Below are 144,179 nucleotides of genomic sequence, written 5' to 3' on the forward strand. Positions count from 1 at the left end.
AAATCTAAAATCAACCCAAAGATAGCCGTTTTCCGGCCACTTCCGGCAAGATCCAGCCAAAATATGGAGAAAATTTTATTTGATCAATTTTCTTAAACTTTGTAGTTAAACACTTTTCTTGAAAATGTATTTTTGATCCTCTTGTTTGCAAAATCAAATCATAACTTCTGAAAAGCAAAATTACAAAGTTGAAATCTGAAATTTGCCCGGAGATGATCATTTTCCAGCCTCTTCCGGTGAGAACCGGACGAAGTGCATAACTAATCAAATTTTTCCTGATGTGTCCCCTACAACTTTTATGTGTATCACTTTCGCTAGTTTTTCCATTTGGATAGTGTAATTTTAAACACAAAGTTTTAGCTTCCATATAGAATGCAAATGTGTGCTTTTGATCCTTGATTCATGCTTAGCCTAGTCGGCGATGAAGGTGCTAGCCGAAGCCCATCCGTAGGGGACTTGCTCAGTCACATTAGCACTCATCTCTTTTATTTAGAAGACTAGCCCAGTCTTTTAGACATCCTTAGACATTAGGTCTTTCCTCATTGCAAGGGCAATGAATGAGTCATCTAGAGCCCCCTTTAAGAGACAAGCTGTGTCTCATGTAGAAAAAAGTTATACCCTTTTGGAGACAGGTTTTGTCTCATTAACAAGTCACACCCTTTAAAGATAGGCTTTGTCTCATTAGTGAGTCACCCATAGGAGACTATTCAAGTCTCAAGTAGAACACTCCTCTCAGATAAAGACCGACTTGGTCTGTTAGTTGTCATGACCCTACTTATCATTGTAAGGGCAATGATAAGGATACTTGGAGCCCACCTTTGTGTCTAGGAGACTTGCCCCGTCTCACTAGCACCCTTCTTTCTCCTCATCGTCTAGGAGATTTGCTTTAGTCTAGTTAACACCCCCTCTTAGTGTTATCACTTTATGAGTCAGTCCACTAGCATATGAGTCTGTCCTTAGCCAGAGAGTCTGTCCATTAGATATGAGTCTGTCTTCTAGTGTTAGGAGTCAGGCCTTCAGTTTCTGGAGTTTATCCTATCATCATAGGGGTTAGGATTGTATCAAACTTCTCATCAAGTCATGTGATTTTATCCAATCATTGCAAGGCATAGGATTTTGTCCAACTCTTGCAGAGTCGTGATTCTGTCTACCCCCTCGCAAAATATAGGATACTGTCCAACCTTTGCGAGATATCAGGATTTTATCCTACCCTTATGATGATAGGATTCTGTCCTCTTGAGTCGAAATTCAAAATAAAAACATCTGAAAACCCAAAAATCTCAAAAATCTTTAGTCATTAGGAGTAGTTAGGAAAGTCAGTTCCGAACTACGTTGGCTTGATCCTCTTCCACGAGGTACGTAGTGCAGCTTGGGATCTTTACCCCAGGTCCAACCAAAGTTTGTAAATAAATCATTTAAACTCTTTTAAAAATATAAAAATCTTTCAAAATATTATTTTTCTAAAAGATCTTCCTCTAGAGTTAGGAGTTTGTCCTAGATAGAGAGTGTAGACACCCCATTTTGACCGGACCCAAGTTCGTGTTGCTGGTGCGAAACCTCGCCAAACCAGTGAGTTAGGGTCTCAAATTACACCATAAGCTAGGTTAGGGTCCCCCATAGGTCCCTGTAAAATTTCGTCGAAATCCGAGTTGGTTTGCCCTGCGAACGGACCGAGTCAATGTCGTAGTATAAATGCAGAAGGGGGGCAAATTATCCTAGACGAGGGGTGTCTTCTTGAAAAATAGTCGAATATTGTCTTTTGGCTAATAAGACAAAGCGGGCGGGGGGCAGCTAGCAGTTCGTGCGCCTTATCCAAAGGTGGAGTGCCGATATCAACAAAAAAAATTTAATATAAGAAAAAAAACTGAAAAATGGAAGAGGGACTGTTCATTTTCTTTGGAAAAATCCGAGAGAGAGAGATCGCAGTGAGAGAGAGATTTGGGTTTTTCATCTTCTCCGGCAAGAATCCGGTTGGATTCCGGCCAATTCCTCCTCCGGCACCTCCTTCAGCCTTCCTCTACCGGCCAATTCCGGCTCCAAGCGTCTTCTCCGATCGGATTTTCCGATCGGATCTCCATCAACTCTGCAACTTTCCATTTCCGCCGGCCATCGCTACAAATCCGGTACCGATCCTCCTTCTCCGGCAGCATCTCCTTCACCACCTCCGATCATCATCTTCTCCATTTTTCCTTCCCCATTAATCCGAAACCCTTTTATCCAACCCACCGGATCTCCGACCACCCCCCACCTTCACAACCTCCATCATCACCGCCATCGTCTTGTCAACCCTAACCCATTTTTACCCTACCTTCCCCATTGCAACCCCCAATTTCTATTTTTCGTGTGAAAATTCTGAGAAAAATCAGAGAGAAGAAAGGGAATCTGGGCTGGGATTGCAGAGAGAGATTGCAGAGAGAGCGAGGGTGTTCTTCTCCTCCGGCAATGGTGTCAGATCTCCGATCATGTTGAGAGATCTCAGATCTCAGATCTGAGATCTGAGAAGGGGAGAGATCCTCGTCTAAAAACCTCGGTGAAAGCAGAGAGAGAGAGAGAGAGAGAGAGAGAGAGAGAGAAAGAGAGAGAGAGAGATTTTACTCTTTTTCTTCCCTCCGATTGTCTTCTCCGGCCGGATCTAATCGGATTCCGGTCGATTTCCGATGATCTAAAATTTCAGACCAGAGAGGGGGTTTTCATTTTCGTCACAAATCAGAGGGTGAGTGGGAGAGAGAAACCGAGCGAAACCCTAGCTAATCTCTTTATCTTCTCCGGTCATTATTTCTTTTCCGGCCGGCGAATTGGAGCTTCGGCAAATCTCCGACAGGCTTCCTCCTTGCTATAAATCTTCATTGCCTAATGCATTTCACCTTCTTCAACTTTGAAACCCTTGGATCTGTGATTTTTTTGTTTTCTTACAAACCCTAAGCCGGTCATCATCTCCGGCCACGCATAGCCGGATCCGATCGTCGCTTACAACAATGAGAAAGTATTTTGCATCTTTGAACCCTCTTTTCATCAGTTACACAGGTAATACTCCTATCCATTCCTAATTCTAGAGCTGTGATCAATTGTTGATTCCTGTTTTAATGCTCTTCTTTGAATGGTGTTGATTGAATGATCGGATTTCATTATAATTTGCCTAAGCCTTGAATTTCAAGCTATTATCATAATTAGTAGTTTTGACTGAAGCTTTGATTTAAATTTGGACATCTTGAGATTAAAAGCTGATTGAATCTTGATTTGTTTTAGTTGGAGTGCATTCAGTTTGCAAATGTAGATAGGGCTTCTTAATTCTTGCAAGTTGCTTCCTATTTTGATACTTGGTTAGCAGAAATGAAATCGGTAGGGCATTGAGTTACGAATTGATTTGTTGTTCCCTCTAAATTGATTACATAATATTCAAATGTTTGTAGATTGATTTTCACACCTTGTTGTCACCTGGATAATCCGTGAGCAGTAGTCTTAAGATGGCCAATTGATTTGATGATGCTTCTCTTGTTCTGCAAATTTGGTTGCATGAAATCTTATATCATATAAAAATGCTTCATTTTCATAATGGAATTGGGTGTGTAGATGTCTGGTACATTTATAACCAATGTAGCTATACCAAGGCCGTGCAATTAGCAATGTAGAGGCTATGGTTAGGCAATATAGTGGGAATGTGATTAGGAAAATGATGTTTAACAAGAGGCTCTTTGGTGAGAGGGGTATAGATAGTTCTTATTCACTCTCATGAACTTAACAGTTAATTGTGAAAAATTTGAAATGATAATTTCAATATGGTAACTCTTTGATTTTATTATTGTCTTCCTCTTCAGTACTCTCATGTTTCGAAGCTTGAAATTATAAGTTCAGGAATCTATTCTCGTGGGTTAGGGCGATGAAGGCGCTAGCCCAAGCCCATCATCTTTAGGGGACTTGCTCAGTCCAGGTAGCTCTCCCCTCCTTTGTATAGTAGATTTGTCTTGTCTTTTAGAGACCTTTAGAAGTTAGGTCCCCTCATTGCGAGGGCAATGAAGGCGCTAGCCCAAGCCCATCTTTTTAGGGGACTTGCTAAGTCCCGTTAGCTTCTTCCATTTCTCTTTTAGGAAGACTTTCCCAGTCTTTTAGATGCTCTTAGATTTTCGTTCCCTTTATCATTGCAAGGGCTATGATGGCGATAGTCGGAGCCTCCCCTTTAGAGAGATAATTTGTGTCTCTATAGAGCTAGCTTTATCTGTCCACTTTTCAACTATGTTTTGCACTAAAATTTGTACAAATTAGAAATATCATTCAATATATTTAACATGTTGAATATTTAATGCTTGTCTTTTATACTAATCTTTGAGTTAGGTTTTGAAGATGATAATAAATGGACTGCTCAGGTGAGATTCTCTTGAGATTCATAAACTTGTCTTTTATTTAAATAAATTGTTTTAGGAAAGAAGGAGATCGGATGACTACTCTGTTCGATATTATCGACATGAGTACTGTCTGATCTCAAGGCGGGATTAGAAATATTATCATGTGTATTTGTGATATCAGATGATTACTTTAGCATCATCTGATTTCACCCCCATATTGGGGCAGGGTTTGTGGTTGGCTTTGAAGTGTTTGATATTGTTTTTACTTCATTAGGCTATCCAGCGGCTGGTCTGGGCTAATTAATATTGTTTATCATTCTATGATTGCTATTATTACGTTGTGTACTCTTTAGTTATAAGTCTTTCTTTTGCTTAGTACTTGATTTGTTTATATAAGAATTGAATGGAAATTGGAGATTGCCTAATAGCTCTTTTATGCTCTCTTGGTAGACTAACGCAGTCTTCTAGACTTCTTTAGATACTAGAACCTGTACTAGGAGACATACTCTGTCTCGTTAGGCAATCCTCCTTTGGAGACAAGCCTCATTTTTAGCTTAACCTCAGAGAGGTTGTTTTCATTTTGATAAATAGTGTACCCATAGGAGGCATGCCTTGCCTCATTTAGAGAGCCTTTGAATCATTCGTTTGTGTGATGATATTATCGGGGGAGTCTTTGACTCATTTGATCTTTATTGATGTTATTAGGGAGTCATCTGTCTTGGCTTTGTAAGTAATTAGCCTTTAGAAGGCCTGCTTGGCCTCATTTGTAGAATCCTCTCTGAGGTTGCACCTCAATTTGTACCTCTGTTAATTAGAGACCAATTTGGTCAGTTAGTTGTCTTAGCCTTGCTTATCCCTTGCCAGGGCAATGATAAGGTTACTTGGAGTCCATCTTTGTGTGTGTTTGGGAGACCCGCCCGGTCTCATTCTCTCGCTAGTTCTCCTCTTTGTGCTTCGTTTGGTTTTGGAAGAACACCCTACTCGGCTTGGCTTCATACCCCTACCCTTATGGGTATTGGGTTGCACATTTGTTGCACCCTAGGGCTAGGTAGCTGTCCGGCCCGGCTGGGTGTTTTACCTTTGCCAAATATGCACAAATTCTTATTCCTTTTTACTTGTGAGCTTCTCCTTATTTGATAGTTCATTCGCATAGGAGTCAGCCTTTGATTAGAGAGTCTTTGACTCATTCATCCTTTAGATGGTGTTATTAGAGAGTTTTTGACTCATTTGCCTTTTAGGTGGTGTTATAGGAGAGTCTTTGACTCATTTGTCTTTAATGTAGTGTTATTAGAGAGTCTTTGACTCATTTATCCTTTAATTAGCATTAGTGGAGTCTTTGACTCGTGTTTCTTTCTCTTTTAGAGAGTCTTTGTTTCGTTTATCCTTCAGTTGGTGTTGGTGGAGTCTTTGACTCGTGTTCCTTTTCTTTTAGAGAGTCTTTGACTCATTTATCCTATGTCGGTGTTTGTGGAGTCTTTGACTCGTGTTTCCATCTCTTAGAGAGTCTTTGACTCGTATATCCTTTAGTTGTTGTCAGTGGAGTCTTTGACTCGTGTTTTCATCTCTTAGAGAGTCTTTGACTCGTATATCCTTTAGTTGTTGTCAGTGGAGTCTTTGACTCGCGTTTTCGCCTCTCTTAGAGAGTCTTTGAATCATGTTTCCATTTCTTTCAGAGAATCTTTGACTCGTTTATTCCTTTGGTGATGTTATTAAAGAGTCTTTGACTCATTTATCTCTTTCGCAGTTTTCTTAGAGAGTCTTTGACTCATTTGTTCTTTCAGTTGGATTTATTAGAGAGTCTTTGACTCGCCTTTCCTTTTGCAGTATCATTAAAGAGTCTTTGACTCAGTTATCTCATTTCAGTGTTATCAGTTGCTCTTATTAGAGTCTTTGACTCATTTATCCTCCAGTTGCCCTTATTAGAGAGTCTTTGACTCATTTATCCTTCAGTTGCTCTTATTAGAGAGTCTTTGACTCGGTTGCTTCCTTTGCAGTGTTATTAGAGAGTCTTTGACTCATTTGCTCTTGTAATGGTATTATTAGAGCCTAGTTTCCCATATTAACCCTAGGGTTTGACCCTAGGGTGTTGCTTTGTATATTCCCTTAGGTCTTTGACCAAAAGGGTGGAAAACTCTTTAAATTTCAAAAACATTGGAAAAAGTTTTAAAATCCAAAAACATTGAATATTTTAAAAATTCAAAAACATTAAAAATTTAAGACATCAAAAACATTTGAAAAACCGTAAAAAGCCTAAAGTGTCGAGTGTTTTAGAAGCAGTAATTAGGAGAGTTCGATTTTCGAACTACGTTGGCTTGATCCTCTTCCGAGGTACGTAGTGCTGCTTGGGATTTATATCCCAAGTCCAGCCAAACTTTTGTAAATAATATTTTTTTTAAATCTTTTGAATAAGCAACCTTTAAAACCTTGTTTTCAAAAGATCTTCCTCTAGAGTTAGGAGTTTCTCCTAGATAGAGAGTTTTAGAGTTAGGTTTTTCTTTTGATAGGTTGTTTGATTGATTGTTTGTTGTGTGCTTGTTTTAGAGTTAGGGGTCTGTCCTAGAGTTATAGGAGCGCCTCCGTCCGGTCAGTCGGCGATCCACATCGCCGAGTGATGACTAGAATAGGATGCGTTAGTCAACTCTTTGTTTTCCTTAGGAAATACAGCCTAGTTACACATAGGTTGTAGGAACCACCTGCATTAGCTTAGGGCTAATCTGCATTTAGTTAGGGCATATAGGGTGTCCTAAAATCCACAATTCACTGGAATTTAAATAATTGTACAAGAAACTTTAATAACTAGTCTGGTCTTTTAGATCGAGTCTAGGATAGAGGTCTAGGTGTCTTAGGCATCCTAGCTTATAATAGGCGCGAAGAACTACGTTGCCTTGATTCTCGTGGAGGCGGGGATACGTAGGCTTCTTTGGATGAATACCAGACCATCCGAGGGCTCGGGCTAATATTTTAGAGTCTTAGGATTTGTTGTGCTGTTATTGTAGGATTTGATGTGTTTTCTTACTTTATTGTACTGATCCTATACCTTTAGCTATAGCTTGCATGTGTTTGCACATCAGAACATAGACACCCATTAGGCTTGTCACTTATAACCTAGCTATGCTTAGGTGACATATCTTTCATTTTATTTTATGTGTGCTTATTATTTTATCCTCAGGAAATGCATGCTTAGGTAGACGAATCCTGAGGATTGTTCCCATTTCACATGATTTTTACCCAAACTTCTTTGGAGTTAATAATAAATGGCATAAGAGACCAAGTGCTTGCACTCGGACGAATCGGGGGTGCTCTCAGACCTTCCCCATTCGTAACCAGGCACGAACCCATATATATTTCTGGTTATCTATTGCACAGAGGATTTGATTTTAGGGTTCCATGGCATATCCATGGATGGCGACTCTGAGTTTATTTCAGATATGTCTCGGTTTCGAGCCTTGGCTCCTGATCGAGACATATCTCTTTCTTTTATATCGCCACTCGTGCTATGCTATGAGGGTGGCATCCGTTTCGAGAGTTCCTTGGCAGATCTCTCCTTCACACGTGGATGATCCAGAGGTAGTGTAGGGACCCGTTCCCTCACCGTCGCCTATATCTTCGGATCAGGGTCCACAGAGAGTTTTAGGGTTAGGAGTTTTGTCCCTGATATTTTCTTTGATATGTTAAGTGTTTGGTTTGTGTTTGTTTTAGAGTTAGGAGTCTGTCCTAGCTAGGAGTAAGTTACGTCTCTGTCGAGTCAGTTGGCGATACTTTTCGCCAACTAATGACTAGACTAGGATGCGTTAGTGAACCCATTATTTTTTTAGGGACACAGCCTAGTTATACATAGGATGTAGGGCCCATCTGCATTAGACTAGGTTAACTTGCATCTAGTTAGGGCATATAAGGAGTCCTGAAAATCCATAATTTATTTGAATTTAAATAGTCGCAGAAGAAGCTATTAACAACAGGTCAAGTCTTCTAGGTCGAGTCTAGGATAGCAGTCCTAAATGAGTTAGGCATCATAGTTTAGAATAGGGCGAAGAACTACGTTGCCTTGATTCCTGTAAGAGTCGGGGATACATAGGCTTCTTTGGATGAACATCAGATCATCCGGATGAACATCAGATCATCCAAAGACTCGGGTTTAGGCCTTTAAGGTTTGTGTTTGTATATTGATTACAATTTCTTGCATAGGATTATAATAGTGTGTAATCATTTCTTTACTTACTCGCATGTTCAGATGTAACATTCACCCGCTTGTCTTGATTACATGCTTAGTTGTTGCATTTACCTGCTTATTTACCTTGATCATATGCTTAGCTGTAGCTCATTTATCTTTCTAACTTATTGTATTTGTTTTATCCTGTGCAGACCTTATACCTTTAGTTGTAGCGTGCATGTGTTTGAACACCAGAACTTAGACATCATTTAGGCATGATACTCATAACCTAACTACTCTTAGGTGACACTTCTTTCATGTATTTTGTGTATGCTTATTATTCATCTCCGAGACACACATGATTAGGTAGACGTCTTCTCGGAGATATACATTCCCATTTCACATGTTTTTTGGCCAAAACTCTTCAAAATTAATAAATAAATGGCATAAGAGACCAGGTGCTTGCACTTTGGTGAATGAGGTGCTCTTCGGACCTTCAAAACTCGTAACCAGGCACGAACTTTTGTATCTCTGGTTATCCATTGCAATAGAGCATAGTATGGGATCCAGGATTGACTTCCATGGATGATGACTCTTTCTTGTTTAAGGTACGTCTCGAATCCGGGCTAGTTCCCGAATCGAGAGGTATCTTACTTTACATCGCCACTCATGCTGTGAGGGGCAACCTTTTTAGAGTTCCTTGGTAGAGCTCTCCTTCACACGTGGATGATCTAGAGACTTTCTGGGTGCTCGTCCCCCGCCTCTCTCGGATCGGGGTCCACAGGCTAGCGACTCCACTAGGGATCTTTTGAGATATTGCCTAACTCTGTTAAAATGTCATTTTAATTAATTTTTGAAGAAATTCTGGCCAAAAATTAAGTTAAATGGGAACTTAATCATTTAGAAATCTAGGGACACCAACTAGATGCTTAAAACAAGGAATTCACACACTGCACAACATGCATTACTTCCTTCATTGTTTTCATTATTGACTCCATGGGATAGATACAGTGCGTGCCAGATGGGATGTCATTACCCTGATGGGACCGTTGTATCTATTTTCAAGCTATGCGCCAGTGCTGCAGCCGTAAATACTCGGTGTACCTGTGTTTACAGCAGGCGATGAGCAATGAAGCATACTATGTATAACACTCGGTGTACTTGTGTTATACATCTAAAGTATGAATCATATGCATAGTGCCCTATAGATTGAGTCCGGAGCTCTACTTTCATTTTACATATATTATGTACATAAATATATTTGCCGACTTAGTGAAACTCAAATAGGAGGTACATGTGTTATATATATATATATATATATATATATATTGCATTCATATAGGGACGAACATGTGTTGCTTACACATGTGGAGCCTAGAGTTAGGAGCCTTGTCTCATTTATAAACTAGGGCAGTTCACCTTATGTGGCTACAACACAGTCCTAGTACACTCATCAGTTTGTTATAAGTCAAGACCTCCTTGACTTCGCTAGATTAGAGTAGGGCTGGTGTCCCTGGTTAAGATATATATGTGTATATATATCTATATACTATATAGTAAAAGAGAAAAGAAGAGAATTTTTTGAATTTTTTGAATTTTTTGAAAATTCTATGAGAATTACGCATCACTTTTTTGACTTTTTTTAACAAATGCACCCATTAAACTCCCATATTTTCAATCCTACCCCTCCTTTATGCTTTTTAACAAAGGGACCCATTAAAGCTACATAATTTCAATCTTTCCCCCCTCCTTTATGGTTTTTTAACAAATGCACCCATTCAACTCACATATTTTCAATCCTACCCCTTTATGCTTTTTAACAAAGGCACTCATTAAAGCCACATAATTTCAATCTTACCCCCCTCCTTTATGGTTTTTTAATAAAAAATCTATAGGGTGATCTTAACCATCCGATTTAAGAGGAATTATGGAAACCTCTATAGATTGGAGGGCTAGGATCAGCCTATGGAAATGATTTTTGGGGCACAACCTATTTATGTTGTGTTCCATCACATGGACGGTTTGGATCAACCTATGATGTGGTCCGTACAGTTTTTTGTCGGCCCGTGCATCTCACGGGGTTTTTTACTAATATATATATATATATATATATATATATATATATATATTGATTATTAGATTATGGCTTACTCCTTAGTAATGTTTCCTATCTAATCCAATCAGTTATATTCCTTTATCATTTGAGATTTAGATCTGGCCGGTGACTTCTACTTGTCATCGTTATGGCCATGGTCTATTTTTTTATCTTTTGATCATAGATCTGATTCATACATTGTATCATTTATCCATATTCTGCATATTTAGATTATGGCTTATTTCTTAGTTAGGTTTTCCTTCCTAATCTAATTAATTCTTTCTATATATCCATTCTGTGGATTATTATTAGATTATTGGTTCTTTATCCATAATCTATCCCTTGATTTATTGTACATAGAATTGATCCGATATTTTCTATCAAAGATTTACCTTTCTTATATCGTGATCATTAACGGATTGGTTGTATCTTGCCCATCTATCCCGCGAGTGTATAATCATTGCTGAGATCAAAATATATTTAGATTAGGGGTGTTTGTTGCTCTCACTCTTGTACCTATAAGAGAACAGTCATATTCAAATAAGACTTAAAGGAGTGATTGAGGACTCCTTGAAACCCTATTGGTGTAGGTTATGTTATCATTGCCTATTTTTCTTTGACCTTCATAGACATTCATTTTCTGCCATTTCAACTCAAAATACTAATAGATATGCTCATGATCGCTCTTATCTCGATTTGTTCAGAATTTTATAACATGACTATGGATCTAGTGTGTGTGCTTCCAAATTCAAAAGTCTGAGTTTAGCAAATGACTATCCAGACTAACCATTTCTAAACACATTTGATCCAGGCAATTTATTGCTTCCCTTACATTGCCAACATAGTCTTTTATTGCCTCACTTAACCCAGGCCTTGTGGGGTTACCTTTTCTGAGATTCCTACTCCGAGATCGAACTCTGTAGTCATCATTATCATGGAGGAAGGCATGCTACCTGTGAACCTTCAGTGCCAATTCATTACCTTTGAAGAAGTGTCATGTGCTTTTTAAAATTTGTCTTTCCTTGAGTATACCCCAACCCTCTACTTAGAGTTGTAAGGTTTAGTTGTGTCGATGTCAACTCTAGCATGATGTTTATGTCAGTCTTTCTCATTGAGTCAATGTCCGGTCCTTTGTCAAAATTCAATGTAGAGCTCATTGAGGCACGCAAAAAAATCATCATCCATGTACTTGAAATTTATATTGAAATAAACTCTTGGTTTCAATGTCATCAGTATTCTTGTGATTCACTCTTAGATCAAATGTTTAAAATAACTAAAGACACCATTCTCGGATGATACTGCGGACGAAATTCCCCTCAAGATCTAAAAGATGGTCAAGCGAGAGGAAGAGCGTCGTGCATAGCCACTCAAAGAAGAAATCGAAGCTATCGATAGTGGTATCGAAATTCGAAACTTGGGAAAGAAGGATTGGCAAAACTTTATCTCCCGAGGAGCGCGAGGAATTGACAAACCTGCTTAGAGGGGTTCAGAGTATTCTTGCTTGATCCTACAAGGATAAACCGGGTGAATGCCCTGTCGTTGAGTAAAGCAAGACTCCATCAGCTTTAGACATCGAGAGAGTGAAAATTTCAAGAAAGATAAGCATCAGATATCCGCTGATGAGAGATTGAAAGAGGACTTTCAGATGCAAAGTCATATTCATGGAACTTGATTCCCAAAAAGAACACATGGGTTGTACATTTTAGTGGGATTTGCAATCATAGTGGTCAGAGAATAGAGACAGCTCCTATGTAAAAAAAAAAGCACCTGGGCTATGAGATTTCAAGACCAAGCATTCAAGGAATACGGATAATTTCTTTGACCCAAAAGAAAGAAAATATCTAGAGAAAGGAAAGCATGAGAGAAAAACAAAGAGGAGAAGGGATGAGTCCCTGCAACAACTCCTTAAGAAAATCAAAGATCCCGAAGGTGGAGTCAATAAGGTAGATTGAATATGGAAATTGTCTTCAACATTTGGACACTAATGAGAATGAAGAATCTTGAGCATAAATTCAAGATATTTGAGATAAGAATAAATTCAAGCTCCCGAGATGAAAGTTGAGCATTATGGTTGAAGTCTTACCCAAGAATACCACCAGACTCCTCGACAAAAACATTCAAAGTGTTGAACCTTAAGCATTCAAGAGCTTGCACGTTAAAACACCACCAGGAGGCCATCCTTGGACGCCTGAGCTTTTACAGCCAAAATCCTAATGCTAGAAAATTCATTTGTAAACCCTTTGGGCCAAAAAGTCAAATCAAACATTTCCTTTCAAGCATGTTATAAACCAGGGGTATTTTTTATGCACCCGAACTACGTCGGACCTTGTCCCCAGCTCTTCAGGGGTAAGTAGGCAACCTGATCAACTCAGGTTTAGTCAACCTTTGGGATAAAAGCTAAATCATCCCCCTTTCAAAATTTTGAAGCTAAAAAGCTAAACCATTCTTTGATAAACCCCAAACAAACTACGCGGACCTGGTCCTCCATTTTTGAGGCATGTAGGCAATCTGGCAAGACCAGATTCGGTCGAAATTGTTTGAACCAAAGAAATATTCAACCCTTTTGAACCCAAGCCTTCCTATCCTTCTAGTAAAACGAGCAAAGGTTCAAGGCAAATGAAAACAAAAACTGAAAGAAAAGAAAAAAATGAGAGTCTGAAGACCTGCTAGGTTGAAAACCCGAAAGGGCGACCTAGATAAAGTCATGTACTTGCTAAGTCAATAACCAAAGGGGTTGGCTTGCGGTCTGCCGGATTGAGAACCTGAAAATGCAATCCAGTCAGGAGCAAAGACTTCATATGAAGAACGAGTTGCAGAGATATAAAAAGAGTTCCTCACTCATGGAGAATTCCAAGTTTTAAGTAGTGTGAGCAATCCAGACAGAAATCGAGACAAGTGGTTTGCTGGACCAGAAAACTGGAAAACAAGAGTCATGAGTACTTGCAAGGAGCGATTGATGAGATGGAAAAGCAATTTCTTAGCAAGGCAAGATCCTACAGACAGAAAGTTGATGGGATATAGAAGGAGTTCCTTAGTCATGAAGAATTCCAAAGCTTGAGTAATACAAGTGATCCAGGCAAATGTCAAGAGAAGCGGTCTTCAAGACTGAAACCCTGGAAGACATCAATTGTGACTTCTTGCAAAGAGAGAAATCAATGAGATGGAGAAGTAGTCTTCACACATGACAGGATCCCGGAATCCAAGTAGTGTCGGCAAGACCTACTTTGATGCCTTTCTAAACTAGGGGCATCGAAACTGATCAATCTGAATGGAATAATAACCATGACAGAAATCCTGATGGAGAAAATTAGAGCCTCTTGACATGGTCTTCAAGATTACTTTGAGAGTGGCTAGCTTTGCCATAAAAAATAATGACACATCAGATCTAAGGGTGAATCGAAAGTGAGTCAAGTCCTTTGAACTTAGTCAAGTTTATTGAAAAATTTGAACCCTCTTTGATCGAGTTTTTGAAAGTCCGTTCCTCATTTCGATCCATTTCTCTTTCGAAGTCCAAAGTTGTCTGGTACTGGAGTAAATGGGTATATACCTTCCAAAATGAAAAGAAAACCCAGAGTAGATCCTGGTTTAGGAATTAAAGACGGTAAGAGACATTTTGTCCAGACTTGCCAAAAACATCAGAGCCTCGAGCAGTGAGCGTAAAAGAGGAAATTCTCAGACTCAGCCATTATGGAGATTGCCTTATTCATATACCAAAGAAAGAACCAATGCAAACACAAAATCTTTCTACTTATCCTGGTTCTGCTTTGTTAAGACTTTTGTCATGGAAGTACATCACACTAGGGGCATCTTTTATGACCTATCAGGTCATAAAAGATACCAATCACACAATGATAACTGGGATAGCTATTCTCAGCAGATAGAGACAAGAAATGCTTGAGTACATTACTTTGACCCAAGTTCCTCAAATGAAATCATTCTTCAAGAAAGTCAATGTCTAGAAAATCAAGTCCCCCAATGGAGTCTAGAATTAGCTCCCACGGTCTTTAAAACTTAAGCAGAATATTGTTCGCCTTTTAAAAAGAGTTAATACATGAAAGACCCATCAAGTTACATGAATTCTGTTCTCAGCACATATCATGCACTCCCAATTATTCTCGGCAAGAGATAGCTATTCAATTGAGAGTCCGTCTCACCATTTCATTGAGAGTATGTCTCACCATTCCATTGAGAGTCTGTCTCACCATTTCATTGAGAGTCTGTCTCAACATCCCACTGAGAGTCTGCCTCAACATCCCACTGAGAGTCAATCTCACCATTCCATTGAGAGTTTGTCTCACCATTCCATTGAGAGTTTGTCTCATCATTCCAGTGAGAGTCTGACTCATCATTCCTGCCAAAGTCTCCCTGAGAGCACCAAACCAAAGTCTCCTTAAGAGCATCCAAACCAAAGTCTCCCTGAGAGCACCTGCCTCTGAGCAAAAATTAAATTCTCCATGAGAGCATTCGCCCCGAGCGTAAAACCAAAATTCTCCCTAAGAGCATTCGCCCCGAGCGTAAAACCAAAATTCTCCCTGAGAGCATTCACCTTGAGCGTAAAACCAAATTTTCCCTGAGAGCATTCGCCCCGAGCGTAGAACAAATTTCTCCCTGAGAGCATTCGTCCCGAGCGTAGAACCAAATTTCTCCCTGAGAGCAACCGCCCCGAGCGTAAAACCAAATTATCCTTGAGAGCATTCGCCCCGAGCGTATAACAAAATTCTCCTTAATAACATTCGCCCCGAACGTAGAACCAAATTCTTCCTGACAGCATTCTCCCCGAGCAAACCAAATTCTCCTTGATAACATTCGCCTCGAGCGTAGAGCCAAATTCTCCCTGAGAGCATCTGTCCCGAGCAAAAGAACCAAATTCTCCTTGAGAGCATCCGCCCCAAGCGAAGAACCAAATTCTCCTTGAGAGCACCTGCCCTGAGCAAACAACCAGAGTATCCCTTCAATTCAAGACCCCTGAGGCACCTATTCCATTTGAAGACCCCTGAGGCACCCATTCTATTTGAAGACCCCTGAGGCACCCATTCCATTTGAAGCCCCTAAGGCAACTATTCCATTTCAAGACCCCTGAGGCACCTATTCCATTTAAAGACCCCTGAGGCATCCATTCCATATCAAGACCCCTGAGGTATCTGATCCTTTCAAAAGTTCAATTTATGCAAGATTATTTTCCTTTATTCTTTCTTCCTTAACCAATCTTGGGTCAGTCAAAATGTGTTGTCTGTTCAGCTTTAGCATTCGCGCGACAAGTACGCTCGGCTAAAGAGGGGCATCTGTAGACACCCCATTTTGACCGTGCCTTAAACCTCTTTGTATAAATAGAAAATCCTTCAAAATAAGGAATTAGGGCCCCAAATTTTACCCTAGGATAGGTTAGGATCCCAACTAGGTCCCTGCAAAGTTTCGTCAAAATCCGAGAAAAAATACTTAATAAGACGACCCGAATTATAATTGTAGTGCGAAAGGGGAGTGAAATATCCTATAAGGCAGCCAGTTTTTACATTACAGCATAAATGGGGCTGCATTATCCCTGTAATGTCGCCCATGAGAAATTTTATTTGAAATTACCCCTCATTTAGTTAAAATATAACATATACATGAATAGGGGGTTGTCCAAGGTAACTTAAGGGGCGAAAATTTTTTTTTAGTTAATTTCTCATTAAACTTTTTTTCAAATGGCCACTCTTTTGCAATCAAAACCAAAGCAAAATTTTTGAAAATGGGTTGTCCTATAAACTAATGGGGGACAAAAATAAGGGAAAACTCTATAAATAGAGCATTTGGGCTCTCATTTAAGAAAAATTAGGGCTTTTAATCTAATTTTAGAGAGAGGGAGAGAGAGCTTTCTAGAGAGATAGAAGATTCTAGAGAGAGAGAGAGCGAGAATTCTAGAGAAAGAATGAGATCTAGAGAGAGAAAGAATGAGATCTAGAAGGAGATGTAAAGAGAGAAAGAAATGAAATCTAGAGAGAGAAAGAAGGAGATCTAGAGAGAGAAATAAGCTTTCAAGGAGAGATCCAAGAGAATAGCATAAGGTTAGTAGATTTTGATTTTAAGTTTTCTTTAAAAATCTAGCCTAAAATGGGAAATCTAAGTGGAAAATGCTTTAAAATGGTTAGATCTAGCAACCTAGGATTAAAATCTACCAAAATATGTTTAAAATATGTCTCATTTGAAGATCTAATGCAATTCACATCAAATTTTGAGTTCTACTTGAATTTCGATGTAAAAATAACAAAACTAAGTGCTGTGCAGTCTCGTTTTGCCATTTTCATCAATTTTTGGTTGAAATTCATAATAATTTTTCACGAGAAGGTATAATACTTGTTGAAATCTTCGATTTGGCTTATAAAGGCTCAAAATTGGCCAAGAAACGAAGAAGTTATGGTCGTTTTAATATTTTAGCTCAAAATTCGGTGCAAAATAGTGAATCTATGTGTGTTCTTGTGAAAATTCCTTAAAGATCTTCAAAACTGAAAATAACATGATTAGATCAGCATGTATTATCATATATTTGTGTCAAATTCTCAAAGATCTTGTGTTTGAATGAAGTTTTGATGTGAAATGTCATAAAATTGTGTGGAATTACATGCTGTCCAGATTTTATTTTCAAATTTTCACTAAAATACGGTTAGATCTATCAATAGTGATACACACGGAAGTTGTAGATTTTTTCAAGATCTTCGATTTGACATCTTCCGTACTCGTAAAGATGAAAAAGGAAAAAGTTATGCTCCTTTTAAGATATCGGCCAAAAACAATACATTTCCAGATTTGGACTTGATCGGAAATGGCCATTTTCCGGCAACTTCTGGCAAGATCCAGCCGAAATTGTCAACAGAGATAAGTTTATTGGATATATTTACTAAACCTTTATAGTTGAACACTTTTCTTGAAAATGTATTTTTGACCTCTGTTTTGTAAAACCAAATCAGAACTTTTGAAAAGCAAAACTGTATAAATGAAATATGAAATCAGCCCAAAGATGGCCGTTTTTTCCGGCCACGTCCGGCAAGATCCAGCCAAAATTGTCAACGGAGAAAAGTTTATTTGATCAATTTTCTAAACCTTTGTAGTTGAACACTTGTCTTGAAAATGTAATTTTGATCCTCGGTTATGCAAAATCAAATCAGAACTTCTGAAAAGCAAAACTGCAGAATTGAAATTTGAAATTTGCTCGGAGATGGTCATTTTCCGGCCCCTTCCGGCGAGAACCGGATGAAGTGCATAACTAATCAATTTTTCCTAATGTGTCCCCAACCACTTTTATGTGTATCACTTTCGCTGGTTTTTCCATTTGGATAGTGTAATTTTAAACACAAAGTTTTAGCTTCCATATAGAATGCAAATGTGTGCTTTTGATCCTTGATTCATGCTTTGCCTAGTCGGCGATGAAGGAGCTAGCTGAAGCCCATCCGTAGGGGACTTGCTCAGTCTCATTAGCACTCCTCTCTTTTATTTAGAAGACTAGCCCAGTCTTTTAGACATCCTTAGACATTAGGTCTTTCCTCATTGCAAGGGCAATGAATGAGTCATCTAGAGCCCGATTTAGGAGACAAGCTATGTCTCATGTAGAAAAATGTTATACCATTTTGGAGACAGGCTTTGTCTCATTAACAAGTCACACCCTTTAGAGACAGGCTTTGTCTCATTAGTGAGTCACCCATAGGAGACTATTCAAGTCTAGAGTAGAACACTCCTCTCAGATAAAGACCGACTTGGTCTGTTAGTTGCCACGACCCTACTTATCATTGTAAGGGAAATGATAAGGATACTTGGAGCCTACCTCTGTGTCTAGGAGACCTTCTCCGTCTCACTAGCACCCTTCTGTCTCCTCTTCGTCTAGGAGATTTACTTTAGTCTAGTTAGCACCCCCTCTTAGTGTTATCAGTTTAGGAGTCAGTCCACTAGCATAGGAGTCTGTCCTTAGCCAGAGAGTCCGTCCATTAGATATGAGTCTGTCCTCTAGTATTAGGAGTCAGGCCTTCAGTTTCAAGAGTCTATCCTATCATCATAGGGTTTAGGATTGTGTCCAACCTCTCATCAAGTCATGTGATTTTATCCAATCCTTGCAAGGCATAGGATTCTGTCCAACCCTTACAGAGTTGTGATTCTGTCTACCCCCCTCGTAAAGTATAGGATTCTGTCCAGCCTTTGCGAGATATCAGGATTCTGTCCTACGCTTATGATGATAGGATTCTGTCCTCTTGAGTCGAAATTATAAAAAAAAACATCTGAAAACCCAAAAATCTCAAAAATCTTGAGTCATTAGGAGTAATTAGGAAAGTCAGTTCCGAACTACGTTGGCTTCATCCTCTTCCACGAGGTACGTAGTGCAGCTTGGGATCTTTACCCCAAGTCCAGCCAAACTTTTTAAATAAATCATTTAAACTCTTTAAAAAACATAAAAATCTTCTAAAACATTATTTTTCGAAAAGATCTTCTTCTAGAGTTAGGAGTTTGTCCTAGATATAGAGTTTTAGGATTAGGAGTTTTGTCCTTGATATGTTCTTTGATATGTTATGTGTTTGTTTTAGAGTTAGGAGTGTGTCCTAGCTAGGAGTAGGTTACTCCTCTATCCGGTCAGTTGGAGATACTTTTCGCCAACTAATGACTAGACTAGGATGCGTTAGTGAATCCATTATTTTTCCTAGGGACACAGCCTAGTTATACATAGGATGTAGGGTCCACCTGTATTAGACTAGGTTAACTTGCATCTAGTTAGGGCATATAAGGAGTTCTGAAAATCTACAATTTACTTGAATTTAAATAATCGTAGAAGAAGCTATTAACAACAGGTCAAGTCTTCTAGGTCGAGTCTAGGATAATAGTCCTAGATGGGTTAGGGATCATAGTTTAGAATAGGGCGAAGAACTACGTTGCCTTGATTCCTGTAAGAGGCGGGGATACGTAGGCTTCTTTGGATGAACATCAGATCATCCGAAGACTAGGGTCTAGGCCTTAGAGTCTTAGGGTTTGTTGTTAGTACTTTAAGGTTGATGTTTGTATATTGATTACAATTTCTTGCATAGGATTATGATAGTATGTGATTATTTCTTTACTTACTCACATGTTCAGCTGTAGCATTCACCCGCTTATTTGTCTTGATTACATGCTTAGTTGTAGCATTTACCTGCTTATTTACCTTGATCATATGCTTAGATGTAGCTCATTTATCTTTCTGACTTATCGTTTTTGTTTTATCTTGTGCAGACCTTATACCTTTAGCTTTAGCATGCATGTATTTGCACACCAGAACTTAGACATCATTTAGGCATGACACTCATAACCTAGCTACTCTTAGGTGAAACTTCTTTCATTTATTTTGTGTATGCTTATTATTCATCTCTGAGACACGCATGATTAGGTAGATGTCTTCTCGGAGATATACGTTCCCATTTCACATGATTTTTGCCCAAAACTCTTCAAAATGTCTTCTCGGATATATACGTTCACATTTCACATGATTTTCGCCCAAAACTCTTCAAAATCAATAAATAAATGGCATAAGAGATGAGCTGCTTGCACTTGGTCGAATGAGGTGCTCTTCGGACCTTCCAAATTCATAACCAGGCACGAACCTTTTGTATCTCTGGTTATCCATTGCAACAGAACATAGTATGGGATCCAGGGCCGACTTCCTTGGATGGCAACTCTTTCTTATTTAAGGTACGTCTCGAATCCGGGCTAGTCCCCGAATCGAGAGGTATCTCACTTTACAACGCCACTCATGCTGTGAGGGGCAACCTTTTTTAGAGTTCCTTGGTAGAGCTCTCCTTCACACGTGGATGATCAAGAGACTTTCTGGGGGCTCGTCCCCGCCTCTCTCGGATCGGGGTCCACAATTATCCATAGATTCGGCCTACCGCATAATAGTGCCACCGATCAGGGAATATTATTCATCGATGAACTAGTGGTCTCCTTTTCTAAGGAATATGGGTTTGAAATAGTAAATTCAACACCGTATTATGCCCAAGCTAATGGGCAGGCAGAATCTACAAACAAGTCCTCGAAGAAGATTTTAGAAAAAATGATTGATGCTAGTCCAAGGACATGGCACGAAACATTATCATAAGTCTTATGAGCTACAGGTTTTTTAAGATATGAAGCCCAAGAACTACCTCGTTTGCTCTGACTTATGGACATGATGCAGTTCCCAATGGGCACCAAATTGGGAAGGACCGTTTGTCATTCATAAGGTTTTAAAAGGAGGTGCATACCACCTCAGAGACTTGGATGGTAGGATCCACGATCAGTCAATCAATGCAAAATTCATAAAACCATATTACCCTACTATGTGGGAAACTATGGAAATAACAAAGGGGTGATTACTATAGTATAGCTATCTAGGCTAAATGAAAAATCGAACAGTGAATGGCTTTAGAGCCGATTACAAGACCAGGCCGAATAGCCGAATACAGGAAACCCTGATGAGGGTTTACAGATATTCTGCATTGCCTCTGGACCTTAGCCTAAGAGAGTTGGCTCACCGATTGGCATGGCCCCAATGTCCATTTCTTGGAAAGAAGTCTGGAGGCCAACAGAGGGGTTCCTAGCCTTTGCCCGACATCACAGAAGTACCTGGATTTTTTTAGCGCCATCACTTCCAAAGTTAGTCGCTGACCTTGCTATGTTGGTCACCAAACCTTCACCGAAGGAAAGGGAGCCGACTGTTGTAACCCCGTATCCACAACGTCCTTGATGACAAAGCCCACCCCACTAGCCAAGAGATCTTCGACAGCTTACAACAAGATGAGAGGATGTTCACTTTGACCAAGATCTCGCGACACTAGTACGGTGAAAACCGATAGGAACCTGAAACAACTTTCCATCATTCCAGTCGTCGCTTGCTTTTTGGTTTCTTCGCAGACCTTAACCCTTAGCCACTTGATTAAGTTGGTCCCCGAGGTTTCTCCCATCCTTTCAAATTCCATCGAAGGGAGAGAGGAGTGAAGACCACTTTCAATGCACCAGAGCGAGTCAACACTCATGCCACCATCGAAAGGTGAACTCCCAAAGGGCAATTCAAGAGGGGGGTGAATTGGGTAATTAAAATTTTCAATTAAAATTAATTAGGATTTTGAATACATTACAAGCTTAAATCTAACCCTTGTTCAATTAAGCATAGACATAAATAAATGTTAGATGTTACTAAAAACCCAAAGGAGGCAAGAAGGAGAGAAAGGAGACCACACAAAGATTTAGAGTGGTTCAATCACAAACGGACCTACTCTAATACCCAAGTACTTGGTATTTTCTTGGAATTTTCCTTCACTAAAAAAGTTATTCCACACGCCGAATCTCCAAGCCTTACAATGAACACCGCCTCTAAGGGAACAAACCCTATTCGCAACCGCCTTCAAGAAAATCAACCATCTTCGCACACCGCCTGCAAGGAAATCACTTCTCTTCGTGAACCGGATTCACTTTTGTTGTTGGGCCGATTCGTAGACCCCGATTACAATGAAAAAGGAAGAAGATGAATCCCACTCAATGCAACTTGATAGGCTAATACAAATAAAGAATAGCTCACAATCTCTCCAAAAGATTACAAGTATTAAGCCCTATGGAGATCCTCTTGTTGAATGTAAATACACAACTCAAAGCATTCAAGAGGAGTTTTGGAACAACCTTGGATTTCAAAGTTTCAGCTCTCAAATATGTGAAATAATCTTGCAAAAAGGTTGTTTAGATAGTCAAGAATGAGGTATAAATAGCCCAAGTAGTGATGTGACCGTTTTGGGGGCAAAACCGTAATAAACTGGGTAAGAATTAATTTGGCGTTCGAGCTCCAACGGATACTTTTTTTCGCAAGAGCGGTCGACGAGAGGTCGCAGTCGCCCACCCTTTGGGCGTTGGCTATTTTTTATTTTGAATTTTGAAACCTCGCGGTCGACCAAGGTTCCGCGGTTTCCCACCTTGGCGCTTCTGGACTTTTTATTTAAAACCCAGAATCTTATCCGCGGTCGCCCGACCGTATGGAGGTCGACCGCCCCAGCCATGTTGGATGGCTTCCGAGATTTTCAGAAGCTCATCCGCGAGTCGACCTGGGTGGCGCGATCGACCGGCCTTCCAATACTGGGTAGGTGCTGGATCTCCAGCACTTTCCCGCGGTCAATCGTGGTTCCACGGTCGACCGGCCCTGTCTTAAAAAATGAGTTTTAAATTTATATTTCTTGGGACTTTGGGCCATGGTCTTTGGGCTTTTATCCAAGATTTTCAAACACATTTTGAAGTGTGTGTGTAGGTAGTTTTCAAAGATGTCAAGTTTGTTTTGAAAACCCTTTTAAAAGTGCAAAAACATTTGACAAGAGGACTCCAATACAATCTATAAAATATAGAACCTTGAGTCTTCTTGTTATCTTAGATCCTTAGCACTTTCACGTACATCTTCAACTTGTGAGTGAACTCTTCAACTTTCTTTGGGTCTTGTGAATTCCTCCATTCTTTGAACATCTTCAATGGTACATGAGGTGGTCACCAATGCTAGTTCATCTCCAAGCTTCTTTTAGCACTTTGCAGGCCTGCTTCATCTTTGACTTGAGCTCTTGACTTGAACATCTTCCAAGGATGATGTCTCTAATGCATATACAAGCTCTTTTGGTTCATTGTGCATGTTGATCCGCAAGCCATGTGTTAAGTTGTATTGTAGTAGATGTGCTAACTTTGGATTGACATATGAATTTCCTATCTAAGGTACAATACTACAAAGCAACACATTAGTCCATAAAAACTAATGAATTCTGGGTCTACAATCAGATATAAGGATAGTTTATAAACTCTTATGATCTAAGGTGTTTCCAATGTCTCTGGCTGTTCGGACAAAACCCCAATAATAACATAGCATTACGTTACAAAATATGAAGCATTTCTCAGTGCAGTCAATTCAACCAACTCAACTTTTGATAGTAACTTTTTCTACCACACTTGAATAACATGAAAATTTACTATTAATATAACATGCTTTTAAAATGATATAAAAGTATAAATTTCCACATACCCCTTTTCTTCCTCTTTTCTTCTTTTCTCTTCTCCCTTTTTTTCCAAACGAACTGGTTGTAGCTTCTTCCTTTTTTTTCTTGCTAAATGAAATTATTAGCCTTTAATTCTCTTGCTTGGATTACAATGCAAATCAGTTTCTTTAAATTTGGAATCCTAAGAGATATAGGACTCTTAATAGCCAATAGAAAGAAAGCTATTGTAACTACACACCCACCTAGAGAAAGTTAGGAGAAAATCTCTGTAACTTCCCACCTAGCAAGAGTAGTAAGCCACGTCTAACATCTATAACAATTTTGCCTTGGACGTGCCTCTCTCTCTCTCTCTCTCTCTCTCTCTCTGATATGAGATTTAATGTGTGGGGATTCTAAGCAACACACGAGCATCGGGATATATCTCCAAGTAGATTACAACCTATACAATCCTACCTACTTGGATAACCGTCCAACAAGTGAGTTTTATTAACCTCACTCTTCTCCATGCAGCCTACCTAAAATAACTTACTAATCTTTATCACTTCACCTCTAAAAAAAATCCTGTAAGCGTAACTATTTGTCATCTCTTGTTACGAGGGACACATGTAAGGTAGTAATGCAGTGTTTCAATGAGTATCCAAGATACACCGAACAACCACAACTCATCCTAACCATTAGTTGACCGAGTCCATATACATGAGAAAAGGCTTCATAAAACTGATTGCAACACAACCATGAGCTCATTTTAGATGCCCCAATAATTATAAAATATCAATATGAGACCCAGATGAGTGGATATGATACCTTCCCAATTGACAATAATAATGATAATAATAATATAACTAGTACTCCTAGCCTATGACATGCAAGGGTGTAAAACAGTTGGCTCCATCTTATTGAGACATGGGTTGTAAAATGATTGGCCTACCCTAAAGCATAGGTTTGGGTAGATACGGTGGGTCCCACCATACGTGTACAATGGAGGGGCCCATCAAAAATCAACTTTGGCCATAAGATAAAATCCCATTAAAACACTAATATTATTACTAATAATAAATATTATTACGTAGATCAAACAAAAGTCAGACTCTTCTAGAATCGACAATAGTCGTTGATCTTGGTTGACCAAAATAAATTTCTACACCACTAAAATTAGGACTCCCAACTTAGCCTCTTTCCCAGTGAGGGAATGGACGTGGACCGTCAATCTAATCGGCACAACGCTCACATGATCTTAGGACGACCTACATTTTAATAGTAGTTGTCACTTGGATCGAAGATCCTGATTATCATATTGGTGATCCGAGGATTCCGGTAGTTCGAACAAAGTTCTAACATTTTCTAATTGTTGATCCGAGGGCTTAGAACTGTCCTATTACGAATTTGTAACTTTTGGCCCTTAATTTGAGCAATCTAATATATCTGATTACCCTGGCAAACCATCCAACCCTCGATCGGCTAAGATGCACTTATATATACACATTCTCCTAGAGTTGTCTTCTAGTGGGCCCCATTCTGAATTTAATTTCTAACACAAAATTTCTCTTACTCCATTGATTTTGGGTTGGGCATTACAGTTGGTCACCAAACCTTCGCCGAAGGAAAGAGAGCCGATTGTTGCAACCCCGTATCCACAATGTCTTTGATGACAAAGCCCACCCCACTAGCCAAGAGATCTTTGACAGCTTACAACGACATGAGAGGATGTTCGCTCCGACCAAAATCTCGGGACACTAGTACGGTGAAAACCGATAGGAACCTGAAACAACTTGCCATCATTCCAGTCGTCGCTGGCTTTTTGGTTTCTTCGCAGACCTTAACCCTTAGCCACTAGATTGAGTTGGTCCCCGAGGTTTCTCCCATCGTTTCAAATTCCACCGAAGGGAGAGAGAGGAGTGAAGACCACTTTCAATGCACCAGAGCAAGTCAACACTCATGCCGCCATCGAAAGGTGAACTCCCAAAGGGCAACTCAAGAGGGGTTGAATTGGGTAATTAAAATTTTCAATCAAATTTAATTAGGATTTTGAAAATATTACAAGCTTAAATCTAACCCTTGTTCAATTAAGCATAGACATAAATAAAGGTTAGATGTTACCGAAAACCCAAAGGAGGCAAGAAGGAGAGAAAGGAGACCACACAAAGATTTAGAGTGGTTCGGTCACAAACGGACCTACTCCAATACCCAAGTACTTGGACTTTCCTTGGGATTTTCCTTCACTAAAAATGATATTCCACACGCCGAATCTCTAAGCCTTACAATGAACACCGCCTCTAAGGGAACAAACCCTATTCGCAACCGCCTCCAAGAAGATCAATCATCTTCACACACCGCCTCCAAGGGAATCACTTCTCTTCGTGAACCGGATTCACTTTTGTTGTAAGGCTGAATCGTAGACCCCGATTACAATGAAAAAGGAAGAAGATGAAGCTCACTCAATGCATTTTGATAGGCTAATACAAACAAAGAATAGCTCACAATCTCTCCAAAAGATTACAAGTATTAAGCTCTACGGAGATCCTCTTGTTGAATGTAAATACACAACTCAAAGCATTGAAGAGGATTTTTGGAACAACCTTGGATTTCAAGGTTTCAGCTCTCAAATATGTGAAATAATCTTGCAAAAAGGTTGTTCAGATGGTCAAGAATGGGGTATAAATAGCCTAAGTAGTGACGTGACCGTTTTGGGGGCAAAACCGTAATAAACTGGGTAAAAATTAATTTGGCGTTCGAGCCCCAACGGATACTTTTTCTCGCAATAGAGGTCGACGAGGGGTCGTGGTCGCCTGCGCTATTTTTTATTTTGAATTTTGAAACCTCGCGGTCGACCGAGGTTCCACGGTTTCCCACCTTGACCCTTCTGGACTTTTTATTCAAAACCCAGAATCTTATTCGCGGTCGCCCGACCCTATGGCGGTCGACCGCCCCAGCAATGTTGGATGGCTTTCGAGATTTTCAGAAGCTCATATGCGGTCGACCGCGATTCGACCGGCCCTCCAATACTGGGTAGGTGATGGATTTCCAGCACTTTCCTGCAGTCAACCGGGGTTCTGCGGTCGACCGGCCCTATCTTAAAAAATGAGTTTTAAAATTGTTTTTCTTGGGGCTTTGGGCCATGGTCTTTGGGCTTTTGTCCAAGATTTTCAAACACATTTTGATGTGTGTGTAGGTAGTTTTCAAAGATGTCAAGTTTGTTTTGAAAACCATTTGAAAACCCTTTTAAAAGTGCAAAAATATTTGACAAGAGGACTCCAATACAATCTATAAAATATAGAACCTTGAGTCTTCTTGTTGTCTTAGCTCCTTAGTACTTTCATGTACATCTTCAACTTGTGAGTGAACTCTTCAACTTTCTTTGAGTCTTGTGACTTCTTCAATTCTTTGAACATCTTCAATGGTACATGAGGTGGTCACCAATGCTAGTTCATCTCCAAGCTTCTTTTAGCACTTTGCAGGCCTGCTTGTGGGATCTTTGACTTGAGCTCTTGACTTGAACATCTTCCAAATGTCTCTAATGCATATAAAAGCTCTTTTGGTTCATTTTGCATGTTGATCCGCAAGCCATGTGTTAAGTTGTATTGTGGTAGATGTGCTAACTTTGGATTGACATGTGAATTTACTGTCTAAGAATAAAAGAAAGAGGCATTATATTTTACCAATGTTAATTGATTAAGGGACATTAATTCGTCCAAGAATCGATGTGTGGATATATGCAAGGCAAATGAAATCATAGGATGGAAGACAAACACTTCAAGAGGACCATGATTATCGCCGTTTCCCAAGTGCAATTTCTGAGTTCGGGGGGACGGTTACAACCTCGAGGTGACATGTTTCCCGCTCAGCCACAAAAAGTCATTATACGAACTGGTAGGATTTCAAAACCAATTACATTGGTCTAGGACATCATAATGTCATGACCGCATAACCGACATTTGGCTTAATCTACATTCTATCGGTCTCCATTCATCAACTGAAGGAATGTGGGGGCAATGTTTACACCCGTTTTTGGGTATAATCGTCACAAAAGACTGAATTGTTAAGTGGTGATTCATTTGAACTGGGTTGGTGAAGTTACATGCCATGCTGGGATTTGACAAGCATGCATATACTGGAGCCTAAAAAATTGGACAGTTATTAGAAGATTCCTTTTGACCATGCGGACCAATTGTTCACGTGGGACCGAGTTACCAAGACACCATCTGGATGGACTGATTCAAATATGTGGCACTATAGTTGCCAATCGTGGGAAGGTGGACAATAACCACTTGGAAGAATGAAGGACATGAGAATAAGGGAGCCTAGTATGGGCAGTTACGAAAAAGTTCCCTCCAAGAAGAACATCGGGTAATGAGGAGCGGTTACCTGAATAAAGCTATTTAAAGAGATGTTTGTCTCCAAGGAAGAGGTCCTAGAACCAAATCGAAACATGTTTTTTGCATTTTATCTTATCTTTTTTTTTCAGCAGTGTACCTTTTACGTTTTCATCTGGATTAAGGAAGCAATGAATTCATCTTGCCAAGTGAGTCTTCTCTTTAATTTGACTATCCCTCGCACTAGTGTTTCATTTATGTCATTTTGTCAGAATCGAACGGTATATCGACCCTCGGAGTCGTTTGCGTTCTGTTTTCATCGATTAATCACGATTCATTCACGTTCTGCATGTGTTGACATGTCATTCACATTCTGTGTGTTGAAACCCCCACATGTGGCATTGCGTCTGTACTAAGAAAAGTACTTCTTATCTATATAAAGGCAGAGGAGCCCAGTGAAGAAGTGTCGTTCCCCTCTTCTTCTCAATCGCCTGAAATCCAATCCCAGGGGATGGAAACAGTTTGGCGAACCCCTTAAATTAAGTATGATTTTTTTGCCTTGAGAGAAGCTCGCACGCTTGTGCATCCACCACTCATGCACACATTCCACTTCCCTCCACACACATGGTTGCACTGGCAGTCTGCGGAGCCCTTTTGGGACCGAACAATTTCCCAGGGATGTTTGCATCTTTTTTCTTGTACCAAAAACCTAAGCAGTTAATAAGTTTGAATTCAAACCTGAAATGTAATTTTAGAATCTTTTTTAATTTTAGTGGTCAAATCTTCTATTTTAAAAGCTGTAACAATTTCCTAAATGGTGCATAGCAGCTAGGTCTGCTTTCCTATCGTAAATAGACTTTGACTTTCGTCTAGCTTACAGATACACATGAGCGTAAAAGGGCGGGAGAAAACCCTTGTCCTTTAAGAGAAGATGAAGAAGAAAATGAGTTTGTTCACTTACATGAGATTTTATATGGTGGCCGCATATAAAGGTTCGAGAGAGAAAAACCCCCGTCCCTTGATTTTGATCCAACAAAAGCCTCCTTTTTTGACTTTTTGTTGGATCCCAAATCAAGGGTGACAGGCTTTCTCTCTCTGCCCTTGTTTCAACACAGTCGGCCACCATATATTTCTCCACCATATATTTCTTCACTTACATATACATCTGAGGGTAAAATGATTTTTTATTTATTTGTAAGGCCTGCTGGCGAGAAGAAGAAGACTAGCGGTAGATCGACTAGAGGTAGACCTGAGAATATTAATAGTTTCCACGAATATTAATGATTCTAGAGTCAATAAAATGGCTTGTCGAATCAAGATCTTCTTTTCCTCCCTCATGATTTTTTTATTTGTAAGACGCCATCATATTGTTAGAAGTGAAAACGGTACCACCATGTGTCATTTCAGAATGAAAAGGTATGTTCTACGCCATTTACCCAAAGCATGGTTTCAAATTTCGGTTTCGGAATGTGTTTAGTTCCTCACCGAAACCGAAATTTCAGCCGTAATCAGACGAAACCTATAAACCAATTTTTATCTCGTCCTAAAATTTTGGATGTGATATTTTATCTCGACCTAAAATTTGGCCAAAATTATAGAAATTTCGGTAATTTAAGCATGAAAGGGAGAGTATTAAATAATGTTAAAAATTCAGATTTTTTGGGATTTTCCTTAAATTTTGGACCCAATTTTCGGGAAACAAACGAAATTTCAATCAAAATTTCAGTCAAAATTTTTCGGGTTTACCCAATTTCAGTTTCGTTATCCACCGAAACCAGAAATTTCAGTCTGATTTCGGTAGAAATTTAAAACAATAACCCACAGTTCCGAAAAAAGCGACTTAGGGATATTTAAGTCTTTTGTCTTGCACTAAAAACCGGATTACTTAATAAGTTTTAAACGGAACCTGGTAGGTAATATCAGAAACTTTTAAGGCTTCTAGTTTAAATGCCGTATTACAGTTTCCTAATGGTGCTGTCCGGTTTCCGATTGTATATAGATTTTGACTTTGATCATCGAAAACACGATCCGAAAGACAATGGCCATGAAATGAAAGACAGAAAAAAGCAAAGGAACAGAGAGAAAGAAGAGAGAAAGCGATCTGTGCTTTTTAAATTTTCTGTATGGAAAAGGCTTTCTGTTTCTCATTTGTCCTCCTCGTCTTATTCTTTTCATCATTTCCTTTTCCCGCACTCGCAAGAGGATCAGAACGGAGCTCTTCCAATCTCCCAGGTATATCTGCTTGATCTCTTTGTGTTTTTACTTGTTGGGTTCATTTTCTCTTAAAATTCGTGTTTTATTTCATTTTGATCTCTATATATGTCACTAATTACGCTTATGTAGTTTTACAATTACACTCGATTTGTAATTTCTACTGAAAATATAAAGTCAAGAAGAATTTGATTGGTGGATGAATTTTTTTGGTCTCTTTGGAACTCAACTGTAAGAACATACAATTTAGAGGGAAATGATATGATTATGGTTAATTTAGAGGGATTTCATCGTGACTTGAATGCCCCTTTGAATAAAAATTGAATATGGTTGGTTCAACTTATCCTTTTTAGTGTGTAAATAAGTAGGATATTTTAAAAATATTTTTTTCCTTTCCAAACTTTTCCAGAAAATTCCTGTAATTCAGAAAACTTTTTCTTAAATGGGTAATTTCTGCGACTTCAGAAGTTTCTAAATATAAGATGCATTTGATATTTGGTAGGTTCTGAGGATTATAATAATGGGTTTCTCGTTCGTCATCTGTTTGAGGAGAACTCGCGTCAGTTAGGGTATGTATAAGATTCATTTTTTTTTGTTAGTATTCCTTACATTGTCAAATTTTTAGGAGTTACAAACATCTTGCTTGGTCTATTGTATTACAGAAGGGAGGTAACTCATGGATATATGACTAATTCTGAGCTCGAGAAAGCCGTGAAAGAAATTGGTCAAAGATGTAGTAACATTTGCAGGATATACAGGTGATTTTTAAAGAAAAAAGTAGGGCCTCTTATGTATTTTCCACCTATGAGATGGGGTGGTTTCTTTAGAGTCTGTTAAACTTTAAGGCCCTGTTCATTTTTGATTCTGACAACCGATTGTCAGCCCAAAACCTGTTATTGGGCTCAAAATTACATTTAATTTTGAGCCTAATAATAGGTTTTGGGCTGACTATCACTCTCCAACCCAGAGGCGCGACAGGCGCTGCGTGCCTGCAAGGTAGAACCTCGCAAGCCCGCAAGGCATTCTTACTAAATATTCACACAATTCGAGGAATGCATCCACAATACACTAGAGCAGTAATCATAGAAACTAAAGTTTTCATAAATAAACAACTATCAGGGTTATAGTTTCAATCTCAACTTAAAGTCCAAACCACCATAACTCATCCATATTGTCTAAAACCAGTAATTACTCGTGTCTTACATAAATACAATTCCCAAAATAACTAAAAGCTTTCGAGTGTTAGACTAGTTGGGCACTCACCTGGGTCCCATCAAAAGTCAAAGTTCAGGATCTGAAAAATAGAAAACAACACGAGTAAGCTTGAAAGCCAGTAAGCATTATAGCAAATCTTTAGTTGGATCTAAGCATGCTAAGGAAAAATGCTAAAGCATACGATTAAACAATGCATGGTCAGAAGTCTTTCAATTGTATCAAAACCGGTAAAACCAAAGCAGATACTTGCAAACATATAAGAAAAACCAGAATCTTATGTGTGTAGACGGGAGGATCACATCACGGAATCAACTTCTATTGCACCCGCAGCACGGATCGAAACCAATTTCTTAGAATACAAGTTGACAAGGTCAACGTACCACTTCCCATTGGCGGGAAGGGCAAGTATTTATACCACCTTGGAAAACTGGGGTGCCAACATACCACTTCCCTTTGGCGTCATGAGATACCACATAAAATCCTAACACCATGGCTGCTTCCTATCCATGATCACAAAATATATGCCCCACATGGCACAATAATAGTTATCTCAAATATATGCTGAATCATAAAGTATAAATAGCCCATAAAGTGCACACAGAACTCATTTCAGGCATCTGAAATACTTTTGAAATATCATAAATATCACAGCAAGATTTCAAAGACAATGCTTCAAAATAATAGAAATCAATGCAACAGGACGAAATCCTTAATCAAGAGTGCAAGACATGCTAGACAACAACAAAAAATCTTCGACAAGGCATGCTAGACTCGGTTATGAAGAGAAGAAAAACTCGGCAAAATCGTCCAAATTTCCTGAAATCACAACTACTTTTCTCAAAACAGGTATCACAATTATATATTGCCACGGGTGGTTTTAGGGTATAAAACACTAAGGATGTGCTATATTACTTACCTCGAATGCAATTTGCAGTCCCTCAAAATTCGAAACCTTATCACCTATCATCCAAAATACCCAAAGATCACATACTTGGCTTAACAGCTGCATGCATAAAGGTATGGATACAAGAAGCATGCCCAAGGGTCAAAATCATAAGAAGTCCGGCCAAGAAACAAAGCCTTCGGACGGCCGACCGAAGGCCCCGGACGACTCCCCTGGTTCATCGACTATCTCAATCCACGGTTGAACGTGCACACGTGATGCTTGACCGTCCGGATTGACGGTCGTACATCCTAGTCGGTTTTAGACTTTTTCCAGTGCACGATTTTCTTTTGATTTTCACCGAGTCCAAATCTCAATAACTCCCTAACCGCCCAATGGAAATGACCAAGGCCGAACTCGTTGGAACCTTGTGACGAGAGAATTCTGACGGGTCTAGCTTGGTCGTAGAAAACTCGCCGGGCAGCGAAGACATTAGGAAATTTCTATCACTTTTCAAAGAAAACCAATCTTACCCTGCATCTTAGTTGTAAATTTTGTTTCGATGACTATTTCGTTTTGGCTGCTGAAACGAAATTTCGGTGGGATTTCGTTCATTTCGGTGAATTTCGTTCGAAAATTTTCGTTCACGCAAAAAAAAAAAAGAAGAGAAAAATCCAAAAAAATCAGAAATTGATAGGACAAGATAAAAAACTAATAAATAGTCCAAACCCGGATGATCATACTCAATGTCTTCTTCTTCGTCGTGGTCGCCGCCGCCATCACCACCTGGACCACTAGTAGGGATATCTTCTTCAAGAGGCATGTCGTCGTCGTCCCTGGCCCCAACCATAATAGGAGGTGCTTCAAGATTTTCCCAACCAATGTCTTCCGGTGTGAAACTAACATCTTCTTCTTCCGCAACCCAATCCATCATGACATCTAGATGATCTATACTCAAAGGGTCACTAGTGGTAGAAGATTTCCTCAACAAGTCCCTGAAAAGAAAAATATTAAGTTTAATGTCAAAGTTTAAACTTAAAGCTTAAAGTGATGAGGTGAGAGTTGAAAACATTATATTAAGTTGTATACCTTTGCCGAAACTTGAGGTTGTAGTGGACAAACACCAAGTCATTCAATCTCTGGTACTCCAACCTGTTTCTCTTTACAGAGTGGATGTGTTCAAAGGTACTCTAGTTCCTTTCACATCCAGTCGCACTACAGGTCTGACTGAGGATTCTGATGGCAAAGCTCTGTAATTCCTCCACGTTACCTCCGAATTGATTCCACCATGCGACTGTAAAGTAACAAATAGTAAAGCATTTATTTGCTGAGAAACTGAAAGTTAAAATGAAGTAAACTTAATTAAACAAACAAATCAAATATACCTGGTCCCACCTTCGATCGGTTGCGGATTGCAAGCTTCATTCCAAACATACCAGTAGCCTCTCGATAACTCTCGATTTGATTGCTGATGAGATCTTGTGTAGTTTCATCAGGTACCAGTCGAGTGATGCATGCCAGCAAGCCTTTGGTGACTTCACTGTGCTAAGAGAATGTAGGAGTGAAAAAGAGAGCAGGGTTAAGAATGTATCCTGCTGTATGGAGGGGACTGTGGAGTTGTCTATCCCATCTTTGGTCGATAATCCTCCAGATGGGCATATCATCTAATTTTTTCTTCAACCTCTCCTTGATGTTCTCTTTGGCCCTATCCATAGCCTCATATAGGTAACCCATTGCCGGTTTGTCTTGCCGATCTACCAAACGTAGCACTCTCACTAAAGGCTCGCTAACGTTTAGAATGTACTTGCACTGGTCCCAAAAAGATTTGTCCAACACAGTACTAACTATCTCTTCACTCAGTGGGTGTTAGACAAACCTACTAGTACCATACTCGTCAGATACGAACATTTGTTGAAGTGCTTTCTGATTCAACACCAGACTTTGTATGCTTATGAAATTTGTAGCAAATCTGGTCCAAGCAGGACGACACAACTCCCTCCCACCTGTGAACTTCTTCCTCATCAAATTCAAGAGGCCTCCGTGATTGTAGATGAACTTTGTAATCATTTGAGCCCTCTCAATTGTGCTTGTTATGTGAGGAAATACACTCGGTTTGCTCAGATGCTCCAAGATGAGATCTAAGCGATGGGCTGCACACGGAGTCCAGAAGAATGTACCATATTTGGCTTCTAATATTTTCCCAGCAGCTTTATAACTTGGCTCACTGTCAGTTACAAATTGCACCACATATTCCGTATTAACTTCTGTGACAATCTTATCAAAGATATTCAATAATTCATCGGCATTCTTCACTATGCCAGATTCATCAACGAATTTTAGGAATATGACTCCTTTAGGGAAGTACACCAAAAAGTTGATTAGGGAACATTATTTGGTGTTTGTCCATCCATCCTACAACCAGTGTATCTCCACGACATCTTTATCTCCTCCAAGTAGTTGTTTACTTCATCCACTGTATTTTTCAAAATGGAACCCCTTAAAGCATGATAAGCAGGTGCCTTATAACCCGAATCGACGGCATTCACAACATCAAACATAGGTTGCCAGAAATAAGGGTGTCAATTTTGGCTCGGGCTCGGAAGCTCGCTCGAGCTCGGCTCGAATCCTTAACGAGCCGAGCCCGAGTTAGGCCAGGCTCGGCTCGGCTCGTTAAGGCTCGTTAAGAATTTAATATATTTAAATATATATATTATATATTAATATATACACTAAAAGGGTTGTCTAGGGAGTGAAAGGGGGAGGCAAAATATGTCACTTCTTTTTTGGAACCCCATTTGTTACTTGGACCACCCCCTAGTGTAAAAAGAGTAGTAAAAAAACACTAGATAGGGCTGTCCAGGGAAGATGAGGGGTGTAAAATTAATATAATTCGAGCTCGATAAGGCTCGCGAGCCTGGCCGAGCCTGACCGAGCCGAGCCGAGCCGAGCCTGGCCAAGCTCGGCTCGGCTCGGCTCGTTTACACCCCTAGCCAGAAAGGTGAATTGGCAACATTGAAAGGGAGATTGGCATCATAGCAAAGCATGCCAACCGCCATGTCTGCCCTATCCACTGTTTCTTTGGTAGCCAAAGCACTTTTAATGCTTGGCTGGGCTCTCGGGGTTGTTCGTGGTGCATAGAAATTTCTGATCCCTCCTGTGATTCCCTTCTTCTTCCTTTTTGTACCACTCGGGTCTTCAAGAACTTCCTTACCCTTTCGCCGAGGGAATGGTCTACTGCCAATGTCTTCTTCATCATCCTGCTCTTCTTCCTCTTCTTCGTCTGGTGTGCCATAAAAACCTCCAACCTCTGCTCTGGATATGCCTTTCTTTTCTCTTTGAATCTAAGAGTTGCTTCATTCGGTATTTTACATCTTCAGACACTATTTTGCATGCTGCTAGGGGTGTAAACGGATCGAATTCGGAGCGGATATGGCTATATCTGAATTCGATTACAGTATACACTATCTGAATTCGGATTCGGATTCGGATTCGACGGATATTTAATATCTATTACCGAATTCGTATCTGCCGGATATTGTTCGAATTCAAATATTATCCGTATCCGTTTATTCGGTAAATTCGAACATTTTATTGCGGCACTTTATCTTTTTTCTCCTTCTTACTCGAATGAATTTTTCAAACCCTAAAACTAGACCTCTACATTCTCTTCACAAAATTAACTCTCAAACCCTAAAATATATGAGATCCTCTTCTTCCTTTTAAAACAAAGGCAGAGAGAGAGAGGGAGGCGGTGGGGATGGATGATAGTGTTGATAGTGGTTTTTGGGTTTTTCCTTTTCTTTTTATATATGATGGAATGGGTTTGGGTCATTTTTGTTTTTGTTTTTTTTTCTAAAAAGAAAATTCACTTTTCTTTTAGAAACAAAAGATAGTGTGTCATTACTAAAAATAAATATTAATGATATTATTAATAATAAATAAAAAGGATTTACTTCTCGGATTCGGATGTTAAACGGATCGGATATACCATTTACCAGATTCGCATCCGCTAAGAGCCGGATATCTCATAAACGGATTCGGATAATATCCGCTTGAAACGGATTCGGATAATATTCGCTTTAAACGGATTCGGATGCGGACGGTAATCGAATTTCCGAATATCCATTTACACCACTGCATGCTGCTACCTCACCAGGAACAACTGCTAAATGTTCTTTCAAGCGAGTTATACCTCCACCCGATATGACTTTGCCAAAAATATGCAAGTTACTTTGTTTTTTTGACCCGGCACCAATGTGTCGTAAGCCCATGCCGGGTAATCCGATCTAGCGGGTGCTGAAACAATAGAGGATGCTCCTCTAGAAGGTCCCGACCCACTCATTTTGAAATGAAGTAGAAGGGGACAAATAAAGTAGAAGAAAGGAGATGGGAACAAATAAAATGAAGTAGAAGGGGACAAATCAAGTAAGAAATGAAATTGAAATGAAAGAAAGGAAATGGAAACAAATAAAGCTTTAACTTTCCTGGACTTGAAGCCTTTAGAGGAGAATCGAAGCCCTTGAACTTGAGTTGAAGAGAGCAGTAGCCTTCACTTGAAGTTTGAAGCCTTTGGAAATTTGTAGTGTGGTCTTGAGTCTTTACTCTAGTTGTAAGTTGAAGGTAAGCCTTCCCTTTGCTCCAAAATGGACTTGGATTAAAGATTATAGAAGTTGAAGAAGAGTGTAGAAGACTTAGTAGAACAGTGCAAGTGAAAGTAGTAAAGAGAAGGAATGAATCACTTATGTGAAGGTGGAGGAGAAGTTGGTGGGGCAAGGGCTATTTATAGAGTGTTTTTATGGCTTGTGTAAGTATTAAATGACTAAAATACCCTTCCCAACAGTTATAAACAGTCACATTTTGGGGCTAAAACGGTAAAAATAGAAAAATAGCCGTTACAGGGGCATTTCCGTAAAGTTTGGAGTTCAAAAGTCAAAACTAGCCGTTACTGACGATTTCGGTTGAAATCAAAATTCCGAATTTCAGAAAATTTCGTCCGGAATGACCTTACTGAAATTTCCACCGAAACAAAACTTCCGGGATTTCGTTCCGTTTTCGGAACGAAACCGAAACGTTTCGTCCATTTCGGACGAAACGAAATTTACATCTAAGCCCTACATACATGTCAAGGCATCCATGAAAACAACAAATTTTTTAATCAAATTCTTACATCTGATTAGCTTTTCTAGCGTCCAACGAGCTCTTCAGCAGCCTTTCTTCTTCGTTTGGGGTTTCTTCTGGAGAAAAGGCTGAGATATGAGTATTTATAAGCTTAGTTTATTCTAAATGAAAAAAATGCCCTTCACCGTTATTAAATTTACATGAAGGGTATTTGGGGTATTTCACTGACAATCAGTTGTCATAATCCTATACGAACAAGGGCTAAATTTTCTGTGGGAATACTGTAGAGGGACAATGCTGCAGAGTGGACCACTGAAATGCTTATACACTATTTGTTACTTCCAAGTGATAATGTGGTAGATACATTTGCATATTTGGAAACACCTAAAAATGTTGTCCTTTTAAATTATGCACAAGAAAACCCCTTCTATGTTGACAGGCTTGCAAATAGGGCTTATTTTTCTTTGTTTTTGGCTTGAATTAGTGTCTGTGCTGACTTATGCTTTGTTTCTCTCTTTGAGGGATTATTGAAATCAATAATTAGTATTGGCAAGAGCGTGAAAGAAGTTCCACTGGTAATTGCTATCACCTACCTGAATCTATTGTCTATGCTCCAATTAGTTTTTAAAATGTCATGAAACGTAAACATTTTATACTTATTTTTTAATGAAGGGATTTTTCATTTGTTTATTGTAGTGGGTGATAGAAATTTCTGACAAGCCGGGGCACGAAGAAGCTGAGCCCGCATTCAAGGTAAAGGATCTTCTGATAGCTCTATTACCATTATTTTATTGTTGGGCTATGTTATAATGACTGCTTTCTCAAAATGATAATGCCTAGGTGGATGTGATCTCAAAAAGTTTGTCTCAATAATGCTTCCTAGCATGACTGTTCACTATCGCTATGCATCTACGATATGATATGTTTGCATCCATCTCCTTTAAACTTTTGGCTCAGCTCTCCGCCTTTGACAGTTTTTCAAGCATAAATTTGCCACAAAACACTAGAGAATATAACCATCAGCACAAAATATTTGTCATAAGCGAGTGAGAAAATGGAATGAAAATTCCGATGGAGAAACAATATATATGGACCTCAAAACACTCCCAAATTAATTTTAATCTAGTCCATCATGAAGATTATTCTTGTGTTATACAAAAACTCATTTGAAATCTTAAAGAGAATTCAACTCAAACTATGAATTACTAAGCCTAAAACCCAATATAGGAATTGCTTGGATAGGGCCCGCTTGAAACATACTAAAAGGACGTTGTAAATTAATCTAAAATTCACCAGAAACCATAAAAAAAAGAGACCGATCAGAATGGTGGAATTTATGCCTCAACCAAATCCCAAATGGGCTCACTGTTACCTTAGCATGACATCTTTAGTACGATCTATTCTAGACTATTTTATTTGTTTTTTCTCCTAATTTTTCTTCAATATATATATGTTGGTTCTGTGATCTGTCTTGGGCTGCATGAATTCCCCTGGTCTGAGAGAACTTAGCTCGAACTATTTGGCAACCTAGTTATCGATTATGTTTCGTTCCCGGTTCGTTTGGTGTTTCGGCCATTTCGACGTTTTGTTTTGGAAAAGACGCTACAATGGAACAATTTTTTTTAAATAGTTAATTTAAAAAAAAAAAAAACGGAAAATTGTTAGACAAATATAAGAAACTATTATATGAACCAAATTTAAGAAAAAAGAACATATTTTATTGCTTAAACATTATATTTATTATGATACATCAATAAAAGAAAGAAAATTAATAAGGTTTATATAGAGTATATGTGGGTTTATATAGAGTTTTTCATGCTTGGGGAGGAAAAATGATGGAAGATACCCTCCAAACGGCTATAAAATGGTCAAAAAGGCTAAAAATAAGGGAAAAACAAAAAAGAATCGTTAAGGGGTGAAACTGTAATTTTTTTCAAAAAATGAATGGTTTGACCAAAACAAGGCCGAAACGAAACAAAGCAAATGAAACAGAACAACATTGGACGAAACAGGACAAAACAACGGAACAAAATTCTGGCTGAAACGGAACATAAGATGTTTCTATTCCGTCTTTCTGACTGCAACGAAACGTTTCGGCCGAAACGGAACGAAATTCTGGCTGAAACGGAACATAACATGTTTCTGTTCCGTTTTTCTGACCGCAACGAAACGTTTCGGCCGAAACGAAATGAAATTGATTACTTAGGTTGGCAATGACATTAACTCTAGAATCATTCATTCAATTATCTAAGTTCCTTTTCGGTAACCCATGTACTGATCCCATGCATCTTTCCTTCTAATGTCACTAAGAACTTATTTTTGCCTCTTTGTTGCACATCTACAATATCGAGGGATTTTTCCTCCAGCTTCTTTTAAATTTGGTCAAATATAAATTTCACAATTAACACCTACATATTCAACTTCCTGCTCGGAATGTCATATAGACCGGAACCATGAAAATAGGACTGATATTAAGGTTGTTGGGTAGCTTCAGATAATATGCATTTGCTCCCACCTCCGTTAGAATTTTGCATGCCAATCTTCTTTGCCTTTAACTTGTGGTGAGATCTTTGTGGAATTATTCCTTTTTGTAAGGATCACCTACCAACCTTCTTCAAACATTTCCTTTAAGATAGGGATTTGTATGAAGTACACCCTGCTGTTGCAAATCGGTTAATATGCAATGGTATAAAGGAAAGGAAAGGAAAGGAAGCCTGTTATATAGTTATTTATAAATGATAATTTTGTTACTTTTGTCCTTATGGAAATTATCCTGTTAACTTAGCTGAATAAAAGATCATTTGCTGGACATTGGTGCAGTTCCTTGGAAATGTGCATGGAGATGAACCTGTTGGCCGTGAGCTACTCATACTCCTTGCAAATTGGTTATGTGATAACTATATGAAGGATCCTTTGGTATTTTGCCTCTTCTGTTTTTTCAGTACACATGGTTTCCGCCTGCTACTTTGTTCTTGTTTGCTCTGTGATCTCATGTTTGGAGAAACTGTTGTAGATTTTTTTGGGTTTGAATGTCTATATTCAATGGATATATCTAGGGAAGAATGTCCAGATATTTCTCCTATCTGAGTGAGTATTTGGCAGGTGGAGAAGATTGTGTCGTGAATCTGACTTATCAATTCCACTTTAGCTACTCGTCTATTCAAGTAATTGATAAGATATTCAAATGATATATATATATATATATATATATATATATATATATATATAGAGAGAGAGAGAGAGAGAGAGAGAGAGAGGAAAAGGATTGTACGCTCAAGTGTACCAAGCTTATGGTACGCTCGAGTGCCCAATCATATGGGTCCCACATTTTTTGTAGTGATCCAAAGTTTAAATTTATTGCCAATGTTTTTGGTTTCAGCTTCATGGTTTTCGCCTGCTACTTTGCTCTTCTTTGCTCTGTTATCTTATATTTGGAGAATCGGTTGTAGATTTTTTTTATTTTGAATGTCTATAATCAATGGAAATGGTTGTAGATTTTTTGATTTTGAATGTCTATTATCAATGGATATATCTGGGAAAGTATGTCCCTCCAAATATTTTTCCTATCTGATTTGGATGTTTCATATGCTGTATTTGGCATGTGGAGAATATTGTGTCAAGTAACTGACTTATCAATTCCTCTTTAGCTACTTGTCTATTCAAACAATTGATAATGTCAAATGATATATATATATATATATATATATATATATATATATTTTATTACATGCATTATATTTGTTACCAAGGTTTTAGGTTTCAGCATCGCTATGTGTTTCATTCATGACAGAAATGGAAACATGTCTGTTTCGGATGGAAATTTATGTGGAAATCCTATAAAATCATGGAACATATGGAAACATAATTATGGACATTTAAGATGAAACTTCAGGTAAGCGCTTGAATAAGCACAAATACACTAAAAACTATCACATTAGCAAAAAACTACCCATAATGGTTTAACAACATCGAACACCTAATGGCATGCGTTTTTCTGCTTGTGTAATAATTCAGTACAGACCAAATTTCACATGTAATTCATATAAATATTTATACATAATCCAAACATCACATTTTACTTTTAATCTGTTGGATATATGTAATAAGCCTGAGGGCATAGTTGTCATTGTACTTATCTCTCTTTAAATAAATACATTAGTGAGGGGGAGTTTCTTCTCCAAATCGCTTTTTCTCTTCTCCAAAATCTCCAACATGGTATCAGACCCTTAGGGTTTTCTGATCCCTAGGGATTCCTCTTGGCCTCCATCTTCTCCGTCCCACAACCCTAACCCTAACCCTCCATTATCTCCATCATCTAACCCTAACCCTAACCAGCGTCCCCCCCCCCTCCCTTCTCCCTCACGCCCCACCATCCTCTCATCCCATCCAGCACCCTCTCCCCACCTTCTCCTGCACCTCCTCTGCCCCCCGCCCCAACCCCCCCCCCCCCCCCCCCTCGGCGCCCCATCCAGCACCCTTGCCCCATCCCTCCGGCCCCCCCGCCTCACTCCATCTTCTCCATGGCCCCTACTATCCTGTGTCCTTCTCTCGTGAGGCCGCGCCATTCGTTCTTTTCTTGAGTAGTTGGTTCCTTTCATCTCTTATATTCATCTTGCCGTTGCTTGTGGGTTCATCTTCTTCTCATTCTTATGGATCCTCCTGTCATTGTGGATCCCTCTCTCGGCATGACTACTGAAATTCATGCCACCCCACCTCCTTCTGCTCCGTCTTCCTCACCTTCTCCTAGCTATGCACTTGTGGATGGATCTTATCCACAGTTGAATATTGTAAAGTTTGATGGAACCAACTAATTACCATGGAAAGTTGCTGTTGAGACATACCTTCTAGGTCGAGGCAAAGTTAGCTTTCTTCGGGATGATCCCCCATCTCTCAAGGACCCTTCCTATTCTCGATGGGAGATGGAAGATGCCTTGATTCGTAGTCTACTCTGGCAGAGCATGACCCCTGCCATTTCATCCACCATGATTCTCCTTCCTACTGCAAAGGAGATCTGTGATCACACAGCTGTCACCTACTCTGGGGTTGAGAACCTCAGGCGTATCTGTTCCACTTACTCTGAGTGGATGCGTTTGCGACGTGGTGACATGTCCCTCGAGACTCATTATGGACAGTTTATCTCATTATGTCAGCAGCTTGACATTTTCTTACCTCTTAGTTCTGATATCAATGTCCTTCGTCGCCAGAGAAAACAAATTCGGGTTGTGCACTATCTTGAGAGCCTGGGCCCTGAGTTTACTTACCTTCGCCATTAGATTCTTGGCTCTGGCACTATTCCATCATTACGGGAGGCCTGTTCCCGTGCGCAGCAGTGCCTTGATGAGGCACCATCCAGCCTCCCGCCTGATAGTTCCGCTCTCATATCTTCTGATGGTATTGGTGGCTCCAGGCCACCCAAAGGAGGTGGCTCCTTTCCCCGGGCTCGTGGACGTGGTCGTGGAGGTGGTCGCGTTGGTGGTGGCCGTGGTCGTCCTTACTGTACTCATTGCCATCAGGATGGCCACCAGATTGAGACATGCTACACGCTTCATCTTGAGCTTTGCCCACCTCGATCAGCTCATCTCACTGCTCCTGGTGCATCTGACAGCTTGACCCCTACGCCCGGCTCTACTTCGGTTGATGAGTCCTTTACCTTCTCGAGGGCAGATTATGAGGAGCTGCAGCGGTTTAGACAGAGTGCTTCACAGCCCACTGTCGGATTTGCGCAACCAGGTAGTTCACCCACTACCTTACTCTCTAGCTCCGGGTCCTGGATTATTGACTCAGGAGCCTCCAATCACATGACTGGTAACTTATCTCAGCTATCAACTTTTCGCTCTTTTTCTTCTGGCTCTTAGACCATTACCCTTGCTGATGGGTCCACTTCTCCCATCACTGGTACTGGTACAATATGTCCCTCACCAAATATTTCATTATCATTTGTACTATATGTCCCTAAATCTCTATTTAATTTACTTTCTGTCAGTCAATTGACGAAAAATCTTCAGTGCTCCATCTCATTTTATCCATCTTACTGTTTGTTTCAGGATCTTTCGACTCGGAAGACGATTGGATCGGGTCGTGAGGTGGATGGACTTTACCGCCTTAACTGCAGCCGTTCTCCTATAGCTTTGCATAGCTTTGTTGACGCCTATCAGTAGCACTGCCGTCTTGGTCATCCGTCTCTTCAGCGCCTTCAGGAGACGTCGTTTGTTCCTTCCTCAGTCTCTCCGTTCCAGTGCGACTTTTCGGTCTGCCCCTACCTCTTTTTACTCCATCAATTTGGCACGAGTCGCCTCTTCTCACCGGAGCATCCAAAGGTCTTAGGGTTTGATTTAATAATATGTTGGAGGAAAGTTTGATTTAATATAATGTAGATTAGGATTTCACATGAAAGAGAGGTTGGGTTTAGGGTTTGAATGGATAGTTTAGATGAAAGAGGGTTGAGTTTAGGGGTTTGAATGGGCAGTTGGTATTAGGGTTGCTACTCGGGTCGGGCAGGTCGGGTTTTTCAGAACCCTACCCGTAGGGCTGCAAATGAACTGAGCCGGATCACTAACATGTTTGGGTTCGGCTCATTAAAAGCTCGGCTCAAGCTCGTTCTTTTGCTAAACGAGTTGAACCCGAGCCCAAAAATTAGGCTCGTCAAATAAACGAGCCGAACTCGAGCTTTGTATAGTTCGGCTTGGACAAGCTCGTGAACTTTTTAGGCTCGGTTCATAAAGCCGAGCCGAGCTTTAAAGCTCGGATTATGTTCGTTATATTACTATATATATTATATATATATATATATATATTACTTAATGGTATTTTTTTGATGTGTTTACTAAACGAGCTATCCCCGAACCCAACCAAGCTCACTAAAAGCTCGGCTCGGGCTCATTTGTTTACTAAACGAGCCGAGCCGAGCTCGAGCTTTGTTGAATTTTGGCGAGCCGAACACGAGCCTATAGTATAAAGCTCGTCACGAACACGAGCCGACGCTCAAACAAAGCGAGCCGAGCACAAACACCCCAAAGTTCGGCTCGGCTCGTTTGCAGCCCTACCTACGCTACCTGAGAAATTATCTCGGGCCGGGTTTTATTATTTAGCATAGGATAATGATTAGCCGACCCCAACTAGTTTGGGACAAAGGCTGAGTTGAGTTGAGTTGAGTTGAGCATAGGATAATGATTAATTTCAAAGATTGTAGAAAAACGACAAAATTTCACACTAAAAAAAAGGGCGGCCCAGTGCACGAGGCTCCAGCCATTGCGGGGTCTGGGGAGGGCTAGATGTATGCAGCCTTACCCTCTAAATTTATATCATCAATGCATAAATTTAAGAAGGAAACTATTTTTTCACATCACAAACATGATCAGCCCAACTGAAAAAAATTATATCAGTATATTAGAAAATATTTTGCCATGTTATTCAAGAGATGTTAAGAAAATCTTAGTACACTTGTAAGAGTCGGGTCAGGTTTCAGGTTTCTTTAAACCCTACCTGACCCAAGATTGGGTCGGGTTTTTTCAACCTAAAACCCTACCCAACCCAAGACCCATGATTTCTAAACCCGACCCAAGTTGCAACCCTAGTTGTTATCAAATGGCTTTTAAGAAGATTGGAGGATATGAATAGGGTTTGAGTAAGAATATGAGTTCAAAAACTCTCATGGAGATATGAACACAAGATCAATATGCAACAACGATTATAACATGCTCTGGTGTGCTAGCTGTCCTCTGAAGGACACCTTTTCTTAATCATGGTTGCCATGTTCCTAATGTTTTCATCCCCATTGAAATCAAATCCTTCGGTCGACATGTCTGATTTCTATAATGTTTTGGCCATGTCGACTGAAATGCTGCCACTTTAGTATGTAAGTTCTAAAAATTAGTCAACATATCGAGATTTCAATCATAAGTGCGTAGAGAAAGTTGGGTTTTCACTTTTTTGCTTCCTAAGTGCTTATTTTATGTTTTTATATTTTCTAGTTTTTCTAATTATAGTGCAAATGCATCATCTAATTGTTGATTTGATGCATTTGTACATGAATTAGTGCCTGGATTTTTGTTTTTCATGGATTTATTATTATCAAAACTACGAAAAATTATACTTTTGAGAAAAAAAACTTATCATATATGCATGTTAGCTTCTAATTTTATTATAATGTTAGTTCTTGCTTGATCTATCGATTGATAGTCAAGTTTGGTCCATTTCAAAAATTAATTATTTTATTTATTTTTGCTTGAAAATCCTCTTAAAATAGGGAAAACTATAGTTCTAAAAATACTTATCATATATGAATGCTAGTTTCTGTTTCTTTAATATGTTATTGTTGCTCGATGTGCCAATTAATTAGCTCAATTTTTTTTATTTAAAAAATTTATTTATTTATTTATTTTGTTAGAAATCCTTTAAATTTTCATCATTTTATTTTAATTTATGAAATTAATGAATGGGGTGACATTTTCTTACATTTTGTCTTTATTTGAACCATATGTATATTTGGTCAGATTACGGACATGCGAGACAACGCATGCCAGCAGGTCTTTGTTCTTGTTAAGCCATTATGGATATGTGTCTTGCTTATGTGATGGTTTCTAAGTGTGTATTTGTTCTTATTCTAGCATTTCCTAACATTTTAAATTTCCTTCACTTGCATGCATTTCCATAAACTTCAGTGATTTTACAGGGTTTCTACCTAAATCTATGACAGAGAATGGTATGTTTCCATTTATGTGGCGACCGACTTGCATACTGAAACTGATGTTTAAAACCTTGGCCTTTGGCCTCTTTCAGAGGGGAAAGTGTTGGTGACTCCTTTGCACGCTAGGAAGGCAAATTAGTGTGGAAAGTTATGTTTTGTTGGAATTTCTTCCATCAGGAGATTGACACATAGTTTTCTTCATGGTGAGACTGGAATCCATATTCATCAAGAGACAAGTAGACGATAGGAGGGTTTGGATGAGGTCACATGAAAAGTTCTTAGTCATATCATTTTTTACTCAGTTCTGCTGTTTGTGCTCTCCCCTACTAGAAGGTTGTGCGTGTCTTAGGCACCTCATCGTGTGCGCCTTCTGTTGGACAGGTTGCCTTGATAAGATTCTGACTATTGATTATCTAAAGCCTTAATGAATAATTGACAAATTTGAGGGAGGAGAAGTTCAAGTCTGCCTCACAACTTGTCTCTTCTCTTTTATATTAGTTAAATCAATTTTTGTAAGACACCCATGCAGTGTACATAAAGCTGAAGGGCATAAAAGGAAAATTCAACTAACAACCAACTTTTATACACTTATATCTATATATTACAAGAGGACCTACTCTATGATTTATCCACACCCCTTACTGTTGTATAAAGTGATATACAAAGTCTATTTTTCACGTTCATGTCATTTTGTAAATTTTTATTTTTTGCATGATTTTAATTTGTATCGAGAAACTAACTTGTACACATAAAGGTTTATATATTACAAGAGATCCTGCACTGTAATTGTCTTATTTTATTGTCCATCTATATATTTGGATAAAACCCTTAAAAATTTATTTTATGAAGCCTATTTTCTATACCTATTTCTTAAGAGAAAATATACCTCATTTGTTGCATTGTTCAACTTCAAGAAGAAATATATTTGAATCGCTTCTATCTTTGCAGGCAACATTGATCATAAAAAATGTCCACCTTCATATACTTCCGACGATGAATCCTGATGGATTTTCTCTTAGACAACGTGGTAATGCAAACAATATTGACCTAAATCGTGATTTCCCAGACCAAGTCAGTATCTATTCATGACTTAAATTTTCCTATTTAGCAAATGCACGGTCTCTTTTACGATGTGTTAGATGATTGAGTGATTAGTTTCCACCATCACAAGATTTCGTTTTTTGTTATATTTACTTTGTGGCATTTTCTTCTTTAATAATCATGGTGGGAAATATCAACTGACACAAGAATTGCATGTAGTTTTTTCCAACGAATGATGATGTGGACTTGCGACAACCTGAAACAAAAGCAATTATGAGTTGGCTTACAGGGAGACATTTCACGGCTTCCGCTAGTTTACACGGGGTAAGATTTCTTTTATATTTATTTAGTGCTGTAAACCATAATAATAAAAGAGACTTGCTAGGAAAACGGGAATCCGTTTTGGGAAAAAAAAATGGGCATCAATCAATGGAGCCACGTCCACTAAAAGACAAAGGAAGGGGGTTCAAATCCCCATAATAGCAATAAATACACCTTTAAAAAGGTCAAATCAACGGTCATGTCTATCCCGTTTTTATTTTCCAAATGGAATCCCGTTTTCAAAGTGTTTTTCATAATAAAATGTTCATGCCATTTGATAACCTTGAAAGTTTATCCTCCGTTTTAGAGCGTAGTTTCATACATATGACTTGGAAATCTGGAAGCTTACAATATTAAAAGATAAAACTACTATTACAAGTTCGAGGAACTGGATGAACTGCTCATTTTCTACCCTTTTGTATTATCCAATGACATATCTTTTTGTGAATATTTAATTTCCTTACAATCTTTCAACCTCATTTGCCCTCTGCCCATCCACAACTCACTCTCCCATGACCCACAAAATTAAATGCATGGACAGTCTCTCAACCATAATAAAGCATCTCTAATTATGTTTTCTTGCCCCTTTTCTTTTTCTCACTTCATAGAGACGCATCCCCTAATAAAAGACCCCCATTTCCGCATGAAGGAAAATAACATATACTTTAATCAGGTTTAGGTAAAACCTACGGTCTTAGCAGCTAAGCTGAAAAGGAGAGGAGAAAGAGGATCTACTTATCTTAATCTCCTAGATGAAGGGATAGTAAACCAGTTAACCCTTCTTTAATCAAAAGAGAAATGAATAGTCGAAATGCACCAATGAATCCATTTTCTCCATTTCATATCAAAAGTCCAAAGCCCATTTTCTCTAGAGTCCACTGCAGGGAGGGCCACTCCAACCTGTCTTACGCATTTTCCATCCAACTCCCATCTCTGGTATTGGTACTCTTTCACCACATTCTGGTTCTACTTTATCTTCAGTACTCTGTGTACCTAAGTCTCCTTTCAATTTGATTTCTGTCAACCAGATTACTAAGTATCTTAACTGCTCGGTCTCATTCTTCCAGTCTTACTGTGTGTTTTAGAATCTCTCGACTGGGAGGACTATTGGCTCGGGTCGTGAGGTGGATGGACTCTATCGCCTCGACTATGATCCCCTGTTTCCTATTTTGCATAGCTCCGTCGACTCATATTTGTGGCACTGCCGTCTTGGACATCCATCTCTCGAGAGGCTTGGACAGTCATCAATTGTTTCTTCTTTTGTCCAGCCTTTTCATTGCGAGTCATGTGAACTTGGGAAGCACTGCCTTTGTATTTTCCCTCTAGAGTTGTTCCAAGAGTCTCGCGTCCTTTTGATTTAGTGCATTCTGATGTATAGGGTCCCTCGTGGGCCATGTCACTTTCTGGATATAGATATTTTATCATTTTTGTTGATAATTTTCTTATATGACTTGGTTATTTTTACTTAAAGACCATTCTGAGGTCTTTCATGCTTTTCGCACCTTCCACGCTGAGGTCACTAACCAAAATAATTGTATTGTTAAATGTCTATCCACTGATAATGCTAGGGAGTACTTCTCTGCCGACTTTCAGGATTTTTTATCCACCCATGGCATTGTTCATCAGTCTACACCTCTCAGCAAAATGGTGTACCAAAGAGGAATCTCCGGTACCTTCTTGATATCGCACGTACTCTTCTCTTTCAGATGAGGGTTCCGAAACCCTGCTGGAGCGATGCCATCCTTACATCATGTTTTATGGCTAATCGTCTTTCATCTTTTGTTCTAGGTGGTTCTTCCCCTTTTTCGCTATTACATCCTCAGGGAGACCCCTTTCCCCTCACACCCAGAGTCTTTGGTTGTGTCTATTTTGTTCACAACCTCTCACCTGGCCCGGACAAATTAGATCCTCGCGCGGAGAGATGTCTTCAAATAGATAATGCAAATTCAACCATTTGAAGAAATTAAATGGGTGTGAAAGTTTAAGCTCAAATGAGGTTTTCATTAAGTCAAAAAGTGTTTGAATCCATGAGAAAACACATATTTATAGCCCACAATGATTCATGAATGTTTGGGGGTAATTTGGGCAAGAAAAGATAAAAAACGGGTCAAAAAAACAACAAGCCGTTATGCCCCAACAGCTAGTTTTTCGCGCAGGGGCGGTAGCTCACGGGGGTTCGGTCGACCGCCGTAGGGCTGCTGGAATTCTAAACAATGGATTTTTTAGTGGGGTTGTCAACCGGGACTGGGGCGGTAGACCGGGCCTGCAAAAAACAGTTTTTTTTGCCCGTTTTGTAAAATTCATATCTCACTCGTTTCTTGTCGGATTTTGACACTCTTATACTCGATTTGAATGGAAACGATGAGATCTATCTGTTAAAAATATTTGAAAATGTTTTGAACCCATTAAAGTAGAATTAAGGTCTATGGTCCATAATGCAAGTGCTAATTTGATGTCATTTCTTAACTTAGCACTTGGGCTTTGGTTCTTGGGCTATGGCCTTTTGTTTTAACAATGTTTAAGACCTTTGAAAATGATTTTCCGAAATTGAAATAGGTCTCAAGGGTGGTTTTGAAAAAGGTTTGAAAATACTTTGAAATGCAAAACCACATGAATGAGATCTCCAATACAATATAGAAAATGTAAGGTGCTTGAACTTCCTTGATTGTCTTGGCTTCAAATATCTTCTTTATGCTCTCGAGCTTGTAGGTGAACTCCTTTGAATGCTTGGTCCATGTGACTCTCCCTCTTGAATGGATTCTTCACTTTGAGACATGAGAAGGTCACCAACACTTTGTGCAACTTCAAGCTCCTCTTGGCATATGCTAGGCTTGCTTGTGGGATCCTCAACTTGAGCTCTATGCTTGGACATCTGCCAAGGATGATGCCTCCAATGTGTGCAAGCTCACTTAGTTCCTTTGTGCATGTTGATCCTCAAGCCATGTGTTGTGTTGTATTGTGCTAATGTCCTAATAGCGATATGATATGTGAAGTTACTGTCTAAGGCACAACACTCTAAGGCAACACATTAGTCCATAAAGACCAATCAATTTGAGTTTGCTAGCATCAAAATAACAAGGTAAAAGTAATTAGTTGAACCCATGGGAACCCTTGGGCTAACATGCTCCTTCCACATGCTCTTGAGTGTAGCATAATAACTAGAAAGGGACTTCTCCCCCTATCAAAGGTGGGAAATGTCCATCCGTAACTGATGGATCCTCATAAAATTTTGTCTTGAGAATAAGTCTAGATGTTGTATCCCAAATATGTCTGGGCATTTTTTGATTGTTTTGATACCAAGTAAATATTGTGAGATTGATTAATGGAAAGAGAAAAACAATGGAAGAAGTGAAAGAGGAAGAGAGAAGAGTTGGGAGAAAACATGGTAGAGAATTAGAGAGATGTGGTTGACCCCTCTCTCTCTCTTATATAGTATAATTTATGGCATTTACAATTATGCTACTAGTAAGTGAAAAAAAAAAAGAAGTTTACACTTATACCCCTGTAAACATAAAGTAACCCTAGTAAACCCCTATATCTCAACATTGAGGAATCAAGTTTAATGTTTGGGACGAATCTCGAGTATTACGTTTGGTTGGGTAATTGGGTTTGTACACTCCTTTAACTGTCATGAAGGATTCATAGGCTCTGCTCTTGCTTACACTCTCTAACACAAGATGAGGAAGAGACTGCCAAAACAACACCACAGAGTAAAGCCTAAGCCTCTCACTGACAAGAAGGAGACTGTCGTTACAGGGCCGTTTGGTTTTTACTGAAAGAAACTTAATTGGATCGAAGATCAATCAACTTATTACCCTGGATTGTATCCGAGAAAAATATTATAAGAAGAAAACTTGATATCTCCATCCGCACACCGTGATAATCCCATCCTCATGAACGGATCCAACTAAGCCCAAATCATATCACTAAGCCTGATCTTTAAGTTTATAAACTGTTGAGATATCTAACATAAAGGTTTCCTCAACCCTAGAGTTCATATGTTTCCAAAAACTGAGTCTTAGGGTTTTCGTTAATATTTATAATGTTTCTATTCCATATCAATAAAATGCTTCCAGCAAACCTGAGCGAACTAAACATACCTGCTGCTTGACCAAATAGACCTCACTGTGTAATTATGCTTCAATTTCATGCTTTCTGTATTCAACTTGTATTATTTTTTAGTCGGACCATGATTTGAATCAATGGAACCAATTCTTATTGAAGGTATAGATTTTCATCACGCTGAATTTAAACAAATTTGGATAAAATTCAATGAAATCTGCCAATATAGAATATCTTTTATTTTCTGTAATTTAATGCATGCTGAATTTAAACAAATTTGGATAAAATTCAATGAAATCTGCCAATATAGAATTTCTTTTATTTTCTGTAATTTAATGATTGAATAATATGGAAATGTTCCCTTAAGCTTCTATTTTTTTCACAGGGTGCACTTGTTGCAAATTATCCATGGGATGGCTCTCAAAACTCGAGGTAACCCTTAATTTTTTTCTTATAGAGGGCACTGGGGTATTCTCTAAACTTTGGCATTATATGGTGATTTCTGATTCCAAAATGTGCTCTTGTAGTTTCCTGTAGTTCTGAAGTTCGAAGTCACTAACCCCATCTTAGTCCTAAACAACTCTGATTTAGTGCTACTTCATGGACATTTATCATATGTTTTCTATATATGTTGATGTAAGTTTGGGGGAAGTTCACCAATGTGAGTAGTTGCTGTTTCGATTTCTTACTGGGTAATGAGAAAAATTTACAAGTATTCTTGAAGTATTCATTATTTTGTTATTAGGCATGCTCAGAGCATACATTTTAAACTTGGATTTCTTCCATTTTTAAACTTGGATTTCTTAAGTAATAAAAGTGTTGACAATTTCTTGATTTTTCAGAATTTGTGGACCACTTTCTTGATTTTTCAGAATTTGTGCTTGTTATGCTCATTGCATTTTCTATTTGCAATGTGGACCTATTTTAGGAAAGAGTACTATGCATGCCCTGATGACAAAGCATTTCGGTACATGGCAAGTGTGTACAGCCGCTCTCATCATAACATGTCTCTGAGCACAGAATTTCAAGGAGGAATTACGAACGGGGCAGCTTGGTATTGTGAAATAAACTAGCATTCAGCTAACATTAATGTTGATGTCTTCTTTTAGAGAAATGATATCCTCACTCCCTTGGTTTAATAATGTCACTCCTCTTCAATTTTCACTTGGTAATCAGTGGTTAAAAACAGTAACAATTCATAAAAAATCATCAACATCCAATCACAATAGCATTTAAGAAATAAAGGAGTGCCATTATCAGACAAAGGGAATTCACATATCATTTCCCTTCTTATATAGACGCTCTGAAATCGATTCAAGCAAATTTTCTTTCAGGTACCCTATATATGGTGGTATGCAAGATTGGAACTATATACATGGAGGTTGTTTTGAATTGACCCTGGAAATTAGCGATATCAAATGGCCTAAGGCAGATGAGGTTCATTATTTAGTTAAATCATCTTTGGCATTATGTTATTCTCGTGATTTGAAGACTGGATGTACTTCTTCAGTGCTCATTTGAGCACTTAAAAGAAATTTCTTTCTGGGAAACAAAAGTAATGTGCCAAGTCTGGTTTAATTAATGATTTAGTTTTCTATAACAATGGATGTTATAATGAAAACAAAAACAATTAACTTCTCATATTCAATTCATCTCACCCTTTGCTTTGTTTCCTTGTTATTATTACTGGAACCTATTGTACTGTTTGAGAATCAGAATATTAGGTTGATAACATTGTTGTTTGGATGCATGGTCTGAACTATTGGTTGATAGGTAATCATTGTAGTCAATAGAAGGTTCAATATGATACAAACCTGATGCATGCGTGAGACCATGGCCAACCAAGGAGGACCACACGATACAAAGGTTTTGTTTAGGCTTAGAGGTTTTGTAGTTTAAAATTGAATTTTTATTTTTCAAGGATTATACTAAAAGGACTTTAGGTCTTTAGTAGTTAAAAAGTTAATTTTTATTTTTCAAGGATTATACTAAGAGAATTTTAGTTGTTTAAAGTAGGTGTATAAACTTTAAACGATGCATGTATTTTCGTATGTCATTAAGATGCCTTGGTTCTTTAGTTACGTAAAAATGGAAAAGGGGAGTACTCACAAAATTATTGAATTGGGGTTTTATTTTTTTTATAGAAACTTAGGTCTCTCTTATGGGTTTCAATCTCCAAGGTCTTTTGAGTTTTGGCTTGGATCGGAACCCATGACTTCTGGGTTTTGATATTTTCCTTTCTAGTGAGATTCCTCGACCCTACTATATTTTTTTGGGTATATTTCTTTTTTTTGGATTGTTCTTGCTTAAATCTATTAATTTCATCCTATATCTTTGCTAAGAACCCTTTTATTGCATATTATTAAAATCTGTAGTTTTTTAGCAGTTCAAACACTATTCGGACTATTTATAGTATGAAAATTCTTCCCTGGACTCATCTGGTGGTATCAGAGACTGTTTTCATTGAGGCAGAGTTATTTGACAAGAGCCCTGAACAGAGGCTAGATATGAAGAGATGGAAGTCTATGACGGCAGGTTCAGCAACTTGAACAACTACTTAATCGCCACAATGACCAGGAGTGATGATACTGATAGCAGCCATGTGTCACGGGGAAACAGTTCAGGACACAACCGGTATTAAAATCCATCTCGTCTCGTCTCGTTGCGTCTTGGAAATGCGTTGTTTATAGCACCTTTGGTCGCCACTGGTGGTTAAGGGGGTTGGTTGGCCAAACTCTATAGGAGGAGTTGACCTCGTGACTTGCTGACTCCTCCCCCGTTAGGCCCAGCAGGTGTGGGCAGGAGCCTTGGTGGCTTGCTCATGGGTTGCAAGAGGACTTACTTGTGCATTTTGTTGCACACAGTAGGAAATCATACTTCAACTCGTAGGCGTGCCCTAAGGGAACATTGGGTGCGGACTGCGAGCTATCCATAGGGATGCTCCAGTTTCTTTGGTTGAGGATGGGGGCCAAAGACAGTGCATGTGGGTTGGGTTCCCACATGCATTGCGCGGCGGACCGGTGCAGGGGGCTACTTATACTGTTTGCCCCTCTGCACCGCGGTACGTCTCGTGGGTAGGCCATTCTCTAGGCCTTCCATGGGTTCGTGCCGGGGCGACTTCGGTTGCCCTCGCGAGGTGTACACCTTGCGGATCAGTCCATGAGGCATCTTGCTCCTTGGATGACCAAGCCCTAGTGCTTGGCGGATTGGTGCGTGGCATCGTCATGCCTCGTACTCGATGGACTTTGCATTAGGCCCCAAGGCCTTATGTTCGATGTACTCGTGATGCAGGCTGATCATGAGTGTGGGTATCTAGAAGCGCATTTCAAGATCTGAGCCAAGTAGCCTGTTGAACAGCTTAGAGTTTGTGTGCACATTTGAAGCATCAGGGGTGTTGGCGTGTAGGGCCTTTAAAGGCTTGCACGATTGAAGGCTGGCCCTAGCATTCGTGCATGTTGGGGCGCCGCACGGGTTATTCCGTTGCTCAAATATTTGGCCCGTGACAGTTGGTATCAGAGCCGAATGTCCAAGCTATGTATTCAGAGTGGGCTTTGAGAATTGGTGCCAGATGGTATCTAGTGCCAGATCAGAGCATGTTGTGAATCAAGAGTTTTCAAGGAGCTATGATACAGTTGGTGTCTGTGCTGGGATAGTTGCAGCAAGTGGCAGTGTTTGCGGCTATGATTAGTGCATCTCTAGTGCATGTTGCTTTGCACAAAGGAACGGGAAATGCTTTCTGTTGTGGCGGAGTTGGAAAGAGCTTGAATGTTAGCACTCCAAGTTGGAAGTGCTAAGTTGCGGATGTCTTTGAATCTAACACTTTGAAAGTCCATTAGTCAGCCGAAGAAGAGCTGAAATTGCGTGGGTATGTTCCTTTCGGGGGACTCTCTCTTATTCTACTTGAGTCGCGCAACAGAGGCGCGATGGCCTGCAAAGATTAGTACCATCAGTGTTTGTTCAAGCATTGCTCAATGGATTTGTTCGAAGCTTGATACAGTGTTAGAGCTGCAACCGTCAGCGAACATGTTGGCATCTTTCAGTGACCCACCGATGTGTGAGATCGGAAGTGGCAGTTGGGGAGTTGTGAATGCTCCGTTGCAGTGCTGACTAACATTGATGGGTTAGCATATGGCCTTAAGGGCTTGCTATGAAAAAAGGGTTGGTTGCTGGCATAAGCCTTCCCCTATCAGATGAGGTGTTGAACGTGTCGGCACCAAAGCGCTCATCGAAGTGAATTTGCTTGCTCAGTGTGATGGCATAACCAGTTTGACAAATTAGCACACATGCTCAGGATGAAGAGCTGGTCAATGACTGAATTACTTTTATGGCAGTTCACAATTACAATCGAGCATGCGTGATGCTCTTCTCAGAAAGACCTTGGAACGAACGCCAAGGCCGCTTAGATTTGATAATGGGTTTGCTGTGCTGATATGGGACAGTGTGGTGAGCTCAGATGGCATATGGGCAGACTGTGTTGGTATGGGACGACATGGTATGTTTGTGTGTTTCTTGCTGCTTTAGAATCTCTTAGTTTGTCGAAATTGAAAGGACAGCTCAATCTGAATGATGGAATATTTGGGGTGGTTAGCAGTGTGAGTACTAGCCGCAAGTGCCCAAGGAGACCATTTGTGGCATAAGGGTTGATTGTTCAAATCAAGTTCTATAGTGTTGAACCGAAGCAGGCAAGACTAAGCGTCGCAGTTGATTGATCCCAACAGGGGATTCTTGGCCTCAGGAGGAGGCGAGACTGATGTGGTGGTCTCTTTGCTTGGGAGTGCTTGTGGACTCCGTGGTTGGTTTGCACTTTGCAGGTGGCAAGTGCTGCACTTGGCCGAAAGTGAGGCAGGTGCTGTGCCAGAAGTGGTGGCACATTCAGGGAGAGACGAAGCGGTGCAAGTTGGCCATTTCGGAAGACCACTCCAGAGGAAGCTCGAGTGTAGCTGAGGAGGAACTTGAGAGTTGCTTGAGGAAATGATTCAAGCTGGTCGCTCTGCCCTCATGGAGTTTGGTGGAGTGCTCAGAACCATCATCACCGGTTGTAGGTGAGCCAAAACCTTCCGTGCCGAAAGTGTTGGCACGTTAACCGGTTGTAGGTGAGCCAAAACCTTCCGTGACGAAAGTAATGGCACGCTACCCGGTTGTAGGTGAGCCAAAACCTTCCATGCTGAAAGTGATGGCATGTTATCCGGTTGTAGGTGAGCCAAAACCTTCCATGCCGAAAGTGATGGCGTGTTATCCGGTTGTAGGTGAGCCAAAACCTTCCATGCCGAAAGTGATGGCATGTTATCCGGTTGTAGGTGAGCCAAAACCTTCCGTGCTGAAAGTGATGGCACGCTACCCGGTTGTAGGTGAGCCAAAACCTTCCGTGCCGAAAGTGGTGGCACGTCATCCGGTTGTAGGTGAGCCATAACCTTCCGTGCCGAAAGTGATGGCACGTCATCCACAGCGTTTGTAGGCACCGTCAGAAAACCTTCGCCTAGTTTGATGGAGTCCGGGAAAACCATCGTTGTTGAAGATAACTCCAGCAGAGCTATAGTGCAGTGATTGGCAGAACTTGAGGCAGTGTGGTATGCAGTAGAAGTCAGAATACGCTGATTGTCGAAGTACCAGTGGCAGCTGCTTTCAAGATTGAGAAGTCATTGTTATTGTGGAACTGAGCTTCATAGAGCGTTCAGTGTCGACGAGGGCGTCGACGTTATCAGGTGGGGGAGTGTCACGGGGAAACAGTTCAGGACACAACCGGTATTAAAATCCATCTCGTCTCGTCTCGTTGCGTCTTGGAAATGCGTTGTTTATAGCACCTTTGGTCGCCACTGGTGGTTAAGGGGGTTGGTTGGCCAAACTCTATAGGAGGAGTTGACCTCGTGACTTGCTGACTCCTCCCCCGTTAGGCCCAGCAGGTGTGGGCAGGAGCCTTGGTGGCTTGCTCATGGGTTGCAAGAGGACTTACTTGTGCATTTTGTTGCACACAGTAGGAAATCATACTTCAACTCGTAGACGTGCCCTAAGGGAACATTGGGTGCGGACTGCGAGCTATCCATAGGGATGCTCCAGTTTCTTTGGTTGAGGATGGGGGCCAAAGACACTGCATGTGGGTTGGGTTCCCACATGCATTGCGCGGCGGACCGGTGTAGGGGGCTACTTATACTGTTTGCCCCTCTGCACCGCGGTACGTCTCGTGGGTAGGCCATTCTCTAGGCCTTCCATGGGTTCGTGCCGGGGCGACTTCGGTTGCCCTCGCGAGGTGTACACCTTGCGGATCAGTCCATGGGGCATCTTGCTCCTTGGATGACCAAGCCCTAGTGCTTGGCGGATTGGTGCGTGACATCGTCATGCCTCGTACTCGATGGACTTTGCATTAGGCCCCAAGGCCTTATGTTCGATGTACTCGTGATGCAGGCTGATCATGAGTGTGGGTATCTAGAAGCGCATTTCAAGATCTGAGCCAAGTAGCCTGTTGAACAGCTTAGAGTTTGTGTGCACATTTGAAGCATCAGGGGTGTTGGCGTGTAGGGCCTTTAAAGGCTTGCACGATTGAAGGCTGGCCCTAGCATTCGTGCATGTTGGGGCGCCGCACGGGTTATTCCGTTGCTCAAATATTTGGCCCGTGACACATGACTTGGAAGATGTGGATTTCAACCATTTTTTTGACCGTGCTCCACTTGATGATCTGGATAAGAGGAAAAAAGCCCCTGAGTTTCCCATTACGGAGGAAAGCAGTCAGTTACATGTAATAATGGAGATTAGATTAAGAAGAGAAAAGAGCAGAAGAGAAGATGGAGGATTCGGTGGAGAGACAACTTTTTCTCTCACACGAATATATATATATATATATATATATATATATATATATATATATATATATATATCTGTGTGTGTTGGGAGAGATTATGTTTAATTAAGTCAAAAATTCAAATTACAACAAACGGGGATGACTATCAGGGATGTTTTCAGAAGACGCCTGATTCTTCCTTCGGTGGCCGCTATTTCTGGCTTTCCGGTGGATTCTCTTATTTGTTCGTGTGGCTCTAATCTTGACCATATAGTGGAACACTTCCTAAATTTTATTGAATAAGGGTATTTGCTACCGGAGGACATTAAGTTTGTTCGGGCAAGGTGACAATCTGGTTAGGCCTCAATGGGCTCCTCCCAAATCCCTTTCAGGGTCCTTGGGAAGTATTGAGGATAGGGACACCAGAGCGAGGCGATTGGAATTTGGGGCCAGAAGAATTCCGGGCCGTAAAGCCACCGAGTTTAACCGACGTATGCCCTCGAATGGCAGCGATTGGATGTGTTCAAAATGCCATTACAAAAACTTTGGCTCGCGTAATGTTTGTAGAAAATGCTCAGAGCCTAACACCAAACTGGCCCCAGCCATGGTTTGGAGGCCTAAAGTCGGCCCTTCTCAGGTTGATGTACATGATGATCTCTTGGCCCTTGAGATCCTAACTAGCCTGGTGGAGGAAAGAAAGAAAAGTCTTAAGAGTTGCCTCATTGGGAGTTTGAAATTTGGATCTTTGCTGCTGGAAGATGTATGAGAGTGGGCTAAAAGATGTTGGGGCCTTTCCGAGCTGCAAAAGCCTTACTCCATCAACTCAGTGGATATTTTGTTTTGTTTTGAGCAAGGTTATAAATTTCGTTTCGTTTCGTCCGAAATGGAGGAAACATTTCGTTTTTGTTCCGAAAACGAAAAGAAATCCTCAAAATTTCGTTTCGTTTGAAATTTCCGTCAATTTCGGTCGTTTCGTTCGAAATTGACCGAAATTTTGGATTTCGTCCGAAATGGACGAAATTTTGAATTTCGTCCGAAATTGCCTATAACGGCTAGTTTGACTTTTTTTGCAAAAATTACATCAATGCCCCTGTAACGGCTCTTTTGGGTTTTTGACCATTTTAGCTTCCAAATGTGACCGTTTATAGCTGTTGGGAAGGGTATTTTAGTTATTTTTACTTGCACAAACAATAAAAAACTCTATAAATAGCCTTTCCCCTACCTTCTTCTCCTCCACCTTCACATAAGTAATTCTCCTTCTCTTTTCTACTTTCACTTACACTATCTATTCTAATAAATTTCCTACAAGTCTACACTCTTCTTCAACTCAATCCAAGTCCATTTTGGAGCAAAGGGAAGGCCTACCTTCAACTTACAACTACAAGAACTATTTCCTAAGGCTTGCAAATTACAAGTTACACTACAAATTTCAAGTGAAGGCTTACAAGTTACACTACAAATTTCAAGTGAGGGAAGGCTAATATTATCTTATTCTCTTCAAATCAAGTTCAACCTCAAGGTTCTCTTTATTTCTTTCCATTTCCTTTCTTTTATTTCTTACTTCATTTGTCCCTTTCTAATTCATTTTTTTGTAATTTGTTTCAATTTCCTTTCTTCTAATTCATTTTCCTTTCTTCTAATTCATTTTCCCCCTTCTTCTACTTCATTTCAGAATGAGTGGGTCGGGCTCGGGACCTTCTGCAGGAGCATCCTCTATTGGTTCGGCACCCGCTAGATCGGATGACCCGGCATGGGCTTACAGTACATTGGTTCCGGGTCAAAAAAATAAAGTAACTTGCATATTCTGTAGCAAAGTCATATCGACTGGAGGTATAACCCGCTTGAAAGAACATTTAGCGGCTGTTCCTGGTGAAGTAGCATCATGCAAAAAAGTGACTGAAGATGTAAAATATCGAATGAAGCAACTTTTAGATGCAAAGAGAAAAGAAAGGGCTAGGATGAGCCTATCCAGAGCAGAGGTTGGAGGTTTTTATGGCACACCATACGAAGAAGAAGAGCAGGATGAAGAAGACATTAGCACACCATTGCCTCAACGAAGGGGTAAGGAAGTTCTTGTAGAACCGAGTGGTACAAAAAGGAAGAAGAAGGGAATCACATGAGGGATCAGGAATTTCTTTGCACCACGAACAACCCCTGGAGCCCAGCCAAGCATTAAAAGTGTTTTGGCTACCAAAGAAACAGTGGATAGAGCAAACATGACGGTTGGCATGCTTTGCTATGATGCCAATCTCCCTTTCAATGTTGCCAATTCACCTTTCTGGCAACCTATGTTTGATGCTGTGAATGCCGTGGGTTCGGGTTATAAAGCACCTACTTATCATGCTTTAAGGGGTTCCATTTTGAAGAATACAGTGGATGAGTTAAACAACTACTTGGAGGAGATTAAGATGTCATGGAGATACACTGGCTGTAGCATTATGGCAGATGGATGGACAGACACCAAACAACTCCCTAATCAACTTTTTGGTGTACTGCCCTAAAGGAGTCATATTCCTCAAATCCGTTGATGCATCTGGCATAGTGAAGAATGCCGATGAATTATACAATATCTTTGAAAAGATTGTCGGGGAGCTGAATCCGGAATATGTGGTGCAATTTGTAACTGACAGTGAGCCAAGTTACAAATCTGCTGAGAAAATACTAGAAGCTGCGTTTGGTACATTCTTCTAGACTCCGTGCGCAGCCCATTGCTTAGATCTCATCTTGAAGCATCTGTGCAAACCGACTGTATTTCCTCACATAGCAACTAGGGGTGGACATGGTTCCGGTTCGAACCGAGGAACCGAACCGAACCTGCACATATGGTTCGGTTCGGTTCGGTTCTATATGTATATGGTTCGGTTCCGGTTCCGAAATCCGGGAACCGGTGCAAATTCGGTTCGGTTCTCACTCCTCATTTGATAAAATCACCCCACAGCATTTTAATTCACCCCCTTTTAACTTATAAGTTTTAACTTAAAACTAAAAACTAAAAACACAACAGAAACTCAGTTGAGATGGGTTGTCACTTGGTGAAGGGCCATTGGTGAAGGTTGGGTAAACCTAGAACCGAACCGAACCGAACCGAACCGATTATATATGGTTCTGGTTCGGTTTGGTTCCATACATATATGGTTCGGTTCTGGTTCCAATTTCAGGGAACCGAATATATATGGTTCGGTTCTGGGTTTAGCCCAAAACCGAACCGAACCGAACCATGTCCACCCCTAATAGCAACCACAATTGAGAGGGCTCGGACGATTACAAAGTTCATCTACAACCATGGAAGCCTCTTGAATTTGATGAGGAAGAAGTTCACAGGTGGGAAGGAGTTGTGCCGCCCTGCTGCTACCAGATTTGCTACAAATTTCATTAGCATACAAAGTCTGGTGTTGAATCGGAAAGCACTTCAGCAGATGTTTGCCTGATAAGTATAGTACTAGTAGGTTTGTCCAACACCCACTGAGTGAAGGGGTAGTTAGTACTGTGTTGGATAAATCTTTTTGGGACCAATGCAAGTACATTCTAAACATTAGCGAGCCTTTAGTGAGAGTGCTACGTTTGGTGGATTGGCAGGACAAACCGGCGATGGGTTACCTATATGAGGCCATGGATAGGGCCAAAGAGAACATCAAGGAGAGGTTGAAGAGAAAATCAGATTACATGCCCATCTGGAGGATCATCGACCAAAGATGGGATAGGCAACTCCACAGTCCCCTCCGTGCAGCAGGATTTTTTCTTAACCCTGCTCTTTTTCACTCCTACCTTCTCTAGGCACAGTGAAGTAACCAGAGGCTTGGTGGCATGCATCACTCGACTGGTACCTGATGAAGCTACACAAAACCTCATCACCAATCAGATTGAGGATTATCGAGAGGCTAAGGGTATGTTTGGAATGAAGCTTGCAATCCGCAACCGAACGAAGTTGGGACCAGGTATATTTGAGTTGTTTGTTTAATTAAGTATAATTCATTTTAACTTTCAGTTTCTCAACAAATAATGCTTTACTATTTGTTACTTTACAGTTGCATGGTGGAATCAATTCGGATGTGACGTGGAAGAATTACAGACCTTTGCGATCAGAATCCTCAGTCAGGCCTGCAGTGCGACTGGGTGTGAAAAGAATTGGAGCACATTCAAACACATTCACTCTGCAAAGAGAAATAGGTTGGAGCACCAGAGATTGGATGACTTGGTGTTTGTCCATTACAATCTTAAGATTCGACAAAGGTATACAACGTAATATAATGTTTTCAACTCTCACCTCATCACTTTAAGCTTTTAAGTTTAACCTTTGACATTAAACTTAATGTTTTCCTTTTCAGTGACTTTTTGAGGAAATCATCTACCACTAGTGACCCTTTGAGCATAGACCATCTGGATGTCATAATGGATTGGGTTGCAGAAGAAGAAGATGTCATATTCACGCCGGAAGACATTGGGTGGGAAAATCTTGAAGCACCTACTGCTGTGATTGGGGCCGGGGACGACGACGACGACTTTCTCATGCCTCTTAAAGAAGATGTCCCTACTGGTGGTCCAGGTGGTGATGACGACGGCGACGACGGTGAAGAAGACATTGAGTATGATCATCCGGGTTATGATGACTGAGAGTTGTTGCTACTAGTTATTGTCTATGTTTCACTTTCATGTATCTTTTTTTTTTATGTTTTTCTATGTATCAGACTATGAGTTGGACTTGTGCAAGACTTTATGTGTTTAAGTAATGAATATGCCTTTTGGGACACATATTTTGCACTATTTATTAGTTTTTCATCCTTTTAAATTGATTTTTTATTTTTTTGGATTTTTCTCATATTTTTTAATATATTTTTTGTGTGACCGAAAAGTTTCGACCGAAATGCACCGAAATTCCACTGAAATTTCGTTTCGGTGGCCAAAACGAAATGGCGACCGAAACGGAATTTACAACTATGGTTTCGAGTCAGAATCCCAGGCGACCGCTATTCTCAGGCGTGGAGGTGATGCCCGGAGGTGATGCTCTGGGGGATACCTCTCCTCCCGTCAACCCTGGTTCCCGGCTTATAACACGGGCGCTAGAACCATTAGGATTAGATTCTATGATATCCCTCTTCATGCTTGGTCTACGTCAACTGTGGAGATCCTCGAGCAGCACCTGGGCAAGTGGTCCAGACTCGGCTCTTTGGTAACCATGGTCACCGTATGACTTTTGCCTCGACTTTGGTCATAACTCCCCTTTGGAAATCTATCCCATCATTTATTAATCTAAGGGTAGATTCCAGCATTTACTCTGTAGGAGTTAAGTTGATCTCTAAGGATAGTATTAACAGTCTGGCAATGTCGGTAATAGGGGAATCAAGTAGTGAAGAAATTTGGCTGCTTCTGAGGGCCCCGATTTGCAGGTTTCCGACATTCAGTCACCGGCGATGGTTGACCCACCGAAAAAGGTGATAGTTGCTAATCCTGAGGGTCGTGATAATGGCAGGGAGCCGTTGGTAGGCCCCTGTTTGAATTTTGAATTATCCACTTCCTCGGCTGGCCAAGCAGCCAACAACTCACCTAGAATGTCAGTAAGCAGAGTAGCTGCTGTGTTGGGGAGGTGGGGTCAGGCTGGAGTCGGGTCGGTACCAGAATCATTAATTGCTGCAGCACAAGGTGAGAAAGGAAAGGCTCTTCGTAAAGATATCGCTGATAGCTGTATTCTGAATTCAAAAAAGGAGAAAAAAGCTCTAAAAATAAAAACCAGATTTAATAAGGAAAACAAAAGTTCTAAGGAGAAACGTCTACGTATAGGGAAAGGTAATATACCTCGTAGAAGTACTAATCCGGAAGTACGGGTGCTAGCTACCCTAGGTGGTCTCTCTGGTTTTACAAGAAAACTTAAAGGTATTTTTAGGAAAGAGGAGACTTGCTGCTGACTCTCAAAAGCTCCTTCGAAATTTTGACAACTTCACTGAGCCAGCTATGCCAGGAAAGGAAGCGAACCAGGGTGGCAGCAGTTCGATCGCTCGGGACTTTTCGTATGAGGCTGGAGATCTTGAACTCCTTAAAGATCTTCTTTACAACGAAAAACTAGCAAGAAGGAATCACTCACCCCATGTGAGGTTTCACTTAGCCCGCTAAAGAAGCGACGGGCTCATATAAGGAAAGATTCTACCAGCAATCCCGGCATCGACCTTAACTCCTCTGAGACGACAAGTGATATGGAATTGCATATGCCTCTCCTCGAACTCCCCATGTTCAGTAAAGTTTTAGAAAAGGAAAGGCGCACTCGTCGGCGCCTTTGGGTGGAGGAAAAATGATTGTAATAAGGGACCTGGAGGATAGCCGAGATAGCCCGATTATTGAGGCAGTTGTTCCCTTGGACATGCTAGGACAAGAAATAGACCAGTGAGATGGGGAGCTCCCAGGGCCTAGTGGGGATTCTAAAGGCAAGGCCAAGCGAGTTGTTGATAGTTCAGAAGAGTCGGGAAGTCATTGATTGTTCTCGGAAGAATTCGATGACTTGTTAAAAATGGGGGACGTTTTTGGGATTGAATACGATGAAGATTTGGGGGCAACCAAATATATGTTTCTAGCAATGGCGGCAAGAGATAAGGAAGAGAAAGAGGTAAGAGCAAAAGAGGCTGAAAAGAAGAGTGGGGAGGGGGATTAAGCATTAAGTTCCTCTTCCAATTCAGTCCTTTCATAATCTTCGGGTGTGAATTCAGGATTAAAGGGAGGAAGATTGTTGTGTTGATTGATTGGTAGTTTAAAGGAGTCCTTTTGAAATTCTCGGAAGAGGTCGCGGGAAGAATGCTAGTGTGGACGGTTCATGATAAGCTTGAGAGAGTCTTTGGCTCCCCTCTTCAGGAGTTGTTCTGCTCTGATTAAGTTCATCTCGTTGAGTATTCCTGAGGAAGTACGTGAGTGGATGAAATGATGAAGATCTTCACTAAAGCTTCAATTGCTTAGGCCTGGTTATCGTAGGCACTAATCTAATCCTGGAAGCAGTGGAGTAGCTGTATTGAAGTTGATTCCCTTTAGCTTGAGAGACTCCTATCTTTCCCTTTGGGTGATATCCTTCTTTTGTACCTGTACTTGTCCTCGGGCGTTTTGGAGAGAAGAAGATTTCTTTTTGGTTGATTGGGAAGGAAGTTGGGAAATGGTTTTCGGTTGGGGTACCATGGGGTCTGTAGTTTTGTAACGTTGGTGGGAGTTGGCAGGATGGATGGGTTATCCTTTATCTCGATGTAATTATGTATAGGTTTTACTTGTTTCTCTTGCTGGCTCAGGAGTACTCTCCTAGCCATAATACTATGTAAATCCAAGCCGGGACTCCTAGTCCCCAATGTAGTTTCCATGGTATAAATATACTTTGTCATCTTTCAAAAAAAAAAAATTGTGTGTTACATAGAATGACTGAAATACCCCTATCTGGAGGGTATTATTACATGATAGTTCTTAACACACCCCCTCAAGCCAGAGTACATATATCATACATGCCCAACTTGTTGCATAAATCACTAAGCTTGCTTTGCTTAGAGGTTTAGTGAACATATCAGCAACTTGGTCATACGATCTTGTGAAAACCATGCTAATCTCTCCCATTTGAATTCTCTGGCAAATAAAATGACAATCCACCTCTATGTGCGTTGTCCTCTCATGAAAAATTGGATTATGAATTGCTGACTTGTTATCGCAATGGAGAGGCAAGTGATGAGTAAGGTAATCCAATCTCCGACGTAAATGATCTCGACCACATTACTCACGTCCTATATATGCCATAGCCCTATATTCCGCCACTGCACTTGACCTGGAAACCACATCTTGCTACTTGCCCTTCCATGACACTAAATTGCCTCCAATGAACGTACAATAGCCAGTCGTAGATCTCCTGTTAGCAGGAGACCCAGCCTAATCCGCATCTAAATGCTCCTCAATTCGCATGTGACTATGCTTCCTGGAGAATAGTCCTTTACCATAAGCTTTCTTTAGGTATCTCACAATCTGGGTAGCTACTGACTAATGAGATGTTCGTGGCGTGCTCACGAACTGGCTGACTACACTAACTGCGAAGGAGATATCTGGATGAGTCACAGTGAGTTTATATCAGTTTTCCCACTAGAAGTTTGTATCTGCCTAGATCCTCTAACAATTCTCCCTGGTCAAGAGGCAGCCTGATGTTTGGATCCGTGGGTGTCTCAATGGGTTTGGCTCCCAGAAGGCCTTATCCTCTCTCCTCCAATATATCTATTGCATACTTCCTCTGTGATAGAGATAGACCCTTCTGCGAATAAGCAACCTCTATCCCAAGGAAGTACCTCAAACGTCCAACATCCTTAGTTTTGAATTCTTTCTGAAGGAAATCCTTCAGTCTCTGCATGCCAGCACTGTCACTTCCAGTGATGATAATATCTTCTACATAAACCACCTGAAAGATTTGACCATCCTTAGAGTGTGAACGGAATACTGAATGGTCCACAACACATTGTCTCATACCGAATCGTACCACTGCCACATTGAACTTTCCAAACCAAGCACGAGGAGACTGCTTGAGACCATAAAGAGCCTTCCTCAATCGACAAACAGTGTGCCTCAACCATGGTTTTAAATTTCGACCGAAATACTAAAATTTCGGATTTTGGCTAGAACCGAAATTTAAAACCAAAATCGAAATGTAAAAATTTCAGCCGAAATTATAAGATTTTTCACCTAAATTTCCACCGAAATTTCATTTTTGGCTGAGGCCAAAACCAAAATTTCAATCCTTGGCTTCAACTCCCCCCGAGTAACATACCCAGGAGGTTGCTCCATGTAGACCTCTTCCTACAGATCACCATGCAAGAAAGCATTCTTGACATCCAACTGAAACATTGGCCAGGACATATTGACCGCAAGAGATATCAAAACCCTGACTGATGGAATTTTAGCCACAGGTGAGAAAGTATTTGTATAGTCAATACCATAGGTCTGAGTGTAGCCCTTTGCAACTAACTATGCCTTGAGACGTTCCATTGTCCCATCTGGAAGGTATTTGACTGTAATTACCCATTTACAACCCACAGTTTGAGCATCGGGAGGAAGAGAAACCAACTTCCAAGTATGACTTTGCACCTAGAGGTCGTCGCATCAACCCGACCTGAAAACAACATGGGTCGGGTTTAGAAATCATGGGTCTCAGGCAGGGTTGGGTTTTAAATTGGAAAAGCCGACTCAATCTTGGGTAGGGCCGGGTTCAAAGAAAAAAAACCTGAAACCCGGAACCCGACCCGACTTATATGGGTGTACTGTGACTTTCTTAAATATCTCTTGGATAACATAGAAAATTATTTTCCAATATATTGATACAATTGTTTTCAGTGAGATGATCATGTCTGTTTTGTGAAAATATAGTGTCCATCTTATATTTATACACTTGATGACATTAATTTAGAGATTTTTGGTGTGAAGATTTGTTTCTTATTCTACAATCTTTAAAATTAGTCACTATCCCACGCTAAAAAATGAAAACCCGACCCGACCCGAGAAACTATATCGGGTAGGGTCAGGTTTACGAATCTCGGGTTTTTCGGTAAAAAATTAGACCCAACCCGGCCCGACCTGACCCGAGATAATTCTCGGGTAGGGTAGGGCTTTGGAAAACCCGACCCGCCTGACCCAAGTTGCACCACTATTTGCACCCATCGCTGCTCTCCACCCAGGATGAGCTAATGTCTTTGCAACAGAACGAGGAATAGAAACAGAGGAGACAGAAAAGAGAAAAGAATGGTAACTGATTGAATGAAAAACACAACGACAGCGAGTACATGATGAGACAGGGGCATCATCACGTACACTCTCAGGGACAGTAACCGCAGGGTCGGACGTGGGTCCAGCTGGCTGTGGAGGAGGAGGATCAGAGGAGGTGCCATCTACACGTGGTGGCGCACATGGGGTCTCATCACCACATGAGAGAACAATAGTTTGTCGTGGGCCACAGGAGTAAGTCTGTGGTGAGGAAGAAATGAGAGGCAACGGCAGTGATAATTGAGGAGCAGGACAAGGAACATCAACTGACTTAGGTAAGTAAGGGATATCCTCAAAAAAGGTGACATCAACAGACACAAAAAACACTGCTGAGCTGAAAACTATAACAATGATATCCCTTCTGAAATTTGGAATAACCAAGGATCACACAGTTGATAGCATGAGGACTCAGTTTATCAAGTCCAGGGGATAAATCATGAGCAAAACAAACGCAACCAAAGATTCTAGGAAGTAGAGGAAAGGGGTTTCCTGAGGGATGCAAAACTGAGAAAGGTGAATGATTGTTGAGAATTGAGGAAGGAAGGCGGTATGCCAAAAAACAAAAAGGTAAGAATAACTTCAGCCCAATATGCCTTGGGAACACCCATATGAAATAGAAGCGCACTTGCCATGTCAACAAGGGACCTAAGTTTTCTCTCGGCAACCCCATTTTGCTGAGAGGTATGGGCACAAGAAGATTGATGAATAATACCCTTACTTGACAAGAACTGAAATCCGTTAGAGACTGAAAAGTATTCACGTGCATTGTCAGTTCGCAAACATTTAATACTCAACTCAACTCAACTCAACTCAACAAAGCCTTTGTCCCAAACTAGTTGGGGTCGGCTAAATGAATCCCTTAGAAAACTTTCATGAAGAAGGTGAAAGGAATCTACTCGGCTCTAGTTGGGTTCTTCTACATGGATCATTTTCTTCCATTCTATCCTATCCAATGTCATTTGTTCTCTGTTACGTTCCTAGCTATCAAGTCTTTCCTCACTGTTCTACCCAAGTTGTTTTCGGTCTGCCCTTCTTTTTACTCCATCAATTTGGCACGAGTCGCCTCTTCTCACCGGAGCATCCAAAGGCCTACGTTGGATATGTCCAAACCATCTTAAACGGTGCTCTCTCATCTTCTCCTCAATTGATGCCACCCCCACCTTTTTACGAATGTCTTCATTTTTAATTCTATCTAACCTTGTGTGGCCGCACATCCATCTAAGCATTCGCATCTCCGCTACACTCATCTTATGCATATGCTGCTTCTTGGTGGCCCAACATTCTGAGTCGTACAGCATGGCTGGCCTCACAGTTGTCTTACAAAACTTTCCCTTCAACTTGGTAGGGATTTTACGGCCGCCTAGAACTCCTGAGGCAAGGTTTCACTTCAACCAACCTGCTCTTATTCTATGGTTAACATCCTCTTCAATCTCTCCTTCCTTATGTAGAATTGAACCAAGATAGCGAAAGATATCCCTCTTAGGTACCTCCTGTCCAGTCATATTTACTACATCCTTGTCCCACCTCCTTACATTACTAAAGTTGCACTCCATATACTCTGTCTTAGTCCTACTCAGTCTAAAACCTTTGGATTCCAAAGTAGTAGAGCAAACATTTAATAGAGCAAGAATATTGATTAGAAACCTTATCAAACGGACTAGACACACGACTGGCAGAACGTGATGGAAAGGAAACACGATGGTGTTTTCCACTCTAACACGACTCATAAGAAAAAGGACTAATTGGACGTGATATAAGAGCCGAATGTCACAACCAATCAGCAGGAGGGTGGCCCAAGCGACAGTGCCACATAAATGAATCAGCCACAGTATGTAAGACAATGTAGGGAGATACATGATCAAAATAGTAGAGCCTGCCCACCTCATGACCCAAACCAATCTTCCTCCCAGTCGCTAGATCCTGGAAAATACAGTCAGAGGGAAAGAAGGTTACAGAACAATTAAGAGAATGGGTGAGCAACGTGAGCTGACTAACAGTTAATAGATTTCATGGAAAACTTGGTACACATGAAATAGAATTAAGGGACATATCAGGACTGAGAGATGTGGCCCCTACTCCATATATAGACACATCGCCCCATTTACTAAAGTGATAGAGGCACCAGTCGAAGAGGGAGACTGAAAAGAACTAAGAAAGCTACAGTTACCAGTCATATAGTGAGAGGCTCCAGAGTCAATGAGCCAGAAACCCGAATGACTGAGGGAACGGGATGATGGGTACCTTGGCTAGAGTTGCAGTGGCTTGTTTCCCTTTGTCCTGTACACGCAGCAAATTCTTGTACTCATCTCGGAAAACTACCAGTGTATCGGAAGTATCAGGCTTGTTAGAAGTGTCTTTTGTGTGTAGGATGCCTAAGGCCATTTTAGTCTTTGTATCTCTTTCTCTTACATAAATACATAAGTGGGGAGAGCTCTCCCAAACTCACTCTCTTCCTCTCTTCTCTTCTCCCTCAACATAGTATCAGAGCCCTAAGGTTTGGTTCCCGAGGGACCACCATTTTTTTCCTTCTTCTTCTCCCCTCCACCATTGCCAACCTAAACCTAAACCCTAACTGCCAACCCAACACAAACCCTAAACCTAGACCTAACTCTCTCGCCACCACTCCTTTCCCCACCTAGCTACTGCCATCAGACCCCCAAAACCCTCTCGCCTCTTCTTCCCCACCTTGCTACTGTCTTCCGGCAAGCCGACAACCCATCAGCCCCAACCCATCTCTCGCCTCCACTCCTCCACTCCCAAAACCCTCTCGCCCCCACCCAACAACCCATCAGACCCCAACCCCTCTCGCCAGCACCCCCCAGACCCTCTCCCCTCCACCGGACATCCCATCAGACCCAATCCTCTCTCGCCATCACCCCCAAAACCCTCTTGCCTCCACTCAAAACCCGCTCCTTTCTACACCCTCCCAGCAACCCGACAACCCTAGTCTTGCACCGCCGCCTCTATCTCACCTTACCCTAAAATCCTAACTTCTCTCTATCTCACCTTCCCTAAAATCCTTCCCTCTGACCCCCAAATTCATCTCTAAGTAATTCTTGTCCCTCATTCTTGATACCCTAAACCCTTTCTCTCAAGTATTTCTCTCCTTCATGGCCTAAATTACCTTTGATGTTCTTCTCCTTCATCTCTACGGCTTCGATTTCGTTCCCTAGCCTTTCATTCTCCTTGTCTTTGGCTAGTGTTTATATGTCCTTTTCTATGTCTCTTCTCCTGAGCCGCGGTGCACGCCACATGTTTGATGATATGTTCGAGTAAGATGGTGTGCATCCAATCTCATACCCTACCCTCCCTTTTTTCATCCTGGATAGTGCTCATATTTCTATCTCTACTATGTCTCTTCATCGGAGCCACGACATCATGGCCGGGCCCGTCGTTTGATTAGTACCTTCTCTATTGTTTATCCTCTGTCGCCATTGTGAGAGTTTCTATCTATTTCTGCCTTCATGGATCTTCCCATTAATTCGTCACATACTCTTGGCTCAACTCCTTTATCTTCTGCTACTTTCTCTAGTTATTTGACTTTTGCGGAGGCTGCCTTTCCACAGATAGCTCTCTTCTCTCGTGATGGCTCCCTTCCATCTTCTCTCACAAGGATCGTCCCTCGTGCGCAGTGTTGTATGAGGCCTCATGAGTCTAGTGTCCATTATGCTGATATTTCTATTCTTGACGTGTATATTGATGGTGAACATTCTAGCCTGACTGTGGTCCCTTTGCCAGAGGTCAGGGCCTTCGAGGCCGTGATTCTACAGGCGGTTGTGTCACTGGTAGGCATGGGCACCCTCACTGCACTCCTTATTCGGCATCAAGACATTCTGTGGCTAAGTACTATGCCTCTACATCCTCCTCAGCTAGACACGTAGCACATGATGACTGTATCCTTATCTCCAGGGTTGAGTATGATGAGTTTTTGTGCCAACGTGCGAACCGCCAAGCCCCTACTATGCTTTTTTCGCAGCCCAATGGTTCGCCAGCTTCTCCCCTCACTACCTTCAGCTATTTGATTAGTGATTCGGGAGCCTCTAACTATATGACGGGTAACTCTGTCTCTCTTCGTTCCTTTAAGCCCTTTCCCTCTGCTTCTCATACAGTTACTTTGGCCAATGGGGCCACTGCCCCTATTTCCAGTATTGGCACTATTTCTCCTCACTCTAGTCTTCCCTTGTCCTCTATACTTAGTGTTCCCCAGTCCCCATTCAATGTACTTTCTATTAGTCAAATCACGAAGACTCTTAATTGCTCTGTCTCTTTCTTTCCCTCTTACTGTGTTTTTCAAGATCTGCCGAATGGAAAGACGATTGATTTGAGTCGTGTGGTGAATGGTCTCTATCGCCTTAATTGCACACGTGAGGGGGAGTGTTAGAGTATAAAAGAATAAAACACCTTTCTCCAAAAGCTTAAGCTTTTGGAGTAATTGGTAGTTTCACAGTGGACACAGATTCGTGTGCCAAGTTTTGAAACGGATACGGGGCATATGACACGTACACCCCTGAAAATATAGGAATAGTAGCACATTCATACACATACATGCATGTAAGTTGTTGACACTTCTAGCAGTACATTTAAAAGTGTCTAAAGGAGTGTCGACACGTGTGGACACGGGTGTTGTGTCGGACACGACACACCACACGTGTCGGCAATAAATTCAAAGTGTCGGCCAAATCATAGGGGCATAACTATCCCCATTGGGAACCTTTAAGGATTATGTGTGAGCCAATTGATAATCACAAACAATTTTAGCGCGGAGACAGAGATTACACATGCAGATTTTTGCCTGTTTGCTCTCAGATGGTGCTTCGAGTTCCAGCCAATTGGTCTCCTATTTTATCCCTAGACATTGGCTTAATAACCTCTACAAGACCTGCTTTCAGTTTTGGTCTAATGGATCGTTTGAACACTATAAAACTCAGAGAAACCACGAGGCTAGTTCTAGTACTTAAAGACCGGCCACATTACAGGATATCATAAACTTTCACAGAACCTCCCTTTGTTTTAAGAGGTGGCTAAGATTTACCCTTTTGAAAACAGCTCCATAGGAATTCCTATTGCATTGATTGCAGTGGTGGTTATTTGGCCGAATTATTTCTGAACTGTCAAACTGTTGGTGCCGGAGATTTTAATTCGAGCCTACATTTGTCCTTAGCTGGCAGTTCATGTATTTGCAAAACAAACAGAGCTTAGCCAAATGTATTTAGAAGTTCAGAATTCACTGTGATGAAAGCCAGTATTAGTTATTGCTCTAGCTCAGCATCCAACTTCTGAGAATCAAACCACCACTCAGCTGTTTTGAATTATGCTGCCAACTGATTATTACCAGCACCAAAGTTCCAGCTGAATCAAAATGCATTTAAACTGGGGAGCATACGTCAGTTCAGACACAGTTCACACGACTTTTGGAATAGATCTTCACATAAGAGTTGAGACAAGTAGGTTTCTTTCCATATCTCTGCTTCCATCGTTGTACCTTTACTTTAGTGATTGAGTTCAGCCTTCGGTGAAACTTAGCACAACCTAGCACAACGAGGGCGGTATGTGCTATTCTTGGCAGCAAGTTGTGAAAGAGTGACCACATTATAGCAAGTAATGGGATTTGTGTGAAGTGACCTCGTGAGGCCGTAACCTTACTGGACTCTTGCGATTCATCGTCGACAATTGAGGGAAAGATCATTTCTTTCCACTGTGGATTCGAGCATTCATTCGCACAAGCATCTATGGAGCCTCCATTTATTCCACACATCTTTGGTCATGATGATGTCGAGACCAAGTGCTTGTATTGGGGCCCCGGCCTTGAGGTGTATCACATTTACTATGACTTCAATCACCCTGAGACATTACGGCATCCCAAAAAGAAGGTAAGACTAAGTGCAGAGTCGATGTGGAAACTCAGGGAAAGGGAGCGCCATGACTTGGCAAACCTCTATTCCGCTGATGGGAGGAGGCTCGTGATCGATTTTTGAGGATCTATGCACCATCAGAGTATCAGAGACGATGTGAGAAGGAAAGACTCAATGAGGACCAATGGCAAAAGTTCTTGGCTCAGCATTGTCAAGAACGGGGGGCTCTCCAAAAAGGGAAGATTGATCTTGATTCCCTCACCATACAGATTTAGAGGCTCACGAGTCACGACACAGACATGTACTTCTTCTCCACCCCTAGAGGCCGATGATGGGGCTAGTTGTAAAGAAGGGGAGGAAGGGTTATGGTCAATACTGAGGATTTACATGTCCAGTCAGGAGAGATTGTTGAAACCATCATTTTAGAGCCAGACAGTGATGGTGGCGAGCTTGACACTAGTGTTGTTGTTGTTACCAGTGGTGAGCTTGTTGTCCTTGTTAGTGAGGCCGATGAAGATGATAATATTAAGGTTACGGCCGGGCATGTTGAGGCAGAGTCTGCCTCACCATTAGTGAGCACAGATGCAGATGGGGAGCATACACCTGCAGATGTCACGGGTGACATTACCTTTAATATAGTTGCAGAGAGAGTCTTGGTAGATGTTATTCATGTTGATATGGTGTTGAGCATTGTTATTACACCAGCCACAGATGAAGCCATCACATGCAGAGCTTGGTATCTACTTCATTTGAGTCTGGGAGACACTTCACCACCCCCCACCATCCTTGCAGAGATAGTCTGTATGAGCTACAACATTTGAGACAGCGGGTCGATTTCTATGGACTTCCTGCCATGATGAGGGAGTGGATCATGTTCATGCTAGACTGGAGCTGATGCGAACTTGAGGCCGAGTACTTCTCAAGAAGGGGAGTTTGATGCAGAGCATCCCCTGGTGCATCTGCTCGTCTTATGGATTGCATTAGCTTAGGGGTATTGTTAGTACATTTTGTCTTTACTGCGATTCTTTATTTGTCATTTTTTCCTTTTAGTGATGGCCTTTTGGCCATTGTTCTTACTATGGGTAGTTTAGTCATTTCATATTGTAATGGGCTAGTAAATAAAGGCCCATGGTCTCTCATTTCACAGACTTGATGATTTGAAATTTGGAGAGAACTTTTCTCTTGTATCTTCTTTGTGTTTCTTGAGAAATGGGAAAAATGCTAGCTATTGATTATAGTTTTTTTTCCCATTTTATAGCTTTTCATCCCTTGTTGCATGCAAGAGCCGTTGCTGACGATTCCGTGCTTGATCCGATCTCTGGCGTCCCAACGGTTGTGATAAGAACAAGCTTCTTATCTCCATAAAAATAAAATAAAAATTATAGATGTAATTTCAGCATCTTAAAATTACTGCGCCTTTGAAATTCAATTCGAAGGACGAAGATTGCCTCCGCTGATCGCGCTCTGTGTCAATCCACTTCACCTTTGTCTCTTTCTGCCTATTCACCAAGGCACAAACTCCAATAGATTTCCCTAAGGGAGCTTCATTGACTTACTATATTCTTCTGACTCGCTTTAAAGGATGATCCCCTCTTAATATTGCTGTAAGCAAGCTGATTGTCGTCTATGTTTCCCATCTCCATGACTCACTTTAAAGGGTGATACCCTGTTAGTATTGTTTAAAGGCTGATCCCCTCTTAGTATTGGTGTATGGGAGGCTGATAGCCGTCAAAGTTGTTTTTCAACTCAGTTGCTAGAAATGGTGTATCTCTTCCCCTGAGACCTCACTCTATTTCTAAGAACAAAATGGCAATCTTCAAGTGGTTTTATGAAGGCATGTGGATTTGTGTTTGGTGTTTGGTTTAAAAGGATGGTGTTTGATGATGACTTCATTGTGATGCTCAAAGCAGAGGTGAGTTTGATGGATACATTTCCGGATTTACTTCATCTTACTAACATATCTAGTAGTTGCCAAAGCAAATAGGCAGAGAAGGTAGTCTACCAATTATATTCACTTACAATAGACTTACAGGCCTATAAGGAAGACTTCACTTACTAGTAATCATGAATAAACTTTATTACTCTTTTTTTTTTTTTTTCTATATGTTAAAAGTGGACCTTTTTATTGCAAATCCAACATTTTACAAAAGTTTTGGTCACTTTCGACATTGAAAGGATGCAAAAACAGAGCAATATGTCTTCTAGATTCATCTATCCGTATCTTAGTTTTTAGGGTCAAAGCTCTTGAGCTCTCTTGCTATGATTTTTCCGATAATAACACATGCATTTTTAGTTGTTTAATTGGTACTTCTATGCATGGAAAGTGGAAACTTAGAAATCTTATTTTACCTTATTAAGTTTCATCTCTATCATTTTTTATTATAGAAAACTCATTCGTTTTATGTTTTCTCCTATTTTTTATAAACATGCAGCTCTCTACCCTTTGGGAATTCAACAGAATGAGTATGCTGAATCTTGTTGCTAGCCTTGTGAGGGTAAGCTTTACCGTGGCATCCTACTATTCATGTGTTACAGTCCTTTTGATTCTTAATTTTATGCTAATATGAGAACTAGGCAAATCTGCATCTCTCATTAGTAATTTTTAATTCAAAATATATTCATCTAGAGTTCAATAGTCTAAAATTACAGATGTACCGTACTATTTAACTTCATAACAAAACTAACTCTAGAACATAGTTGCAAGACTGGGAAGCGTATGTGAGAAGTGAATTAGAAAGTGGAAGCAGGAAGCGAGTGGTCAAAAAAAAAAGAAAATGCAGAAAGTAGAACCCACCAAGGTAGCAATGGAAGTAAAGGGGGAAGCGCGTGGGAAAAGTCAAGGGAATTAAACATGAAGCATGTAAGAAGCCTCATTAGAAGCGAATGTGAAGTGATGAAAAGAGATAGTGTTATAGTAGGTTAGGGTGGAGTGGTTAATGTATGTTAGGGTTACAAGTAGTTAAAGAGGACTTCACGGCTGATTGGAATTACATGTTTAAGGGATCTGTAGTTCTAAGTTTGATGTTTTATTCCTAGTACTTCCATGTGGGCCAGACTGCACAGATTGTCGCCCACATGTAGGATGTACAACTACAGTTTCTCCCCTCATGATATTCTCAAATTATTTTCCTTAGATTTAATATTATGTTTTTGGAAAATTTTCACATGAGTGTTATTTGAAAGACAGGCAAACTAGATTGACCTAATATGCTCACCAACACAGCAGAAGCAATTTAAATTACATTAAAATTATCAAAAGATACATATTCGGTAAATGAATTATGTCAAAAAAACTTTGGAAAACAAAGAGGGATGTATGGCAGAGACCGTATGTACTGGTATATATTTAGGACATTTGAAAAAAAAAAAAGGCAAATATTGAACAATACATAATACATATTGGTTTTGGCACTAGGTGATACACCAAATTTATAAAAGACACAAATATTGAACAGTACAAGATACATATTGGTTTTGGCATTAGCTGATACACTAAACAATACCAATATACCTTACCTTTCTAGTGTCACTTTATCCTCTTCCCTAGTCAAGCACTCAAATTGTAGGTCTTGTAGTGTAAAGAGAGAATCTAGGGGGTTTTTTTTTTGAAAGTTGAAAAAAAAGATGATTATCTAGGGTTCGCTTTACAAAATTGATTTGTCTACATCTATCCAAATTACTGAGAAGAAAAGACAAGAACAAATGGGCAGAAAATTGAAATAAATCATATGGGAGTGTATTACTGCTTACTGCCAGCATTTGAAAAAAAAGTACCCTTATGGAAAACATAAATGCCAAATACTCCTAAAAGTAAAAATAAAAGAAATACAAATTTCACTCTGCCCGCCAATAATCACACTTAGAGAGCAAACTGTTTCTAGAAATCCTACTCATATACATTGAGAAAGCATATGCAACAAAAGAAGCAATCAGTTTCCATGGAGTGTGGAAAGTTTGGCTAAAAGAAATAAATGAAACAATTGTTAAACCTTAAAATTATTACTGAACAGATAAAACTAAGTACTGCCAAAGGCCTATAACAGAAGATACATATCCAAGGCCCTATTAAGACTTCCGGTGTAGGTCATAGAAACCCTCAATATAACAAATTTGATTTAAATTGTGCTGGGAAGTTTTTTCTTTCAACATGCTTGTATTCTTGGACCTGCATAAACTTGAGCAAGAACTGTCTGAGAGTTATCCGTTGTGTGGGTTTAAGTATCTTTGGGAGCCTGATTTCTCTGTTAGAATGATCCCACATTGGATTATTGAACATTCATCTAAATAAAAATAAGTTTTTTAGACAGGAGTACATGGACCTTCATCTGAATAAAAATAATTTTTTTAGACAGGAGTACATGGAAGGATCTTATCATCTGACACTGGACAACCCTTGCCTGCATCTGTCATGATCAAAGGAATCAATTACTCTGTATGTTCCTTATACAATTGAATAGTCCTCATTTTCACTCAAGTTTTTTTATAGGATTGTATAGTTATTACAGCTGTGGAAGTACCTTTGTCAGATTCATAGATGCTTTCTCTTAGCTTCGCTTTATGCACCTGTTTCTTCTGTTCATTTACAGGTGAAATCTGGTGGCACATTTGGTGATTATCACCGCATGCTTGGTCCAGGAGAGAGCTATGAAGGTATATATTTCTTATCTTGCAATTTCCTTGTCTCATGATCACAAAACGACCTTGAAGGACCAACATTTTGCAACATCAGCAGTTGGCATTTGGTGTTGGCTTTTAGACACAGAATAGTAATCAAAATGCTGAATGGTTAATCCCAACTTACGCTCACATGCTCAAGGTCTTTAAAATTCTTTTTTGTTTGGTTTATCCTTTTGCTTCACCGTGAAAATTCACACTATATTTTCAAAAACATCCATTTCTTTTCACAAATTAAAAATCAGAAGAACGTGCAAAAGTCTTGTCATTTTCCTTTTTCTTTCTTCAAGTTCTCACAAGAAAATATTGAAAAATAAAAAATATTTTAATATTTGTTAGATTAGATTATGAAATTGGGGCAGTGATAAATCGACCCTCAAGTCTCTCTCTCTCTCTCTCTCTCTCTCTCTCTCCCCGCACTGCCCTATATGGGGGTTGATTTAAGATACTTGGGGGTCGATTTATCACTGCCCATGTTTGGATTTCATGTTCCAAATCCTGCCTTCTCAACCATCCGTAGGAATCTGCACCCAAAAACCTTGAGGGTTGAAAATGACTTCCATAATACTGAACGTTTCCTTATTGCCCACCTTCACATTTTACAAAAATTAGCACAAGTAGATTTTAGGTGCATGCTTTCATATTGCAGATAAGACCATCTTGAGTCAAATAGGTTTTACCATGGCCGAGTTTGGGTTTTCAAGTCAATTAAAAAACTCCTTTGACTTGTCCGGGTTAATGAAAAATTGACTGAGTCAATCATTGATTTCCCATCTGGATTAGGTTTTACCTTGATCAAGTTCTCGTTTGAGTCCAAGTTTTTAAACGCCAGCAGCATTACCTAAGTGCATGCGTGTGATATATGAAAATGGCACCCCATGGCAGTCATTGAGTTTTCTATGTGATTACACACTGAGGCAAGCACAGCTGAGTTTGAGTATGCTACATGCGCACTTATTCGGCATTTATTTTTCCAAATATGGTCTTTTAATGATTACAGAACATCTTATGTTCTCCTTATTATGCTACCATTGCTAAACTGATGTGCACCATGTGCTCTGTTTCTCTCTTTCTCACTACAAGGGTTTACATTATGGTTTTAAATTTTCACCGAAACCGGTACGAAAAAACCGAAATTTTTTTTTCCATCCCCACCAAAACCCATATCGAAACTAAAATTGTAAGTGCATTAATGGTATACAATATTAGTCTCTGTTAAAATATTTATATTTATATAAATTGTATGTGAAATGTGGTGTATGTATTATGCATAAATATTTATATGAATTATGTGTGAAATGTGGTATTTACTAAATTACGACTATGTGTTTGATGTTGTTAAACTATTATGGATAGCTATTTTGCTTATGTGATGGTTTCTAAGTATGTGTTTGTGCTTATTTTAGCATTTCTTGCACTTTCTTCTTAAAATTTAGTTATTTGCATATGTTTTCCTAAGTTTACGTGATTCTACAGGATTTTCACAGAAATTTCGAACCGAAAATGAAACATTTCTGTTTCCCTTGCAATCGAAACTGAAATTTAAAACCTTGGTTTACGTTGAAGTCTGATCTGCTGCAATTAGCAGCCCTGACTAACTCTATTCAGAAAGCCCGCTCACATGAGTTGTTTTGCCTGTGCTTGGGGCTCCTCTGTATGGCATCAATCACCATATCATTCCCCTCTTCTCATTTACAATTTAATCCGGAGTTTGCTTCTGTAGTAATCTTATTGCTTGAATATTTGTAACCATTTATTGCAGTTATGGTCACCATGCCCGGTTACCAATCGAAAACTACGCATATTTTGCTGAAGGACAAGGCCACAAGTGTTGATTTCGTTCTGGATCCCGAAGAACCCCGCCAGCACAAACAATTCAGTACTGGCTGTGACTGCAACTATGGTAACCAGAACAAGCTTGAAATGGTGGGTTTTTTTAGAGGGATCCATTTAGAGATTACACTTCCTGCTATTGTAATTTTAGTATTCCTTTGCTTCCTGTTGAAGAGGAAAATGATTAAATTCCCAAAACATAAACAGTTATTAGGGCATAAAAGGCCCATTGTAATTTGATGCTTTGGAGGTTTGTAAGGAAGCTGGTTGTGTAATTTATATGGCCAATAAAAGGTCATTCTTTTGGTTCTGGGACTAATTCACATTTCTGTGAGTCATAGGATCTGTTTTCTGTTCATTTTTCAAATATCAAGATGATGAAAGCCAAGGAACCTCTTGATCCATGGTTCAAGTTATGTCTTCTCTTGTGTAACTAAACAGTTAAAAAGCAAGCAGTTTTGGAAAAGTTTTTCCTTTCAAAATTTTCAATAAAATTACTGCATTCTCTAGTGAATAACTTATTTCTACCATCTAGATTTAGACTAGGGGACTGCATAATTGGAAAATGTTAGGAAATGGTCTGGGATAAATAAATAAAAAGAACATGTTTTTTTATTTAAAGTAGACTTACGACAAAAAAATCCTAGCCGTCCAGCCAGTAGATTGTTGTGGACTATTGCTCAATTAGCATTGTCTGATCATCCAAAATCGGGTTATAATCGAACGGTTAGGAGCTTCCCCCAGAGCAAAGTTTTAGGCTATGAACCATACATCAGAAAATGAGGGAGTAGATATACCAATATTTTACGGTGAATGTGCAATTTTCAATATACACAACATAAAAGGTCAATAGAATATGGAAATTTTCAATATACACAACATAAAAGGTCAATAGATATTTGACCCTTCCCAAGAATTTTTCACATATACTGCACTTCATAGGACAGATATCACTGACTTTTTAATAGATGTGAATGTCAAATTATAATCAAAATAACTTGATTTATAATCTACAAACACTTCTGGCAGCCTAATCAAATTATAATCAACATAATATTGATCATAACCTTCATATACTTTGGACACCCTCTTCTGCGACCAAGGCATCAATCCGCCGCAATAGCCAATCGAAATCATCTCGGCTCTTGATTAGACTCAGTCGGACATATCGGTTTTGGACGCCGAAAATGTTACCATCACGGCCGATGATACCTGCAGCTCTCAGGACGGCGTAACAATCTTCATCTTCCTCCATCTCACACTTCAACCAAGCATAAGCTACACACGGGCATTGTTTAGTACGCGATGAATTTAATAGAAGTGGAGTATTAGAAACAAATTAATCATGGCATCATCTTAAGAATACTGTAGCCAAAGTTCGAAGAGGAATGATACAATGAGGCACACCCACTGTTATATGAGACTTTATATGCTGTGTGCGTGAGAAGTCAAGTATTTTTTTTTTTCATCAAGTATAGTGGGCCCACTTCATAGAATAATCCAAACCGCTCATTTGTTGGGCCACGACATAAATATGTTGTACCCTGTGGATCATCTCCATAGGATGGTTGTAACCCTCGGATCTTTAGAGGCGCTGCACAATATAGAAACCTCTTATATCGGAGGCTTGGGATCATCCTATGGAGATGATCTATGGGGTAAATCATATTTACATTGTGGCTCAAGAAATGAACAGTTTGGATCATCATATGAAGTGGTCCCACTATACTTTTTGAAAACTATTGGACTTTATGGGCATATAAAAACTCTTATTATATAATAGGATTTCCGATGGCCCCGAAAAGTCATGGCAATAGAATAATCCTGATGTCGGGAATTCACCGGGTAGAACTCACCCCTAAAAGCTAGCTTTTAGAGGGGGGTGCCCATTCACTTATAACCCATCCCCATCCCCATTACTTTACCGATGTGGGACTATTTGCTTTTGCATGGAACCCCAACAATCTCCCCCTCCACGCAAAAGCAACGTGGACCATCTCGCCCCTCCACGCGGCGGCTTTGTGGGAACCACGAGATCTTCTCCGAGGGAAATCCACCATCCTCGGAGGCACACCGGGATTACCGAGATCTTCCCAGGAGTTACCACGCCCAGCTTTGATACCACTTGTAAGGAATTAACCGGGTAGAACTCAACCCTAAAAGCTAGCTTTTAGAGGGAGGGTGCCCATTCCCTTATAACCCATCCCCATCCCCATCACTTTACCGATGTGGGACTATTTGCTTTTGCGTGGAACAGCAACAATCTCACCATTCTTGGAAAGTTGCCTTAATTCCCATCCACCAACTTGAGTGTCGTGTGGTACATGGGAAGAAATACCGATTTTGGTTGAGAAACCAAAATAGAAAGGAATCTTCTTTTAGGAGTTTTTACTTTTGGAATACCTAAGATGGGAAGGTCACTAATACACGACCAACACAAGCAAGGAAAAAGGGAAGTTTTCTCTATTGAAGAGAATAGAAGAAAAACTAAGCAAGTGGTGTGCCTCTTTGTGAGAAGAAGAGAAATCAAGGAGAACCTAAGGGTTTGTGAAGATATTTTCTTGGCTTGTGGAGAAGAAAGGCGATGGAGGTAAGAGAAAGATTTGTTCTCTTGTGTGCTCTACAAGAGAGGAAGTCAAGAGAGGTTTTGTAAAGGATTACATGGAAAGGGTTTGAGAATCGATCAAGTCTCGGATCGATTGAGGAATCTATTGTAATCTTTGTTACTTCTTGATTAGTGGAATATTTCTCTTGAATCGCCCGTGGACGTAGGCTTTGCCGAACCACGTAAAAATTGTGTGTTCTTTGTGGTTGCTATTGTGTAGCTTATTTTACCTTACTTTGAATCACGGTTTTGATCGAAAATTCATCCTTCATATTTCCTACAAATTGGTATCAGAGCTGTTGGATCGATCTTGCCGGGCAAGAACCTCGGAGCGTTTGGTGTTTGCGGTCGATTCTCATCGGGGTGGATTTTTCCTAACGAGTTTGTAGGTTTGATCCAAGATGGCTGCGAAAGGCTCAAACACGAAGTTTGAGGTGGAGCGATTTGATGGCAAGAGTAATTTCAGCCTATGGCAACAAAGAGTTCAAGACTTGTTGGTTCAACATGGGTTATATAAGGCATTGTCGGAGAAAAATAAGAAGCCGGAAACAATGAAAGAAGAAGAGTGAGAGGAACTCCAGTTGAAAGCATTCAGTGCTATCTGGCTATGTCTCTCAGATGAGGTAATGTACAATGTCCTTGGAATTAAAACTACACCTAAATTATGGAAGAAATTAGAGAGTCTATACATGACTAAATCTTTGTCAAATAAATTATTTCTTAAGAAACAATTGTATGGACTCCGAAAGGAAGAAGGGACTCCTCTTATGTTCCACCTTAACACATTTAATAAGATTATAACTCAATTGTTGAATGTTGAGGTGAAAGATCTTGCTTCCCTTCCTCCATCGTATGATAACCTAGTTACTACTTTGTTATTTGGGAAAGACACTTTGGCTTTTGATGATGTCACTGCAGTATTATTAGAAAATAATATACGTAAGAAACCAAGTGGGGATAATTCCCAAGGTGAAGGCTTGGTAGCAAGAGGGAAAAGTAGTGATCAGGGGAGAGGAAGGTCAAAAGATAAAAGTCCTTTCAGGAAGGGGTCTCGATCTAAGTCGAGATAAAAAGGTGGTAAATTCAGATGTTACCATTGTAACAAGGAAGGCCATATAAGGAGGAACTATAAACAATATAAGCAAGAGATGGAGGAAAAGAAGAAGAATAAAACTTCTGATCATGCCAGTGTTGCAGCTGAGAGTTCAGACGGTGATGGAGATGTCATATCAGTCTCCATGCAAGTAAATCACTTGAGTGAGACTTGGATTTTAGATTCAGGGTGCTCTTATCATATGTGTCCACATAGGGATTGGTTTGACACCTACCAACCCTATAATGGAGGAACTGTTCTGATGGGGAATGATGCAGCATGTATGACAGTTGGCATAGGCACCATTAAAATCAAGATGTTAGATGGGATGGTGAGAACTCTATCTGATGTGAGGCATATGTCCCAAATCTGAAGAAAAATCTTATTTCCTTGGGGGGCTTAGATACAAGTGGGTGCAGTTTCATGGCAACATGAGGAAACCTTAAAGTGATTAGGGCAATGATTGTCATGAAGGGAAAGAAAGAAGGCAACTTGTACAGGTTGCTAGGGAATACAGTGACAGGTGGAGCAGCTGTTACTACTCCAGTTGACTCAGGTACAGATGACACGGCTCTATGGCACATTCGTTTAGGCCATGTGAGCGAGAAGGGGCTGCAGGTTCTTCACAAAAGAAAATTGCTTAAAGGGTTGAGAATGTGTAAACTGGGCTTCTACAAATATTGTTTATATGGAAAGCAGTGCAAGGTCAGGTTAAAGACAGGACGGCATACAAGCAAGGGTGTTTTGGATTACGTACATTCAGATGTATGGGGACCCATACAGGAACCATCTAAAGGTGGAGCAGTATACTTTATTTCTTTCATTGATGACTACTCCAGAAAAGTATGGGTGTATTTTATGAAGCACAAGTCAAAGGCATTGACAAAATTAAGTAATGGAAAGTAAAAGTGGAGAAGCAGACAGGTAGACATGTAAGGTACTTGAGAACAAATAATGGGTTGGAATTCAAGAATAAAGAATTCGAAAAATTCTACAAGAATGAAGGAATTACGAGACACTTCACTACTCCGGGTAGTCCACAACAGAATGGTGTAGCTGAGCACATGAATATGACACTTTTGGAAAGAGCAAGATGCATGAGATTGAATGCAGATCTTCCAAAGCATTTTTGGTCTGAGGCAGTTAATATGGCATGTTTTCTAGTGAACAGTCTACTCCTATTGACTTTAAGATTCCATAGGAGGTGTGGACAGGGAAGATAGTTGACTATTCTGCGTTGAGGATATTTGGTTGTTCAGCATATGTTCGCATTCAGAGTGAGCAACGGTCAAAGTTGGATCCAAAGTCCAAGCTGTCTATTTTTCTCGGTTATGAAGATGGAGTTAAAGGCTATAAGCTTTGGGATCCAGTTGCTCAAAAGATGGTCATCAGCAGAGATGTGATGTTTAATGAAAGTCACATGGTGAAAGGAAACAGTAGCGAAGAATCTCAGCAAAAGACAGTCCATGCAGATGGAACCTCGATAGAGGTGGAGCTTAGTGATACAAATGTAGATCCTAAACAAATTGAGCATGTTGTAACACCACAGTCTAGCAGTAGCCAGGAGCCACAGAGGCAGCATGAGAATCTTTTCACAGGCAAACCAAAGAGAAATACCAAAGCACTGGTCGGTATGGTTTTGAAGATATGTTATCTTTTGCATTAGTTGTTGGTACGAGTGACCTTTCTACTTTTCAGGATGCTATTAGCAGTGTGCGGCTTGATAGGTGGATGACAGCTATGATGGAAGAGATAGAATCACTCCAGAAGAACAACACTTGGGAGCTTGTTGAAAAGCCCAAGGATAGGAAAGTGATCGGGTGCAAGTGGATATTTCGAAAGAAAGAAACTATAGCAGAGAAGGAAGAAGAGAGATTTACAGCTCGGTTGGTAGCTAAAGGCTACGCACAAGAAGAGGGGGTCGATTATAATGAGATCTTCTCTTCGGTAGTGAAACACACATCAATACGTGTTTTATTAGCGATGGTAGCTATGTCAGATTTAGAGCTAGAGCAGCTCAATGTTAAGACAGCATTTCTTCATGGTGAGTTGGAGGAGGAAATATATATGGAGCAACCACAAGAGTTCAAAAAGCAGGGCAAAGAAGAATATATTTGCAAGCTAAAGAGGTTGTTTTATGGATTAAAGCAATTTCCCAGGCAATGGTACAAGCGCTTTGATTCCTACATGTTGCGGATTGGCTACACACGCTGTGAGTATGATTGTTGTGTTTATTTTAGAGCTACTAATGATGGTTCTTTTATTCTCTTGATGTTATATGTCGATGATATGTTCATTGCTGCCAAGAACAAACATGACATTATTTCTCTGAAGTCTAAGTTGAGCTAGGAGTTTGATATGAAGGATCTAGGGGCTGCAAAACGGATCCTTGGAATGGAGATCCATAGAGACAGGAAAGCAAAGAAGCTATGGGTAATGCAGAAGAAGTATGTGGAGAAGGTGTTAGAAAGGTTCATCATGTCAAATGCTAAACCAGTTAGCACTCCACTAACGAATCATTTCAGATTGTCTGCAGATCAATGTCCTACTACAGATGAGGAGTTGGACTACATGTCTCGAGTTCCATACGCCAGTGCAGTGGGGAGCCTTATGTATGTTATCCAGTAGGTCAGATTTATCACAGGCAGTCAGTGTGGGTAGTCGGTATATGAGCAATCCAGGAAAAGAGCATTGGAATGCGGTAAAGTGGGTTCTCAGATACTTGAAGGGAACTACAAATCCTGGTATCATGTTTTATGGTCATTGTACTTATACACAGTTAGTAGGATATGTGGATGCCGATTATGCAGGTGACTTAGATGAGAGGAGGTCTACTACAGGTTATATGTTTACATTAGCCGATGGACCTATTTCATGAAAGGCGACGCTTTAGACTACAATTGCTCTGTCGACGACAAAGGCAGAGTATATGGTGGCAGGTGAGGCTGCCAAGGAGGCCATTTGGTTGGGTGGTCTTGTTCGCTAGATGGGACTGAAGCAAGTAGGTGTTTTGTTGCATTGTGATAGTCAGAGTGCTATTTATTTGGTGAAGAATCAAGTGTATCATGCCAGAACTAAGAACATTCATGTGAGACACCACAAGATAAGAGAGTGGGTGGTAGATGAAAGTATTCACTTGAAGAAAGTACATACAAATGACAATGCAGCAGATATGTTGACTAAGCCAGTTACAGCGACTAAGTTCAAGCATTGCTTGGACTTGGCCAATATCACCAAACATTGATGATTGGTGGGGCACCCCAACGAATGGGGTGGGCACCTCATGTGTAGGAGGTGCGGAGCTGTGTTCTCGATGGTACACAGTACAGTTGATCTTCACGTAGCTGTGAAATAAGTCAAGGTGGAGATTGTTAGAAAGTTGCTTTAATTCCCATCCAACGACTTGAGTGTCGTGTGGTACATGGGAAGAAATTACCGATTTTGGTTGAGAAGCCAAAATAGAAAGGAATCTTCTTTTAGGAGTTTTCACTTTTGGAATACCTAAGATGGGAAGGTCACTAATACACGACCAACACAAGCAAGGTAAAAGGGAAGTTTTCTCTATTGAAGAGAATAGAAGAAAAACTAAGCAAGTGGTGTGCCTCTTTGTGAGAAGGAGAGAAATCAAGGAGAACCTGGTTTGTGAAGATATTCTCTTGGCTTGTGGAGAAGAAAGGCGATGGAGGTAAGAGAAAGATTTGTTCTCTTGTGTGCTGTACAAGAGAGGAAGTCAATAGAGGTTTTGTAAAGGATTACAAGGGGAGGGTTTGATAATCGAACAAGTGTTGGATCGATTGAGGAATCTATTGTAATCTTTGTTACTTCTTGATTAGTGGAATATTTCTCTTGGATCGCCCGTGGACTTAGGCTTTGCCGAACCACGTAAAAATTGTGTATTCTTTGTGGTTGCTATTGTGTGGCTTATTTTATCTTACATTGAATCGCGGTTTTGATCGGAAATTTATCCATCATATTTTCTACATCTGATATAAAAAAATGTGTATTTTAGATCGAAAATACATTTAAGTGGGTATTATATTGTCTAATGTAAACCATGGGTCATTGAAGATCCAACATGGATTCATCAGACGGACAGTCCAGATCAATTGATCGTGGATCCTACATTGTAATTATGAGCATGACTCCTAATTAAGTATTACAATGAGATGGCATTGAATCATTCCCCGGGTCTAAGTATTTCAAAAATGATATGAAGACATGCTAGTTTTAAGGACACCTTTTTGTCATGTGAAAATGGTTATTAATGTGTTGTTTCACTTTAAACATAGGAAGAAGATACATTTTCCATGGCAGATGATATCTGTGCTTCCTTGTTTTCATAACGGCCCTCCTTTTATTATACTTCTCTAATTGGCTGTTGATAGCTTTTTAGTGATTGTAACCGTAGTCACAAATAATTTTCTTGGGAAGTGTCTATCGTGAGAAATTTTAATTTTAATTTTTTGTTAATTTCATACTCATTGTTAGAATATGTGAGATCTCACAATGAGATTGGGTTGAAATACTACCGTTGGATCATCACGGTGGTAGATTAGGCAAGTTGGTTAAAGGGGTAATCTTGCTAGATTAGGAAGCTAGATTAAATTAGTAATTAGGTTAGATTAGAATATTCCACCAATATCTCTTTCCATGTTTACCATAATCTTCTTTCTATGTTTATCATCTATGTGCTCAATATAAGCACACCTTGAGCTCTATTGTAAATCATCCAAGAATGGAAAAAATTGGAAAAAAATAAAATATTCAACAAATATGAAAATTTAATAACAAAATTAAGACAAAAAATAATGGCTACTGATATTGGCAATACCATGTTTTGATAATTGCAATAAATCATTTTATCTTTTATTAGTTAAACAGCAGTCAAAAGTAACATTTCCCAAAAATCTCTTATAAGCCAATCAAAAAAGAAAAGACAAGTTCAGTTTGTGCAATTATTAAAATATGGTAGTGCCAATATCAGTAGACAAATAATATCACGAACTCATCAAGATATTTTTGAGGTAAAAATGAAATGTGAAGGTATAAATTTAATAACACAATTAGGACAAAAATAATAACCTGAATTTACCGAGATATTTTCGAAATATTTTTTAGGAAAAAATAAAATATGAAGGTGTCTTTATAATTTTTTACAATCTCTAGAACATTTCAAGATTTTATCATTTTATCTAAAAATGACAAAATACCGTGATATTTTAAAAACATCGGAAATATTTGTGACTATGACTGTAACAGCTTCTAACAACCCAATAGAAAATTTTAATGAGAAAAGTGAGATTCGGAGTGCAGATATAATCTCTCATTTCCTCTTCAATTAACGCTTCTATTCTAATTAATTTCTTTTATTTGTTTAATTCAAGAGAAATGATATAATGAAGGGTGCCCTTACAAAAATCAGCTTCAAATGCGCCCCTATTGGTTAATTTCTGCTAAGTGTGGCGCCGAAAAAGGTGGATGGCACCTAAAAACAAGTGGAAACCTTGTTGACTTTGCATAAATCAGCCAATAAGGTGACTCTTGAAGCTGATTTTTGCAAGGGCGCCAATCATTCTCTCATTCCTCTTAATATTCAAACATTTTGCCTCTCTTTATTTTTATTATTATTATTATTTACATTTTAGCTCTTCTGTAGTCAAGGAAATGAAATAAATTCACCTGGAGAAGGTCCAGCGACTTCCCGAAAATAAGTACAGTAGTGAGGAGTGAGTTTCTGAACCGAAAAACGTTTAGAGATTGAGAGGCTTTTGTTCAATCTTTCCCATCGATCCTTCATTGTCCTGTACCCAAATCCAAAGAAGTCTCTTCCTCCTCCCTTCAAAACTTGTTTTACAAGGTTTAGAGCTCTCAGTTGTGTATCATGTGAAACACCCATTGTGTTCAAGTCCACATACCTCAATATTCTATCATACAGACCCTCATCTTTGATTATGGCCCACCTGTACAAAAATCAAAATATCACTAATGTGGGTCCTTTTATTAATGTTGGAAACCAATTCATATAAACTTAGTATTTGACAAAAGCAGGGAACAAAATACTAATAGTGATGCCATTTTGTGAATAAAAGGGAAATGATATCCTAGCTTATTTCCTTTTATAGTGCCACTTCTCACTTCATTAAACACTTTTCCAAATGAGCGGCCTAGCCCAGAATGGAACCAAACATATCTAGGAGTGCAACTTGGTTCGGTCGGGTTGAGCTTTTGCTAAAAAATGAATAGCAATCAACCCGACCCGATTTCAAGGTAAAAGCTCAACCCGAATTCTGAAAAATCAACCAGCCGAGTTGCATGTTACATATCCATACATGCCACATCAAATAGGGAGGGGTAGTTTTGCCATTTTGAGAGAAAAGAAAAGCAGAAAAAAGAGCAGTAAGTTGTTGTTAATGTGTGAAGAGGCTATTTGTTCAAGGAGAAATTATATGATGCCCGACCGTGAAAATGTAAAGGGGGGAAGGAGACAAAACCTGTTGCCCTGGTTTTTGAACCAAGGAAAAGTAAAAAACGGAGCTTTCCCTTGGATTAAAAATCAAGAGAGAGGTTTTCTCTGTCTCTCCGCCCCGAGCATCATATAATTTCTCTTGTTCAAGTTCCATTCTCTGTTCCTATCTCGAATTCCTCAAAGTTAATAAAAATATAGCCGTGTCAATTATTGAATCACTCGAGTTGACTCGCTTTTTCTTACATAGTACTAACATTCTTTAGTAACCACCTAGAAAAGTGTAAATTAAAGAACAAGGTGCCATTATTAAAACAGGGAGTTCATTTATAATACCAATTGTGGTGGCATTTTAGTACCACCAAAATCAAAACAGAATTATTAAGTAAATTATATTCACAAATGGGACATTAAGACTATTTTGGAAGGCCATTAGTTATGATAGATATACAACTAATATAACCATTATTATTTGCAATTGTGTATAAGATTATATGCAAATAATTTTTATGGGTATCGAAGAGGCCGTAAAATTTAATGAGAATTACCCGAATCTGCTGCCGGCGTGACCAGTAACCTTAGAAATGGAGAAAAGCATGACATCTTCGTCGGCCGGGGCTGGGATTGACGTAAAATGAGGCCAATAGTAAGCATGGTCATGAATTGTTCTAACAGATGAGCCTTCAAGAACAGCTTTCTGTAGACGACCATCGGGATTGTTCGGCGATGTTACGAATTCAATGAATTTCCGGGAGGAATCCGATGTTGCGTTTTTCCATTGGGACGCATCTCCTTTCCATTCGAAGCACTGGGACTTGAAAAGCTCGGTTTGGAATTGATAAGCCTGCAATGTAAAAAAGGCTCATATGATTCAATGATATAAAATCCGTCAATCATGTTTCATTTGATACCAACTAAACATGCATGCATAGATAGATACTAGATAGATGGATAGATAGATAGTGATAGTGATAGTGATAGTGACTGATAGAAAATGTCAAGAACAAAACAATAAGCTCTTCCAGATTCTTGATTCAACTTGAAGATGATAAATCGGAGGAAAATTCCTAAAACTCAAATTTTATTCAAAATCAAACTCAGCCATGAAATTCATTTACAACCATGACTATTTATAGGCTTACACATGGACGATTGGTACTTTAATTTGACTAAAACAGGGAATGAAAAGAGTAATTTATCCTTAAACTCTCAATTTTCGTTCAACTCTACCATCCCTAAAATTTCTAGAAGACTTTAAAACAGTTAGCAACTTGTGAACTTCCAATCATTTACATGGTTGCCAAACATGGTCTTATTCGAATAGTTTTTCCATAGAAAACTTTTACTCAATTTTTTTTAATGGTGGATCTTTTACACCTCATCCATAGAAGGTGGGGCCACAATTTTTCACCCATGAATGAGCCCACTATTTTACTCCATGTTTTTGACAGGGTGGGTCCTACCAACTCCACTCAAACCCATCCATAGGGTACGGCCCACTATTTTACCTCATGTTTTTATAAGGTGGGTCCCACGATCTCCATCCAGAGTGGGGCCCACCATTTTACACCTCAAGTTTTGATGGGGTGGGCTCATTATTTTACACCCAAGCATAGCACGGGCCAAGAATGCGAATGCGTTATATATTTATGATGTGTGTGCATGGTTGTGCTTATTGATGAATTTAGAAGGCAGAAAGTGAATAGGATTTAGGACTAACTGGGTAAGTAGGAACTTGTGATACAACACTTGCAGGTGAAGACGAACCATTGGCGGAAAGGGCATGAACCACTGCGTTCAGTAGTTGCGTGGATCCGACACCGAAGACGATGAATTTTCCAGAAGTATTTGCATTCCTAACGACTTCGTGTAGCATTCGAATGTGTCTCTCCAACTCCCTTGAGACCCTTAAACCATCTCCCATTATGTAGCTCATTCGATACCACCCGGCCACCATCACTGAGCTACTCTCTACTTCTTTCATCCAAAATGGCTCCAAGAACAATGGATCCCCACTACAACAAGAAGAATAAAAAGATCATCACTTAATTAGTATCATTAAAAAATAATAATAATAAAATTTTAAACATGCTATTTTTTAATAGGGAAATCATGTTTTGTTATATGCACTAATGCATTGTAGTATTTAAAGAGTTGTCAATCATCACTTATATGCACTTTTCAAGATTACCATTATTATATGACAAAATTAAAGGTTTTTTTTTTAGGAAAAAATGATTGTGGAGGGTCCAATAGATAAGCTTATCTTCTCAGTCGGGCAAAACAATCAGCTCCATATGTTCATCGTAACCCTTCGATTTGTGGAGGTTCAAAATGGACAGATTTGTGAAAATTTATATCCGTCCATGTTAACCAATCCAAATCAAAAGGTTGGGTTGATCCTATTGAGCCCATCAAATGAATGGCTTGCATCACAAAAACAATGTGGGCCCCCACTGTTTTTTCCCTGCCTGACCAGATAAGTTATCTGCTATACCCTACATGATCACTTGTCCCTTTTTACATATGACAAACATATCCTCCGTTAGTACACTTGACAATATTAGGTGGGTTGTTTGGGACAAACTTTTTTTGTGGGAAATGATATCCCCCCCCCCCCCCCCAACAAGGGTTTCGGTGAGAATGGCATTGCTTGAGAATAAATTCACCCCCTTTAACGTTTTTCTTGGCCTCTAAAACTTAACGGATAACGTTAAAGGTGGGGATTTTATCCGTCAGGGGGGGGGGGATATCACTTCCCGTTTTTTTGGTCTGTCCCAAAACAGGTCCTTTGTTTTGGGACAGACATGACACAAGCGTGTCTAGTATTGGGTTTTTTCTATAAGATTCTTCAAGTTGAGAAAGACAACTCATAATCACACGGAATCACCAGTCAAAGGGAGTCCACATGCTAACTAGATCCAATATGTACCCTGTAATCAAACTCAGCTTTAAAACATGAGGAAGTCTACTGAAGGGCGCCCTTCCAAAAATCAGATGAAAGGGCACCTCCATTGGTTAATCATCACCAAACTACATTTATGATGGCACCCGAAAATTGAAAAAATAAATGCACTTTGGTGATGAGTAACCAATGGGACCCTTTGATCTGATTTTTGAAAGGACGGTTAGACTCCCTCTTAAAAACATTGACTATTGTCAAAGTTGTGATTGAGTCCAGACCATTAACAACCTTAGTGGATCCCCAAAATCATGGCTCACCAATAAAATATTAAAACATGATAAAAAATAAAAAATAAATGTTTCCTATAAATTCTTAATTTGCAAAGCATTTATCAACCAGTCACTAAAAATTATCAAACGGCCGAAACATTTTCTTGAAAGAAATTTTAAAAAATTTCCTAGATAGTAAATACTATGTCCTAATTTACACACAGCATCAAACAACTATGTCTTAATTTACTTTTCTACTTTATCTTAGTTTGTAGTCATGTTTGTTGGTAGTCCCTGATTCTAGCAGTACTCAAATTTGTAATCATTCTCCGGTAGCACCGGAGTTCTTCTAATCGGTTTTTGGCGGTACGATAAACTTGTTTCAGCAGTACCGAAATGTTGAAAGGAATCATCTTGAGATTTTGTTCCAGTATTGTTGAATCAGATCATCGCATAGTGTACTTTCCGTTGCCTCTTTGCATGACCAATCCTAAACCCACTTTAATAGTGTATCAAAAGAATTGGTAGAACCTAAGGAAGATCGAAATAATGTTCCCCTCTTATTCTCAATCACCTAAATCCGATCCTAGGGGACGAAAAGGCTCAATTATCGTTTTTCTTGACCAAATTTTGAGAAAAACCTTTCCTGGCACGCCTACACACCCTTTCCCTTAACCGATGCACATTGGATAATCCAAGGCCGAATAGTAATTTTTAGTCCATTAATCAGTTTACGGCTCACAATTAGTTGTCACAATCTCAAATGAACAGCCCTTTCAGTTTTGTAAAGGGCTGAGATTAATAAACATGCTTTTTAGTGAGATTACTCTCAGCCCTTCACACAAAAAAAAAAAGGTCAAAGGCTGATTTTAGGGGATGCACTTAGTGGCTACGGGCAAAACAACCTCTCAAATGACTAAGGCCTTCATTGGATTGCAAGAAAAACATTTTTTATGACAGAATTTTTTTTCGTGGAACTTTTTTTCTTTCACAAGTTAGAGAGAAATTACAGATTTTTGGTTAATTTTGAGTGATGCTATTCCTTAATTGAAGGCCCCAAATTGAATTAGAGTGGTTCAAGTTATCTTTTTAATGTGTGAAAAAAGTAGGAACTTTTAGAAATATTTGTTCTTTCCAAACCTTTCCAAAAAAGTAGGAGCTTTTAGAAATATTTGTTATTTCCAAACTTTTCCAAATAGGGAATAAGTAGATCACTTTATAGAGTTGGGATCTAAGTATCCTAAACACCAGATCGGCCATAATAAAAACAATGTCTTCTTAGGTTTCTGCTCAAAAAGATTTAGCTTATGATTTTTCGTAAACCTAGATCTTGTGATTGGGATCTTAGTCATTGCGAAAATCAGGGGTCAAATTCAATCCGATCGCGTACATTTAAATAGAAAAGTAGAAACAAACACATACAACATGATAAAACCCAAGATTTTACATGGTTCGGCTAGAATACCTACATCCATGGGCGATTTTCCACTATAAGAAAGCAAAATTACAATGATTAAAATGGACTTGAAAAGCCTCCAACAAGCGCTTTACGCCCAATTATTTAGGATAACGAGCTAGCCGATTCTTATTCCCCAGATACCGCGCATTGCTTCTTCTCCAGTTTAAATAATATTAATTGAAATTTATATTATTGAAAATGAATAATATTAATATTCATAAAAAAAATGAATTAAATAAAGATCCCATCAGAGCCATCATTAACCGTTGGCCATTAGATGATCAAAGAATTCCCGATCATGGTCCTTGCGGATAGGATCATCCGTATAGGATACAAAACGAAACTCCTGAAATGGTCATTTCTATTGCTTTTCAACAAAGACTCGCATAGCCAGAAGCGCGAAGAACGAGTCGGGGGTTGATTGCCGTCGACCTCCGATCGAAAAAAAACCTTTGAATCCACGAAGGGTGCTCTTTGAATCCACAAAGAACAAGCTCTTTGAATCCACAAAGAATAAGATAAACCAACTTTCTCACTAAGAAGAAAGGAGAAGAATTTCTGTATTTCAATAAACAAGCATAATAATCCCTTGGGCATTCACGTAACTGATTTTAAAGGAGATAACTCCTACTACACTTGAACATTTAGAGAAAAAGAAACTAGCTAAAGAAAAGGCAACATGCCTTGTTGGTCTAAAACAAGTAAATAGTAAGAATATCAAAAAAAGTAACCTAACCCCTACTACAATAAAGAAAGTAAAAAGTAGATATGGACTCTTTCTAAAAAGGTAAATATTTAGCGATGTGTTGCCTTGTATTTAGAGGAAAGTTGGGATTTTGGATTTTCCTTCTTTTCAAATCAGTTTCTTTTTTTAAATAATTATCTTTGGCAACAAGAGACATGATGTGGCTACATAAGTCCCCTCCACTTGAAGAGAACTTGACCTCGAGTTCATTGGTAACGTCGTCATAGCATTTCCAACTCTAAAGACTTTGTCTCGTAGACGCTTTGCTCATTCTGCATTGTACTTTGCATTAGCTTCAATTGGCTTCTTTTGCTTCTTTTTTACCCCTTTATGTATTTCCTTCTTCTTCTCCCTCTTGGATTTGGCAAATGACTCTTTTACGGTCAAACATGATTGCCCCTCCACCTGAGAAGCTTTGGGTCCTTCTCATCCATCAAAGGTTGAAGGTCATTACTCTTGTTGTTACTGTTAGAAAGTTTCTAAAAAGTCTAGAGTTTCTAAACTTGATAGAATCGCTAAAAGACATGGATTGCTATGTTTAGGTTTGCTAATTTGAGTGTGGCCTTGCATGTTTAGTAACCTTTCATGTTCATAGGGTAATCCCTTGAATTTGGAAACATTTGGGAAGGGAAAGATGACTCTTATTGCACTTTCTAATTAGGGGTTTAATTGCTAAATGAATTTGGGCACTTTAGGAAAGCTCTATGGGAGCTTTTCCCTATAAAAGAGACCCTTGGTCCCTCTTGCCACACACCAAAACACTAAAACCCATTGAGAGAGAGAGAGAGAGAGAGAGAGAGTTCACTTCTGAGAGGTTTCCCATAGACCTATTGGTGTGCAAGGAAAGAAAAGAACAAGGGGCATTTCTAGGCCTTCATTGTGCTTAGAAAAGATCGAAGACTCGTTGGATTTCAAGCTTCAAAGTGGCAGTCATGGTGAAAGGTACATCAAACCCATCTCATTAAATTCAAGTTTTTCTTTGATCTTCATTGCTCAAGATCCAAATGGATCATTAAGTTAATGTTTAGAATAACATTTGGTATCAGAGCAAAGGTTGAGGCCATGAAATCAGACAAAATTTGAGTTCTGGGTGAAATATACCTATTCTTCACCTCGCCGAAAAGTGGTTTCCGCCGGCGACCGGCGAACTTTTCTAGCAAGTGGATGATACCACTATGTTCCTCTCCGACTGACGATCTGTCCCCTAAAGTTTCGTCACAATCCAAAGGTCGGAGAGGGAGATGTGGGTTTCCAAATATTGATGGCAATTCTGTAATATTTAACAAAAACCTACTATTTTTATTTTTTTTTGAAGTGGTTCCGTGGGGAAGAAGACCACTACCATTCAGTGGTAGTTTTTAAAACCTTTTGCTATTTGTTCGTACTTTCAAAAGTTTAAGTTTCTAACATGCCATAGTAGTTTCTAAAAAAAAAACTTATGTGTTCGTAGTTTTGAAAGAAAACTACAATTAAATAGTAAGACTTTTATATTTCCAGCGGTGTCAGGCTGTCATTTATAGAAGGGGGTGAATATATCCTCAGGGAGGTGAAACCCAGAAGGGGGGTGAATTTATCAGAAACCAGAATCCTTCCGGGGGCCGGTTAGGCCTTCTCTCGGCGGATTCTTAGAAAACCAAAACCAGTTCTGGGACCCTCTAGGTCCCTTCTACCTTCGGTAAAAAATTTTGGGCCATAGCCTTTCATTTTCTACGAAATTTGAACTTTATGGCATATTTTGATTCCCCTTCTGCAAGATATTTTTGAAACCATTTTTGGGGAAAATATTTACAATATATGATTGTTTCCTAAGGTTTTCCGGCGTTCCAGATCCATTGACATAGGTTTCGAAGCCATTTGAGGATCGGAACTTATAGCTCATGTGTAAATGTGCTTATGGGCCTCTCTTTGTGAGTAGGTTTTGGACCCTTTAGAATTGCAGTTTTCAGTTTCTCACAACTGATACTTGTTTTGTCTTGCTTAGATCCATCAATTGCATAAAATGTCATCTTGTGGTTTACATATTTGGTTTTTATTTTTTTTGCACCCAAATACATATTGTGGATGTTTTTTATGCTCCGCTTTATAGGAGTGTGCACTATTCGGTTAACACCGAATTAACCGACCGAACCGATTAGGGGTTTCGGATCGGTTACATCGAATATCAGTTCGGTTTCGGTTTTAAAAATCTGCAATAATCGGTTTTCGGTTTTTGCTTCGGTTTATACCAGTAAGTATTATGGTTAACCGAACTAATCGAATTTTTAATTTGTATTAAAAACAGTTTTTAAAGGGAAATCATCAACCCCCATTTTTTACCTGGGACAACCCTAATTCTCATATACTCACTCAACGATTACTGGCAATTTGATTGGAAAGATGGTTGATTCTTTTGACAAAATCCATAAAATACACCCTAAAAAGCTCATGAACCTAAAGAGCCCATGAACCAAAAAGCCCATGGACTAAAGCCCATGTGGGAACCACATATGTGGTTCGGCCACATGGGTTGGGTGTCCAAACATGTGGTCCACACATGTTGGGCGTCCAAAATTTGGAGGAGATTTGATTAGATTTGGTTGCTAAAAATAAAAGAAATGGCTAATATGGTCAGGTTAGTAAAACGGCCATACCTTTTTACATACTTGTCCAAAAAAAATTTACGATTATACTTCTTGGAAAGATCTCAAAAATATCTACAACTTTCTAGTTTACGAATTTTCCTGATTCTGTCCCTAAATATGTCAAAAATGAGCTTCAACGTTGGGCAGTCCTTCTTGGACGAGAATCTATCATAAAAAAGTTTGTTTCTAATAATGAGTGAGCTTCTAGAATAATCTCTCTTTTGCATAATAGCATGCCTTGCTTTGCAAGTAATCCTAATTAGAAGTTTATCTAATTTAGAAAGAAAAGGAAAGAAAGAAAGAAAAAAATAGGAAACTTACTACGTATGGAATCCTCACATTGGAAACTACCTCTTCTTACCAAACTCTTACTTTTTCTATATAAACAACACACAACCCTAGGGGATGGAGATCATCAAAAAACATCCCATATTCTCCCCTTCTAAGAGAAAACATTTACTTTTTCTTGGAGCACTTGATCATCATCAATATTGTGTTCTTTATTAAAAGCCATTGGATTTCTCTTTCTTCTTCTTCAATACATGCCATATTGGAGTATATTTGATCGATCTTGGGGTTTTCTATCACATTTATAAGGGTGTGTCAAAGCGTATATCTCGGATATACACACCCTAGAGAAAGGAAGAGACACATTTATGAGTTACACTGAAATTAGATCTTATGATGCATGTCATGCAGTTAGCACATTAATATAGAGTTAAATGAGCCATTTAAAAGAAATTCAAAAGAGTTAACTTTTGGAATTGAAGACCGATTATCGGGCAGGAATGGTGTATGTGGTGGTAACTCCCCATACCTTCCATTCTCATAACCAGGTAACGAGTCTAGATTTCTGGTCAATTATGTGTCGTAGATCCCTCATCTAGGTGGCGACTCTGTCACTCTCTTTTGCGTGGAATTCGGATTGCCATAGTGATCCCAAGTTCACGAAAAAGATGAATTAAATCACACATTGCTAGGCTCGGCGGCTTACCCCTGCCCTTATGAGTACTGGGTTGCACGTTTGTTTGCACCCTATGGCTTGGTTGCTGCCAGCTTGGTTGGGTAATTAAAATCAATAATAAAAAGCACACGACATTCGCGTGGGTACAAGAGACCAAGAGAGAGAGAGACGGCTCGCGCCTCATTCCCCTCTCGCGGGATCGGGTCCCACAGCAAGGAATGGCCTACCAAGGATGATAGGAATTTGATCCTTGATATTAGCAACAGGCTCAGTATCTGACACAACAAAATATACGGGAAATAAAAAAATCACCTACTTTAAATAACACATCCTCAACCATTCCTTTAGGTGTTTTAATTGATCTATTCGCCAATTGAAGAGTGATGGTGGTTGGTTTGAGGTCTCCTAATCCTAGTTGCTTAAATACAGAAAAAGGCAAGAGATTTACACTTGCACCCAAATCCAAAAGAGCATGTTCAATATTTGTTTTACCAATAGTGCAAGAAATAGTAGGACATCCTGGATCCTTATACTTGACGTGTAATTCTCCATGCTACCTCCGTCAATGATGACATTGCAAACCCTTTCTTTGACCATGCACTTGCACCTGAACAGATTGTTGCATTGTGTGGACTCCTCTACTTTTAATGTACACATAACACGGTGTATCACCAAGGATCGACCAGGAGCACAAGTAGTAGGGATGGGATCTTCTTCAGTATTTTGTTCATCTTCACACTCTTCTTCATCTTCTTCATGTTCGTCACCAACGACTAGATTTTTAGTCTGCAGACCGCGTTTGGGACACTCATTGGATTTGTAACCTAATTGATTGCACTTGTAGCATACAATCTGCTGCTTGAACTGCTACTCATACGGATTACGTCGTGGAACTTGGGTCGTTGCCGCAGTAGTAGGAACATCTCCGCGTCCCCTTCCTCGTGTCGGGAATACTTGGGCAAACTTGCTTACCCCAACAGGAGGATCCAAAACCACCTTCTCTTTCGCCGTCGGAATCGTCGTCTGCAATGTCTCTACCACGGTTTGACTCATGTAAAAATCCCTCTGAGGCGAACAGTTGAACATGGTCTTAACTTGTTCCGCCATCTTTACCACCTCATACAGTGTACAAATCGAGTGGAGAGCGATCTGATGATGGATTGAATGATGAAGACCTCTTTTGTAGTGTGCCACTCGTTGTGCCTAGGTCTCCGAAATTTCGTTTCTAGACGATAGACGGTAGAACTCTTCTGTATAATCTCGCGACGATCTATTACCTTGGCAACAATTTTGGTACTGCTAAAAGAGTACCTGATCATAATTATTGGGAAGAAATATCTCACGGAGGATTTGACGCATTCGTGCCCACTTCTGAATTGGCCGCTTCCTCGTCCTTGTACGTGAGAGTTGAAGTTTTTTCCACCATGCTGAAGCGCCTCCCTTAAGCTTGATGGCCACGAGTTTTACCTTCTTCTCCTTAGGAACCTCCATATAGTCAAAAAATCTCTCGACCACCACAAGCCAATCAAGAAAATCTTCAATGTGGAGTTGGCCATTAAACTCAGGTAAATCCACCTTTATACGATAATCACGATCACGAGTCGCGGCTTGCAGAACACGATCACGGGTATGCCTCTGATAGATGATGTCGTCGAATTCCTCCTCACTAGAGTAATCATCGTCGGAAAAATACGTAACTCTAGTGCGGGTAAGTAGAACTCAGCTTAGAGCTTGAGCGTCCTGTTGCCGATCACCGTCGTCAATTTGTGGTTGCTCGCGCTCAATAAGATTCAACAGTGCCAATTGCTCTGCTACTAGATTAACGATAGCCTAGAGAGTGTTAAACATCTCCACCGTCACGGTTTCTTGATTTTCTCGTTCTCCATGGGAAGCCATGGAAAGTAGCAAGGCTCTGATACCACCTAGCGTAGCTAGAAGTGTGAAGATCGAGTCGAGGGTTGATTATCGTCGACCTCCGATCGATTAAACCTTCGAATCCATGAAGGGTGCTCTTTGAATCCACAAAGAACAAGCTTTTTGAATCCACAAAGAATAAGATAAACCAACTTTCTCACTAAGAAGAAAGGTGAAGAATTTCTTTATTTCAATAAACAAGCATAATAATCTCTTGTGCATACACGGAATTGATTTTATAGGAGAGAACTCCTACGGCAGTTAAACATTTAGAGAAAAAGAAACTAGCTAAAGAAAAGACAACATGCCTTGTTGGTCTAAAACAAGTAGGGGTGCAACTTGGGTTGGGGTTTTTCCCACTAGCTAAAGAAAAGACAACATGCCTTGTTGGTCTAAAGCAAGTAGGGGTGCAACTTGGGTTGCCCGACCCGAAAATAGCATGGGTCGGGTTTAGAAATCATGGGTCTTGCGTAGGGTCGGGTTTTAGTTTAAAAACCCGGCTCAATCTTGGGTAGGGTTGGGTTTAAAAAAAAAACCCAAAACCCGAAATCCGACCCAACTTATGTAGGTGTACTATGACACTTTTTAATTATCTCTTGAATAACATAGCAAATTATTTTTCAATATATTGATATAAATGTTTTCATTGAGGTGATCATGTTTGTGATGTGGAAATATAGTTCCTTTTTAAATTTAGACACTTGATTACATAAATTTAGAGATTTTTGGTGTGAAGATATGTTTTTTTCTCAACAACGCATCAACATGAAAAAATCCAACCCGACCCAAGAATTATCATGGGTAGGGCCGGGTTTGGGAATCGTGGGTTTTTCGGAAAACCCAACCCGACCCGAGATATTTCTCGCGTAGGGTAGGGTTCTTCAAAACCCAACCCGCCCGACCCGAGTTGCACGTCAAAGACATGGAGTAATCCGAGAAGAGAAACACAAGAAAACCCGAAAACAAGTTAGGATTTTGAATTTTCCTTCTTTTCAAATCAGTTTCTTTTTTCAAATAACTGTTTTTGGCAACAAGAGAGATGGGAGATGTGGCTACGTCAAAGACATGGAGTAATCCGAGAAGAGAAACAAAAGAAAACCCGAAAACCCTGAGAGGAATCTCTCTCTCTCTCTCTCTCTCTCTCTCTCGCTCATGAGAAAACCCTATCTAGCCACATTTAGCCTCCCACACCCGAGACTCGAAGAGGGAGACTAATATCTAGCGTTTTCCATGTGAGCAAGTATTTCCCTCTTTGGTTTCCCACTAAAAAATTATTGTTTTTTTTTCTCAAACTTGTTTTTAGTGAAAATATTTCCCAGGAAAAGAAGCAAGAAAAAGAAAAAGAAAAAAAGAGGAAGCACAACTAGCATGGGTCCATTGTTTAATGGTTTTTTTATAATTTTTTTTCACAAAGAAAATTTACTTGAAAATTTGCGAAACATGTATGGCCCATATGAAACCGATATTTGTATCATGATTCATGGCCACATGTATAAGATGCCATTCTTTTCTTTTTTCTATGTGGCCACGCTTGGATACTCTAAATTCTAAAATAATATCTATTGATTATTTATTTTCAATTTTAAGGTAATTTTTTCTCAAGAAAAAAACAAACAAACAGAAAAAAGAAGCAAAGCTATAGCATGGCTTGATTATGTTTTTCATCTGTTTGGGCACAACGTAAATAGGTTGTGCCCCAAAAATCATTTCCATATGATGATCCTAACCCTCCGATCTGTAGAAGATTCCATAAATGATTTATGGAAATCTCCATTTTCAGATCGGAGGGTTAGGGTCATCATCCTATGGAAATGATTTTTGGGACACACCCTATTTACGTTGTGTCCAAACAGATGAACGGTTTGGATGATAAAATAAAATTAAAAAAAAAGTGGGGCATGCCTACTTTTTTGGGAGAGAATTTATATGATGCGTGGCCGTGAAAACACGTGAGGTCTAAAAAAGTAGGTACGGCCCACCTTTTTTTTTTTTTTTTAAAATAGGGTGTGTCCCCAAAGTTTTACATTAAATATTAGGCTACCAAACATTGGAAAATTCACTTTTCAAGGGAGGACTGTTTTAGCTCTAAAATGGGCATCACCTGGCCATTGCACTCATGGCAGATGTCATCAAAATGTGGACCATGGTGGAATTTCTAAAATTTCATTCAACGGATAATCCTAACCGTCCGAGTAGTTCCCTACAAACAAAATTGACCATTGATCGACAAAAAACCGATAATCGAACAATCATGGTTGTTCATCGTACAATTGGTTGTAGCCGTTGGATTGATGTATGGTATCTACTACTATATATCATGATGATCTCAATCAACAATAAACAAAAGTTTGGCAGAAATAAGAAATAAAACTCACCTGTCGGCATCGGCGGGACAATCGAGGGGGAATTCGGAGCAATCGGAGCCTTGGTAACACGAATAGCATTCGCAGACGGGCTCTCCTTCGAGGAGGAGCCCATCTAAGAAGGCCCGGCCGTGGCCTGAACATGGAAGAGATGCTACAACCTCAGCCTCTCTTGATGCTTTTCTACTCCAAGTTAGCTCAGTTTCGCGGACAAAGAAGAGATAAAGGAACAAGAGATTGAGAAGAAGAGAGGAAGAGAAGAACAAACTATACTTCTTAGAAGCCATGGATCTAAAATTCTAAACCAGAGAGAGGGAGAGAGAGAACCACAAAGAATATGGGAACTGCTTAGTTGTTATTTGTGAATTATAAAGGTGACTGTCTGACTGATATTTTAATATAGGGTTAGGGAAATGATATATTCGCCCCTTTGTTCTTTCTCGGGACACCCCATGTAGTGAAAACGTATGGTCATAAATACATCACTGCACTCGTCAGATGATGTTACTTCTCTCAAACTTTCATAGGGTGACTGGGCATGGCCTTGGTCACATGCTGAATCGGGCTCCTATGCCAGAAATATGTTAGTCTGTTGAATATATGGTAGTCTGTTGAATCACACACAGTGGGACCCGAACCCAACAGCCACTATCTGACAATAATTTAGGGGTGCAACTCGGGTCGGGTACTGACGGGTTCAACCCGAAAAAAGGTCTGGTCGGGTCGACTTTTCCCAACCCGGGTTGAGTTCGGATCGGGTTCGGATTGAGGGTTTGGCAACCCGACCCGAGTGAAACCCAACATTTTTATGGTTTTTTATTTTTTGTTTAAGCTTAAAAACTTGGTTGAACTCAGGTCGGGTGGGGGTCGGGTTGGAGAAAAGGGTTCCTCAGGTTGGGTCGGGTCGAACCTCGTCGGGTTGGAAATCGGGTCGGGTCAGGTCTGGGTTGGAAAAAAGGGGTTCCTCGGGTAGGGTCGGGTTGGCCTCAACCCAACCCAACCCCACCCGAGTTGCACCCCCACTATCTGTATCTGTATAACATTCTCCAGAATGAAATATAACAATAAAAAAGGGAAATGATATCAGCAGTCAGCATAACCATGTTATATAAGATAATTGCACTAACTCTTCTTGCCTTTTTATTTTTTAAAGAGCTGTCAAAGGCTATTACAGTTCCAAAAGGCTCTCACAAGCCCATTAAAAAAGCAAAGACAAGCTGAATTTGTGCAATTATTAAAGAGACAAATTCCACTTGGGAATTCTATGTAAGAGATTGATGGGTGGACGAACTTCACACTCTGTACACTTTGGAAACTTTTGAGTCTCTCTCTCTCTCTTACACACACACACTTTTAGTTCTCGAAACAATAACGAATCCATAAGGATTTCATTTGGGATTGGATCATAAATCAGTTCTCTTCCTCATATGTGCGATGAGAGGTTCCACTACTTCGACTTTCGGAGCGCTCGAGTTTGATTAACCTTGAGCACCCAACGCAGACTAGATCAAGCAGTGATTATCTTTTCTAATAATCGGTGGTAATGTTTTCATTAGTTCAGAAATTTTAATTCATCGCCATATGAATCTAGTAACTAGGATCTTGGTTTAGTCGGTTGGAAAATATATTTTTTTCACGTTCTAAAGCTTCCCTCGCACATAGTTCTTCTCACGCCAACTCTCAAAATGTGTCTAATGAAATAAGCACATCACACACTCCATCAATATACCTATTAAATGTCATGAAATAAAACTTTATTAGCAAATCAGTCAGATCAATACATCAAAGACTGGCTTTTAAGACACTAACTGTAACATGTTCACAGGTGAGCATAGATTTCAAAAGATACAATGAATCCCACATTTTCGAAGATCCAAACCATTCAGGCGTAACTCGGTTGTTCCTCAAAAATCAGCTCCATTGGATGATCCTAACATTTTAATCTATAGATAAACTACACCATATAGAATCGATAGACTGAAGAGTTAGGATCATGCAATGGAGATGATTTTCATGGTATAACATATTTATGTTGGGGCCTACCATGTGAATGGTAGAGATCTTTGAACAAGGTAGACCCCACTTTATTTTATTTTTTAAAAATAATTGCACCTCGTGTATACACCATATGATGCATATTTATTACGAAATTATTAAAACATGACAGTGCCAGCATCAATGCCCAAAAATAAAGGAAGTGACATCGTCGTCCCTTTCATTGAACTTTGGGGAAGCCCCCTGTAGTTTATTAATGACTGCTATTTAACACCATAGAGGGTGTCCCAGGGAAAACAAAATGTCGAAAATGGTCATTTCCAAAAAGGCATATGATTTTTCGCCTCCACTATAGTATAATGCGCTCTTTTACATGAATTGTGGGAAGACCTTAACGCTTTTTGACATCATATCATGTTAAAAGGGCAGCGCATTATCCTGCAGGGGGGCGAAAAAAACCATCGCCCTTCCCAAACACAAACGTTTGTCATTTTCAAAACAGAGGGGCAGCCGGGCAGGGGCATTTTTGTTTGTTTTAACAATCATAATGTCCGTTTAGCAAATAAATCGAATCGGGCGGCAAAGTTAGAAAAGAAGTAACCGGGGTAATTAGACTAACCAACCAGAGTTGGTCTGGTTCAGCTAACCGTGGTTAAGAACCATAGCTCTCCTTCCCTCCTCCATCTTCCTATAAATTCACATCCAAATCCCTAAAAATCTCAGCACTTGAAAGGCGTCTTCATACACGCCCTTGTCTCTGTTCTCTTCTCTTCTGCCTTTTGATTCTCTCTACCTGCATTTCTTTTGCCTTTTGATTCGAAATGAGAGAGTGCATCTCAATCCACATTGGCCAGGCTGGGATCCAGGTCGGCAATGCCTGCTGGGAACTTTACTGCCTCGAGCATGGCATCCAGGTGAGATTTTCACGATCTGAAACTTTCTCCTTTTGTATCGTTTTTGTATCTGTTCATTTCCGTTAGATCTGTTCTTGTTTGATCATTTATTATCTGTTCTTGTTTTTTATTCACGAGATTTAGATTTTTTTTTTTAAATTTATCTCTTCAGATCTAGTCTTTTTGCTTGTTGCTGTATAGATCTAGGGTTTTGACATTATCTAGAATTAGATCTGGGCAGAATGTTTCATCATTTTATTATTTGTTCTTTTTTTTTTCACTAGATCTAGATGTTTTTCTTTTATTTCGTCAGATCTAGTGTTTTTGCTTGTTCTTCTACAGATCTAGGTAGAATGTTTCATCATTTTATTATTTGTTCTCGTTTTTTTCACTAGATCTAGATGTTTTTCATTTATTTCTTCAGATCTAGTGTTTTTGCTTGTTGCTCTACAGATCTAGGGTTTTTAAGTTATGAAGAATTAGATCTGCCTAGAATGCTGGGGTTTTTGAGTTTGCTTCTTTTATTTTCTTCTTATGTGTGCATTGACAGATCTGTGGATCTTTCTTTTATTTCTATTCTCTATTTCTGCTACTTAAATCACAACATTCTCTTGCAGCCCGATGGCCAAATGCCAAGTGACAAAACCGTTGGTGGAGGAGATGATGCTTTTAACACCTTCTTCAGCGAAACCGGTGCTGGAAAGCACGTTCCTCGTGCTGTCTTTGTAGATCTCGAACCCACTGTCATTGATGAAGTTAGGACTGGAACATACCGCCAGCTTTTCCACCCCGAGCAGCTCATCAGCGGCAAAGAAGACGCAGCCAATAACTTCGCCCGTGGCCATTACACTAGTAATAATCCCATCTCCCTTTACCCCATTCACAAATACCCCTTAATTGGATACTAACATTTTCTTGCATACAATTTCAGTTGGGAAAGAAATTGTTGATCTCTGCTTGGACCGTATCCGAAAACTCGCCGATAACTGTACCGGTCTCCAGGGCTTCCTTGTCTTCAATGCTGTTGGTGGAGGCACTGGTTCTGGCCTTGGTTCACTCCTTCTGGAACGTCTCTCTGTTGACTATGGGAAGAAATCTAAGCTTGGGTTTACAGTCTATCCCTCCCCTCAGGTCTCTACCTCTGTTGTAGAACCCTACAACAGTGTCCTCTCCACCCACTCCCTTTTGGAACACACTGATGTAGCCGTTCTTCTTGACAATGAGGCCATTTATGACATTTGTAGGCGTTCTCTCGACATTGAGCGTCCTACCTACACAAACCTAAACCGCCTTGTCTCTCAAGTCATCTCATCCCTAACCGCCTCTCTTCGCTTTGATGGTGCGTTAAACGTTGATGTTACTGAGTTCCAGACCAACTTAGTCCCTTACCCAAGAATTCACTTCATGCTTTCTTCATATGCCCCTGTCATTTCAGCCGAGAAGGCATACCATGAGCAACTCTCTGTTGCAGAGATCACTAACAGTACCTTTGAGCCATCATCCATGATGGCCAAGTGTGATCCCCGCCATGGAAAGTACATGGCTTGCTGCCTTATGTATCGTGGAGATGTTGTGCCCAAGGATGTTAATGCTGCAGTGGCTACCATCAAGACGAAAAGGACTATTCAGTTTGTTGACTGGTGCCCAACTGGGTTTAAGTGTGGTATCAATTACCAACCACCTACTGTTGTGCCTGGTGGGGATTTGGCTAAGGTGCAGAGGGCAGTGTGTATGATATCCAACTCCACCAGTGTTGCAGAGGTGTTTTCTCGCATTGATCACAAGTTCGATTTGATGTATGCGAAGCGTGCATTTGTGCACTGGTATGTTGGTGAGGGTATGGAAGAGGGAGAGTTCTCTGAGGCTAGGGAGGATCTTGCTGCACTGGAGAAGGATTATGAGGAGGTTGGGGCTGAGTCTGCTGAGGGTGAGGATGGTGATGAAGGAGATGAGTACTGAGGAGGGTCTATCGATCGCCATCTTTGCTGGTCTAGTGTGTTTGTTATCTACTACCCTAGTGTCTGGTCTTTTGCTCGTTATGATGTGGTGATGTTTGGTCTAGTCTTTTGCCTTTGTTTTGTGCTGCTTTGATTTTCTGTTGATGTTCCTGCCTGTTCTGTCGTCTATGTTGTGATTGGTTCTTCCAATACTACTACTATGAAAACTTCAATAAAAGATGGTTTTAGCTCTTATCTCTCTCTGTGTGTCTTGTTATATCCTTTTGTTTTTGTTATGAAATGCCTATTTTACCTTTGTTTCAGGATCTTAAATATGTATAATCTCACCTCTTTCTGCAATTTCTTTTTAGGCCCTGTTTGATAATCCATCAAAACTGATTATTGGACTCAACGGTTTAGGACTCATAATCTCTTTTCAAAATCCAATACAAACAGGGCCTAGTCAATATCTTTTTAATATATGGAATATATTAAAAAGATAATTTGTTTGCTTGTTGATGCTAACCCCATTGCATTGGATTTTAAAATGCAGTAACATTATCTACTCTGCATTTAGTCTTGTTTACGAACAAAAGATCACTCTTAATGATGCTTGTTTGAAGATGTTCTAATCCATGGGGTGATAAATTTGTTCTAGAGATAGAAGGATTTGACTCATAGTGGAGCCCATAGCCACAGGCAATGATGTGGTTTCATGTGTAGGGTCACAGTTTGCTTGCAGTCGTATGTATGAGATTTGAGTTTAAACGTTTCTTTCTCATTGAACACTGAGAAGTTCAGAAAAAGATAATTCAATTTGTGAAACCCTTGTATTGGCCTTGATGGTTAATAGTGATAATGTTGGTTGTCTTTTGTTGCAAAGAGAGATCACTCTTGATCCAAGACTTTTGATGAATTTACACGATTTCAAGTCTCCTCTGTAATTTGCACCTTGAAATCTCACCTAAAGACTCGATGCCTTGCTAATCATGCTTGTGTAATCCCTTATAGTCCCTTATTTTTCTAAAAGTATTGTATGGCCTGGACCATAGGATGAACCAAACCGTCCATTTGATGGGCCACAATGTAAATAGGTTGTGCCCAAAAACTTATTTCCAATGGATGATCATAGCTCTTCGATCAATAGAGGAAATACATATTATGGAAACCTCTATAGATGGGAGGGTTCAAATCATCGTAAGTAAATAATTTTTTCAGCACAACCTATTTATGTTATGGCCCATCAAATGGACGGTTTGGTTCATCCTATGGTACTTTTAGAAAAATACGGGACTATAAGGGCTTACACCATATAAAATCTCACTTTTGAGTACTTATTATCATCTTGCTTAAATGTTATGAATTTTTTGACCTCTATATAAAATATAACTATTATAGTTGCAACCAAATCATCCTAAGCTAATGCATTATCATGAAACTACTTAATCTATATGAACTACGGCTAGGAAAAGAAACAGAGAAAGTTAATGAATGCCGGAGCAATATGCTTTGGGTGTGGTGGGGTTCCCCTCAGTCGCTTTGAGCTTACCAACAGTCTGCCCTTCTTAGTTTGACCCAACAACCAATAAGATACCCTAAGTGCCAAGACTGCCAAAGGTGATTGATTTATTTTTCCAAAATATCTTACGTTAAAGAGGATTGGCTCAAGGGGTGCATTCATTGCATTTTCAATGAAATGAAAGGCTTTATAGGCCGTATGTTTGGTCTAGTATTTTGCTTTTGTTCTGTGTTCAAAGTGACTGTTAATGCTCTTGCCTGGTGTGTGCCTTCTATGTTCTGATTGGTTTTCTTCCAATAATTATACTAGCAGTACTGCTGCTATGATGCGGTTTGCTTTTGTTTTGTGTTGCTTAGATATTCCTGTTAATGCCTGTTCTGGCACCGGCGTTTGGATTGGTTTTTTCCAATAGCTATACTACCAGTACTACTGCTACTGAAAGCTTGTATTAAAGATGGTTGCTGCTGTTATCTCATTTCTGTCAATGGTTTTATTTTATATATATATATTCTTGTTATGAAATGCTGCCTATTTGTTTTAGGATCTTAAATATGTATAATCCCACACCTCTTTTTAGGCCCTGTTTGTGTTGATTGTGAGTCCAAAACTATTTGTATTGAGTCCAATCAATAATCAGATTTGCACTCAAGATCTGTTCTCAAAATCCAATACATAACTGGGCTTAGTTAAGAATATTTTGCATGTATAATAACTGCTCCATTGCCATTACTGATCTGATGGTGTATGGAATATATGAAAAAGAAACATGGTTTGCTTATTGATGCTAAGCCCCACTGCATTGGATTTTAAAATGCGGTGCGGATTTTAAAAATTGTAGAACTGAAGTGTCATCACCAGAAAAGTGATTTGAAGATGTTGAGGGTGGATGGAGTCCGGAGCTATAGGCGATGATGTGGTATCATTTGAGTTGTTGGCTTGTCTTTGTGTATTTTAAACATTCTTTCTCATTGAACATTTGATAAGTTCTGGAAAAAGATAAGGCCACGTTTGGATACCTCATGCTTTTGTATTTGGATTTGGACTTGAGTTTTGGATACAAAATACATCAATTATTTTCATGCAGAGAGTGGGGGAGGGAGGGACCTCTTGCTGCTGCTGCTGCAAGGTCGAGGAGCTGTGAGGGTGAAGGTACTTGCCACAAATATGGTTTTCAAATAATGTCTTGTAGAACAGATTTGAAAATCACATATTTTTTCACTGTTGTAGTCGATTTGGAAATTTATGGATTTGATCCAGATCCAAATCTCAATTGCCAAATGTGAGAAATCCATATCTAAATCTTGTGGGTATCCAAATGTGGCCTAATTTTTTTGTGAAATTCTCGTTACGACCGCAATGTTGACTCACATGTGGAGATGCCTTTAAATATATTTAGCCCTTTCATGAAAGGGATTTGCTAGGGACCATTGCAGAAGGCATTTTGGCTGTTGCATGAGAGAGCAGCCACAGTTTTAAAGTGGCGATGTATTTGAATATGTTTCACCTTTACTTCACTTGATGCCGGATTTCGATGGATTTTGATTTCACTTGATGCTGGATTTAGATTGTTTCTCACCAATACTCTTATACTGTTACTGTTGCCTTGTATTTGGCCTTTGGTTAATAGTGATTTGGTTGTCTTTTGTTACAAAGAGAGATCACTCCTGATCCAAGACTACATACATGTTTGATAATGAATTTCCATGTTGTCTAGTCTCCTATGTAAACCTTACTAATCCTACTTTAACTTGCTCTTTGCTACTTTTAGTAGTCATCATGCTTATATTGTATGAGCCTCTGAACCCGTATATAAAAAGGGATTTGCTAGGAAGAAAGTCATTTTGCAGCTGCTGTGAGAGCAGCCACACATGCCCACTTTTCAGCAGATTTTGTCTTATTCATTTAATTAATCCGAGGTTGCTGCCCTCAGATGCAACAGCCAGCTGCGGAATGCCTTTCTGTAATGCATTATCAAATAAATTTCGTAATCTAAATTAACTACGGCTGGAAAAAGAAACATGGAAAGTTAATAGCATTGTGCTTGGGGGTGTGGTGGCATTCTCTAAATTGCTCCGAGCTTCGCAATAGTCCACCCTTCTTAGTTTTGACCCCCAAGAACCACTAAGTTATCCTGGTGCAAGTCCTTCAAAGAAGATTTGATTTATTTTGTCAAAATCTCTTACCTTGAAGGGGATTGCACCAAGTGTATGGCTCAAGGTGAGCACTCATTGTATTTTCAATGTGATTAAAAGGCTTTTTTAGGCATGAGAAAGTCGGATTGTGTAGATGTGGGATTAATCCAGCGGTTAGTGTTAATGGAGGAAAGTAATCCGATTGGCTAATAGGAGTAAAGAGTCAACACCAACAAACGCAGGCGCGAACACACGTGCATAGTGTCACGGGGACGTGGTCGGTATTGATATTCAGAATTCCCCGAGACAATCTCGTTGCATCTTCAAAAGCATGTCACGAGAGCACTTTTGGTGGGCACTCCGGTTGAGGGGGGTGGTTGGCCAATCTCTTTAGGGGAGTTGGCCCTCCCCCGTCGCTGCCGTGACATGCTTAGCAAGTGTGGGTCGGAACCTTGGCAGTTTGCTTGTGAGTTGTGCGAGGGTTTGCTTGTGTATGTGAGGCACATCGGGAAATCATACTGAAGCTCATGAGCATGCCCTAAGGGAGCTTTGGGTGTGGACTGTGGGTTTTCCAAAGAGATACACTAGTTTCTTTGGTCGAGGAAAGAAGGCCAAGACAAGCATGTAGGTTTGGGTTCCCACTTGCATTGGGCGTATGATGGTGCGGGAGGCTACTATGATACATTGCCTTCCACACCAATTTTGGCATTGGTCCATAGTGACCGATTTTATGTAGACTCGCCCATGGAGGCCTTGAGTCTCATCTAACCCATTGTGGCTTCCTTTTGGCAACTGTCTCTAGAGTATATTCGGCAAGAAGCATCAGTCAACGCTAACGGACCTTCTTCATTAGCTTGGTGTGCATCGCACCGCTAATTGTGTTGGGGACATTTTATTGTAATCAATTTGGGAATTTTTATTGTAAGCAAACATATAGAGATATTCAATCATTATACGTTTAAGGGGGCTTGTTAAGATTTGTCAGATCACATATGGGAAAATCTGATTGTTGGATCATCTTGGAGGTAGACTAGGCAAGTGGGTTGAATGGGGTAACCTAGCTAGATTAGATAGCTAAATTAAATTAACAATTAGGCCAATCTTAGTAGGTAGGATTTCTATATTTATCTCTTGCCTTGGTTAGGTTTATCTCTTTCTATGCTTTAACCCTTTGGGTGAGTTTAGATTATCTGAATTAGGAATCGGTATTGACATAGCATTCCAATCCTATTCCAATTCATCTCATAAACGGTATGGGAATTCTGATTCTAGTGTTTGGGTGAGCATTAGAATTTTTAAGGGAATGGTCAACATCAACTTTATCTTCTACCTCCAACCAGCTCCTGAGATACTATAATAAGCTGGGAGGAAAAGCCCAGGCTTTTTTGAATTTTCTCAAAATTCTGTCGAATTTACACCTCAGCCAAAATACAGAAATACCTCAAATGCCCTCACATTCCCACGCCTCTAAGTTTCAAATACCCCCTCTGCCCTCAAATCCTTATCACCTTTACACGTCAGCATTACTCTTTTACCATTAACCCCTTTGCTGCTATCAAACATCTATATCTGTGAGAAATTATTTGAGGGTAAATTCGTTAATTGCTGTCATTTAATACGAAAAGTACCGACACAGGGTGCCTGTATATGACAATTACAGAATAAACTACCAAGAAGATGTATAGACATATGACAATGACAAAAAAACTACTTGATATCACCCATGCGGGACAACTTGCAAAATATTGACGGATTCAGGGCACCTGAAGAGGAAAAACAATTATGGAAACCTCGATCGATTGGAGGGCTAGGGTCAGCTTATGGAAATGATTTTACGGGCACAACCGATTGATACTGTGTGCCATCACATGGACGGTTTGGATCAACCTAATGTGGTTCGTACAGTTCTTTGTCGGCCTGTGCATCGATTGGAGGGCTAGGATCAGCCTATGTAAATGATTTCACGGGAACAACCGATTGATGTTGTGTTCCATCACATCGACGGTTTGGATCAACCTATACTATACTGTGGTCCGTACAATTCTCTGTCGGCCTAGAAAACTTTTTCTTTTGCATTTTTTTCATTACTTGGTAAGTGGTTATGCATACTTTTTTGCTTATTATTTATACATATTTTTAACTATTTTTTTGTATCATATTCCTTTTTTTGCCGTGTCGTGCATCGCACGTCGGGTCTCACTAGTGTGTGTGTGTGTGTGTGTGTGTGTGTGTGTGTGTGTGTGTGTGTGTATATATATATATATATATATAGAAAGAGAGAGAGAGAGAGAGAAGGAATTTCTTTTCTTTTTCTGTGAGATTTACACATCAGAATTATTCTTTTACCATTAACCCCTTTGCTGATATCTAGCATCTATCTCTATGAGAAATTATATGAGGGTAAAATCGTAATCTACTTACGAAAAGTACCGACCCGGGTACCTGTCTATGACAATTACGAAAAAAAACTACGAAGAAGAGGTAAAGACATATGACAATGACGAAAGAACTAATTGATATTACTCCTGCAGGACACTTGCAAAATATTGACGAATTCCGGGCACCTGAAGAGGAACAACAATTATGGAAACCTCTATCGATTGGAAGGCTAGGATCAACCTATTTAAATGATTTTACGGCACAACCGATTGATGTTGTGTTCCATCACATGGACAGTTTGGATCAACCTATAACCCGCTATAGATTGGAGGTGGGTTCGAATCAACCTATGAAAATTATTTTTGGGGCACAACCTACTTAGGCAGTGGCCAGATGGACGGTTTGGATCATCCTATGGTAAGGGCCATACCGTACATTTTAATGAAGTGAGAAGTGAGATCATCAAAATACGGTAAGTAGAGCCATTATAAAATATGGTAGTGAGGACATTAGCACTATATATAATTTGAAACCATCGTTGTTACTTGGATGTTCCCACGCAGGGGGGTCGGGTTCAACCCGAATTTGGGTTGGGTCGGGTTAAGCTTTTTCGCAAATCGGGTTGGGTTGGGAAAAATCAACCCGAATTGGAAATCAGGTCGGGTCGGGTTGGGCCATCGGGCAACCCGACCCAACCCAAAACCCGAATTTGGGTTCCATCTGAAGAAGTTCTGTATATGTGTTTTTCTTTTCCAACACTGAAATAGTCTCCACAGTCCACAATGGACGGTTTGGAAAATCCTATAGTGCAGGTCATACCGTACTTTAATCAAGTGAGGAGTGTGATCATCAAAATATAGTAGTGCGGATGACATTTCCCTTTGTTAATTGTTAGTCCCTATTTGGTTTGGATTTTGAGAACCGATTGTGAGTTAAAAACTGACTATTGGTGACTCACTATTGGTTCTCAAAATTCAAAACAACCCGGCTTGAGTTGAGGTGGTCAACAATTGGTACCATATCAAATCGGGTCAACCAGACCCGACCCGACCCGAATTGGAAATCAGGTTGGGTCAGGTTGGGGAAATTGCAAATCGGGTTGGGTCGGGTTGAACCCAGTTGGGTTGGAAATTAGGAACTACTTTTCCTTATTCACTATGTGGGTGTCAAATTACGGAAAGTTTGATATTACGAATGTAGGACACCTGTAAAAATATTGACGAATCCTGGGCACCTTAGGAGGAACAACAATTATCGAAACCTCTTTAGATTGAGGGCTAGGATCAGCCTATGGAAATTATTTTATAGGCACAACCTATTTATGTTGTGTTCCATCACATGGACGGTTTATATCAACCTATGATGTGGTCTATACAATTCTTTGTCGGTTTTTTTGCTAGTATACATATATAGCAGAAGAGAAAATGACAGAATTATTTGAATTTCTTCCAAAATTCTATGAGAATTACACATCACTTTTTTTGACTTTTTTTAACAAAGCACCCATTCAACCCACATATTTTCAATCCTACCCCCTCCTTTATGATTTTTAACAAAGGCACCCATTAAAGCCACATAATTTCAATCCTACACCCCTCCTTTATGCTTTTTTAATTATGGAAACCTCTATAGATTCGAGGGCTAGGATCAGCCTATGGAAATGATTTTACGGGCACAGCCTATTGATGTTGTGTTCCATCACATGGACGGGATCAACCTATGATGTGGTCTGTACAGTTCTTTGTCGGCCCGTGCATCGCACAGGGTTTTTTACTAGTATATATATATATATATATATATATATATATATATATATATATATAACAGAAGAGAAAAGGTTTGAATTTCTGAATTATTTGAAAAAACTGTGGAATTAACACGTCGACGGTAATTTCGAATCATTCTTTCCTGTCGTTTTCGCTTTTTTAGGTATTTGCTAGCCACCTCCTCCAAAGGCTACGTCTCGCCCATCCTTTGCAATTGTATGTGTTCAGAGATTTGTCTTATTATACGTGGGGAAAACTGCACGGAAATACTATTTCTTGAAAGGTGGCTAGCAATAATAAGTACCGAAAGAACCTACCAATAATAATCATTAGGTACTAAAGTTTTGGAGGAAAATTACGGACAAAGTGCTTGAAAGTCGCAAAATTATGGAAAAAGTACCGAAATGGGTGAAAACAATACAAAGAAGAGGTATATAAATATAACATTACGAAAAAACTACTTTTCCTGAATAATTTTTTGAGGATATTACGAATTTTGGACACCTTTAAAAATATTTACGAATTCCGAGCACCTTAAGAGGAACAACATATTATGGAAACCTCTATAGATTGGAGGGCTAGGATCAGCCTATGGAAATGATTTTACGGGCACAACCTATTGATGTTGTGTTCCATCACATGGACAGTTTGGATCAACCTATGATGTGGTATGTATAGTTCTTTGTCGGCCCGTGCATCGCACGAGATTTTTTACTTGTGTGTGTGTGTGTGTGTGTGTGTGTGTGTGTATATATATATATATATATATATATATATATATATATATATATATATATATATAGCAGAAGAGAAAATGTTTGAATTTTCTGAATTATTTGAATAAGCTGTGGAATTAACACGTCGACGGTAATTTCGAATCATTTTTTCCTGTCTTTTTCGTTTTTATAGGTATTTGCTAGCCACCTTCTCCAAAGGCTACGTCTCGCCCATCCTTTGCAATTGTATGTGTTCAGAGATTTGTCTTATTAGACGTGGTGAAAACTGTACGGAAATACTATTTCTTGAAAGGTAGCTAGCAATAATAAGTACCGAAAGAAGCTATCAATAATAATCATTAGGTACTAAAGTTTTGGAGGAAAATTACAGACAAAGTGCTTGAAAGTCGCAAAATTACGGAAAAAGTGCCGAAACGGGTACCTGTATATGACAATTACGGGAAAATCTACAAAGAAAATGATAGAAATATGACAATTACGAAAAAAACTACTTTTCCTGAATAATTTTTTGAGGATATTACGAATTCCGAACTACTTTAAAAATATTTACAAATGGCGGGCACCTTAAGAGGAACAACATATTATGGAAACCTCTATACATTGGAGAGCTACGATATGGACATGATTTTACGGGCACAACCTATTGATGTTGTGTTCCATCACATGGACGGTTTGGATCAACCTATGATGATGTGGTCCGTACAGTTCTTTGTCGACCAGTGCATCGTATGTGGGGGTGTTTATTCGGTTTTAACCGAACTGAATTACCCCAACATGAGTAACCGGATTTAATTCGGTTAGGTTATTTTCAAAACCGAAACAATAACCGATATTTAATGTAACCGAACCAAAACAGAATTTTTAAATCGGTTATACGGTTTTTCGGGTTATAACCGAATGAATGGAAAATTAAGGAAGAAAAAACAAAGCAGAAGTGCAGAATCCTATTTCAATGGGGAAAAAAAAAAGCAGAACCCTGAAATCAATGGAAAAAGAGTAAAAGACACAAAACTATATTTCAGTTTTCAGATTTTCAATGGGGAAAAAAGCATGCAACCCTAAAAGTCTTCTGAGTTCTATCAACTTGAAGTCGAACCCTATTTCAATGGAAGAAAAAACAAAGCAGAACCCAGAACCAAATTTAAGTCTAAAGTTAGAAATCACCTCTGAGTTCCGATTCTTCTCAATTCCGACCGGATTTGAAGCCGCCAAGCCGGAGATTGGAAAGACAAGAAAAAAAACCCATCGGGCATCGACCGTTGAGATTAGAAAGACAAGAAAAAAAAAATCAAATCGGATTCGAAGGCCGTCGGTGACCGGTGACCGGTGACTGGTGACTGGTGAGAGGCGAAGGTGGAGGCGTCGAGAGAGAAGAACTCAAGAAACCCTAGTTTGCAGCTTTGCTAGTTTGATGTGTGAAACTAAAAATGAGAAAGTAAAGACTAAAGTAAAGAGTAGCTAGGGTTTGTTGGATAAGGCCTTAACCCTTTTGCTCTTCGCTTCTTCGGTCTCTTCGGGTTGGGCCCACCTTTACTTTAAGTTTTAGCAATAGATATAATATAAATATTTCGGTTCCACCGAAACCGAACCGAATAAAAAATAATTGAAACCGAAACCGAAATAAATTCCGGTTCAAACGGTTCGTCGGTTACAACCGAATAGTGACCAGCCCTAATCGCACGGGTTTTTTACTGGTTGTGTGTGTGTGTGTGTGTGTGTGTGTGTGTATATATATATATATATATATATATATATATAGAGAGAGAGAGAGAGAGAGAGAAAAGAGTGTGCGCTCAACCGTTTCTCCCAAACGTGCGGTCGAAGAGAGAGGTATGCTCTGATTGGCTGAGAAAGTGGGCCCAGGTGGGGAAGAAAAAGACGATTGTAAGTCTTCTTTTCGTATCCGTACGAAACCAAAACCCAAAAAAAAATTGATTTTGGATCTTCTTCTTTTCGTAACCGTACGAAACCAAAACCAAAAAAAAAAAATCGATTTGGATTTTCTTCTTTTCGTAACCGTACGAAACCAAAAACCAAAAACCAAAACCCTTATCTCCTTCCTCTCTTCTCTCGCTGAAAGAAAGGTTTAAACCCACAACGCTCGGTTGTCCGAAAATCCTCGCTCGTCGTCGCCCTCGTCCCAGCATCCGACCCTCTGCAAAACCCTTCTTTGGCCGCCCCCAAAGATTAGTTTCTTATAATTTTTCTCTTTTTTTCTCTTTTTTTTGCTGAAAATGAGAAGCAAATCATGTATGGAGTGGGTTTCCTATTTTTTTTCCTCATTGTAAGAGGGTTTCATCTTGTTTTTAGTAGGGTTCTGTCTGCATTTTTTGTTCTCTGTTGAAGAGGCTTTTGAGGAGGGTTTCATTCGTCTGAAAAAAAAACAGAGAGAGAAGATGGCCTCCATTTTCTTGTTAATCTTAAATGAACAGGTAAATGAGAAAAAAAATTTGGAACCAACCCACCTTATTGTTCTCTTTATGAGGAGGGTTTCATCTGAAATTATTTTTTCCCAGTTGAAGAGGGTTTTGAGGAGGGTTTCATGTCCTCTATATTGTTGGAAATTTTCATGATTTTCTGCCCAAAAAGGAAAATGAGCTTTCACTGTATTGTCTTTTCTTCCCTATCTTAATTGGAAATTTTCTTGATTTTCTGCCAAATACCCAATTACCATAAACCCAGTTAAAGTTTCAAGGTGCTTGTCCTTTTCTTCAATGAAAATGAACTTCATTTCTCTGTTATGATTCTCCTCTTCTAGTTTATTATTCCATTAGTTTCATCTATAATCTGTATTTTTTTGCTAGCCTGTAATCTGGTAGTTCTGTTGGTAGATGGGAGTAATGGCGGCTAATTTAATTTATATATTTTGTTCCTGGTCTTTTTCTCCTGTTCTTTTTTCAGTCATGCTGTTAAATTGCAGGGCAAATGATATATTCACCCCATTATAGTCATCATAAAATAATAAAGGAAAATGATATAGTTGGGGCTGTCCCAGGTAGAAAAGGGGATTGATATTCACAGTTTCAAAGAGTTCCACATCCCATCCGGTTCTGTCAGTGGACCCTGACAAGGCCAAAGGATCCGCTTTTGAGTCCGATAATAGGATTTGGACATACAATCTATTCTCAAAATCTAAAAGAAATAGGGCCCAAGTGTATTCTCTTTTTTCACTCCAAATCTCTTCTTTTTAGGGTTTATTTTTAGGCATCTATATTGGGTTTATTGGGCTGTTTTCCTGGATTTTTTATTCTGAACCATCTATATGGTGTCTGCAAAATAAAACAAGGTTAGTTGAGCCATTTCATAAAAATGGAAGAGAAGAGACACTATATAAGAGCAAATTTCATGGGCATTGCATACAGATTTCTTACTTCTCACCCTCAGACAAGAAAACTTGTACTTCACTCGCTTTCTCTTAGAATTCTCAAGATACCATTTCTTATTATGCTGATGGGCCATGTGTATGTTGTATTTTTAGATATAACAAATGGATCCATCTATTGACGAAGTACATGTAAATGGTTTAATTGAAGACGATGGGTTTAATCTCAACGATGATAATTTAGTATGGGATGGGTTTAATCTCAATGATGATGATCTAGTATGGGAGGCTACTGATGGGAAAGAAGGAGATGAGGGTTGTAGTCATACAGTTACTACTCCCAACGAGGTACTCGGTGAGGATAGTACTGTGAATAAGCCGTTTGAGGATCAGGTTTTTCAAACTTGGGAAGCTGCATATGAGTTCTACAATGCTTATGCGTATGGTACTGGTTTTGAACTACGAAAATCTAGTACTACCATCTCAAATTTAACAAAGACGGTGATATCTATAACGTTTGTATGTAACAAAGACGGGGAGAAAAAAGCTAAGGAGAAGAAAGATGATGTTAATGAGTTGAGGGAGCGTCGCCTTGCCAGGATGAATTGTAAAGCGAGGATGATCATCAAGTTGAGAGATAAATAGTGGAAAGTTACAACTTTTGACGACAACCATTCTCATGAGCTTACTTCCCCACTTAGAAGGCAAATGCTTCGTTCACATAGTCAGTTCCGTAAAAACAAAAGCTATAAGAATTTGATTGAACAGCTCAGTGGAAGCAATTTCAATCCTGGTCAGATAAAGAATGCCATTAACTCTACTTTCAATGCTCCCATCGTCTCAACAAATCAAGTTATTGCCCATTTGAGAGCACTTAGGGAGAACAATATGGGTAAAGAAGCGGTGACAGTGGTGAATCATTTCCAAAAGAGAAAGTCTGAAGACCCGAACTTCTATTTTGAGTTGGAGTTAGACGCGAATGGGACTTTGCGGTCGATGTTCTGGGCTGATTCCAGGGCGAGAGAAGCATACCTTACGTTTAGTGATGTGATCATATTTGACGTGACTTATAAAACGAACAGGTTTAAAATGTCGTTTACACCGTTCACTGGAGTTAACCATCACAGGTAGTCGACTTTATTTGGATGTGCACTTCTTGCCGACGAGACAGATGAGACTTTCACCTGGTTATTTGAGCAATGGCTCACGTGTATGTTTGGTAAAGCTCCAGGTGCTATAATAACTGATATGGACGGGGCTATGCGAAATGCAATTAGAAAAGTGTTTCCACATACCAGGCATCGATTTTGTTCGTAGCACGTAAAGAAGCATCTCCTTGAGCATGTTGCGAACATGAGAGATGCCGACAGTGAGTTCTACAAGGATTACGATCACTGGTTTTACAGGAGGGAAATAGAGGAATCTGAGACAGAATGGAAAACTTTGGTTGGTAAATATGATATTGATGAAAGTCATTGGTTAGAAAAAATGTGGGATCTCCGTGAGCATTGAGTCCCCGCCTATTGGAGAGACACATTCACAGCAGGAATGGCATCTAGTCAACGGAGTGAAAGCATAAATTCTTTCTTTGATGGTTATGTTAACGAGAACACCTCCTTAGTTGAATTCTTGGGTTAATACGATAAGGCACTAGTTGAGCGGCGTAAAGCCGAATCCGAAGAAGATTTTAAGTCTACAAATACAATTGCCAAAATGAACACAACCAGCCCATTGGAACTAAAGGCTGGGGAATTCTATACGAAGAAGATATTCACCATATTCCAAGATGAGATGATGGGTAATTTTGCCTTACGGAAAGACATGTTGGGAAAGAACGGTAATGTTGTGGAATACAGTGTAGGAATTAGGACAGATGACAAGAAGAAATACTTCAGGGTTCTGTTTGACAGTTCTAATTTTCTTTGTAGTTTTTTTTTGGTAATTGTCATATTTTAACACATTCTTTTGGGTTTTTTTTGGTAATTTTTCTACTTTGCTTCCCTTTTTCCGTAATTTTTCATTTAAAACTTAGGAATCGTATGATTATTATAAAGTGCTATTATTTTATTCCTAGCCACCTTTGCGCAACTTGTACTTTTCTCGGATTTTGCAGCAAAGGATGTGGACAAGCCGAAAAGTAGACTCGGAGAAGGTGGCTAGCGAATCCCTATTAAAAAAATCTTAAAAATAATATGTCAGAAATCCGGGCTGCCCGCGGGTCGGCCCGGCCCGTACAGGCCGGGTCCGGCTCCATACATAGTGACCCTTAAAAATTTTCGGCTCATTTTGACCCGGCCCGTTTGACCCGGACCCATACGGGCCGGGTCAAAACCGGCCCGGCTTGCCCGTTTGCCAGCGATACTTGCGAGTGGGAGAGAAGGGAGCACGAAAATCCCTGAAAGAGTATTTGTTTTCACTGTTTTTAGGGATTTCTCTTGCTCTCCCAATGTTCTCTACCCTTGCCCTTTGAGTCCCTGCCTCCCTCCTCAGCTCCTCTTTTACAGATGGACCCATGAATATTCCATGAAATAATTTTTCATGGTTTCCAAACAGGTTCCTAGTGATTGTTATATGTGTAGACACCCCATTTTGACCGAACCCCCTCTTGCACTTGATTTGATTAAAACCCAAGAAAATATATGATCTGGTGACCCAAATTCGTCCTTAGGGCGGATTAGGACCCCAAGAATCTCTCTGCAAAATTTCAAAAATTTCTGATGAAAAATTGCACTACGAACAAGGCAAGTTTGTGCAGATATCAAAAATGAGGGGTGCATTATCCGGGCAGATTCGCGCGTTTGTGCGCTCATCAAAATAGGGTGCCAATATCAAAATTCCAAAAAAAAAAAAAAAAACTATAAAATGTGAATCTAACCCTCATTTTCCAGATCGAGAATTTTTTTGTTGTAAACTTAGAGAGAGAAAGAGTGAGAGAATAAGAGAGAGAAAACGGATCTAGGTTTTTCCAAACCCTAACCCTAACCCCCATCTTCCGATCGTCTTCTCCGGTGAGTAGATCGGAATTCTGACCTCATTTTCTTTCTCTCTTGCTTTGCTTCGTTTCAAATCTGTTTTCTCTTTATTTCTTTTCATCCTTCTATCAATCAAAGCGTCCAAATAGCAGATCTGAGCCAAAACTCTAACTCATTTTCCCCTAAATCTTAACTCTGATTATCTTCTTCTTCTCCGGCCGAACTCATTTCTTTTTAATTAGAAGTCTGTTGTCTATTTCCGGTAGATCTAGGTTTCTTGATTTTAGATCCTCTTGCTTTAAACTTGCACCTTTAAACCCTAGATATGTTTCACCTCTGATCTTTATCATTGATTTGAGGAAGTGAGAAAGGATTAAGAAAATCGGAGGTTTAAAAGAAGGAATTTCAGAAGAATCAGAAAAATAGAGAAGATCAGATTAAATCCAAGCATTTTCTGCAAAAAGGAGTAGTTAGATTCTCAACAGAGGTGATTGAACTGAAAGAAGGAAAAGCTACCTATTTGTTGAGATTTTAAGGTATTTTACACAATACTTTGGTTAATAGTCAGATAATCTATGAATTATTCTTATTATTAGATGATTTGTGGCGTGATTTTGGAAAATTAGATAATTTTTTTTTTTTTTAGTTGTCTGGTGTCAAAAGTATTTGAGGTGATTGTACCTCTAAGAATTCGTGAATTGTTTTATATTCTTTAATGAATATGACAAGTATAAGTGTAACTCAACTGAGAAAATAAAGATTGAAAATGGACAGATATAAAGTTCTGTATCTGAGAAAAGTTTTGGTGAATCCTTGCTTTTATTTGCCTAGCCATGGCTGTGTGAAAAATGATGTGGTGATTTGTTTGTGATTCAGATAAATGAAAAAAATTTCTTTTAACTAATTGATTAGAGGTTCCGATAAGAAGCTTTTGATGGAATATCTATGAAGAATTTATTGATATGTGTGGAATCATGTTTAATCATCATAAGGTTTAGAAATTTTGTCTTGCATGTTGAATCTAGAGCTAATATTCCAGCTACAGGTTGATTAGATTTAAGAAGTGGAATTTATTGTGAGAGTGTTAATACCATGGAATGATCATATAAATATGCAATTTAGTAGTCTATGCATTTGAATGAAGTTTCTGCACTCAATTCTTGCTTGACAAATGTCATAGTCATCATCTTTATAATGCTTTAAGAATTTCTCCATACGGTACTGATTTATTAAATTCCTAGTCATGTAAGTTTAAAGCTTGGGTAGAATTATTTGATCTTAAAAGCTTTGAAATTGGAGATATTCCTTTTGATTTCTGTGAATACATTTTTACGCTGTAGTGTTACTCTGTTTAAGTATATAGGCTTGATCAGTATGGTTGGTCAAATAAGGTCTGTTACAATTGTATGAGGGTATGAAATTGTGATAAAGTGGTGGTTATTCACCTTGCCATGTATTATTGAATATCACATAGTCTAAGAATGCTAGTGTAGGTTTTTCCTCAATGATCCATAGTTATGTGTTCTTGTAACTCTACTACATAACATGCAATCAGCTACCTCAAAAATCTAAAACCTGTTAGTTCATATCTTAGAGTTAATGAGAACAAAAATCTGAACCAGCTGGTACCTAATCTAAATGAGTAAATAATTATGATGTAAATTTCAGCTATTAGACATTGATGCCAGCACAATCATGGCTGGTCATATGCATTTTTTTTAATGTACTTATTAGTCATTGGGAAATGATTGTAGTTCAGCCATATTTTGATAAATGTATAGCCCCACCCTGTTTTATTTTAAATTTGGCTTGTAAATTGGGTTTTATGTCTACTCATTCTGAGTGTATTTTGAGAATTTTTTTTTTTAATGATGAGAGTCATTTGGTAATTCTGTTGGATACCATATGACAGATTTGAATTTGAACAATTTTGGGAGGGCTATAATGATGTCATTTTTCAAATAGAAATAACTTGTTTGTATTAACCTTTGTATGAACCCCTGTTTGAGTCCGCCTTCATTTCAGCCATAAAAGTTCCTCATTTCAGCCCTGTTTATGCACAGTTTAATCTATGATTTAGCCCATGTTTTTTTGTTTTTGTATTTATAAAATCAGTCCAGTCCTTACATTTCAGCCCTACATGCTTCAGATGAATAAAAAAATAATTTGTGTTATAGAAAACACCTAACAGTGGTTGTGCTGATTCCACTTCCTCATTGGCACTTCCTGGTTTGGTAATAGCATTTTTTTTTTTTATATAACTTTAGGATAGAATTTTCAAGCATATTAATGGGGTTATACTTAAACTGCAAGGTTCTGTATCATTTGCTTGTTATTTAGATATTCTGAAATGGAGGTCATTTGTATAAAATTAATCTTTCACCTGTTGAATTCAATTCAAGTACAAGTAATTTTATTAGGTCACATATAAAGAAAAAATATAACTTTATGCTTAAATAAGGAATGAGTTCTTTTGTGAAGTTTCACTTTGATCACAGAATACATGTGTATGTGTTCTCTCTTATTTATACACTATAGTGATATTTAACACAAGGTTTAGGTTCTACATTGCTTAGTATAAAGTGATTTGATAAAATTATAAACTGGAGTATCCTTCATTACTATGCGTAAAATGTTATTAAGACAATTTATATCTCTATTTTGATATTGCTCCTGTCTTGCTGGGGATAATATGTATTGGATATGGGTCTCTAAAGTAGGTCAATAATTGTCTTGAGAAATATTTTGTTAGAAACAGTCTTGAATTATTGGGCCTATAGCTGGACGTCTTTCACTAAGTCATGGATATGTCCTTTATTTTTGTTCATGCTATAAGCTAGGTTTATCTCTTTGGCCATTTCCATGATTAATTAAGATTATTTTAAATTCTTATTAAATGGTTATGATAAGTTAAAAGGATGAGACAAAATGGGTAAGGAATAATTATTATAGTGTTGCATATATTAATACCTTTTGAAATTATTGCTTTCTTTTATATGTTTTGCTTGTATGTTATTTTAGGATTTGTTCTTTCTTGAATAGGTAATAAATGGATTGTTCAGGTGAGATTATCTCAAAGCTTATTATACTCATTTTTTTTTATTTAAATAAATTGTTAATAAGAAGAAGGAGATCAGATGACTACTCTATTCGATATTATCGACACGAGTACTGTCTGATCTCAAGGCGGGATTAGAAATATTATCATGTGTATGTGATATCAGATGATTACTTTGGCATCATCTGATTTCATTGGAGTCCCCGTATTGGGGTTTGTGGTTGGTTTTGAAGTGTATTGGTATTGTTTTTTACTTTATTAGGCTATCCAGCGGCTGGTCTGGACTAATTAATGTTGTTTACCATTTTATGATTGCTATTTTATTAAAAATTCTTCTTTGCTTAACACTTGATTTATTTTTTATAAGAGTAGAATGGAATTTGCGATTATCTGGTAGCCTCTTCTTCTCTTTTTTTGATAGACTAACACAGTCTTATAGATTTCTGTTAAATTTCTTTAGATATTAGAATTCCCTCTCGCTGAAAGGGCGATGAAGGCGCTAGCCCAAGCCCATCCTTAGGGGACTTGCTCAGTCCAAGTTGCATACCTCTCCTTTGTATATAGGAGACTTGCCTAGTCTCATTCTCTTACTAACCCTCCTCTTTGTGCGTCGTTTGGTTTTGGGAGAACATCCTACTCGGCTTGGCTTCATACCCCTATCCTATATGGGTATCTGGTTGCACATTTGTTGCACCCTAGGGCTAGGTAGCTGTCCGGCCCGGCTGGGTGTTTTACCTTTGCCAAATATGCACAAAGTCTTTTTTTTTTTTTTTTTTTTTTTTTTTCTCCTTGTTAATATTTTTCTCTATCCTACCTCTGTGTCTAAGAGACTTACCTAGTCTCATTTTCTTGCTAAACCTCCTCTTTGTGTATCATTTGGTTTTGGGAGAACATCCTACTCGGCTTGGCATCATACCCCTTACCCTTATGGGTATTGGGTTGCACATTTGTTGCACCCTAGGGCTAGGTAGCTGTCCGGCCCGGCTGAATGTTTTACCTTTGCTAAATATGCACAAGGTCTTCCCTTATTACTTGTGAGTTTTATCTCAGCTTGATAGTCTCACTAGCACCCTTCTTTATCTCTTTTTCTTTTAGGAGACAGGCTTTGTCTCATTAGCACCTCCTTCTTAAGAATCCTATTTTCAGAGTCAGTCCTTAGCCTAGGAGTCTGTCCTTAGCTAGAGAGTCTGTTTTTCTTTCAGGAGTCAGTCCTATCATCATAGGGGTTAGGATTTTATCCAACCTCTCATCAAATCTTGTGTTTTTTTTCTATCCGCTCTTGTAAGGTATAGGATGCTGTCCAACCCTTGCAGAGTTGTTATTCTGTTCATTTTCCCTCCGCAAAGCATAGGATGCTGTCCAACCTTTGCGGGATATCAGGAGTCTGTCTTCCCCTTATGATGATAGGATTTGTCTCCCTTGAGTAAAAAACACTTAAAAACAACAAAAACATCTGAAAAACCAAAAATCTCAAAAATCTTGAGTCATTAGGAGTAGTTAGGAAATCTGTTTCGAACTACGTTGGCTTGATCCTCTTCCACGAGGTACGTAGTGCAGCTTGAGATTCTTATCTCAGGTCCAGCCAAACCTTTGTAAATAAATCATTTACCCATTTTTTAAAAAAAAAATACCAAAAATCTTCAAAACCTTGTTTTTCAACAAGATCTTCCTCTAGAGTTAGGAGTTTGTCCTAGATAAAGAGTTTTAGAGTTTTGAGTTTGTCTTTGATGTGTTGTGTGGTTTGTTTGTGTTTGTGTTAGAGTTAGGAGTTTGTCCTAGAGTTATAGGAGCGCCTCCGTCTAGTCAGTTGGCGATTCATATCGCCGACTGATGATTAAGTCTTGGATACGCTAGTGATCCCATTGTTTCCCTTAGGGCGTACAGCCTAGCTACACTTAGATTATAGGAATCACCTGCATTAGCTTAGGACTAACCTGCATTTAGTTAGGGCATATAGGGTTGTCCTAAAATCTACAATCCATTGGAATTTAAATAATCACACAAGAAGCTTTAAGAACTAGTCCGGTCTTTTAGATCGAGTCTAGGATAGAGGTCTAGATGTCTTAGGCATCATAGCTTAGAATAGGTACGAAGAACTACGTTGCCTTGATTCTCGTGGAGGCGGGGATACGTAGGCTTCATTGGATGAACATCAGATCATCTAAAGACTCGGGCCTAGGTATAGATTAGAGTCTTAGGGTTGTTTGGTATCAAGTCATTTTCTATGTTTTTGCAGTGTTTTCTTACTTTATTGCGCATACCTTATACTTCTTTGGTGTGTCATGCATGTGTTTGTTCATCAGAACTTAGACACCCATTAGGCATGTCACTTATAACCTAGCTATGCTTAGGTGGCACATGTTTCTTTTATTTTATCTTGTGTGCCTTTGATTTCATCTCCGAGACATGCATGATTAGATAGACGTCTTCTCGGAGATATTCATTCCCATTTCATATGATTTTCGCCCAAAACTCTTCAAAATTATTAAGTAAATGGCATAAGAGACCAGGTGCTTGCACTTGGGCGGATGAGGTGCTCTTTAGACCTTCCGAATTCGTAACCAGGCACGAACCCTCTTTTTATAATCTCTGGTTATCCGTTGCAACAGAGCATAGTATGGGATCCTTGGCCCACTTCCTTGGATGGCGACTCTTCTTTGTTTAAGGTACGCCTCGAATCCGGGCTAGTCCCCGAATCGAGAGGTATCTCACCTTTTATATCGCCACTCATGCTGTGAGAGGCACTTCTTTCGAGAGTTCCTTGGTAGAGCTCTCCATTCACGTGGATGATCCAGAGACTGTCTCGTGTGGGGCACGTCCCTCACAGCCTCTCTCGGATCGGGGTCCACAGGCTGGCGACTCTGCTGGGGAAATTCTCTTTCGAGATATTGCCTAACTCTGTTAAAATGCCATTTGTTACTAATTTTGAAGAATTTTGAGCTAAAATCATTATAAATTGGAATTCAATCGCTTAGAATCCAGGGGCGCCAAATAGGTGTTTAAAACAAGGGATTCACACACTGCACAGCATACATCATTTTGTTCTTTATTTTCTTTTATTGATTTTATTATAATTGGCTCCACGGGATAGAAACAATGCGTGCCACATGGGATGTCATTACCCTGTTGGTGCTGTTGTATCTATTTCCAAGCTATGCGCTCGTGCTGCACCCGTAAACACTCGGTGCACTTGTGTTTACAGCAGCCGATGAGCAATGAAGCATACTATGTATAGCACTCGGTGCACTTGTGTTATACATACTAAGTATGGATCATATGCATAGTACCTGATTGAGTCCGGAGCTCTACTTTCCTTTTACATATATTATGTACATGAGTATATTTGCTACCCTAGTAAAAACCCAATTAGGACTTGCTTGTACCTATATATGTATTTTGTTCATATAGGAGCGAACATGTGTTACTTACACATGTTGGAACCTAGATTTATGAACCTTGTCCTGTGTATAGATTATTGTAACTCACCTTATGTGGTTACAATGCGGTCCTAGTACACTCACATGTCTGTCTTGAGTCAAGTATCTTGACTATGTTTGGATATATTTAGGGCTGGTGCCCCTGGTTAGGATATATATGTATATATATATATGTATTGATTTTTAGATTAGGGTTCTCCCTTTCTCTCTTTAATTAGAGTTCCTTATTCAATTCAGTGGGTTACATCCACTCATTATCCAGTTTCAGATCTAATCTATGACTCTTACTTGCCTTACCATAGTCATGATCTATCATTCGATCTTTCAGCTATTGGATTAGACCCTGTGTCACATAGACTCAACTTTGGTCAAGTTTTATCCAATTACCTTCTTCTCATAACAATGTCATTTTGAGATGCTTAGTATTCTTGTTCAGAGTGCTACATTACTATTTCTTCTTACCCATATACCCTTTGTAGCACTGTCATGCTGTCAAATTTTACCTAGAACCTTTTGTGGATAGAGTTAGATAACCATGAGCTTATCTTATCATTGCCTCATGAGTTTACTTTACCCTGACCTCCCTGTATAGCCGTTATGCTGCCGGATTTTATCCAAATCATTTTGAGCATGACTGCTAGTCCTTAGAGTCGGTTTGCATTGTTTCGATTCCCATTTTCAGTATCAGTTAGCTTAAAAGTTCACTCTTAATAGGAATCTCTGATTTGATCAACTGCGTTCGCGTTCTTTCGTCAGTGACCCATACATGTCATTGTTGGTCATAATCTATTTTATTATCCTTTTTTAGAAGATAACCATTCTTGTGTTGTATCATAGATTCAATTTGTGCATATATTTGTTGTCTACTTGTTTCGTTTTGAGATCTGGCCGATGGCTTCCTTGTTATCCTCATGACCATGATCTATCATCTTGATCTCCTTGATCGTAAAGTTAATATTCATCGCCAGATTTAGATCCAGCCTATGACCTACTTCTGTCATTCCATGACTGTGTTCTATTTTCTGATCTGTTGATCATTCTGATCATAGATGAAAAATCCATTGTCACCAATCGTATCCTTCCTATATAAATGATTGTCAAATTATTCTTATCATTTGCAAGGTCCTTCTTATTCCTTCATAATCTCTATCTTATCTGAATGTCAGGTTCAATCATGTTGAATAATATGTTGAAGATTTGGATAAGTGAAGTCATCAGAGCCCTTCCGCGTGAGCATGAGCGAAGCATGATCGATCGGTTCATAAGCACGTTCAATTACTTGAGCGTATCTGGTATAAATTGGAAATTTCTTCAGGCAGTTGCAAAGCTTTGGGATCCCATTCTTCATGTGTTTCGATTCGGTTCCTTTGAACTTTGCCCAATCTTTGAAGATTGGTGCGCCTTGCTAGAGATCACATCTGAAGGACTCTGGATTCAACCTGCAAACATAAACTCTTCTAATTCCCTTTTTTGCGGGTTATTCAAAAATGATATCGTTGATGCCTTACCTTGCTTCAAAGGCACGCATGTAGAGGTCCATATCCTTATTGAAATTTTTTCTAAAAACACTGACCCTACTAACTCCCGTTTCCAAAGCTGTCGGCGTAGTGCCTTAATCTTTGGAGTTTTTGCTCGCCATATCATTCGTGGCGACCCCCGTGTTGCCCCATTGGCTTTGCTGGGCATAGTAGACCAGATTAACAAAGGAAAAAATCCTATTCCTACTATGTTAGCAGAAACTATCTTAGGACTAGATCGTATTGATCCTTCAAAAGTCCAAAATAGTTTCTATGGGTGTGCTAAACTGCTTTATTTGTGGCTTTGTGAAAAGCTTACTATTCTTAAGCCACAAAACTCCATTAAGTATACCCTTAGGGATCATTCGTCATGGCAATCAATGGCCAACCAACCCCAATCCATTGACGAATGGCACCATTGGTTGCAGCATGTAGACCATGACCAACTTCACATGGTGAGTCATTCATGCCTTCAGGTCATTACTAGTACTTACCCATATTCCTTTGTATATCTTATGGGTTTGGAAAAATCAACCTTCTACGCACCCATGCGTTTGCTTTACCAGATTACGGGAAAGCCATATCCTCCCAGAATCGTAACTCCTCCTCTTTGCGAGAAACTTACTCCTGATCTCATCCAGTCTATTGTAACTGCCTGGAGAAACAAAGTCATCAGTCAGAGATTTGCTCTATCGTCTAAGATCGAGCGGAATGATTTTTCAGAAGAACCTGAGGGAAAGAGAGCCCGTATCGAAAGACCTTGAAGACCCTATCATATTTTTTGTCGTATTGATTTCTTCAATTACCATTTGTTTATCTAATTGAAATCAAAGACTGATGTTTTCATCAATTGTAATCCCAAATTTCTTATCAATGAAAGTGTGTTTTCTGTTTCTCTTGTCATTATTTGGTGAGAATAGTTTATCTCAATTATCAATTTTTTTTTTTAATCTAGTGTTCATATTTCTTCTCAGGATTCTTGACTGAGCAACCATTGCTCCAAAGAAAATTACCTTTCCAAAACCAACCTGGTCCCGTCAGTCTTCTGATTCCAGGCTGAGTAGACAATCTTTGTCGCCTGTTTCATTTACTTCTCCAGCATTACCTGTGTCTCATTTTCAAGAAATACTCTCGCCCATCCAACCCACCCCAGTCTCAATGGCAGATCCCGCTAATCCTATGATAGCTATCCAAGAGATGTTAATAGGCCTTACTCGTGACATGGCAAGTATGAAGGAAGAAATGACTCACATGAAGACCCAGATTAGTGATAAGGCTTCTGCTTCAAAAGGAGGACCAACGTTTCATCAACCTCCTCGTGTTGCATCTCCAGAGTTGAATAGACCCACTATCTCGCCATTAGAAGTTGATATGGATGATGGACAATACGCTGAAGAGTATTGTATCCCTAGGATCAATAAGGAGAAAGAAATGTATGAGAAATTTGAGAGAGAGATGTCTAAGAAGTTCGGGAAGTTGGCTCAAGAGATGGAGCACATGAAAGTCCAGGGACCGAAAAAATTTGACGTCTCCGAATTGATGATGTCCTCTGCAGTGGTTTTACCACATAATTTCAAAGTCCCAGATTACGATAAGTATGACGGGACTGGATGTCCTCGGAACCATGTAAGGTGGTTTATTATCCTCTCACAGCAATATGGCCTGAATCATGAACAGATGGCCCAGCTATTTCCTATTTCTCTGATAGGGATAGCAAAGAAATGGTTCCTAAGACTGAAACCAGATGAGGTCAGGACCATGGAAGATATCTCTGACCAGCTTATTGAACAATTTTCAATGGAGGAGGGGATAGAGGTCACAAAGAGGGACCTCAAACAGTTGAAGCAAGGTCCTCAAGAGACCTTTACCTCATTTATCAGGCGCTGGAGGCGCAAATCTGCTCAGTTAAATCAAAGGTTATCAGAAAAGGATCAGATAAAATTGGTGGTCAAGAGTCTGTCCACTCAATATTTCCATTTCATGGCGCCCCAACATTATCCTAATTTCGATCATTTGATTCAGACGGGAACCCAAACTGAGGATGCCATCGGCAAAGGTCTAAGGGCTAGACCATCGTCATCCGAAGTCAGAGAGGGCAAGCGGCCAATGGTTATACAGAAAGAGGTGAATAGTGTGAACTATGTCAGACCAGTGGCAAGAGCAGTAACTGAGGTGTCAAGACCGGCAGAGAGACAGGCGCCTAAGCAATTTGATCCGCTTCCTTATCCCTACCCTGTTATTTTGAAGAAACTAATTAGGGATAAGAAGATAAAGCTTCCTGATATCAGGCCCGTACCAGATCCATTGCCTAAATATTGGAGATTAGATCAATACTGTGAATATCATCGGAATTCGGGTCATTTGACAGAAAGATGCCTGGCTTTGAAGTATGCTATTCAAAAAATGATAGATAATAAAGATTTGGAAGTGGAGCGACCAAGTACTACTCAAAACCCCCTCCCAAATCATCGTGCTATTCCTCCGCCTCTCGTCAATGCTATTTTTGTCAATGAACCTCTTCTTGACCCTTCAAATCTCATTTGTGCTATAACATCCGATAAACCCTATGTGCTGAGGTTGGATGATGAGGAGATCGAAGAATTGGCGAGGGAAAAGCCTTATGTCCTTTCCCTGGCTGATGATGATTTTGCAGAGTCTTCTTCTAGATCTTATATACTTCATTGCGAAGATGTTGAAGAAGAGCAGAGGAACAAAACACCATATGTACTGAGAATCGAGGATGATGATTTGTTGTTCCTTGATGACCAATGTGATGAGCTTCAGCACGTCACAAGGGGTGGTCGTGTATTCAAGCCTCCAGAGTTGAGTGCAGAGAATCCAGCAGAAATAGCAAGGGCTGCAGGAAATCCGAGGTTGAATAGGCCCGTTACAGAAGAGGAGGATGATAATCTGTTAAAACAGTTGAGGAAGACCCAAGCGAATATTTCCATATGGGGCCTACTTATGTCTTCTTCCAAGCACAGGAAAGTAATACTCAAGGAGTTAAATGCTGCACAAGTATCTATTGATGTTACACCTGATGAGTTGGTGAGCCTGGTCACTCCAGCCAGAACATCTAAGGTTTTATCCTTCACAGATGAAGACCTTCCCCCTGAGGGTAAAGACCATACTAAACCTCTCAAAATCACTTTAATTTGTAATAAGAAGAAAGTTCCTGAGGTATTAGTAGACAATGGGTCTGCTCTGAATGTTTGCCCATTGAGCACGGCAACTACCCTTGGATTCGGACCGGAGAATTTTGTCCCCTCTGAGCAAGGCATTCTAGCATACGATGGAACCCGTCGTGATGTCATCGGGACTTTGGTCACTGAAATCCAAATAGGAGGTGAGGAATTTGAAATAGAATTCCAAGTCCTCGATATCAAGGCATCCTTCTTGTTGCTGCTTGGTCGCCCATGGTTGCACAGGGTTGGGGTTATACCATCCACGCTGCATCAGAAGTTGAAATTTGTTCGAAATAACAGGGTGGTTACTGTGAAAGGCGACCCTGATTTGGAAATAGGCCAAATTTCTCAGGAGTTGGTTGTTGACAAAACAGACGATATAAGCTTAACCGGCTTTTCTCTGGAGGTGACCGCTATCACTATGGAAGAGGCGATGAATGAAGAGATCTTCTTCCTAAGTAGTACCAATTCCAAAGTTGTCAAGATAATTCGCAAGCAAGGATATATGCCTGGTGCCGGGTTGGGCAAATATCATCAAGGTATGATTGAGTTCCCAATGCTCAAGACCTTCAATGGCCTGTTTGGGTTAGGATACGAACCCACCAAGAAGGAGATCATAGAGATGAAGCGTTATATGCTGAAGTGGGCCGAGTGTCGTCGCCGTGGTTTAGACTTGCCTATGGGACCTCTGAATTTGACAATGAATGGTCATTTTCGCAAGGAGGGAGCAGATGTTCCATTCTGTGGTTTCGCTGAGGCTTGGGTTGATGAGTCGACTGGGCAAAGGTTGCCAGGGTTTGAAATTTTCTTTGACCTCGAGCTACCAAAAAATGAGTTAATAAGTGTACAGATCGCAGAGATAGAGTCAAAGACCGATTGGGCTGACTGTATGGTGCCAGAATTTCTGAACTCACTTTTTGAGGATGGGTCACAGATGGTAGCTGTTATTGACAGGAGCACAGTAATTCTGAACCCGGCACATCTTATCACCTCGGCGGAGGGACCTTTGACTAACTGGACCTCTCAGGTCCTACCTCAGGTTACCTTTCAGTATGGTCATACTTCTTCGAAAGAGTTAGTAAGGTCTAAGTATGAGTCTGTTTCCGAGTCAGATACAGAGTCTGTCATTTCTAACTCTTCTTTTGATGCAGGTACTGTAGAGGTCAAGTCAACCCTTGGAGTCGGTGATGTGTCTCTTGCTAGTGAGGTCGAGTTTGAAGATATTTCTACTGATGTACTTGATGCTTATCATGTACATATTTCTGAGTATGTTGACACTGATGTCAACATGTCTGTTTCTAAGTTTGTAAATACAATTCCAGAGTCTGTAAAGCCTGATGTGGGCTATTCATCATCTGATGTATTCAATTCATCTTTCAATGAAATAAAGGACTCTTCATTGTACTTTCCTGTTTCAATTTCTTCTACTGAATCTGCTTTAAAACCTGATAATAATAATAATAATCAAGATTCCCCCTCTGATGAGGATGCCGACGAACCTCCCCCTGAAATCAAACATCTGATTCAACAGGAGGGGAGTCGCCGAGCAAAACCACTCGAAGAGGAAGTTGAAACCGTGAATATAGGTGATGAAACTTTGATTCGAGAAATAAAGATTGGCAAAACTTTATCTCCTGAAGAGCGCGAAGAATTAATCGCCTTACTTAAAGAGTTCAAGGAGGTTTTCGCTTGGTCTTACGATGACATGCCGGGATTGAATGAGGAGATTGTTCAGCATCGATTACCATTAATCCCTGGCATCAAGCCAAAGAAGCAGAAACTCCGAAAACTCAAGACAGAATGGGAGTTGAAAGTTTATGAAGAAGTCAAGAAACTTCTAGAGGTGAAATTCATCCAAGTGGTTGAATATCCCGAGTGGCTCGCTAATGTAGTACCAGTGCCCAAAAAGGATGGGAAGGTTCGAATGTGCGTTGATTTTCGGGACCTGAACAAAGCAAGTCCAAAAGATGATTTCCCATTGCCAAACATTGATCTCTTGGTAGATAATACTGCTGGGCATGCTCTCTTATCCTTTATGGATGGGTTCTCGGGATATAACCAGATCAAGATGGCACCTGAGGACATGATGAAAACAGCATTCATTACTCAGTGGGGTACATACTGCTACAGAGTAATGCCGTTTGGTTTAAAGAATGCTGGTGCCACTTACCAGAGAGCTGCAACTACTCTTCTTCATGATATGATTCACAAAGAAGTCGAAGTCTATGTAGATGACATGATCGTTAAAGCAAAGACTAGACCAGAGCATACAGTTGCCTTGAGAAAATTCTTTGAGAGAATCAGGAAATATCAGCTTCGCCTGAATCCAAACAAGTGTGTATTTGGAGTTACATCAGGAAAACTCCTTGGATTTATGGTCAGTGAAAGGGGAATTGAGGTGGATCCTCAAAAGATCAAGGCAATCCAGGAAATGGAACCGCCTAAGACAGAAAAGCAGATCAGAGGTTTTCTTGGGAAAGTTCAATACTTGAGAAGGTTCATATCTCATTTGACTATGACATGTGAACCAATTTTCAAGCTTTTGAAGAAGAATTCTTCGAAGAAGTGGAATGATGAATGTCAGGAAGCGTTTGAAAAGGTTAAGCAATGTTTATCTTTGCCTCCTGTTCTATCACCCGTCATTCAGGGTCAACCCTTGTTGATGTATTTGTCGATTACAAACACTGCAATGGGTTGTATGCTTGCTCAGAAAGATCCAGAGTCTAAGCGAGAAAAGCCTATCTATTATATCAGTAAGAAGATGTTGGAATATGAGATAAAGTACTCTGTTTTGGAGAAAACTTGTCTAGCATTGGTTTGGGCTACTCAAAGGCTTAGACACTATTTGTTGTCAAACAAGGTTCTTTTACTTTCACGGATGGATCCGTTGAAGTACTTGTTTGAGAAACCCGCCCTTACTGGAAGAACCGCAAGGTGGTTGTTATTGTTATCTGAGTTTGACATCATTTATGTCACTCAGAAGTCCATCAAAGGACGGGTTATAGCTGAGCAGCTGGCTGATTCTCCTACAGAGGAGAATGTTTTCCTGAAAACTGAGTTTCCTGATGAAGAAATAATGGATATTGAAGAAGACACTCCAAGTACCAAATGGTTGATGTATTTTGACGGAGCAGTCAATAACCAAGGTCGAGGAGTGGGTGCAGTGTTGATATCTCCAAAGAAAGAGTATATCCCTTTATCCATTAAGTTGCAGTTTGAGTGCACGAACAACATGGCAGAATATGAAGCTTGTATAGCAGGACTCGAGGCAGCTTTAGCTCTTCAAATTCAAGACATAGATGTGTTTGGGGACTCAATGCTCATTATTTGTCAAACCAACGGACAATGGAAAACTCGGGAGGATAAATTGATCCCTTATAACGCATATTTAGAATCTTTGGTTAAAAAATTCAAGAATATCACTTTTACTCACTTGTCTAGAACCAGGAACCATTTTGCTGATGCTTTAGCAACTTTGGCTTCGATGCTAGACATCTCTGCAACTATGGAGGTTCAGCCGTTAGCTGTCAGATTGCAGTGGGCTCCTGCGCATGTGAATGCGATAGAAATATTGGCAAGATGTCCGGATGGGAAACCCTGGTATACGGATATCAAGAACTTTATTTCTGGCAAGGGTCACCCTCCTGACGCTTCAAGCAAAGAGAGGAAAACTCTTCAGAGGCTAGCTACCAACTTCATCATTTGTGGTGAAGAGCTGTATAGGCGATCTTTTGACGGAATCCAACTCTTATGTGTTGATGAAGACAAAGCTGTGGAGCTTATTGAACAGACTCATGAGGGAGTTTGTGGACCGCATATGAATGGCAAGATGTTATCTAGAAAAATTTTAAGACTTGGATTTTATTGGCTCACAATGGAAGCAGATTGCTTTGCCTTTGTGAAGAAATGCCATAAGTGCCAAGTTTATGCGAATCTTATTCATGTTCCTCCGTCAGAATTGCATTCTTTGACTTCGCCGTGGCCATTTTCAGTATGGGGGATTGATATCATTGGAAAAGTTTATCCGAGGTCTTCAAGCGGGCATGAATACATTCTTGTCGCGATTGACTATTTTACGAAATGGATTGAAGCCGCTTCGTATGCTTCCATCACTTCGAATACAGTTGCGAAGTTTATCCGCACCAACATTATTTGCAGATACGGAATACCTCATGAGTTGATTTCAGATAATGGGTCGCAATTCAAGAAAGAGGTGTTGCACCTGTGTGAAGAATTCAAGATAAGACATCACAAGTCATCTCCTTACAGACCTCAAACAAATGGTGCTGTAGAGGCAGCGAACAAGAATATCAAAGTCATTATCAGTAAGATGACTGAGACTTATAAAGACTGGTCGAATAAACTCCCTTATGCCTTGTGGGCTTATCGGACATCGATAAGATCCTCTACAGGTGTAACTCCATATTCTCTAGTGTATGGAATGGAAGCAGTCCTCCCTGTTGAAGTGAGAATCCCGTCCCTAAGAGTTATGATGGAAGCGAATCTGTCAGAGTCTGAGTGGGCAAGAGCTAGATACCAGGAATTGCAGATGATTGACGAAAAGAGGTTGAGAGCCTTGTATCACATCCAAGGATATCAAAGGAGAATCGAAAGAGCCTTTAACAAGAAAGTCAAGGTCCGAGACCTGAAACCAGGAGATCTCGTCTTGAAGTCTTACAGGGCACCGGTGTTTGATCCCAGAGGGAAGTTCAGGCCAAATTGGTCTGGTCCTTACATTGTTGATGAAGTCTTGCCTGGAAAAGCCGTAAGACTCCTCGATGAAAGTGGAAAAAAAATAAATGAACCTACAAACCTGGATCAATTAAAGAAGTATTATGCTTAATTACACCAGAAAGCCATCTTTGATCGATTTGAGCTTTGAGCCAACAACCTATATGTTTAAAACCATTTGCAAACCCTTTGGGCCAATAAAAAAATAATACTCCATTTCTTTGACAAACTCAAACCAGGGGCATCTTTTATGACTTGCGTCATAAAAGATATTGAACTTGAACTACATTATGACCTGATCCCTTTTTAAGGATACGTAGGTAGCCTGATTAATTCAGGATCGGTCATATCTTTCGTAGCATTTTGAAAATAAAAATTTTTGAAACACCAAATGGGCGAACTACGCAAACCTGATTCCCATTTCTTCAGGGATACGTAGGCAGTCTGGAAGGTCCAGATTCGGTTTAAAATACATGCAATCAAACCAAGGTTTATCCTGCTTGAATCTAAGCCTACCTTAAAGTCTTTCTGGTGTATTTTAGGCCCAGGTTTGTAGAGAAACAGAAAAAATGAAAAAATGATGGAGTCTTAGACCCGCTAGACTGAAAACCCGCAAGGGCAGTCTAGGCAAAAGTTAGGGTCATTCACTCGCTAAGTTGAAAACCCGAAAGGGCGGCTTAGGCAAAAATCAAGGTGCTGAGCCTGCTAGATGGAAAATCTGCAAGGGCAGACAGTCCGGGCAAAATATAAGGCATACGGTCCGCTAAATCGAAAACCTAGAAAGGCGATTTGGTCATGGCAGTGACTTCATGCAGAGAGGACAGAGCTTTGAAGAGTCAGTTAGACTTTCATTTTCTTTGGCATCACTCTAATGTTTGAGTAAGCACCAGCAAAACTTCCTTTGGTACTTTTTGAGTTAAGGAGATTGAAACTAAGCAATCTAAAGGGATAATAACCATGACAGAAATACCGAAAAAAGGAATGAAACACCTTTAAACACGGTAACCAAAAGAATCTAAGAGTGGTAGACTTTTACCATCTTGAAATATTTTATCAGGCTAAGAAGCAGATTCGGTCTCTCTTAGTGTTCATGTCTTGTGTTTTTGTCAAAGTCCTCGTTTGTCGTTTGTCAAAATCTTTATTTTGTCGAGTTGAGATCAAGTTTTGAGGTCTTGTTTAGTCAATGTCCTCCCAAAGCCGAGGTGGTAAAAGGGAGGGAAAGAAGAGAATCCGTGCCTCTTGTTTATAATGTAAAGCAAAGCAGAATTCAGAATGTGGCAGGCTCTTAAAACCCGTCTGAAGTATCAGTGGTTGGCAGAGATGAAGAAAGTTTCTGAGCAAAACCAGTTTCTTGTACATGAGAAAATTTTGTAAATCCAAGTGTTCATGAGAAAAACTTTGTAATCCCAAGAGTTTATTAATGAAAGCTTTCTGCTTATCCTTTTGATCCCTTTATTGTTGCTCTCCAATGAATTTTGTCATGGAAATAATCATACTAGGGGCATCTTTTATGACTTGCGTCATAAAAGATATCAATCAAACAATGATATTTGAGATGGCAATTCTCATCAAATAAAGAATAGAGGAACTTGAATACATTCTTCTGGTTCAAGCTCTTCAATCAAATTGTTTTCTTTCTGAGTCAAGTTTTCAGAAAATCTTTACTCCCAGCGGAGTCTAGAATTCATTCCTGCAATTTTCAAAATTCCAGCAGACTTCTTTTCCATTATTTTAAGGATCAATACTCGAAAATTTCTTCATCCTTGCTTGAGTTTTGTCTTCAGCACAGATCGTGCATTTTCAATCATTCTCAGGCAAAAATGATTTATTCATCTGGTGAAATCGATCAAAGTTGGTCGTTTCTTCAATCATTTCAATGAATTTTATTTTTGCCAATGGCTCCGTGATTTGGAGTTTGGCATTTTTTCTTTTATCATCTTATAAATGTTTGCCAATGGCTCCGTAATTTGGAGATTGGTCTTTTCTTTTATCATTTGAAAGATTTAAAAATGTGTTTTCGCCAATGGCTCCGTGATTTGGAGTTTGGCATTTTCTTATATCATTTTGTAAATGTTTTCGCCAATGGCTCCGTGATTTGGCGATTGGTCTTTTCTTTCACCATTTGAAAGGTTTTAAAAATATATATATATTGCCAATGAACCAGTGATTTGGAGTTTGGTTCTTTTCTCTCACCATTTGAGAAAGTTTCAAAAGGAAATCGCCAATGGCTCCGTGTTTTGGAGTTTGGTATTTTCTTTCATCTTGTTGTATATATTTTCTCCAATGGCTCTATGATTTGGAGTCTGGTAATTTCTCTCATCATTTGAGAATGATTTCTTCTTAAAGGAATTTCCAGTGAAGCAGCTCCGAATGTTTGGAGTCTGGGCTTTTCTTTAATCATGAAGAGTTTTTAGAAGTAAGAAACTACCAGTGAAATTGAGCTCCGTGTGTTTGGAGTCTGGTCTTTTCTTCTTCGCCTGTGACATTTAGCAGTGAAATGCCAAATTTTGGCCTGTCTAATTGTCACTTCGCAATGTACCGCTACCTACTGAGATTGGGAGTCAGGTATATCTGCGTGGATTTATATGGAACCCTTTTCGCAGGACCATATCAATCTTGGATGATCCGCTACCTTGAAAGAGAGGAATCAGGATCATCTGGATGGCTAAACAGATGGATTTTCAGCAATGGTCTGTGTAGTTATCGCCCTTTTGTTTTGAGCTAGTTTTGACGACTGACCAAGCAGTATTTGGTCTGATCGTTTAGACTTGTTCATCCCTTTTAATGATATCATTTTTGGCAATTGACTGAGCAATATTTAGTCTGATTGTCCGCAAAAACCCTTATTCATCGATACAATTGTGTGTTTGAAGTACAATTTTATTCTTTAAGTGTTCCATTTCATATTTAGTTAAAGTTTTGGTTTCCAATATAAAAAAAAAAAGAGAGTGTTTTGTGCTTGTTTGTTTTCAAAAAGGTCTTTGTTGATCGATATAGTCTGTTGAGTTCAAGTATTAGAGAGAGGATATCTCATTTTAGATGTCAAGAGTTGGTGAGAGACTATCTTCCAATGTTTGCAAATTTTGAGCTTTATTACAAAGTCATTTTGCTGTTTTATCTTTGTGAATACCATTTTAAAACAAAAACCCAAAAATTTGCTTTACTTTTTGTTATTTTGGGTCGTTCAAAATGTGTTATCTGTTCGGCTTTGGCATTCGTGTGACAAACACACTCTACCAAAGAGGGGCATCTGTAGACACCCCATTTTGACCGAACCCCCTCTTGCACTTGATTTGATTAAAACCCAAGAAAATATATGATCTGGTGACCCAAATTCGTCCTTAGGGCGGATTAGGACCCCAAGAATCTCTCTGCAAAATTTCAAAAATTTCTGATGAAAAATTGCACTACGAACAAGGCAAGTTTGTGCAGATATCAAAAATGAGGGGTGCATTATCCGGGCAGATTCGCGCGTTTGTGCGCTCATCAAAATAGGGTGCCAATATCAAAATTCCAAAAAAAAAAAAAAAACTATAAAATGTGAATCTAACCCTCATTTTCCAGATCGAGAATTTTTTTGTTGTAAACTTAGAGAGAGAAAGAGTGAGAGAATAAGAGAGAGAAAACGGATCTAGGTTTTTCCAAACCCTAACCCTAACCCCCATCTTCCGATCGTCTTCTCCGGTGAGTAGATCGGAATTCTGACCTCATTTTCTTTCTCTCTTGCTTTGCTTCGTTTCAAATCTGTTTTCTCTTTATTTCTTTTCATCCTTCTATCAATCAAAGCGTCCAAATAGCAGATCTGAGCCAAAACTCTAACTCATTTTCCCCTAAATCTTAACTCTGATTATCTTCTTCTTCTCCGGCCGAACTCATTTCTTTTTAATTAGAAGTCTGTTGTCTATTTCCGGTAGATCTAGGTTTCTTGATTTTAGATCCTCTTGCTTTAAACTTGCACCTTTAAACCCTAGATATGTTTCACCTCTGATCTTTATCATTGATTTGAGGAAGTGAGAAAGGATTAAGAAAATCGGAGGTTTAAAAGAAGGAATTTCAGAAGAATCAGAAAAATAGAGAAGATCAGATTAAATCCAAGCATTTTCTGCAAAAAGGAGTAGTTAGATTCTCAACAGAGGTGATTGAACTGAAAGAAGGAAAAGCTACCTATTTGTTGAGATTTTAAGGTATTTTACACAATACTTTGGTTAATAGTCAGATAATCTATGAATTATTCTTATTATTAGATGATTTGTGGCGTGATTTTGGAAAATTAGATAATTTTTTTTTTTTTTAGTTGTCTGGTGTCAAAAGTATTTGAGGTGATTGTACCTCTAAGAATTCGTGAATTGTTTTATATTCTTTAATGAATATGACAAGTATAAGTGTAACTCAACTGAGAAAATAAAGATTGAAAATGGACAGATATAAAGTTCTGTATCTGAGAAAAGTTTTGGTGAATCCTTGCTTTTATTTGCCTAGCCATGGCTGTGTGAAAAGTGATGTGGTGATTTGTTTGTGATTCAGATAAATGAAAAAAATTTCTTTTAACTAATTGATTAGAGGTTCCGATAAGAAGCTTTTGATGGAATATCTATGAAGAATTTATTGATATGTGTGGAATCATGTTTAATCATCATAAGGTTTAGAAATTTTGTCTTGCATGTTGAATCTAGAGCTAATATTCCAGCTACAGGTTGATTAGATTTAAGAAGTGGAATTTATTGTGAGAGTGTTAATACCATGGAATGATCATATAAATATGCAATTTAGTAGTCTATGCATTTGAATGAAGTTTCTGCACTCAATTCTTGCTTGACAAATGTCATAGTCATCATCTTTATAATGCTTTAAGAATTTCTCCATACGGTACTGATTTATTAAATTCCTAGTCATGTAAGTTTA

At 39.6% G+C, this 144,179-nt stretch overlaps 4 protein-coding genes and 1 long non-coding RNA gene across 7 annotated transcripts; 3 read left to right on the top strand and 2 right to left on the bottom strand.

Moving 5' to 3' along the window:
- The first annotated feature begins 29,849 nt into the window (after nt 1-29,849).
- On the top strand, nt 29,850-80,601 carry SOL1 (carboxypeptidase D). 2 transcript variants are annotated; one of them, XM_077389658.1, is made up of 15 exons: nt 29,850-30,110; nt 30,592-30,658; nt 30,752-30,847; nt 37,850-37,880; nt 38,002-38,058; nt 40,126-40,221; nt 46,940-47,062; nt 47,252-47,356; nt 51,801-51,847; nt 52,344-52,469; nt 52,750-52,852; nt 76,222-76,284; nt 78,138-78,221; nt 78,376-78,439; nt 80,226-80,601. In XM_077389658.1, the coding sequence occupies exons 1-15, from the start codon at nt 30,002-30,004 to the stop codon at nt 80,534-80,536; spliced, it is 1,482 nt and encodes a 493-aa protein (XP_077245773.1). In that variant the 5' UTR covers nt 29,850-30,001; the 3' UTR covers nt 80,537-80,601. The 2 variants fall into 2 exon arrangements, with proteins under 2 accessions (XP_077245773.1, XP_077245775.1); XM_077389660.1 differs by lacking the exons at nt 29,850-30,110; nt 30,592-30,658; nt 30,752-30,847 and adding an exon at nt 32,067-32,150 and having other exon boundaries at nt 37,827-37,880.
- On the top strand, nt 61,176-62,913 carry LOC143883731 (uncharacterized). The gene is made up of 3 exons (XM_077387051.1): nt 61,176-62,122; nt 62,213-62,417; nt 62,513-62,913. Exons 1-3 carry the CDS (start codon nt 62,074-62,076, stop codon nt 62,796-62,798), a joined length of 540 nt encoding a protein of 179 aa, XP_077243166.1. The 5' UTR covers nt 61,176-62,073; the 3' UTR covers nt 62,799-62,913.
- A 467-nt stretch (nt 80,602-81,068) lies between the features above and the next one.
- Nucleotides 81,069-104,053, bottom strand: LOC143885461 (tryptophan aminotransferase-related protein 4-like). Its single transcript, XM_077389661.1, has 5 exons — nt 103,710-104,053; nt 92,178-92,472; nt 91,006-91,301; nt 89,674-89,954; nt 81,069-81,574 (listed from the first exon to the last, which is right to left on the bottom strand). Exons 1-5 carry the CDS (start codon nt 103,982-103,984, stop codon nt 81,366-81,368), a joined length of 1,356 nt encoding a protein of 451 aa, XP_077245776.1. The 5' UTR covers nt 103,985-104,053; the 3' UTR covers nt 81,069-81,365.
- A 2,349-nt stretch (nt 104,054-106,402) lies between these two features.
- On the top strand, nt 106,403-108,777 carry LOC143885462 (tubulin alpha-3 chain). Of its 2 annotated transcripts, XM_077389663.1 has the most exons (4): nt 106,403-106,606; nt 107,203-107,437; nt 107,517-108,346; nt 108,432-108,777. In XM_077389663.1, exons 1-4 carry the CDS (start codon nt 106,514-106,516, stop codon nt 108,633-108,635), a joined length of 1,362 nt encoding a protein of 453 aa, XP_077245778.1. In that variant the 5' UTR covers nt 106,403-106,513; the 3' UTR covers nt 108,636-108,777. The 2 variants fall into 2 exon arrangements, with proteins under 2 accessions (XP_077245778.1, XP_077245777.1); XM_077389662.1 differs by having other exon boundaries at nt 106,404-106,606; nt 107,517-108,777.
- Nucleotides 108,778-113,522: 4,745 nt separating this feature from the next.
- Nucleotides 113,523-118,373, bottom strand: LOC143883732 (uncharacterized). Its single transcript, XR_013252495.1, has 2 exons — nt 118,220-118,373; nt 113,523-113,742 (listed from the first exon to the last, which is right to left on the bottom strand). It is a non-coding gene; the product is annotated as an uncharacterized LOC143883732 (long non-coding RNA).
- Nucleotides 118,374-144,179: the final 25,806 nt, after the last annotated feature.

This window comes from Tasmannia lanceolata, unplaced genomic scaffold, assembly GCF_043159265.1.
Source record: "Tasmannia lanceolata isolate RefF3 unplaced genomic scaffold, GAP_Taslan_0.1 ptg000008l, whole genome shotgun sequence".
Lineage (NCBI taxonomy): Eukaryota > Viridiplantae > Streptophyta > Magnoliopsida > Canellales > Winteraceae > Tasmannia > Tasmannia lanceolata.

Bases quoted from the DNA above. Each gene is read 5' to 3' on its own strand.
- SOL1 (XM_077389658.1), top strand. From the start codon at position 30,002: ATGGAAAAGGCTTTCTGTTTCTCATTTGTCCTCCTCGTCTTATTCTTT. The intron at 47,063-47,251 runs GTCAGTATCTAT...AATTGCATGTAG, and splicing joins ATCGTGATTTCCCAGACCAA to TTTTTTCCAACGAATGATGA. The intron at 52,470-52,749 runs GTATTGTGAAAT...ATTTTCTTTCAG, and splicing joins ATTACGAACGGGGCAGCTTG to GTACCCTATATATGGTGGTA.
- LOC143883731 (XM_077387051.1), top strand. From the start codon at position 62,074: ATGTTTGGAATGAAGCTTGCAATCCGCAACCGAACGAAGTTGGGACCA. The intron at 62,123-62,212 runs GTATATTTGAGT...GTTACTTTACAG, and splicing joins CCGAACGAAGTTGGGACCAG to TTGCATGGTGGAATCAATTC. The intron at 62,418-62,512 runs GTATACAACGTA...TTTCCTTTTCAG, and splicing joins AATCTTAAGATTCGACAAAG to TGACTTTTTGAGGAAATCAT.
- LOC143885461 (XM_077389661.1), bottom strand. From the start codon at position 103,984: ATGGCTTCTAAGAAGTATAGTTTGTTCTTCTCTTCCTCTCTTCTTCTC. The intron at 91,302-92,177 runs GTTAGTCCTAAA...TTTACATTGCAG, and splicing joins CACAAGTTCCTACTTACCCA to GCTTATCAATTCCAAACCGA. The intron at 89,955-91,005 runs GTAATTCTCATT...ATTTTTGTACAG, and splicing joins CACGCCGGCAGCAGATTCGG to GTGGGCCATAATCAAAGATG.
- LOC143885462 (XM_077389663.1), top strand. From the start codon at position 106,514: ATGAGAGAGTGCATCTCAATCCACATTGGCCAGGCTGGGATCCAGGTC. The intron at 106,607-107,202 runs GTGAGATTTTCA...ATTCTCTTGCAG, and splicing joins GCCTCGAGCATGGCATCCAG to CCCGATGGCCAAATGCCAAG. The intron at 107,438-107,516 runs GTAATAATCCCA...ATACAATTTCAG, and splicing joins CGCCCGTGGCCATTACACTA to TTGGGAAAGAAATTGTTGAT.